This window comes from Lynx rufus, unplaced genomic scaffold, assembly GCF_022079265.1.
Source record: "Lynx rufus isolate CCGP_SWC_20201006 ecotype Redwood Valley unplaced genomic scaffold, mLynRuf1.p SCAF_24, whole genome shotgun sequence".
In the NCBI taxonomy this organism is placed as follows: domain Eukaryota; kingdom Metazoa; phylum Chordata; class Mammalia; order Carnivora; family Felidae; genus Lynx; species Lynx rufus.
The window spans coordinates 4343382-4447097 of NW_025814839.1; the positions used below are offsets into that span (position 1 = coordinate 4343382).

The window sequence follows — 103716 nt, forward strand, 5'->3', positions numbered from 1 at the left end:
TCTCCTCACGCCAAGGACGACGGGAAAAAGGCTGGCTGGCTGCGAGCCTCGCCGAGTACGCGTGCGCGGAGACTCTTTTTCCACCACCCACGCTCTCCACGGCCCCCTCGGCCAGTCACACGCGGCCCCGCCCCCTCGCCCTCGGCCTGCTCGAGCTTCGCCGAGTGCGCGCGCGCGCGCGCGGCAGCCCCATCTCCCCGCCCCTCACGTGGCCCCTCCCTCTCACCCTAGGCCGCCTGGAGCCTCTCGGGCTGTCCACGTGCGCGCTTCCGAGCCGGCCCTGCAAGTCACGTGACTCCCGATTCTGCGTTTTCTCCACTACAGCCTTCCCAGCTCCTACTACCCGAATTCGGCGTTATGGCTGCAGGCCTGCCCCGCGCCGCTTCTCTCTCCCCACTGTTTCCTCTTCTCCTGTTCCTCCTGCTCCTCTCCGCCCCGCATGGCGGTAGCGGCCTGCACACCAAGGGCGCCCTTCCCCTGGATACAATCACTTTCTACAAGGTAACGGGGGCGGAGGAATCGCGCGCAGGTGCAGCCTCAGCTAGTAATGGAGCGCACCTCCGTGGGGAAGGAGACAGGGCTGGCGGAGGGTGGTCTGTAGGGACGATCCACCAACGTAAAGGGATGGTGGACTTTGGGCCGGGGCCGTATCACGACCATGGGGTCCAGGGTCCCCGCACACCCTTGCCTTTGCAGTATTTGTACTTCCTCTTTTGCAAAAGAGCTAAGGAGATGCAGTCACGGGAACAAGCTGCCCCTTCCCCTCACCTAGGGGGAGAGGGCGGTGCCGGGCGAGATCCAATCCTCGAGACCCAAGTGGGAGGCCGGGAGGGCGGTGCGAGGCGGACGCCACCCGGCTCTGGGCTGTCGGGGGGGCGGGGGGGGCGGTGATTGAAAACTCCGCGTGTTACCTGGCATTTCTGTGCCCCTCCTCTCTTGGTGTGGCGTGCAGCCTGTTTTGCAGTATGCAAACAGTGTCCGGATGTCCTGTGTCTTGAAGAGCGCAAGCGTTAAGAATAAGGGAACTCTGGGGCCGCCTGGGTGGCTCAGTCAGTTAAACTCAGGTCATGATCCCACGGTTCACCAGTTCCAGCCCCACTCGTGCTTCCAGCTCAGAGCCTGGAACCTGCCTCAGGGTCTGTGTCTCCTCTCTCCCTCTCTGCCCCTCCCCACCCGTACTCTATCTCTCTCTCAAAGATAAATAAAACATTTTTAAAAATTAAAGAAAAAAGAAGAATAAGGGAACTCTAGGGAATATCTTGGGCCTGGGGACATAGTGAGTAAAATAGGGTCAAGATGTGGAAGGATTAGCCTGGGTAAATGGATGTTGGAGGCTGAATGTATTCCCAACTCCCTCTTGCACCCATTTTCACACACTGGCACCTTTCAACTTCACCTATGAGACGGGCATACTAAGCATTGAGAGAGAAGCCATTCATTTTATTTTCTTAATTTGTACCCGTTGCTGGGAAGGGAAACCATTTTTGGTTTCTACTTTTGTAGAGTTCTAAATCTGTCGCAAGTGGTTGAACTCTTTTCTATTCTCAAAAGAGTTCCTTGTCCTGGATTTGGCACCTGTGGCTTATTCAAGAACTTAAAAGTGTAGGTATGGCTGGTTGATTGTAAGGCACACCCCACAGCACCTCATGCTTTGGGGTTCTTTATTGGCAAAGTTATACCCCACTCCCCAAATGCGGGAATGGGATAATATCACAGACCAAGTGTGACTCAGAGGGAAATTTTGCGCTGTGAAGTTAACAGTATTTCCTAATCAGTCGGTGCCTCTCTGTCTTTATTGCTACCACCCTGGTCTCAGCTGTCATTACAGAAGTCTTCTGGCTGGTCTCCGTCTTTAGCCTCTACTCTCATCTCCTAACCATTCTCCTTTTTGTCCCCTCTGCTTCCAGCCATACATGCCTTCTGTCCTTTGAATATTCCTAGCCCATTACTGATGTAGGCCCTTTGCCCTGGCAGTTTCTTCTGACTAGAACATTCTTTGCCCAATCTTTGAAAGGTTGGTTGCTTCTTGTCATTCAGGCTTAGGTTAAATATAACCTTCTCAGAGTCCTGCCTTGAGTTCCCCTTCCCCCATCCAAAGTGCCAGTCACGTTAGTTTGATTTCTCTGTAGAGCTCTCATCGTTGATTTCCCGCCCCCCCCCCTTAGCTATTTTGTCATCTCCTGCACCAGAATGTTATATGTTTATGAAGAACTGCATTGTCTGTTTTTTCACGGATCATCTGTACAACCTAGCAGGTTACCTGTCACATGGAAGATAATTGTTGAATGAATGAACAAATGTGTTCTCCAGTCCCTTTCTAGATCTCTCTTCCATCACTGAACAGAAGAGGTGCTTCCTGGTAATACATCCAAGGGCCTTGTTCTGTGCTTTGTCTTTCAGCAGTTTCCAGTGTCTTCTTTTGTTTCTTGCCCTTCACCATCATTAGAGATAAGAAACCCTCCATGCTTTTTTTACTGCTGTGTTCACTATCACATGATAGGCCCTTGGTACGTTTTTATTCAATGAATGAATGAATGATGAATTCTTCTGTACCTTAAAGAACCAAGTTGCCTAAATATAGGGTATGGTGGAGTCAGTTCTTCAAGGATGAAGAAAGGACACAGATTTCTAAAGCAATTAAGAGATACAGCATGACCAATGAAAAGGAAAAAAATACACTGTGCAAATGTATGCCATTCAAAACCATTGTGCCTATGGCTAAAAATGGTAAAAGATGAAGACCTTTCAATTATGTTTCAGTGTTAGACCACTGTACACTTATTAATATTATTCCATAATACAAATGTAGGCCCCTTGAAGGTAGGGATCCTGTGCCATGCTTTTTAAATATCTTTCCCCCGGACATATGTAGCATCTGCTACCGTAGCCTTCTCTAGTTGTGTTCATTTATCAGATATTTTCAGAGCATCTGCCACATTCCAGGCACTCTTGGGCACTAGGGATATAACAGAGAACAAGTCAGATAAGGTCCTTATTCTCATAAATGTACATTCTAGTGGAGAGAACAGATAACAAACATGCAGGTAAGAATTTTAGAGGGTGATTAATGCAGTGAAGAAAGAGCAGGGTAACATGGTAGTATGGGGAAAATGAAGCAGCGCTGGATGGTATGAGCAGAGGAGGCCTCTCCATTAGGGGGGACGTCTGAACTGAGCTTTGAATGATAGACATCCTGGAAGGAATTGGGGAAGGTATTCCAGCTAGCGGAGACAGCACCTAAAAAGGCCCTAAGTGGGAATTAGTTTGTTGTGTTGAACTGAAATAAGGCCAGTTGGGCCAGAGGGATGTGATCTGATTTATATTTTAAGGCTTTGCTGCTTTTAGGCCCTCAGAACTCACATTTTGGGGGTCAGTGACCACTTAAAGGGTGAGCTGTTCTAATAGCTTCTCCCTCCTTTCCTTGGGTCCCTGGGCAGTGTTAAATATTTTTTAAAAGCTAAAACCAAATGGATATCAACACACAAAGAGGAATAAGGACTAATAAAATTTGGAATGATGCCAGCTTGACTTAACTATGACAGCAATAGCCTGTGATGAAAAAGACCTGAACTGATCACTTTGATTAGAAAAAAGTTGGGAGAAGGCAGTTTGTTAGATAAAATCTGTGCATTGGGAGAAACCATCAAAAGAAAGATTTTGAGGAGTCCTCTAAAACTTAAATGTAGAATTACTATATATGACCATCATTTCCACTCCTAGGTATATACCCAAAAGAAATGAAAACAGGCATTCAATACACATTTGTACATGAATGTTTATAACACCACTATTCACAAATAGCCAAAAGGTGGAAACAACCCAATGTCCATCACCTGATGAATAAATAAAATGTGGCACATCCATACAATGGAATATTATTTGCCCACCAAAAGGAATGAAATACCAATCGATGCTACAACATGGATGAACCTTGAAAACATTATGCTGAGTGAAAGAAGCCAGGCACACAAGACTACATGTTGTATGATTCCATCAGAGTAGACATCGTAGAGGAAAAAAGGCAGATAAGTGGTTGCTGTGTCTTAGAGGGAAGGAGGGATGGGAAATGACTGCTTCAAATGTGTGGGTATGTGATTCTTTTCAGGTGATGAAAATGTTCTGGAATAGATACTAGCACGCTGTTGTTAGTGGACTGAATCCCACTAAATTGTACACTTTAAAATGATGAGTTTTGTGTGATGGGAATTTTACCACAATTAAAGATCTTGACCCTGACAGTTTAGGACCTGGTGATCTAGCCAAAGGGAACTGTGATCTATGGAGGGGACATTGTCCTAAGCCTGGCCTCTCAGCAACTTCCTGTGAGCCCTGACATTGCAGAGTTCAGACTCAGAGCTCCCTAGCTGAAGCACCTCTGTGGTGCCAAGCCCTTTACAGATGGTTATTGGTTTTTATCAGATTTCTGGTTCATTGTTTACTGAAAAAGGCTGTTTGGGATGATGGGCATGACAGGGAACCACATAGTGTTTTCTAAGGGTTTCCTTAACCTTACCAAAAAGGCCACTGGAAGAGAAGGCCTTAATACATCTACAGCTTTGTTTATTCCTTTTTTTTAATGTTTATTTATTTTGAGGGGGGAGGGGCAGAGAGAGGTGGAAGGGAGAGAATCCCACAGTGCAGAGCCCAAAGTGGGGCTCAGTCTCACAGACTGTGAGATCATGACCTGAACGGAAATCAAGAGTCAGACACTTAACTGACTGAGCCACCCAGGCACCTGTACAACTTTGTTTATTCTAAGCTGGGTTGTATATGTCTTTGATTACTGTGAACCAGTACCTAGTGGGGTACCCAAAACCAGTAAATTTTTAAATGAATCAATGGGTGGGTGAATAAATCAATCAATTGGGTGGGTGAATGAATGAATGAATATAAGTGTGCAAGTCCTGGTCTCCCTTGCAGGCTTGGTTTCCACTTTGTTTCTTAAACAGAGGTCCCTTGAGAAAGGGTATTAGCCCCAAAGGTCCCTGGAATCCCGAACTTGCTCAGCTCTCTATGCCCTCAGGTCATTCCCAAAAGCAAGTTCGTCTTGGTGAAGTTCGACACCCAGTACCCCTATGGTGAGAAGCAGGATGAGTTCAAGCGTCTGGCTGAAAACTCGGCCTCCAGCGATGATCTCTTGGTGGCGGAAGTGGGGATCTCAGGTATGGACAAGTTCAGCATGACTGTGGAGGGCAGAAGGGGAGGAAGCTGGGAATTACTTCCCTCCACGTAGGTGGAATATCTAACACTTTTCTGTCTGAGCCACACATGAGTGTAAGTGGGGTCATGGCCCTCAAGAATCTGGTACCCATGGCAGGCTTAGCTTGAACAGATTCTGATACCACAGAACCTCAGTTCATCCTTGCAGGTGCCCAAGGTTAGAGAATCCCTCATCCTTCACCCTCCACCCCACACTGACATTAAATTGCATCTGAGAACTTGGAGTTCTCCTTGCAGGGGACTGTGGTCAGGGGGGTGCCAGTCTTCCTAGGGTCTGCATAGTAACTTCTTCCATCTTCTTTTCAGTTCTTTTTTTATCGGAACTATTGAGTTTTGGCCTTAGCTGAAATCCATCAGAGCTACCGCTAAATCAAGGACAGCTCCCAACCACAGTGACTACTCTAATAGTTGCCAGCATGTAGTGGTTTACAGTTTGTAAAGGTGTGCACAGACAATGCATTAAAAAATATATTTTTTTAATGTTTATTTTTGAGAGAGTGAGCGTGTGCAAGTGGGGTAGAGGCAGAAAGAGAAGGAGACACAGAATCCGAAGCGGGCTCCAGGCTCTAAGCTGTCGGCACAGAGGCTGACACGGGGCTTGAACCCACAAACCTTGAGATCATGACCTGAGCTGAAGTCGGATGCCCAACCGACTAAGCCACCCAAGCGCCCCCAGACAGTGCATTTTTAATCTTCACTTGAACCCCGCCTAAAAAATGAGACACATTTCCTGTTTTTATACTTGAGGAAAACTGAAGCTCAAGGAACTCCACCTAAGTATCTATTCCCAAGTGTGGAGGGTTCTTCCCTCTCTCCACTTCCTTCCAGGTTGGATGCCTCTGTTCCCTAATAAGCTTGAGAGTCTGGTCCTAGGTAGAGATTGTTAGCACACTTTTCCAGGGCAGTCAGTCAATTCTTTTTTTTCTTTTTTTTTCTGTCAGATTGGTTTCCATACAACACCCAGTGCTCATCCCAACAAGTGTCAATTCTGACTCAGCTGCAATTCCACTCCTTTGGGGCTTTTACCAAGAGAAGAATAGCAGCTGACATTTATCAAACATTTACTGTGTGCCAGGCCACTAAGTGTTTTATGTGTATCTTATCCTTGTGACAACTCTATGACAAAAGTACCGTGACTCCTATTCTTCATGCTTTGAGTACCTTGCTCAAGACTGTAGAGTTTGAAGTGATGGAACAAGGACTGGAACCCTGCACTTCCTATACTACTGTCCAGTAATAAGCAGCCTTGACCATTTCTTTTTGGCATCAGCCTTTGGGACTGCCACTGCCTGTTACCACGTATTGCACACTCTGTCAGGTTAAGTGCACGTTTCCCTTCGTTGGGTCTTCCCAGAACCTCTCATGTGTTGGGGACTCTGTCTGTTATCTACTACACGTTCCCCTTTTGGACTAAGCTCCAGCCAGAATGGCCTTTGCAATCCTTCAGTATACCCAGCTCATTCCTGCCTCAGAGCTTTGCAGCTGCAGCACTTCCTACCTGAGACGTTTTTCCTGGATCATCATGTGTCTGCCTCCTTGAAACTTTGGTCCTTCAGCTCATAGCATGTCCACAGAAAGGCCTTCCAAGACCACCCAAAGTAGGTCTTCTTACCTACTTTCACATCATCCCATTTTATCATGGCCCTGATCACGTTTATCATCTCTCTTCTCACTCTTAAGAGAACATAAGCTCTTTGCGATCACAGAGCTTGTTACTCTTAGCCACAACCAGATCTGTAGCACTTAGAACAGGACGTGGCATGTAGTGGGCATAGAATAAGTATTCAGAAGGATTCCCATATTTCAGGTGAGGAAAGTGAAATTCAGAGAGGCTAAATGACTTGATTAATGCCATATGGCTAGAAGTAGCCAAGGAGGAATTTAAACACAACCAGGATCCTTCTTGCTGTCAACTCAGATGGGCCTCATAGCAGTTTCCTGCCCTGTATTCCTCATGGTCTTGCTCCTCATATCTGGTTTCTGTTCACAGATTATGGTGATAAGCTAAATATGGAGCTGAGTGAGAAATACAAGCTGGACAAAGAGAACTACCCAGTCTTCTACCTCTTCCGTGATGGGGACTTTGAGAACCCAGTCCTGTATAGTGGGGCAGTTAAGGTTGGAGCTATCCAGCGCTGGCTAAAGGGTCAAGGAGTCTACCTAGGTATGCCTGGTTGCCTGCCTGTATATGATGCCCTTGCCGGGGAGTTCATCAGGGCCTCAGGTGTGGAGGCCCGCCAGGCCCTCTTGAAGCAGGGACAGGACAATCTCGCAAATGTGAAAGAGACTGAGAAGAAGTGGGCCGAGCAGTATCTGAAGATCATGGGGAAAGTCTTAGACCAAGGTGAGGACTTTCCAGTGTCAGAAATGAGCCGGATCACCAAGCTGATTGAGAAGAACAAGATGAGTGATGGGAAGAAGGAAGAGCTCCAGAAGAGCTTAAACATCTTGACTGCTTTCCAGAAGAAGGGGGCCGAAAAGGAGGAGCTGTAAAAAGGCACTCCAGGTTTTCCAGGGTTTGGTGGGGGTGGGGAGGGGAGTTATTTGCTGGCCATGAGACTGTCCTGGGATATAAGAGAGTGGTGGGGAAAGTGGCACCAAGCCAGAAATCTGAGCATACTCAGACATTGATGCTGATGTGACCATGCTTGGGATATCCCTACAGCCAGTCTGTGTACACCTGGAACACTTAGCAGATAGGCTTATTAAATTACCCCTCAGAAGGAATGGGTGCTGTAAAGAAGAGTGTATGGTCCAGGTCCTTGACAGGTGTAATTCTGACCCAATTAAAGTTTCTGTGTTTTGGTTAAGTGGACCTAAAGCCATTCAGTTTTCTTTCACAAATTATACTTTGGCCTGTGACCTGCTTTCTCCTTTGAATTTATTTTTTAATCTAAGCTGGTATGGACTCCACTCTACCAGGATAACAGACTATCCTGGTAACACTGGAAACCGGTGGAAACTGGCTCAAGGCCTACCTTTATTACTTTCCACTGGCGTTCAAACTCAGGTGCACCAATTGTGGGTGGCAAAATGCGTTGTCCTTTTTCTGGTCCTTAAAGTGGAAATAGCAACATTAATGAAGTTCAGTGTAGTAATTTTCTATACTCCATGAAAAACATAGAGTAAATTCTTAGGTTTACTGATATAATTGGATGTTGTAGGGTTTTTTTTGTTTTTTTGGTGTGTTTTTTGGGGGAGAGCGAGAGCAAGAGAACATGTGTAAGCAGGGGAGGGACAGAGGGAGAGAATCTTAAGTAGGCCTCATACTCAGTGCCGACTCTGATTCGGGGCTCAATCTGCACCATGAGATGACTTGAGCTGGAATCAAGAGTGGTACACTTGGGGTACCTGGATGCCTCAGCTGGTTAAGTGTTCAACTCTTGATTTTGGCTCAGGTCGCAATCTCAAGGTTCGTGAGATTAAGCCCCATGTTGGGCTCTGCACTGACAGTGTGGAGCCTGCTTGGGATTCTCCCTCTTTCTTGCTCTCAAAATGATAAACATTAAAAAAAGAATTGGACACATAACCAGCTGAGCCACCCAGGCACCCCAGTATGGGTTTTTTAAGAATTGGTTTAGATAGCTAAATGATATAATTTCTAATTTGAAAGTTTAAAAAAAATTTTTTTACATTTATTTATTTATTTTTTATTTATTTTTTAATTTTTTTTTTAACGTTTATTCATTTTTTTGAGACAGAGAGAGACACAGCATGAACGGGGGAGGGGCAGAGAGAGAGGGAGACACAGAATCGGAAGTAGGTTCCAGGCTCTGAGCCATCAGCCCAGAGCCCGACGCGGGGCTCGAACTCGCGGACTGCGAGATCGTGACCTGAGCTGAAGTTGGATGCTTAACCGACTGAGCCACCCAGGCACCCCAGTATGGGTTTTTTAAGAATTGGTTTAGATAGCTAAATGATATAATTTCTAATTTGAAAGTTTTTAAAATTTTTTTTTTTACATTTATTTATTTTTGAGAGACAGAGCGTGAGCAGGGGAGGGGCAGAGAGAGAGGGAGACATAGAATCTGAAGCAGGCTCCAGGCTCCAAGCTGTCAGCACAGAGCCCGATGGGAGCTCGAACTCACAAACCGCGAGATCATGACCTGAGCCGATGTCGGACGCTTAACCAACTGAGCCACCCAGGTGCCCCCCCCTTTTTTTTTTAAAAAGGGGAGTGTTCTCCAGTTTTCCATCTAAACTACTTTGTCACTGTCAGTTACTTGGTAAGTACCAGCTTTAAAAAAGCAGAGTGGGAGCACATGGAACTGACTCAGATCTGTTCTCAGGAGTGATAAGCAATCATCTGCAATGGTAAGCTTCATGATAACATCCCCACTTTCATATTTAACTATTTGTAAATGTTAAAGTGCAGCCCCTAAAATATTATTGAAGCCACACAAAGAAATTTAAGTTGAACAGAGTTAGCAAATAAAACCTTAACTTGTGTTCTTCCCTTTTAGCCAGGTTGGTATTGAAAGTCATCAGAAACAAAGAATACAGGAAAATCCATGTGTTGAATCAGATTAACAAAAACAATTGTGGTAGCTTATGCTCACAACTAAAACCAACTAAGGAAAAGATGTTCAGACCTAAACTGCCTATAGCACAGGTGCTCTCAACATTCAACAAATGAATGTAACTGTATATATTTGGCCCAACAATTTCAATATTTCTCCTGCTTATTATTTCATTCTACTTGAAAGTTTCGGAAGATCTTTTTGGATGCTTCTCACTGATAAACTTGCTTTAGCTGTTATAGTTGTTTCTCATCTAAAACAGGTTCACTTCCAAAGAACTAAGTATTCACGGTCTTACGGGAAATACAGTAAAACAAATGGCAGGTAGAGAGAGAACTCTAAAACTAAATGCATCCACGGTCCCTGAATATGATCTCATCTTGTCAGTTGTGAAAGGAAAGGCGGCAGCACATCAATGGGTACTTCATTGGATGGGTCCAGACTGAGTATTATAAGCTTAGGGTCTCGAGTTGAAGAAACATGAGCTATTGGGCAGGGCTAGGTAATCCTATCAGAGGTTTTTTGTATCAAATATTTTTTTTAATGTTTTTTATTTGAGAGAGAGGGAGAAAGAATCCCAAGCAGACTCCACACTGTCAGCACAGAGCCCGATGCAGGGCTCAATCCCACAAACCCTGAGATCATGACCTGAGCCGAAATCAAGAGTCAGATACTCAATTGAATGAGCCACCCAGGCGCCTGTATCGAACATTTTTCATTAAAGATGGGTGGCTCCGGTTTAGTGTCCAACTCTTGATTTTGGCTTGGGTCATTATCTTGCAGTTGTGGGTTCATGCCCCATATCGGGCTCCATGCTGTCAGCTGCTTGGGATTCTCTCTGACCCTCCCTCTTTTGCGCTCTCAAAATAAACTTTAAAACATAAAGATGGGCCCTTTTCTAGTTTTGAGTCTGAAGTGATTTGCATATGCCACATAAGTTAAATTTTCCCTGACACTTGGGTCAAATGGATTCCTTCTCTTTTCTTCCTCTAATTAAATAATATTGTGGCTCAAATGCTGCTAATCAGGTTGTAATGGAGGCTATGGACTGGCTTCCCAGAATCAAACAAATAACAATATCAAGGGAATTTGCAGGTAAGTTGGTTAAGCAAATGAGACCTTGAATCCAACATAAGAACCTGCTTCCGAGGAACTTGTAAGTCCTTGGTAATTTGTGCCACCAAAAAAGTTGGCATCAGACTTGGTCTGGAAAGATTGATTGTTCCAAGATAGAATCTGAGAATTTGAACCTAGCCATCAAGACTAAGAAGACTTGGGGATGGGGGTGGTCTAGATTTCACCTCATTTCATCAATGCTTAAGAATTTGAATCTTGTGCTCACTTCAGCACATATACGAAAGGGTTTGAATTTTACCCACCCCCTAACCTGCTAGGTAGTCTTAGGTAGTAGTAGCCTTCTCTGTGGTAACTTTTTTTCTCATATGTGAAATAGTACATTGTGGAGAAATCCACTTTTACTGGGATATATGGAAGCTGGAAGTTGCAGGAAAGCTCTGTGCTCTAACAGCATAAACTGCTATAAGTATCCCACAAATAATTTTTTTCAATCTATTTTTTAATTTACATCCAAATCAGTTAGCATAGAGTACAATTATTTCAGTAGATTCCTTAGTGCCCCTTACCCATTTAGTCCATCCCCCTCCCACAACCACTCCAGTAACCCTGTTTGTTCTCCATATTTGAGTCTCTTCTGTTTTGTCCCCCTCCCTGTTTTTACTTAAAGTCCTCATATGAATGAAGTCATATGATATTTGTATTTCTCTAATTTCACTTAGCATAACACCCTCTAGTTCTATCCCCATAGTTGCAAATGGCAAGATTCCATTCTTTTTGATTGCTGAGTAATACCCCATTGTATATATATACCACATCTTATTTATCCATTCATCCATTGATGGACATTTGGGCTCTTTCCATACTTTGGCTATTGTTGGTAGTGCTGCTATAAACATGGGGGTGCATATGTTCCTCTGAAACAGCATACCTGTATCCCTTGGATAAATACCTAGTAGTGCAATTGCTGGGTGGTAGGGTAGTTCTATTTTTAGTTTTTTGAGGAACCTCCATACTGTTTTCCAGAGTGGCTGCACCAGCTTACATTCCCACCACGAATAATTTTTATAAATATTTGGCTCATGGTTGCTTACCTTCCAGTTATTATTATGAAATACATCTCTGCATCGAGGCAGTGACAGCATCTAAAAAAAAAAAAGAACGAGAAAAAAGTGTAAACCTGAGCCCACCTTTTAAGTAAGGTTGAAAGTGGCAGTGAGGTATATCCAATTACACACCTTTCGTTAAAAGGCAAACAGCATCGGGATGGAGTAGCAGGCGAAAACATTTTTCTCAGGGCCCAGACAAGGGCATTTAATATTACTGGACACAAAGGAAACTAGGAGCTCCTCTTTCCACTGTATTGTGTGTGTCAACTTTGAATCCCAGCCTGTGGGCCCAAGTGCTTGGATAAATCATGTCCTCAGTTTGCCTGAAACCTAGTAACTTCCCGCTAACTTTAGAAATCTCATTCCTTCCTCTGACTAAAAAGTTCTGATTGCTCTGGATCCCCCTGCCCCCAACTGTATTTTCTATCTCAGTTCCTTCCCCCTTTCCATTCCTTTAAACCCAGCACTTGAGCCCATTTTTTCCCCCCAGTCATTGAAACATGCTCAGTAGTTCCTGCCATGGGGCCTCTCCACTTGGGTTCCCTTTTTGGTGGCTGACTCTTCATCAGTTGGGTCAGAGAGCTCTACTCATGATTCAGGTTATCACATACCCTGACTTACTTAAAACAGGGCTTACAAACTAAGGTTTATATTTCTTATCTTCTCCCCCACCTTGGCCACTAACTGGGACATATGCTATCATTTACCATTCTATCAACACAGCCTAAAGTGGAATCTGGCACATTGTAAAGAAGCATTCAATTCATATATGCTGAATTCATGAATGCTAGCATGAGGTACTATTTTTAAACAAAAAGACTAGTAGCCTTGAAATAAAAATTTTAAATTCACAAATACTACAATTTTGCTGAGGAATGTAACTCTCAGTACAAAACTGAGATGAATTACACCATTTAAAAGGTTGTGGCTTCAGGGCACCTGTAAGTCAGTGGAACATGTGACTCTTGATTTCAGGATTGTGAGTTCAAGCCCCACGTTGGGTATAGAGATTACTTAAAATCTTAAAAAAAAAAAAAAAAAGTTGTAGCTTCTAGGAATCTGAACAGAAATGACCCAGGCAGATAGGCAACTTAAGATGGAAGTGTTTATATAAATTAACCCATCTAGTTTAATTTGCTATGTATGCTTCACGTAGTACTGAAGAAGGAAGAATATATACTTCCCATATTAATAAATGACATCAAATAAGTAGGAAGAGTTTCAATAACAAGGCCATAGATACATTGAAACCCCTTTTTATATTAAAAGTTTAAATGAAAGACAAATCCAGGTTGAACATAGTGATTGCAAAATATAATGCAATTTTGAACAATTAAAATTATGAAAATATACAAAATTGATGGGCAACACAGCTAGGCATTTGTACATTTTCCATTATGTGGAGGACACTAAAAATTTCTCTATGTTTTATCCACATCAGATAAATGATTTAAACCAAATGTTTGCTTTGGAGAGTCTTAACTTAGGATCTCAGTAGTATAAAAAGCAGTAATTTTTCAGTCTGTAAACAGTAGTCGTGTTTTTTCTTTTTTTTAAATATCAATTTACCACACAAAAACAAACACAACAACAACAAAAAAAAACCCACACAAACCAAAAACAGCAGCAGCAGCAATGGGTTATTTGGGAATTCTCTTCAAATACCAATGACATACAATTGCTGGAGAGGGTGCTTTTTACTCATGTAAGAATATATATATATATATATATTTTTTTTAACTGTACACAATTTATAGTGCATAACAGTTTCCAAAAGAACAGATCAATAAAAGATATTGGCCATTTCTGCATAATTTCATTCTTTTTACAATTATCTCAAAATGTAAGAGGTTGGATCTAATTGAAATGCTACATTTAGTAGGAAAATCAGCAAGTAACAAAAGAAGCATAACCTCGACGTAACATTATTTGTCACTAAAACCAGTAGAGGTCCCAGGTGCCCCTAGGCAAAAGACTAGTTAGGTAGACCACTGGAGTCAAGCACTGTCCCTGAGGACCAAAGCCAGCTCACTGAGCACACATATGCTAGATTGACCATGGTCAGTTAATAGACTTGTTTCATAGAGCATTTCTATTTCTATGTACAGTATTTTTGGATATCCAAAGAAGCATCATTTCAAGAACACATGTCATACACACATCCCCCACCCCCATACACACACCAAGTTCCATCTAAATAGGCAATAGTTTTACAAAATTATGATATGTTGTCCTTAAATTAGATTTGGAATCAATTAGAACTTTCAGTTCATCTTGTTCAAGGCAGTTCTTCCTTTTGGGATGGGTATGACGGCTGTGGATACCAACTTAGATCAAAAAATAACTTCTTGAAACTACTTGATGGACTAGGATTTCCAGCAAGTCTTATTTTGAACAGATAATTTTGTAATTTTCTAAAAAATTTCCTTGGAAGTTTAAACAGTTATTTATCATCCTATCAAATTGTGAATCTAAGAAAGTCAAGATGAGGGGACAAAATACAATTGTTTTGCATACAGAGATTTTCCGAGCTCTCTTTTGTTGCTTTTAAAAGAAAAAAAGTATCACGTTTCACTGGAGAAGCATTGGAAATGACCTGTAAGGCCGTCAAGACCAATCAGTCCTCCATCAGAAGCTTGAATTTCCTCATCAAACTCATGTCTTTGCTCTTACAGAATTATTAACTTAATGGTATTTGAGTAACAAAGACCAAAAACAGAAGCACAGATTCAAACACAAAAACTTATCAAAGTAATTGTATAAACTGTATAACATTTTCAAGAGCAATGTTTATCTTTTCTGTCAGACCGACCTCTGAAGCTACAGTCTTGGGGAGCTCCAGGTGTACAATGTAAACACCACCCTGGTGCAATTCTCAAGTTTGAAGAAAGCAGACTGAAAGTCAAACCCAATGGATAACATTTCTTTTGCCAGCCTAAAACTTAAAACCTAGATTAAGTCCATAATATACATTCCTTCCTTCCTTCCTCCCCAAACTCCCCACTTAAAAAACACTAAAGTATTAAATCTTTATTTTCAAGCATATATATATATATACATATATATATGTATATATATATATATATATATATATATATGCTTGAAAATATATATGTAAAAGCATATACATATATATATATCTCACAAAACCAATGACACTGGTATTAGACTCGCCTGCATAAATTATGTACACCTCTCTTCTCTAAAACAGTGATTCCCATCTTTCCCAAAGATGGATGAAAGACAGCAAGCTAGTACTCAGCAGGCCCGTAAGTGGCCTGCACTGCTTTCCCCTCCATACAGCCGTAAGTTAACACAAGCCTATTTGTGATTTAACTCTCACAGGAGCTAGGATGGGGATGTCTTGGCTATTAGACTATTAAGCCAAACACTTGAGTGAGTGCCTGTGGTCTTCTGAGGGGCACCCTTCACTGACAGGTGCCTATGCCAGATTTCATCTGAGGCCCTTCAGGTACCTGCTTTGGATTCTGTGGGAGCAAAGCAGCTGAGGAAACCTCAAAACTAAACTAATGTGGAAAGGAAAGAGGGCCTGCTCCCAGCCATGGTCCCCCTCCACTGCTTTCTGCTTCCTAAGGCTCAAGAACCAGACCAAACACCCACTGCTATAATGGTAGGGCCATTCAGCTGCTCTGAGGTCAATGCTTTATGCTTAATTTCTATTGCTGCTTTTATAGGACAACCCCCCCCCCACCAGATGTTTCTGGCGATGGAAGGAAAGAAGAAAAGTGGGGTTCTCTTGTGGCTGCCATATGCATATGAACATGTATAAAAAGTGGTCAAACCCAGATAAGGGTCCTGCTTCCGGTTTATATACAATAATTTAATCAGTTGTATACATTTAATACCTAAAAAATTAATTCACAATCAAAGTCCTTCATGCATTTTATGAGGAAGTTCTGGATTAAAATGATGGTCAACCAGATGTCGCTTTTGCCTGGGAAGATGATGTCATTTTCTGCTGCAGAGTCATTGATGCCTGTGGTTCACACTTGCTTAAATTTTTAGTTTCTTTGTGGTCTCCAGTCTTTTCTTCAGCAGCTCACCAATTTCCAGAAGTGAGTGTAGATAACTGCTCTGCACCTTCCCTTGCACAGTCTTTGAAAATTTTCTCTCTTCCTACAAACGAGACAAGAATTAGTGGTCTTGCTCTGAAAGCATTCTCCCAGATTACAGTTCCTCTCACAGATGTTAAAACTACCCATGGCGCTCCTGGATGGCTCTGCTGGTAGAGCATCAGACTTCTGCTCAGGTCATGGTCTTGCGGTTTGTGAGTCTGAGCCCTGCATCGGGCTCGCTGCTATCAGCACAGAGCCTACTTCGGATCCTCTGGCCCCTCTCTCTGCCTCTCCGCCACTTATGCACTCTCTCTCAAAAATAAATAAACATTAAAAAAAAAATTACCATTACCTTTGGTCTCATGGCAAGCTTCATCAGAATACAGTGGATCATTTTCAGTTTCAAAAAATGCAAAGAAGGCTAAAGCTCATCAGAGATGTACATTTTTCCATGTGATTGTTCACTAATGCTATTTAGCTTTACTTTTTTTTTTTAATTTTTAATGTTTATTTATTTTTGAAGGAGAGAAACAGAGTGTGAGTGAGGGAGGAGCAGAAAGAGAGGGAGACGCAGAATCTGAAGCAGGCTGTAGGATCTGAGGTGTCAGCACAGAGCCTGACATAGGGCTCTAACTCATGAACTGTGAGATCATGACCTAAGTCAAAGTCAGATGCTTAACTGACTGAGCCACCCAGGAGCCTCTAGCGTTATTATTCTTTTAATTCTTCCATCAGTATTCTCTGTTTTAATTATACAAAGTGAAAAAACTGAGATTTCTGATTATTATCTTTCATATAGAAAAAAGGTAGAAAATTTATTACTAAGTAGTTTGAACATAAAATCACTAATATTTTGTTATGGGCTATACAAAATGGAAAAATTAGTATTTCTGATTATTTCATCAGAAAACAAAAATGGAAATTTATTATTAATTTGGACATTATCATACCCACTTCTTTTTTTTTTTAATTTTTTTTTTTTTCCAACGTTTATTTATTTTTTGGGACAGAGAGAAACAGAGCATGAACGGGGGAGGGGCAGAGAGAGAGAGAGAGACACAGAATCGGAAACAGGCTCCAGGCTCTGAGCCATCAGCCCAGAGCCTGACGCGGGGCTCGAAGTCACAGACCGCAAGATCGTGACCTGGCTGAAGTCGGACGCTTAACCGACTGCACCACCCAGGCGCCCCTATCATACCTACTTCTTAAAAGCATCAAATTTACCTCTGCCACCTTTTCTAGCGATAATATTGATAGGTCTCCCTCTATATTGACAAAGTCCATTGGTTCCACAGACCAAACAGCTTAAAAAAAAAAAAAAAAGAACAAAGCTTTCTGAGACCTACTCAAATATGTGAGTTAAATACTTGCTGCACATTTTACAAAAAATAAAGGGATGGAATGTTCAAACAGAGAAAAAAGGAGGCTGGCTAAGAACTAATCAGGCTTACATGAAATTGGCAGTATTGCAAAACCCTGAAGAAATCAGGTAAGCATACCTTATAGCGAAATAATACTACTACTCGAGACCTAATCTATCTTGGAAGTACACATGTGCCTAAGAGAAGGTATATAAAATACATTTCATTCAGTACTGTAGTAAAAGTAAATATATATAAACAACCTAAGGGGCACCTGGGTGGTTTAGTCAGTTAAGTGTCTACCTCTTGATCTGGGTTCAGGTCATGATCTCACAGTTGTGAGATCAAGACCCATGCTGGGTGTGGAGATTGCTTGAGATTCTCCCTCTTCCTCTGCCCCTCCCCTACTTGCTCTCATGTGCTCCCTCTCTCTCTCAAAAAAACAAAAAAACTAAAATATCCAATGGCTATGATCCACTCATATTTGAATGTCATACAGTTGTTTAAAAGAACAAAACTGATGTATATGCATTAGCCTTAACAAATCTCTTGAATATAAGGTTAAGTGGGAAAAAAAAAGCCAAGTTTCAGAATAAAACAATGTATCATTTACTTTCAAAAACCTAACAGCTATTAGCATACATTTTAAGGTTACATTAAAAGGTCTAGGCACAGACCAGTTTCAGTGGATACCCCTACGGAAGAGGAAAAGAACCAGGACTGGAGATGGTAGTCCAGAGGCCTTATGGATAGTTGTTTCAAGTTTAGAAAGAAAAGAAGGAAAGAGGGACGCCTGAGTGGCTCAGTCTGTTAAGTGGCCAACTTTGACTCGGGTCATGATCTTACGGTTCATGAGTTCAAGCCCCACGTGGGCTCTGTGTTGACAGCTCAGAGCCTGCTTCCGATTCTGTGTCTCCCTCTCTCTGGCCCTCCCCTTATCACACTCTATGTCTCTGTCTGTCTGTCTCTCTCTCTTTCAAAAATAAATACATTAAAAAATAAAGAATAAAGAAGTAAACCTAGTGGAAACTGAATTAAAAAAAAATTTGTTTTTACCCAAAATATAAATAGCACTATATGGATCCTATATTTGGTGGCTGATGCTGCTCAGTATATGTATCATGACTTCAACAAAAATAGGCAATATAAGGCCATTATTATTTTGCTCACTATAATCCTATAAAATAGCTATTATGATTTTCATTATACAGATAAAGAAACTGAGGCCCAGAGAGGGTAAGCGACTTTCCCAAGGTCAAAAGATGAGGACAGAGTCAAGGCTCGACAAATCTAAAGTAGCCCAAAGTTAAAGATAACCTTTAGAATACTCAAAATGAGGGGCGCCTGGGTGGCTCAGTTGGTTAAGCGTCCGACTTCAGCTCAGGTCATGATCTCGCGGTCCGTGAGTTCGAGCCCCACGTCGGGCTCTGTGCTGACAGCTCAGAGTCCAGAGCCTGTTTCAGATTCTGTGTCTCCCTCTCTCTCTGACCCTCCCCCATTCATGCTCTTTCTCTGTCTCAAAAATAAATAAACAGTAAAAAAAAAAAAAAAAAAAAATTAAAAAAAAATAGAATACTCAAAATGATCAATCTTATTCCTCATGTCAGAGGGCAGACAGATCCTTTAACAACAACCACACAACCATCAACAGTGGCCTACTGTGCCTGTCATCTTTGTAGCGGACAGTCCTTCCCACATACCATGTGCTCTAGCTCTGCCAACGGACTCATGGTGCCCCACACAATTTACCTTTCTGCCTCTGCTCTGTGCCTTCTGTTTCAGGTTCCTTTCATCCATTCCAGTCTGCCTACTGAAAACTTACTAATCCTTAAATGTCCCCTCTCCAGTGAGACTCTTGCTGGCCCGTTCCATTTCTGTGCGTATATCAGATCTCCAATTTAAAGTAGTTTTTGAATATATCTCTCTAAAGCCAGGTTTTTCGATCACTGTATTTCTATGAGCATTTACCCAACAACAGCGAGCTCAATAAAACTGTATTTATCTACTTATTAACATTCTCAAAGATACCCAGCAAAGCCCAACCACATGAAGCAATGTGACATTCTTTCAAGTTTGTGACCTTTAAGATTATTATTGCTGATCGCCTACAGTCTCTTACCAGCGAGAGAGAAGTATCTTCTAAAATAAGTTCTTCAAGTTTAAGTGCAATTAGATGTGTTTCAAGCCCTTTAATGTGATCCACAACATTGGAAATTAAAGTCTGAAGCCCAGTAACGTAGTCTTGGAAACTGGTAAAGATTGGTGGCTGGAAAAAAGATTTTTTAAAAGATGAAAGATTATCAAACGTATTTCCTTCACTCATATCACATAAGCTATATTAACTTCATGCTATAGTTTTACTTAATGCTATAAATAGTAACAGGGATGGATACGGTTTTGGATATTAAGACAGTCTCTCTAAAGCAAGGTAAATTTAATTGGCACCAAATAATGCTAATTCAGAAACAATGACAAGCATTTTTTTAAATGGGGAACTAGAGATGGAAAAACCAACAGAAAATATCTTAGTTGGTTATTACTCAACTTCAGGCTGGTACTCTTCTGGAACACTAAAGAAGATGAAAGAAACCAAAACTTCATTTCTCTATATGTCACTGAGATTTCCTCTAATGTTAACAACAGAAATATAACAGAAATAAGAGTTTTCTAAGTTCTAATAGAAAACATAATGGGAGACAACAGCCAAGAAAATTCTGAAAAAGAATGGTTATGTAGAATTTGCCCTCATATATATTAGAGTAGATCATAAAGTTACATGAAATCCAGATAGTATGGATATATAAGTAAGGTGATAAAAAAGTGAAAAGAAACAGGTCCTAAGATAAAACTGAAGAATGTAAGGGAATTTAAATGAATTTAAGGGATGCCTGGGTGGCTCAGTCAGTTAAGCAGCCAGCTCTTGGTTTTGGCCCAGGTCATTATCCCAGAGTCATGGGTTTGAGCACCACGTGACGGCTCCAAGCTGAGAATGGAGCCTGCTTGGGATTCTCAATCTCTCTCTCTCTCTCTCTCTCTCTCTCTCTCTCTGCCGCTTCCCTACTTGCACACACGTGTGAGCTCTCACTCTCAAAACAACAAAAAAAACCCCACATAAAATAATAATAAATAATAAATAAAAATAAATCAATAATAAAACAAAACAGGGGTACCTGGCTGGCTCAGTTAGTAGAGCATGTGACTCTTGATCTCAGGGTTGTAAGTTTGAGCTCCACACTGGGTATAAAGATTACTTAAAAATAACATCTTTTAAAAAATAAATTAAGTGAATTAAATAAATAGTTAAGTACCAAAATAAATTCCAGGTAGATTTAAACTTAACTTTAAAAAATCCACCAAAGTACCAGAAGAAAATTTAGGTAATGGTTTGTGTAATCATAAACTGAAAAGGCCTTTCTAAACATTACACCAAGAACTATTAAAAAAAATATTTTTAGGGGTGCTGAGTGGCTCAGTGGGTTAAGCATCTGACTTTGGCTCAGGTTATGATCTCACAGCTTGGAAGTTCCAGCCTGTGTGGAGCTTTGTGCTAACACCTCAGAGCCTGGAGCCTGCTTCAGATCCTGTCTCTGTCTCTCTCTCTGTGCCCCTCCCCTGCTCACACACTGTCTCTCTCTCCTTCTCTCTCTCTCTCAAATATAAACATTTAAAAAAAAAAAAAATATATATATATATAATTACTATGTTGACCAAAAAAACTACTCAAAAGACAAATGAAAAGAAAAATTTGCATCATATAGGATATAGAGTAACATTATTAAGACCTGAATAGCTCAAAACACATCAAGAGAAAAAATATTACTACCACAACAGGAAATCTGGGCAAAAAGATGAACAGAAAAGACATCAAAGAAATCCCAGAAACATATGACAAAATTCAAAAATCAGACAAACACAAGAAACCTGGCCAATCAATTAGTAAGGCTAGCTTTTGACTCAAGAAGTTTTCCTTGCAGGTTCAACATTTTTTCTTTTTTTAAAGTAAACTCTACACCCAATGTGGGGCTTGAACTCACAATCCTGAGATCAAGAGTCATGCATTCCTCCAACTGAGCCAGTCAGGCACTGCCCCACCCCCCCAACCCTCCACTCAAATTTTTTTAAATGCAAATGAGAAAACAGGGAATACCAATGTTTCATCATATAACATTTTAAGTAATGAGATACATCTACATATCTCCTAAAGAGATGCTCAGATAAACCTGTTAAATGAAAACAAACACAAACAGACTAGTTGCAGAACCTCCCATAGAGCATAATTCTGGTTTGTTTGCAGTGGCAATTACTGGTTGGTGGGAATATGGGTGGCCTTCATTTTATTCACACCTTTAGGTTACTTTGATGATCAGAAATATACGAAAGCTATTCTCATTTTTAGAAACTAGAAAAGCAATAACTATAACCCACCCTCCAACCCAATCCAAATACGAAAAAGCTATTTGACACAGTTGAAGAGCACAGGCTTTCATCAGAAGAGAAAGTAACAGAGCAACTCTGTTCTATGCCATCAAACTTAACACTCATGATATGTTAAATTACATTGGAAAAAAAAAGGACAGGTTTCTTCATTACATCCTGCTCCAAATAGAACTACCCTTTGTTTCTGAATGAATTGAAACATCCAGCAAAGCAGTGTCAAATCTAAAGAATTCCTGAATTGTTACTGAATTATGCAGGAAGTCAAAATTACTACTAAAACCATTAACATTAAAAAAAAAAATCAACATTTTCAAATGACAATGGTTGCTATGTTGCTACAGTGAACAAAAATCTCCCACCTAGGATAAATGCAAACATTAATAAAATAGCATATCCTGCACAGAATGAATCCTAAATAATTTTCCTTATGAAAAGGATACAATTTATATTAATGTTTTACACACTCAAAACCTAAATCAAGATGGGAAGACACTACAAAACTGAATAGAAAGAGAAATAAATGAACTTGATTTATATCACACTAATAATCTCAGTTTTTAATTCCAGTGTTTCTGCAGAGTACTGCAACTGTCTATATTAACTGGAACATATTCTTATTTAAAAAATATTTATTTATAGGTACCTGGGTGGCTCAGTCGGTGGAGTGTTCGACTTTGGCTCAGGTCATGATCTCGTGGTCTGTGTGTTCAAGTCCCAGGCTCTGTGCTGACAGCTCAGAGCCTGGAGCCTGCTTCTGATTTTGTGTCCCCCTTTCTCTCTGCCCCTCCCCCACTCATTCTCATACTCATTCTCATTCTCTGTCTCTCTCTCTCTCTCAAATAAAAACATTTAAAAAAAATTTTTTTAAAGGATGATACTCAAGGGGTGCCTGGGTGGCTCAGTCCGTTGAACATCTGACTCTTGACTTCAGCTCATGTCATGATCTCATGGTTCATAGGATCGAGCCCAGCATTGGACTAGGATTCTCTCTCCCCCTCCCCCGCTTCTGTATGCTCCCACGCCTGCTCACGCTCTCTCGCTCTCTTTCTCTCTCTCCCCCTCTCTCCCTCAAAATAAATATTTAAAAACCAAACAAAAAAGAATGATATTCAAATAGATGGTGATACTTAAAAATATACATACAAATATATATATGAATGGCTGTGGGACAGCTCTACCAAAAATGCCAACCAATACATGATAAAAGGATTGACAGAATTTTTAAAAATCACCAGTGTGGAACCATAACTTTAATAAATGATTATGCAAGTTAGACTTAACAGATGTTAAAACCAGCAGATGAAAGGCTGGCAGGTAATAGCATATTCACGATCTCAAAGTATTGTCCCACGGATGACTTATTAATCACAGGGTGGGAAAGGCACCTTTACAATAAAGAAATCCATAGACACTTCCTTTATCAAATAATTTCATCTGAGATCACCAATAATGGGACTTAACAACATGAGTGCCCCCTGACTTAATTTGCTAAAAAGGAAACAGCATCTATATTTAACCTAAACCCAAGGAAACAATAAGCCAAATTCAGATTGTAAGACATTCTACCAAAAACTGAGCTAGACTGTTGAACAATAAAGATAAACAAAAGACTAAGGAAGTTGAAAGGAGGGTAAAAAGACATGGTAACTAAAAGCCATGTCAGATACTTAATAGGATCCCAGTATTTTGAAAAGGACTATAATAAAGAACACAATTCCGTAAGTGGGGAAATCTGAATACAGACATTATAACAGGATTGCATCAGTATTAAATGTCTTAGGTATGAAAATTTCTTCAGTACTGTGATTCTGTAGGAGACTGTATCACAGTCTGTACTTTTCTTTTAAACGGTTCAACAAACAAGAGGTTGGGACAGATGATAGAATGAGAGAAAGATAAAGGAGATGTGGCAAATGTGGAAATTAAGACATTTCTAAGTTATAAATAAGCCAAGAAAGAAATCATAATTAAAATCAGAAAATATTTTGGGCGTGGTGTTAACAAGTGTCAAGTAAGGATATCTGAGTGTTATCATGTTGGTCTTTAAGCTTTTCTGTAGGTGTGTAATTTAAAAAAAGAAAAAAAAGCTTGACAGAGAAAATGAATGTACACAGGATCCTAAGGTCTCCTACAATATGCAGGAAAACAGTGAAAATTAAAAGCTGCACGCAGCCAAGTTGTTGTGTTTTCTGTTATTACCATGATGATGCTGGTTTCTTTTTTCTTCTTTTTCTTTTTCTGTAGATTTAATTTGTATGGTCGCAAGACACTCTCACAGTAACTGGACACCCAAAGGATAATAGAAATAGTCTGAAAGAGGAAAAACCGCAAATTCATCAATAACAGTTCAAAGTTATGGATTAAATAATCCTTGCCAACGGTGCTGTGCAAATCCCTTCAAGGTTTCTTCTAGCTCATTACAGATTAGAGTGATCAGATTCTTTTCTACAATCACCACACAGACCCAGAAGACCTTCATCTGCATACTGCTCAGAATACTATGATTGCTTCAATCTTTAGCCTTCCTTCTAGCTCTCCCAGCTCTAAACCCATCCTCTACTCTATCCAGCTTCCTTTTAAATTTGTAGCAATTTATTAACATCTTTTTCACTCAAGTGAAAGGTCCAAATTCCTAGGCATGGAAGCCAAAGGTTCTTTACAATATGCCTCTCCTCACCCACTTCCCCGATTAAGATATTACCTCACTTGCAAATCTTAAACTTAAATATAAACAGAAATCTCCCTAGTTGGTCAGTACATTTCTTCTTTGTCGTAACTTAGGTGTTTACACCTATGTTCTTCTCTGCTACAGAGTGTGCATGTACATATACATGCAGTTATTACTGATTTGTTCAGAGGCTTATACGCTTACACTGTGCCAGTTACCAGAACAGACTAGGAGGAGAAAAATAAACGTGACAAAAATAAGATAATGGATTATACGTGTTTGTAATCCTTCTCTTCTCTCTGGTTAAAAAAGAGGCGAGAGTTTTGCTAAATCAGCACCCAGATTCCCCTTCACAATGCAGAATCTTAGTAATTGGTAATAGCAACAAATTTAAAAAGCTAGTGGAATTAACTTAAAGTACATAATAGTTAAGTCAAAAAAGAAAACGAACAGAGAACAGACAGATTTGGAGTGAATCTGAGGACTTTTTAAACATTGGTAAAGCAAATTACAAGTTTTATTCATTATCAACAAAACCTTCCTGGTATGCTTGGAAGGAGCGCGTTCAAAAAAATGATTTAAACTGCTTTTCAGTTAACAAAAGGTGGGGGCGAGATATTAAATTACAGGTATAAGGTGCCTATTTACCTGTTCATTTTTTAAAAATTAATCCTTCACTCTAAGGAAAATCAAGTTTTTCTGGAAAGGAACAAAACATACCTCAACAAAGAAGACTAGATTCTCTAAAAGAGCAGGATGCGTTTTCAAGTTACCATCTTTAACTTCTAAGAGGTCACCTTTACATTTACTGAAGACATCTGAAAACAAAAATATTTTATTGTTTTATATAGCTTTTGTTTCAATGCGATTTTTTAGAAACACAATATACACTCTAAGAAAGAATAAGCAAATACAGTAAATATAAAAGCTTAATCCAGAAGCTTTTCTCCCCCACGTGAACCAAACAACAAAGAATATCTATTTTAAGCTTTTTTTTTTTTTATGATTTTATTTTTAAGTAATCTCTATATCCAAGGTGGGGCTCAAACTCACAACCGCAAGATCAAGAGTTGCATGTTCTACCAACTGAGCCAGCAAAGCGCCCCTATTTTAAGCTCTTTAAAAAGCCATGTAACTACTGCTCTGTTGTCTTCAAAATATAAAAAGTGGCCTTATAAACTATATGTTCTAGAGTCTAAACACCAGCTAGCCTTTCCACAAACAGACCGTTGTCACAATAAAATTAAGACTCCAAGTGAATGATATAGAAGAATGTGTGCCATTATGGACCAAAAGACCAAAGTGCATGGTAGAAATTCACCTTCATAATAAATACTACATTTTATTCTCAGGATCTTGATCTTTTAATTATCATTCTGCATTTGGGCAATAAAATAAAAGACCACTTAGGTTCTTGAAAAGAAAGACCCTCAGATTTAAAATACATATATATGCATGGGGCTCCTTGCTGGCTCAGTCCCATTGAGCTTCCAACTTCTGGTTTCGGCTCAGGTCATCATCTCACAGTTCATGGGTTCCAGCCCCATGGCGGGCTTCACACTCACAGCATGGGAACCTGCTTGGGATTCTTTCTCCCTCTCTCTCGGCCCCTCCCCTCGCTTGTGCACATGCACTCCTCTCTCTCAAAATAAACTAACAACAAAAAGAGATTCCTCTTTTTGTTTTTAAAAAAAAGTAAAGGGGGAGAAGATGGTGGCGTAGGAGGACGCTGGGCTCACCGCATCCTGCTGATCACTTAGATTCCACCCACACCTGCCTAAATAACCCAGAAAACCGCCAGAAGACTAGCAGAACGGATTCTCTGGAGCCAAGCGCAGACGAAAGGACCACGGAAGAGGGTAGGAAGGGCGGCGAGGCAGTGCGCGCTACATGGACTGGCGGGAGGGAGCCGGGGCAGAGGGGCAGCCCGCCAACCAAGCAGAGGCCCCGAGTCTGGCTGGCAAAAGCGGAGGGGCTGGACGGAGTGTGTTCTCACAGCGAGCGAGCGGGAGGGCTGGAGGACAACGGGAGGGAGAGTTGTTGAGCCCCGGACGACAGAGCTCAACTTGGCGGGGAACAAAGGCGCTTGCCAGCGCCATCTCCCTCGCCCATCCCCCAGCCAAAATCCCAAAGGGAACCGGTTCCTGTCAGGGAACTTGCTTGCACCCCGCAAACACCCAATGCTGTGCTCCTGTGGATCCACCCCGCCGGCGGCAGCGGGTATGACTCCCTTCCGGTGCCGCAGGGCACCTCCTGAAGCGGATCACCAAAGGATAAGCAAGCTGAGCCTGCCCCTCCCGCCCCGTGCACCTTGCCGATCCACCCCAGCTAATACGCCAGATCCCCAGCACCACAAGCCTGGCAGTGTGCAAGTAGCCCAGACGGGCCACATCACCCATGGTGAATCCTGCCCCTAGGAGAGGGGAAGAGAAGGTACACACCAGTCTGACTGTGGCCCCAGGGGTGGGCTGGGAGCAGACATCAGGTCGGACTGCGGCCCCGCCCACCAACCCAAGTTATTCAAGACAGCACAGGGGAAGTGCCCTGCAGTCCCGCACCACTCCAGGGACTATCCAAAATGACGAAAGGGAAGAATTCCCCTCAAAAGAATCTCCAGGAAATAACAACAGCTAACGAACTGATCAAAAAGGATTTAAACAATGTAACAGAAAGTGAATTTAGAATAATAGTCATAAAATTAATCGCTGGGCTTGAAAACAGTATAGAGGACAGCAGAGAATCTATTGCTACAGAGAACAAGGGACTAAGGAACAGCCAGGAGGAGCTAAAAAATGCTATAAATGGGCTGCAAAATAAAATGGAGACAACCACGGCTCGGATTGAAGAGGCAGAGGAGAGAATAGGGGAACTAGAAGGTAAAATTATGGAAAAAGAGGAAGCTGAGAAAAAGAGACATAAAAAAATCCAGGAGTATGAGGGGAAAATTAGAGAACTAAGTGATGCACTAAAGAAAAATAATCGGGTGCCTGGGTGGCTCAGTCGGTTAAGCGTCCGACTTCAGCTCAGGTCATGATCTCACGGTCCGTGAGTTCGAGCCCCACGTCGGGCTCTGTGCTGACAGCTCAGAGCCTGAAGCCCATTTCAGATTCTGTGTCTCCCTCTCTCTCTGCCCCTCCCCTGTTCATACTCTCTCTCTGTCTCAAAAATAAATAAATGTTTAAAAAAATTAAAAAAAAAAAAAAGAAAAAGAAAAATAATCTATGCATAATTGGTATTCCAGAGGAGGAAGAGAGAGGGAAAGGTGCTGAAGGTGTACTTGAAGAAATAATAGCTGACAACTTCCCTGATCTGGGGAAGGAAAAAGGCTTTGAAATCCAAGAGGCAGAGAGAACTCCCTTCAGAGGTAACTTGAATCGATCTTCTGCACAACATATCATAGTGAAACTGGCAAAATACAAGGATAAAGAGAAAATTCTGAAAGCAGCTATCTGAAAGGGATAAACGTGCTCTAACATATAAAGGGAGACCTATAAGACTCGTGACGGATCTCTCTACTGAAACTTGGCAGGCCAGAAAGGAATGGCAGGAAATCTTCAATGTGATGAACAGAAAAAATATGCAGCTGAGAATCCTTTAGCCAGCAAGTCTGTCATTTAGAATAGAAGGAGAGATAAAGGTGTTCCCAAACAAACAAAAACTGAAGGAATTCGTCACCACTAAACCAGCCCTACAAGAGATCCCAAGGGGGATCCTGTGAGACAAAGTACCAGAGACATCGCTACAAGCATGAAACCTACTGACATTACAATGACTCTAAACCCATGTCTTTCTATAATAACACTGAATGTAAAGAGACTAAATGTGCCAACCAAAAGAAACAGGGTATCAGAATGGACAAAAAAACAAGACCCATCTATTTGCTGTCTGCAAGAGACTCATTTTAGACCTGAGGACACCTTCAGATGAAAGTGAGGGGATGGAGAACTATTTATCATGCTACTGGAAGCCAAAAGAAAGCTGGAGTAGCCATACTTATATCAGACAAACTAGACTTTAAATTAAAGGCTGTAATAAGAGATGGAGAAGGGTATTATATAATAATTACAGGGTCTATCCATCAGGAAGAGCTAACAATTATAAATGTCTATGCGCCGAATACAGGAGCCCCCAAATATATAAGACAATTGCTCACAAACATAAGCAACCTTATTGATAAGAATGTGGTAATCGCAGGGGACTTTAACACTCTATTTACAGAAATGGATAGACCATCTAGACACACGGTCAATAAAGAAACAAGGGCCCTGAATGATACAATGGATCAGATGGACTTGACAGATATATTTAGAACTCTGCATCCCAAAGCAACAGAATATACTTTCTTCTCGAGTGCACATGTAACATTCTCCAAGATAGATTACATACAGGGTCACAAAACAGCCCTTCATAAGTATACAAGAATTGAGATCATACCATGCATACTTTCAGACCACAATGCTATGAAGCTTGAAATCAACCACAGGAAAAAGTCTGGAAAACCTCCAAAAGCATGGAGGTTAAAAAACACCCTACTAAAGAATGAATGGGTCAACCAGGTAATTAGAGAAGAAATTTAAAAATATATGGAAACAAACGAAAATGAAAATACAACAATCCAAATGCTCTGGGATGCAGCGAAGGCAGTCCTGAGAGGGAAATACATTGCAATCCAGGCCTATCTCAAGAAACAAGAAAAATCCCAAATATAAAATCTAACAGCACACCTAAAGGAAATAGAACCAGAACAGCAAAGACAGCCTAAACCCAGCAGAAGAAGAGAAATAATAAAGATCAGAGCAGAAATAAACAATATAGAATCTAAAAAAACTGTAGAGCAGATCAATGAAACCAAGAGTTGGTTTTTTGAAAAAATAAACAAAAATGATAAACCTCTAGCCAGGCTTCTCAAAAAGAAAAGGGAGATGACCCAAATAGATAAAATCATAAATGAAAATGGAATTATTACAACCAATCCCTCAGAAATACAAGCAATTATCAGGGAATACTATGAAAAATTATATGCCAACAAACTGGACAACCTGGAAGAAATGGACAAATTCCTCAACACCCACACACTTCCAAAACTCAATCAGGAGGAAATAGAAAGCTTGAACAGACCCATAACCAGCAAGGAAATTGAATCGGTTATCAAAAATCTCCCAACAAATAAGAGTCCAGGACCAGATGGCTTCCCAGGGGAGTTCTACCAGACGTTTAAAACAGAGATAATACCTATCCTTCTCAAGCTATTCCAAAAAAAATAGAAAGGGAAGGAAAACTTCCAGACTCATTCTATGAAGCCAGTATTACTTTGATTCCTAAACCAGACAGAGACCCAGTAAAAAAGAGAACTACAGGCCAATATCCCTGATGAATATGGATGCAAAAATTCTCAATAAGATACTAGCAAATCGAATTCAACAGCATATAAAAAGAATTATTCACCATGATCAAGTGGGATTCATTCCTGGGCTGCAGGGCTGGTTCAACATTCGCAATCAATCAACGTGATACATCACATTAATAAAAGAAAAGATAAGAACCATATGATCCTGTCAATTGATGCAGAAAAAGCATTTGACAAAATTCAGCATCCTTTCTTAATAAAAACCCTCGAGAAAGTCAGGATAGAAGGAACATACTTAAACATCATAAAAGCCATTTATGAAAAGCCCACAGCTAACATCATCCTCAATGGGGAAAAACTGAAAGCTTTTTCCCTGAGATCAGGAACACGACAGGGATGTCCACTCTCACTGCTGTTGTTTAACATAGTGTTGGAAGTGCTAGCATCAGCAATCAGACAACAAAAGGAAATCAAAGGCATCAAAATTGGCAAAGATGAAGTTAAGCTTTCACTTTTTGCAGATGACATGGTATTATACATGGAAAATCAGATAGACTCCACCAAAAGTCTGCTAGAACTGATACGTGAATTTAGCAAAGTTGCAGGATACAAAATCAATGTACAGAAATCAGTTGCATTCTTATACACTAATAATGAAGCAACAGAAAGACAAATAAAGAAACTGATCCCATTCACAATTGCACCAAGAAGCATAAACTACCTAGGGATAAATCTAACCAAAGATGTAAAAGATCTGTATGCCGAAAACTATAGAAAGCTTATGAAGGAAATTGAAGAAGACAAAGAAATGGAAAAACATTCCGTGCTCATGGGTTGGAAGAATAAATATTGTTAAAATGTCAATACTACCCGAAGCTATCTACACATTCAATGCAATCCCAATCAAAATTGCACCAGCAGTCTTCTCGAAGCTAGAACAAGCAATCCTAAAATTCATATGGAACCACAAAAGGCCCCGAATAGCCAAAGTAATTTTGAAAAAGACCAAAGCAGGAGGCATCACAATCCCAGACTTTAGCCTCTACTACAAAACTGTAATCATCAAGACAGTATGGTATTGGCACAAAAACAGACACATAGACCAATGGAATAGAATAGAAACCCCAGAACTAGACCCACAAACGTATGGCCAACTAATCTTTGACAAAGCCGGAAAGAATATCCAATGCTAAAAAGACAGTCTCTTTAACAAATGGTGCTGGGAGAACTGGACAGCAACATGCAGAAGGCTGAAACTAGACCACTTTCTCACACCATTCACAAAAATAAACTCAAAATGGATAAAGGACCTGAATGTGAGACAGGAAACCATCAAAACCCTAGAGGAGAAAGCAGGAAAAGACCTCTCTGACCTCAGCCGTAGCAATCTCTTACTCAACACATCCCCAAAGGCAAGGGAATTAAAAGCAAAAATGAACTACTGGGACCTCATGAAGATAAAAAGCTTCTGCACAGCAAAGGAAACAATCAACAAAACTAAAAGGCAACCAATGGAATGGGAAAAGATATTTGCAAATGACATATCGGACAAAGGGCTAGTATCCAAAAATCTATAAAGAGCTCACCAAACTCCACACCCGAAAAACAAATAACCCAGTGAAGAAATGGGCAGAAAACATGAATAGACACTTCTCTAAAGAAGACATCCAGATGGCCAACAGGCACATGAAAAGATGCTCAACGTCGCTCCTCATCAGGGAAATGCAAATCAAAACCACATGCAGATATCACCTCATGCCAGTCAGAGTGGCCAAAATGAACAAATCAGGAGACTATAGATGCTGGAGAGGATGTAGAGAAACGGGAACCCTCTTGCACTGTTGGTGGGAATGCAAATTGGTGCAGCTGCTCTGGAAAACAGTGTGGAGGTTCCTCAAAAAATTAAAAATAGACCTACCCTATGAACCCAGCAGTAGCACTGCTAGGAATTTACCCAAGGAATACAGGAGTACTGATGCATAGGGGCACTTGTACCCCAATGTTTATAGCAGCACTCTCAACAATAGCCAAATTATGGAAAGAGCCTAAATGTCCATCAACTGATGAATGGATAAAGAAACTGTGGTTTAAATGCACAATGGAGTACTACGTGGCAATGAGAAAGAATGAAATATGGCCCTTTGTAGCAACCTGGATGGAACTGGAGAGTGTGATGCTAAGTGAAATAAGCCATACAGAGAAAGACAGATACCATATGTTTTCACTCTTATGTGGATCCTGAGAAACTTAACAGAAACCCATGGGGGAGGGGAAGGAAAAAAAAAAAAAAAGAGGTTAGAGTGGGAGAGAGCCAAAGCATAAGAGACTGTTAAAAACTGAGAACAAACTGAGGGTTGATGGGGGGTGGGAGGGAGGGGAGGGTGGGTGATGGGTATTGAGGAGGGCACCTTTTGGGATGAGCGCTCAGTGTTGTATGGAAACCATTTTGACAATAAATTTCATATATTGAAAAAATAAAAATAAAAAAAAATTTTTTTAGTTGCATATATGTATCCTTTTCACCAACAATTCCATTTCTAGGAATTTAATCCCAAAGAAATACTCAAATAAGTACCCAAACATTTATGTCCCAAGATGTTCATTTCAGCACTGTTATAAATACAGTTATATGGGGTGCCTGGGTGGCTCCGTCAGTTAAGCGTCCAACTCGATTTGGACTCAGGTCATGATCTCATGGTTGTGAGATCAAGCCCCGCATTGGGCTCCACACTGAGTGTGGAGCCTGCTTGGGATTCTTTCCCTCTCTTCCTGCCCCTCCCTGGGTCATGCTCTCTCTCTCAAAATAAATAAACATTAAAAAAAATAGTTATAAATAACTCAAACTTAGTACACTGATATAATACTGTGGAATATTATATGCAACTGACATGGTTAAGTGTCCAAGACAACAGAAAATTAAAATCAGAAAAGCATGTATTATACCTTTTCATATGTTAAATAAAAATCACTAGTATGTATTTCCACATACACATGGATGACTGTTTAGGGGGCATCTAGCTAGGAGTATCAACTCCAAAGTGTTACTTACCTTGTAACAGTACTTACTTCTCTGGGGAAATGAGGCTGGGAAAGGGAGAAAGACCACTTGTGTACTGTTTCACAACAGGTTATCTATTACTTTTATAGTCGAAACTTTTTAAAATTAAAAACAAGTCTTTCAAAATACTGTAAGTATGCATTATTATTTTCAAGTTATTATCTGCAACTCTTGCAAGTTTCTACTAAAAAATGAGTGTCAGACAACATGATAAAACATAGAAATCCACAATCAGAATGCTTACCTTTTAATTGTTCTAATAAAGTCTTAAGACTATTCTCTACTCGCTCCTGGATCTCCACTGTATCCTCTAAACAGAAAAGAAAAAAAAAAGAAAAAGAAAAAGAAAAACTTTCAATTCATTTTGCTAGGAAGAAAAAAGCAAGATCAACACCTATAAGCAACTCATGGGCAAGGACATTTTCTTTTCTCTTAAGACTCATAGGCCTCAAATTCTATTACTGAGAGACAAAGAAAAAGATGAAGAAAAGGAAAAATAGAAGAAAGGCATTAATTATCTATCAAGAGCAATACCTCAAATTGTCTAGGAAGAATTAAAATCTATGTGTTTCAAATACTCTCAAATAATTAGAGACAGAATCTACAAAATTTATAATTGGCCGGGGAGGTGGGGGGTGGGGAGAGGGGAATCTATGGAATATGTGTGATTCTCACTGGGTTAAGGAAAAAACTTTTCTCCACAAAGCTTAGTAAAGAATTCGATCTGAAATCCAATAATATTTCAACAAATTAAGGATTTCTTCAACTTTTGGACCTAACAAGTGATTTGAAAGAGGAAAAGGACTTAAATTTCTAAAACATTACTCTGTTACCTATGAATGTACCTTGTTGGATATTAAACCAGATATTTCCAGAATAGATTCTACCTCCTCCCAATCTGTCTAAATATGTGAGGTTATAAATATTTTGTTACATTTACTAGGTTTTCAATGGCAAAGACCTAGTAAATACTCACAAAAATGTATACTTACCTAAACCACTGGTGTCCAGCTCATAAATATCACTAACAAGATAAAAAGAACTGGTCTGACACTGAGAACAGCCAGAACTGAAGAATCCACCCATTCTGGTGGGTACAGGACCAAGGAAAGGATACTGGAAAAAAGGGAGGGAAGGTAATGTCCTTTAAATCCACCCAAATTTATATAAAACAAGAAAACGGGACTACAACTACTAAAGTCTATCTCAGTGATTAAGTTGCAAACCACTTATCATCAAACTAATCACTAAGTCATTACAGTGAAAACAGAAGCTCTGCATTAATTTGTTGATAGCTATTACAAATTTACCACCACAAATGAAGCTATTTTGTTTTTCCTCATTATCCAGTTTGGACAGTGAGGAAGCCTCTGCAATTCAAGTGTCATAAATACTGGAACAAAATACTGTTCTCTACTATCCCCCCAACCCAAATTCCTATTTATTAAAAAGACAGTCATAGATTATTGTAGATTTGATGGTAAATACTGTTGATACCTGAATTTCTTTCTCAATAAATCGCTTTCCTGTCTCCATAGCCAACTCCAGCTGTTGAAGGAGTAAACGAAAAATATCAATCCGGGAGGACACGCCATTTTCAGTGGTCTTTTCTGAGTTCCTTGGCTCCACAGGATGATTAAGACTTGGAAGTCCACTGATCAGCCTCAATGTTAAGGAACGGATTCTTAACCACATGGTCTCCTCCTCCAAGGAAAGTTTCTTATGTTCTTCAGAAACATCCCTTAAAAAGAAATATCCCCAACCCATCTATTTTAATGTGTTGCCATCTTTCAAAGTTCACATTCATCAATCACAATGCCTTTGAACGCTGCCAGCATTTGTCTACTAACTGAATGATCTCAGACAAACCCAAATCACCCAAGTCTCCATTTCAGTATTGATAAAATGGGAGCGGTAACCTACCTAACAGGTCATTTTTTCCCCTTAAGGGAGACTTCTAATAACAACAAAATATGTATCACATATTTGAAATTCAAATGACAGAAAACTGAAAAATAAAAGGGAAATGTGCCCTGATAACCAAACACCTGCAATATTAACAAACTTGGTATGGGTCACCTGGGTGGCTCAGTCAGTTAAGCATCTGACTTTGGTTCAGGTCATGATCTCATGGTTTGTGAGTTCCAGCCCTGCATCAGGCTCTGTGCTGTCAGCACAGAACAGGCTTCAGATCCTCTGTTCACCCCCCTTTCCACCCTCCCCTCTCTGCCCCTCCCTGCTTGCACTCCCTCAAAAATAAATAAAAATATTAAAAAAAAAAAAAAGCTTGGTATGCATCCTTTCAGACTCTTACAACACAGATGTTACGTATACAACTGCAACTAAAAATATTTATATAATTTAACACATTTTAAATAAGATGGGTTCACAATATTTATACTATTTTGCAAACTGTGTCTTTTTCTTTCTTTTCTGCAGAAAAGAATTAACACAACAAGCCTGAGGTTATTGTCTTTAGAAGGGCCAACTTACAAGGCTGACCTGTAGCTGGTATCTAGGAACTTGGCACTCCAACCATTCCCTAAATGGTAAGAGCGGCTCACTGTGCCTAAACTGTTTGTACAAACCATATGGTCTATGGTGAACACCTACTTTCCTTCTGGGAGTCTGGAATATTGGCACGTACTACACAGAGGGTGCCTACATAACCAGCTAGTAAAAATCTTGGGCACCAAATCTCAAATGGGCTTCTCTGAGCAGAAACACTGCACATGCATCATTGCATTTTTCACTGCTAAAGAAAGGAGCACACTTGATGTCTCCTCACAGGAGAGAGACAGCATTGGAAGTCTGTGCATGGAGTTTTCCAGATTCTGTGTCTTTTTCCCTTGCTAATCCTGTCATGTATCCTTCTGTTATAATAAACCTTAGCTGTGATGACAACCAAAAGTGGAATCTTATGAAGCCTAGCAAAAATACGTTTTACTGTAAATGTATTTTCTCCTCCTTATGATTTTCTTTATATTTTCTTTCTCTAGCTTACTTTATTGTAAAAACACAGTATATGATACACATGACATACAAAATATGTGTTGCTCAATTGTTTGTGTTATTGGTAAGGCTTTCAGTCAATAGTAGGCTATTAGTAGTTAAGTTTCTGGGGAGTTAAAAGTTAATATGGATTTTTGACTGTGTAAGGGGGTCAGTGCCCCAACCCTTCACTGTTAAAGGGTCAACTGTATAGAGAACTACCTCATATATATAACTCTGCATGCTTTTGCACTTACTTCCTTAGGTTGTACTTTCCTAGAAGTAGATCTGAATTAAATGGGATATGGAATTTTCAATCTTTTTTTTTTTTTCCTGAACAAGTATAAAAAAGGTCATATGGAAACAACAAAAGAAAAGGCTAATTTGGGGTAGAGTGGAGCCAGAGAATCAGAAATGGGAGAACAAAGTGGCCACCAGGGAGGGTGAAAAATAGTTCCTGCAAGGATTCTGGTTCACAATTCTTGCCTTCAGCACAGGAGCAGGCAGCATCCCCCAATGCTAAGACCCATATCTTTCCCCTAGCTCACAGCCGGAGTCCCTAGATGCATCAGAGCCAGAGGAGAAGGCTGAGGACTGCTGGGAGCTACAGATCAGCCCAGGGCCACTGGCCCATGGGCATCAAAAAATATTAGATCTGCTTAATAAAGTCTCAGCCCAGGATCTGTGCAGCCTGCAGAACATTTGGAATTTTCAATCTTAATACAGATCACTAAAATTCCCTATAGGAAGATTATATATAAAGTTTTACCATCATGACAATGTACAACAACCATTTTCCCTACAACCTTGCTGACCACAAGTATTAATCTTTTTTATCTTTGTCCAATAGTTGTTTTTTTTTTTTTATTTTAATTTTAGAAAGAGAGAGCATGCAAGGGGAGAGGAGAGAGAATCCCAAGCAGGCTCCATATTCAGTGTGGAGCCCAACATGGGGCTCAACCCCATGACCCAGGGATCATGACCTGAGCCAAAATCAAGAGTAGGACCCTCAACCGACGGAGTCACCCAGGTGCCCCGGGAGAACTCTTAATAAATCAATAAGAAGATAACTAAAAAACAAATTGGACTTGTGCTCGCTTCGGCAGCACATATACTGAAATTGGTACGATGCAGAGAAGATTAGCACGGCCCCTGCACAAGGATGCCACGCAAATTCATGAAGCTTCAGTATCTTTAGGAGCACTAAGGAATCTACTCCTGAAATCACTGTTACACTACATGCTAACTAATCTGGATGTAAATTTAAAAAAAATAATAAAATTTAATTTAATTTTTAAAAAAACCCAAATTGGACTTAACAAGTTCAATGAAATGCACTGTACGGTGATTTAAAAAAAAAAAAAATCTTTAACTATTGGACAGGGGCACCTGAGCACCTGACTCTTGATTTCAGCTCAGGTCATGATCCCAGAGTCATGGGGTCAAGCCCCAAGTCAGGCTCCACACTCAATATGGAGCCTGCTTAAGATTCACTCCCTCTCTCCCTCTCCCTGGCTTGCACTCTCAAAAAAAATTAAAAAAAAAAACCAAACTTTAAAAAGATTTCTCCTTGTATGTGAAAGATATTAATATATATGAAGAAATTTACCGATTTACCACATACCTTTAGAACTTGTTAACAAATTTACTTCTATATAGAAGGCTAATATTTACAGAGATCAAATCCTTTATGTTTCCAGGTTTGATGTAATGCTAAGAAAGGCTTTCCCTAACCACTTAAAAATATTTTTATATTTTCTTATAGATTCTCTAAGGAGTTTTAGCACATGACCTTTGATCCATCTGGAATCTGTTTTTATGTATGCTATGAAGGAAAATCTAATTTTTATATTAGTCAATAATCCAACATAGGAATGAGATTCATTTTCCTCCTTTGGCTTACTTATATCTTCGTATCCATATAATAACCATGTTATTATATTTGTGTAAAAAAGATTTTTTTTTTTTTTTAACTGTTAGATTCATCCTAATTCTGCAAAAATAAATGCTTGGGCTTAAATTCCAGTTACCTATCTTTTGGATCCCAGCTGAAGAAAACATTTAAGTCTCTGTTGTCTCGCAAGGCTTCCCATGGAATGTCATCTTCTTCTGGCCGAAGATTCATTGATTTTATACTTTCTGCTAAACTGGTTGATCTGTGATATAGAAATTTATTTATGTATTATTTCAATAGTAAACCAGCCATGAAAACATATTAGCCACAACTTTGTTTTACTAGAAAGAAAGGAAAAGAAACAGGAAGGAAGGGAGGTAGAAGGATTTACTATTAAGAGGTAAAAGCTCACAGAAGGTGACATAGAACCAAGCCCACCTATATCATGTTGGCCTGCTACACAGCAAGAGAAAGGGTCTGGAAGCTCAAATAAAATAAAGTGGATCAGCATTAATTCCTGAAATCTCATGTTCACAGGGGAAGGGGAACTTTTTCAAAATTATATGGACTAGGGTGAGGACCACCACCTGGCTGGCTTCTGTACGGAACATGAAATGGTGCCGGCAGCACCCGATCATTACCCATGCCACGCAGTGAGTTATTTCCCCTTTCTTCTCTGTCCCTACCAAATTTCTCTCTCACTCTCTCTTTTTTTCTTTCCATTTTTCCTTATCTTAGGTCTACCAATATCACCCATTAGCCAATGGTTCTTAGGATCTGATCTAATCCCTTAGTTCCTTTTTAGCTCTTATGCAATACTTACATATTTGCTTCAAGTAGAAGGTCTAACAACATCCGTTCAGTACGGACTTGTGCAAAATGAAGAGAATTATTCAGCCTGTTCCTAAAAGCGATAAACTCTGGGATCTTCTCAAATGCACCATATTTGTAAGCTTGAATAATATATTCTGAGGTCTGGGAAGGAAAGATACCACCTCGGTATAAATATCTCACATATCAGGCAAAGGAAGGCAAACCTTGTCATGCAAAACAAAACACTCAGACTAAAATTAAGATATGAAATCTAATCTCTAAAGGTCACCAAGTAGAATATCAGCTATTAAAAACATTATTTTTCTTCTTTCCTATACCAGAATCATATGTGTTCTTTACTACTACTACTTGTAATAATACCCAGCTGCTGCTCCCACCAGAGACTTTCTCTTAGCAGTTATGTCTTTCAATTCAATAGGACTGGAGGTTGCCACGTCAGTCAAAAATTTGGTTAGTGCCATTGTGGAAGGGATATTACTCCATGTTTTTCTGCATCTAAGATAAACTGTGTTTTATACAAAAGTTCCAAAAACACCGGGAATAATATAACCACCCACAATCAACCCAAATAAAAATCACCCTCCTTCAGAAAAGACAGGCTGCTCCCTGGTTTTGTTTATTTCTAAATACTATATGTCACAAACATAGGGCATATATGCATTACAACAGGATAGAAGACAACAAAAAAAGGACCCATAAAAATTCATCAGAATCCATTATGAGGACAGAAAGACTGCAAGAACCAGGTTTCTTATCCATCCAAACTACGTAAGACCAATGCTGAAAAATTCCATGAACAAGTAAGTGAAGGGAACACTCACCACGTGCACTTTAATTTTCAATTAATACATATGTACAGATGAAATGTTGTGAACAGAGGCAAGAAAAAGAACTCTCAACAGAAATTCTGGCACAACAGAAGAAAATCTCAGGAAAGAACATTTCATGGGTGTGGGCCTATGCCATCAGGATGACAAGTCAGGAGGGCACCCTTTTGGGCCATGGAAAATGTTACACTCAAAGCAGATATCTGCCCCAAAGATCCTTTCTAGAAAAGCCAGTCTTTTTAAACACAGCCTCAGTCAGCTCTGCCCCCATCTCCATTATGACTGAATAATTTGCCCAGTAGGAAAATAGGCCAATAGTTCAACAACATACCCTCTGATACACAGCCTCGCAGGGTTCATTTCAGGCCGCGGGATTGCGCCACGGGCGCTAATTCAACTGCATTCGATGCGGCTTTTAAACCCCATGGGACACCTCGGCGAGCTGTTTGCCTGCAGTATCTGGAGAAATTAAAGACGGACGGACACAAGAAAATTAAAAAGATTACTTGTGATCCTGCAGGTTTAAAGAAGGACTATCCAAAAAAGCTCAAGTGTACCTTCTAGCTTGATTAAAGGACAGTGATATGCCCCATCAAGAAGAGGCCAGGATGCTCTAAACACAAATGCCTATCCAAAGGCCTCATGGCTAGGAGAAAGCAAGGTTTACCAGAAGCCCTTGCAATAGGAATTTACAGCTTGAAAAAACCAGCTGCTTGGGAACATATGATCCGGCAGTTAATGGGGATAAAAACGTGACTCTGGGGACTCCAATCAAATTTATCAATTACAGTTCCAAAATATGCTGATTAAAGAAAAGAACCCAAGTTTACGAAGTACGGAGGTGTTTTAATTTGAGTGGTCCATGGACTACCACTACTGAAAAAAAGATAATAGCTTTTAAAAAAGAAAAATAAGGGGCAACAAAAAGGAAACGTAGTCCTTTTAACAAACTGAGAAAGTAACTGTAGTTCTCTGGCTTCTGTTTTTAAGACAGTCCTCCTTTAATGCTGCAGCAAAGTATCGCTGCAGAGCTAGCAAAGGACCTGGGCATCTTCCAATAAGACCGAGCCTGGGGAAGTTCTATGATTGGAAAAAACAACCCCTACTGGAACTGCAGGCAAAACCGGAAGCCACAGGCACTTGAAAAACTGACTATCAGAGAATGTTGTCCGTACCTATTTCTACTCATTTATGCACCAATGAGGCTAGTTATATCCCATATGGATTCCTGAAATGAACCCTGGTCACTGTAAAAATTAGCAAAATAGATGGACATCAAACCCTAAATAATCATCTTCTTGAATACTTATGTTAGACTTTTCAAGGGAAATTATTTTTAAATACACACAAGTAAGTAACTTTTGGAGATAAGAAAATCTGACTCTAATTCTCATATTGTAAAAATCTACTCCAAAGTAAGATGACAGCAACAATGATGACCTTTCCAGAAAGAAAATCCCTGTGTAGACCTTCCCAATTTAACTTTCAACCTCATAGCACAAAGCCTTACAAAGCAGAACGCTGGATTTTCCATTGAAGGATTAAATGTATTCTTTCAAGAGCAAGCTGGGAATTGAAACACATCAGTCACCCAAGAAAAAACCATCTGGGGATCTCAAAAACTCCCAAGAATAAAAATCAGAACACAGAGCTTTAGCTTTCCAGAGATATTTCTAATACTATTAGGTTTAACACAACACTACAATCATGCTCTTTCTTACCCTCCAAGTCCTATAGGAAACAGTCCACACCACAGTCTCCATTTCCCTATTTTGGGACTCAGGCTAGGCATTAAGGTTGAGGGTGCATTTTACTTGCTGTATTGGTTTTTGCTTTCGCCTCTAGGACCCCCCAAAGATTATCTACTTTAGTATGATTAAGTAAGTTCTTTCTTCTTAGTAGTAATAAAAATAAATTCCAAGTAGAGAGTCTTAGTCCCAGATCAATAAAATGATCAGGTTCAGCATCACATATATTCAGATGAGTTAGTCACTCCTGCCACACACAACCATCAGCAAAACATCAAAGATAAAAAAAAGTCACTAAGAACAACATACCCTTCTCCAATCACTCCTAAGGATATCTCCCTTCCTATAACAATAACTTGAGTTGTTGTTTTGGAGTGGGTGTTTTCTTTTCAAAACAACTCTTTAGATACAGTATTTGTGGGGGGGAAACTAAAGCTTAATTTTCATTAGTATAAAATAACATACATTATTGACCAAATCATGAATCATATAGTGCTTCTTGAATGCTGGATGATTAAACTGGAGTAAAACCAGCCTCCAGGCTTGGAATAATCCCTTTTTTACCCCCAATTGCTACCTCAGAGCTATTTGAGAACAAAACTTTGAAAAGGCATCATCAGTCAATCTTCCTTAGAAATAAGGAATGACAGCCAGATTAATGAGATTTAAGAAACCCTTTTGATTTTTTTTTTTTTTTTTTGAGTTAATGCAACTTCTTAAAAACTGGGAAAGGGCAATCACAGATACTTCAATACACAGTGCAAACAGAGATTTATAACTCAACTGCCTACTTGTGCTAGGATACCTTAGAAATCCAAGGTCCTAGAGATGCCCTCGGATCTCTAAGCCAGGCCAGCACCTTCTAAGCAGCATGTTCAGATGCTGATGCCTACACTTCCCTCTCTTCCTGATTAGGAGCTATGACACAAAATGAAGTCTGAACAAAGATACCACCAATCACTGTGGTGGAAAAATGCCATTTGGGGGAGGGGAACAGAGCTTAAAAGCCAAATGATGCACAGCTCACCATCCCTTGCTACACCAGCCTTCTAGGCCTTGCCCTGAGGCTTGTCAGGACATAATTATTGCAAGCTGACAACAATAAACCTATATTCCATTGTTCAGAAATGCTTCTGCCCTGCCTTCTATTTAATACAAAGCTAAAGAATTCAATGGAAGATAGATTAGCCAAAGCTGTTACAGTTATGAAAGGGTTTTTTACTTAAAAAAATCCTCATGACTGTTTGCCAAGAACCACCCCCAAAAACGGCTTCCTGGTCAAGTTCCTTAGTTGCTCTTAGACCGTGAACACAGAAAGCTATGGGTAGATATCTGGCATGGCCAAATTCCAGATGATGAGTCTTAGAAGCACATGAGAACAAAGCAGGCAATGACCATCCTCAAGACGTGCCTTCTTTCTCCTATGTTCTGGGTGGTTTTGCGCAGCTGGTTGAATGACTAGAAACCATATAAAACTTCTGCTTAACTGACAAGTGGAGATCAAGTCTGCTTGCAGTGAAAAATATGGCGCAAATCCCATCCTTTCATTATGGCACATAGCTCTACCTTATTTATTGCTACTTTTAAAAACATACTATTGACAAAAGTTTCTTGAAATGTCCTTCAATTGGTCAATTTCATAATTCTAAGAAAATACAAGTGCACTGGCTACTGGCAAAGGGCACAGTGGTTATAAACTTTAGAAACAAATAAAGGTAACAGAGAGCAGCTGCTACTGCAGAATCTTCTATGGCATCCCAGGCTATGAACTCTTTATGGGCTAGGTCTTACACCCTTAGAAAAAATTTCATAAACAGGGTGCTTGGGTGACTCAGTCAGTTCAGCATACAACTCTTGATTTCAGTTCAAGTCATGATCTCCCGGTTGAAAGATCAAGCCCCGCATCAGGCTCCACGCTGAGCACAGAGCCTGCTTGGGATTCTCTCTCTCAGTCCCTCCCCTGCTCGCTCTGTCTCTCAAAATAAATAAATAAACTTCAAAAAATAAAATAATAAGGGGCGTCTGGGTGGCTCAGTAGGTTAAGCATCCAACATTGGCTCAGGTCATGATCTCATGGTTCACGAGTTAGAGCCCTGCATCAGGCTCTCTGCTGTCAGCACAGAGTCTGCTTCAGATCCTCTGTCCCCCTCTCTCTCTGCCCCTCCCCCACTTGTGCTCTTTTTCTTTCTCTCTCAAGTAAATATTTTAAAAAATCTTTTTAAAAAAAGGATGCAGTCTTTTAAAAAAATAAAAAGTAAAATAAAATAAATACATGAAATAATTTTTTTTTTAAAAAGGAATTAAAAGACAGGCGCCCTGGGTGGTGCAGTCGGCTGAGTGTCTGACTCTTGATTTCAGCTCAGGTCACGATCTCACAGGTCCGTGGGTTCGGGCCCCACGTTGGGCGCTGCACTGATAGCACGGAGTCTGCTTGGGATTCTCTCTCTCTCCCTCTCAAAATAAATAAATAAATGTTAAAAAAAGAGAGAAATTAAAAGACAAATCTAGGAAGAATACCACTTTGTAGTCTGTTAACACTTAGTTTTAACTGCACCTTTGCATGGATTCTATTAAACACACCCATTCTAGCAACCACAAAGAACTCTTTACCTCTACCTAACAGCCATGGCGAGTATGCTATGGCCTAAGGGCACTGGCAAGTATGCATGGCACACTTCAACATGTGTACCCACCACACGAGGGAAGATGTTCTCTGAATCGTGTGCATTCAGCGGGCAAGGTCATATTTTTAAAAAGTATTTTTCACTTACATCTTTCTGGTTGGAGTGGAAAAACCTGAGCGCGAAGTTACAGGATTGGGATGCAGCAGCATACTGACCTAGGGACTCGGCATATCGGGTCAAAAGATAGCTAGGTCAGAAGGAAAGAAAAAAAAAAAACCATGTTATACTTACCCACTTCTAGTATCAAACACTGTATTTCAAATTACTATAGCAGAGACATAGCTAGGCACCCAGAAAAGTTAAAACATCCTGCCACATAGATTATCTAATTCATGGAATCAAAAAACATTTTTTTTAAAGAGCAAAGTCAATTCAGTTTTGTGGGAGACCTAAAGTTCTATGCCATGCTTTCTTATACTCAGATGATTAATGGGACACAAGGGATAAAGAAAATATACCCTTGATTCATCACAAAGAATAATCAAAATACACATTCAAAGAAGCTCTAAGGTAGGGGCACCTGGGTGGCTCTATTGGTTAAGTGTCTGACTTCGGCTCAGGTCACATCTCACAGTCCATGAGTTTGAGCCCCATGTTGTGTTCTATGCAGACAGCTCAGAGCCTAGAGACTGCTTTGGATTCTGGGTCTCCCTTGCTCTCTGCCGCTCCCCAACTCATGCTCTGTTTCTCTCAAAAATAAACATTAAAAAAAAATACCGAGGGACACCTGGGTGGCTCGGTTGGTTAAGGGTCCGACTATGGCTCAGGTCATGATATCATGGTTCGTGGGTTCAAGCCCCGCATCAGGCTCTGTGCTGATAGCTCAGAACCTGGAGCCTGCTTCAGATTCTGTGTTTCCCTCTCTCTGCCTCTCCCCCATTTACACTCTGTCTACCCTTTCTCTCAAAAATAAACAAACATTAAAACAAACAAACAAACAAAAAAACAAGGCGCCTAGGTGGCTCAGTAGGTTGGGCGTCCGACTTCGGCTCAGGTTGTGCTCTCACAGTTTGTGAGTTCAAGCCCCGCGTCAGGCTCCATACTGACAGCTCAGAGCCTGGAGCCTGCTTCAGATTCTGTGTCTCTCTTTCTCTGCCCCACCCTCGCTTGCACTCTGCCTGTCTCTCAAAAATGAATAAATGTAAAAAAAAAAATTTTTTTTTTTACAAAAAAACCCCTTCATTAAAGAAAAAGAATCTCTGAGGTCAACAAATGAAGTACATGTGTAAATCTCAAATGCAAAGCAGAAGTCAAGACTTCAAGACAATGTGTGCTAAGAAAAAGTGTTCAAAGTATATAGTTGTTTGCTATCTCTGGGGAAAACTTTCTTGCCTTTTCTAAATTGTGCAAATTTTAAAATTACCACAAAATGCTGGAAGATATAAAAATCTTTCTGCTTTGCAATAGGCCATATAATGGGGGATTACTTAATCTAAAAAGCTTAATAACAGAAACAACTCTGCTGCTAAACTCTAAAAGTCCAAGTTCCATGTAGAAGGACCCCACTGTAGTGTAGCTGGCTGCTCGGTATTCAGAGTATATACTACCAACCCAATGGTGTCATGCTGGATATGCTTAGCATCAAGGCTGGAGTACAGATCCACCACTGGTTCAAATGCACCCAGTACACAGTAGATTCGAACAAGCAGCAATTTGAATTGAGCGTTGGAAGGGCTGTGGATTAATCCCTCTTCCAGCAAAGTCAGGGCCTGCCACACAGCAGTCTCATCACCTAGAATCAAAATGTAACAGCATTATCCACAGTGCTTGACAACAAAGGGAGGTTTCTCACAAACAAAAGACAAAACTTACTGATGTATCACCTCCCCTAGCTATTTAAAGAATGAGTTTAGGTGTCTGAGAACAAATTTTAGATACATACCTATAAGCAAAATCAGGAATTTCCCTGAATAGAGTCTCTCAACAGTTATCTCACAGTTCTTAATCATGCATCTACAAAAGTGATGCCAACATTAAGCTGCAAGGTCTTATGAAGAAAGTTACGGAATCTCAGAGAATCCTAGATGCTGAGAAGAGATAGACTCTGAAGGAGAACTAGAGTCCACCAACCTTCTCGGTACAAGATTTTCTCTATAAGATTCCAGACAGATACTCTCAATACACATCATTTTTCTTCCATATGTAACTCTACTATTTGAATGTCAAGTGATACTTGAATAAAACTGTTCACTAATAATCAGACTAATACGACACATTTTTTTTTTGTTTGGCCTTCAAAAGGCTCCAAGCATCAAGAGTCTTAAAGACCAAGTAACTTCTGTTTTGTGTACCAAAGAAAATATGAAATAAAGATTTATATACAAAAATATTCACTGTACTAATAATGGGGGGACGAGGAAATAAGTTATAGTAAAACCCATACATGGAAAACACCATGCAGCCATGTGACATTAATGAAGAGTTTTTAGTATTAAGGATAAATACTTATTAACGTTCAGTAAAACACATACAGTTAAAATTAGTGTGAAGAAATGATCTTCAGTCTGTAAAACATGCACACAGAGAGAAGGAAATATGCCAAAATATCAGAGTGCCTTTTGGAAGCTGGAAATGGAAGATTAAAATAAACTGTTCTCCAAAATTTGTATAAGCTATTTTTATAGTCAGCAAAAACCTAAACTGAAACTAAAACTTGGGGTGCCTGGGTGGCTCAGTCGGTTGAGCGTCAGACTCTTGACGCTCCGTTGTGGGATTGAGCCCTGCATCCAGCTCTACGCTGAGCGTGAAGCCTACTTAAGATTTTTGTTCTCTTTCTTTCTTTCTCTCTCTTTCTCTCTCTCTCTCTCTCTCTCTCTCTCTCTCTCTCTCTCCCCCCGTTGCCCCTCTCTCCCACTCGTGCTCTTTCTAAAATAAAAATAAAAAAATAAAACTTAAAAAAAATTTAAAGTAAAAGCTCCATGAATTGAGCTTTTAAAATTATATCCTATAGGCTTTTTTTTTTAGGAGAGAAGAAACAAGATATAATCGACAATTGGAGCTTTAGACAAATATCATGCATAATCCTAACCAAACTATACACACCTATAATCTATGCAAACTACCATTATGATCTTAGTGTACTGCCTCTGGGCTGGAATTACTTTACATGGTAGTAATCACAATCTGCACCCAATTTTCTGTTCTGCTCTTTGCTTTTTTTTTTTTTTTTTAATTTTTTTTTTTTCAACGTTTATTTATTTTTGGGACAGAGAGAGACAGAGCATGAACGGGGGAGGGGCAGAGAGAGAGGGAGACACAGAATCGGAAACAGGCTCCAGGCTCCGGGCCATCAGCCCAGAGCCTGACGCGGGGCTCGAACTCATGGACCGCGAGATCGTGACCTGGCTGAAGTCGGACGCTTAACCGACTGCGCCACCCAGGCGCCCCTGCTCTTTGCTTTTAAAGTGTTTTCTGATGTTCCTACGTGATCTTCACAATCATAATTTTATTGAATTTAACACTCACTGACCTAAACTCTGGAGCAACACTAAATTTAAGGGTCACAGATAGTTCCTGCCCTCAAGAAGCTCAAAAGTGAGTAGAAGAGACGGCTGGACAATTATAATGGAATAAATAATTTTAAGAAGTTCCACTTATTCAAAGATAACTAGTATTTAAAAAAAGACCTCCTTGGGGTACCTGGGTAGCTCAGTAGGTTGAGCATCCAACTTAGGCTCAGGTCATGATCATTTTTTTTTTCAAAAATTTTTAAATATTTATTTTTGAGAGAGAGAGAGAGAGAGAGAGAGAGAGCGCGTGCGCAAGTAGAGAAGGGGCAGAGTGTGAGGGAGACACAGAATCTTAAGTAGGCTCCAGGTTCTGAGATGTCATCACAGAGCCCGATGCAGGGCTTGAACTGAAGAACCGCAAGATCATGACCGGAGCCGGAACCAGATGGTTAACCTACTGAGCCACCCAGGTCATGATCTTGCCGTTCCTATGTTCAGGCTCACTGCTGTCAGCCAGTCAATGTGGAGCCCGCTTCGGATCCCCTGTCCCCCTCTCTTGCTACCCCTTCCCCACTTGCACTCTCTCAAAAACCAAAACCAAAAACAAAACATTTAAAAAAAGATCTCCTTAAGATGGAAACAAAATTTTAAATAGGGGAAAAAAGGCTTAATTCTCATCTATTAAATCAAATGTCATAAAGACGTTTTTTACTTTATTTGCCAAATTTAGGCTGTAATTATAGCTTTATGCAAATTCTTCACCAAATCAAAAGAGCATCAAGGATTGATGAGTTTTAAGGCAAAATTTTTCCTTCTTTTTTTTTTTTTTTTAAAGTAATCTTTTCACCCATTGTGGGGCTTGAAGTCATGACCCCGAGATCAAGAGTCACATGCTCTTCCGACTGAGCCAGCCAGGTACTCCAGAACAAAATTTTTCTAACTAAATGTTGTAACATAACAAAATGATATTACGTTCTGGGATATAATAACGTACAGCATGGTGACTATAGTTAACAATTCTGTACTGTATACTCGAAAGCTGCTAAGTGAGAAGATATTAGTTCTCATTCCAAAGAAAAACAATCTGTGACTGTGAGGTGATCCATGTTCACTAAATTTACGGTGATAATCATTTCATGGTAGACATATCAAATCATTACATTACATATCTTAAGCTAGTACAAAGTAGTATGCCAATCACATATCAATAAAACTGGAGGGGAAAAAAATGACATGCTTAACTCCACATTTTACTTTTGCTGAATCATAAAGAAATGCTTTTCTGCAAAATATTTGACAGTGTCAATGTATTCAAGTGTTCTTCTTAATCTTTCACATTCAAATCAGTCTCTTTCAACATCCTCACCAAATTTCCATAGATTTCTAATCTCTGCCAGATCCACGTTAGACAATGACTATGCCTCTGATTGGAACACTTCAGTATCATTTTCACCTTCAACAATCCTTGCATCTTTATTATACTGGCAATTTTCCAATGTATTTACACTGTATGATTATGGAAAATTTGCCTAACTTCTTTCTCTCTGCCCTGTCTTTCCCTCATCTATAAAACTGCAACAATCTTAACAGTATTATTATGAGGTTTAAATGAGCTAATTCATGTAAGACACTTTCAAGTACCTGATGATCAACAAACGTTAGTTATTATTATATGGGCAGACACGCTGCTCAAAGAAACAAGAGATTAGCAAAGCCACAGTCTCTTACGAGCAAGAATGGATGCTAGGGGTAAGTGGGGAAAGGTATCTTATCTGAGTAGGGACCAAATTACTGAGTGGTCAGTTCATTAATGATGTTTTATTACATCCCTATGCACACTCACAATTCTGAGCCTCGGATGACAAGTCTGATAAAAAGGATTCCACCCCCATCTCTGCTGCAATACAGTGCAAGAAGTGCTAGCACAGAGGCACACACAACGTCCTACAAAGTTCAGAAGGGGCATAAAATCCGCAATGGGTATGGGGGTAAAATCAAGACAGGCTTGTCAGAGGCACTGTTTGAGTAAAAGTGAGATGAAGAGAGTAAGAAAGTTATTTCAAAGAGAGGCACCACAGTGTTCACTAATAGTAGCAAACCAACCAACCAACAAACAAAACACAGTAGATACAGGCTGTAAGTAACCTAAGAATTTGGAGATAAAGGCAGAGGCCAGATCGTGAAGAGCACTGTAAACTACCCTAAAAAGGTTGATCTTTATCCCCAGGAAAACAGGTACCTCTGAAGGATTTTAAGCAGGAGGATGATGGAATCAAAATCAAGTGCTCCACAAAACGACCCCCGAGGGCAGGGTAAGTTTTATCTATATTGCACAGTCCTGTCTCCTGGGCCTTTTGTTTCTTGTGCAGTTTATTCTCGTGAATATGCAACAAGTACCTAAGTTTTTCCCCAAAAAAACTGCTCATAAAATAAAATGTCAGGAGTGAGCCCTAAAAAAAAATGAATCATCTTTTTCATGCTCAATGATACATGACGCCTCCTTCAGCATGGACTGTATTTTTGTCTTAAATAGGCTAATTAGAACTATTCCAAAAAGGTGCATTCTCCTACATATGTATTTTTTAAGTGAATAAGAAGGGCTATTCCATTCCATGGGCCTATACATCTATTTCTGAAACAGTTTCTCTGTATTTTAATTACTGTAACTTTGTAATACGCACTTCAGTCATTATTCACTATATTTAGAAATGTTTAAAAACAGAAAAGACAGACAAGAAATAACAAGTGTTGGCAAGGATGTGGAGAAAAAGGACCCCTCGTGCCCTGTTGGTGGGAATATAAGTTGGTGCAGCCACTGTGGAAAGCAGTGTGGAGGTTCCTTAAATAATCAGAAATATCACACAATTCAGTAATTCCACTACTGGGTATTACCAAAAGAAAATGAAAACACCAATTCAAAAGGATATATGCACCCCCATGTTTACTGCAGCATTATTTACAACAGCCAAGGTATGGAAGCAAACCAAGTGTCCGTCAATAGATGAATGGATAAAGAAGATGTGGTGTGTACACACACACACACACACACACACACACACACACGAATATTATTCAGCCATAGAAAGGAATGAGATCTTGCCATTTCACAACAACATGGATGGACCTAGAGTGTATCATGCTAAATAAGTCAGAGAAGACAAATCCCATATGATTTCACTTATATGTGGAATCTAAAACATAAAACAAACCAAGCAGAAACAGACCTATAAATACACAGAACTGGTGGTTGTCGGAGGGAATGGCAAAAAGGGGGAGTGGGAGGTACAGGCTTCCTGTCCTGGAATGAATAGGGACGGGGTGAAAGGCACAGCATAGAAAATACAGGCAATGGTACTGTAATAGTGCTGTATGGGGACACACAGTAACTACACTTATAGCATGATATACAAAATTATTGAATCACTATGTTATACACTTGAAATTAATGTGTCAATTATATTTCAATTTAAAACATTTTTAAAATAAAAACGGGCAACTGGGAGGTTCAGTCGGTTAAGCATCTGACTCTTGATTTTGGCTCAGGACGTGATCTCACCGTTTCCTAAGTTCGAGCCCCACATCAGGAGCCTGCCTGGACCAGCATGGAGCCTGCTTGGGATTCTCTGCTGGTTTCCCTCTCTCTGCCCCTCCCCCACTCGTGCTGTGTCTCTCTCAAAATAAACATTTTAATAAATAAAATAATAAAAATAAGAACATATATGCATTGATTTAAAAGATTATCCTGATTAGAGAGAGAGGGATATCTGGGGATGGGTTCTTTTAGAAGCACCCTGGACAACGTCAAAGAAGAAAAACCTAAAAGCATAAATCAAATTCTTGGATTACATAATTAGTCTCAGGATTTATAATCAATAAAAACAAAGCATAAAGTTAAATTGAAATCACTGTTCCTTACCTGTTTCTCTCCATATATCAATAAGCACATGGACAGCAAGGAGACAGTAATAGTCTGAAAACTGCAATTCGGTTTTCAAACAGGATTTCCCTGTAGGGAAAAAATCCCATATTTGTATTTTAACATTTGTGCAACTATCACTGCCCCAAAGGAGTTTTTTAAAGCAGGAAAGTGACAGGAGAGGTAAGATAAAGAGAGGAAATGAAAGTAATAAGATTAGCATAAATAACAGAAGAAAATATAAGCCATGAATCAAAAGATTCAAAATAAGGTAAGGCCACACTCAGCTGGACCAGAAGAAAGCGTTCCAGAACAAAGGTGGTATCTGAAACGACCCCAAAGGGAGAGAAGCAAGATTTGGAAGGAGGGTTCAGGTTAAGAAAAGACCAGAAGCCAGGGGCCAGTAAAACTAAAGTAATAGTATGCTCATTACTTCACTTAATGATTTAGAATACAGTTAGAGAAATACTGATGTCATCTGGTCAGATAACTTATATTTTATCACATGTATCTAGCAATCTAAAGATCATCTATTTCTAAACTACATTTTTACTTCACAATTAACAACATTCCTTTAGTGCAATTTCAGTCTATGTATTAAAAATACTAAGGCCTATAAAAGCAGAAAAAGTGACAGTTATCATAAACTCCATGTAATTCATAGGAGCCCCAATGTGATAGCTCAATCAGGAAGAATATGGACAACTATAATCACTTAAAACTCCAAACTTAAGAAAGGCTTTACATTAGGACAGTCTTCCCACCTGACAAAATATCCTCCTTGCCAAACTCATTACAACAAGGTGCTCCAGGTGATTAAAAAAAAGGTCTTCTAAAACTTAGCAAATCAGGGAATAACTGCACACTTTGAAAGGCTGCTCACCAAATTCCAGTCCATGCTGGTACCTTAACATCAATTCTCTGACCACACTCTGTTTCTGATTTTTATCCAGAGTGTGGTACAAGCCAAGTAACCTCGTCAGCTGCACCACACATAAATGTTGCTGCAGAGCTCTGATGTCGGCAGGCAGTGCCAACTTATCCTCTGTTGGTGTCGACAAAGGAACAACTCCAAGTAATTGATTAATAAACTGCAAAGTAGAAAAAAAGGAGCACAGATCTCAAAACAGAACTAGTCTCTGGTAGGCATTAACAAATTAAACATTAACAAATGTTGAAATGGTCTAGAAAAAGACATCAAGGAAAAAGTACAAATTAACACCCCTTTAGTAGATCATTTTCTATCTACCAAAATTAAACAAAAAAAATTTCTTTTTTTCTTTTAATGTTTATTTTTGAGAGAGAGAGAGAGAGAGAGAGAGAGTTCTAGTGGGGAGGGGCAGAGAGAGAGAGAGAGAGATGGAGAGAGAGGGAGAGAGGGAGAGGGAGAGGGAGAGAGAGAGAGAGTGAGAGAGAGAGAGGAGACACAGAATCTGAAGCAGGCTCCAGGCTCCAAGCTATCAGCACAGAGCCCAATGCGGGGCTTAAACCCACAAACCATGAGATCATGACCCGAGCCAAAGTCGGACACTTAACCAACTGAGCCACCCAGGTGCCCCTAAAACAAAAAAAAATTTCTAACAGCACATAATGCTGGTAAAATGCCAATAAAAATGGCACACTCGTTCACTGCTGGCCACAAGTATTGGTCAATACCAGGTACTATACTAACTAAAAGATTAAAAGAATTGCAAAAATGAGGCACCCAGCTGGCTCAGTCGGTTGAGCGTCCAACCTCAGCTCAGGTCGTGATCTCATGGTTCATCAGTTCGAGTCCCACGTCGGGCTCTCTGTTGTCAGCACAGAGTCCACTTCAGATCCTCTGTCCCCCTCTCTCTCTGCCCCTCCCCTGCTCACTCTCTCTTGCTCTCTCAAAAATAAAAAATAAACATTAAAAAAAAGAATTGCGAAAAGGTTTCATAAATTACAGCATATCAACATACTATATAGTGTGGCAATGAAAAGTTTAATTAGGAAACTGTAAAGAGCACAGTACCAAAAACAAAATTGATATACGAGTAAATTCTTAAAGAAAACGTTACACACTGAGAGGAATAGTTATGTCATATCAGTGGCCTTAACTTGCTTTTTAATTGTTGTATTTTGACATAATTATGGATTCGCATGCAGTTGTAAGAAATAATACAGAGAGATCCCATGTACCTTTCTCATCCAGTTTCTCCCAATGGTAACACCTTGTATTAAAATGTTTTTAATTCTAGGGACACCTGGGTGGCTCAGTTGGTTAAGCATCGGACTTCAGCTCAAGTCATGATCTCACGGTTTGTGAGTTCGAGCCCCATGTTGGACTCTGTGCTACCAGTTCAGAGCCTGGAGCCTGCTTCACATTCTGTGACTCCCTCTCTCTCTGCCTCTCCCCTGCTCACACTCTGTCTCTCTGCCTCTCAAAAAATAAACGTTAAAAAAAATTTTTAATGTGTTTGAATCTTTAAATTTGGAATTAAAAAAACATGTATCGTTCCCATTACACGTTATTAAACATGGGCTTACTACTCACTGCCAAAATCCTATTAAGGTGACAACAAAACATCAAACCACAAGGATCACGAACATGTGAAAAGCAGACAGCAAACAAACACTAACAGGATTTCAAAGATAAAAAGCAGCAGAAGGGCAGGTGTCAAGTGCTAACCGACGCACAGGGCAGAAATCTAACACACACAAGGGGCAGCAAGTCTATTCCTGACACAGAACCTTAGAAGGCAGAAATTCAGGGCCCCAGAAAGCCCAAGTGTTGGTGGGACTGAAATGGAAGAAAAATTAAATTCCATCTAAGAAGTCTGACTGCTCCCTAGCTCACAGACTGACTTCCTAAACCCAGCAGATGCCTGTAGGTACACTCCCAAGGAGAAGCTGAACCAGAGGCACTATAGATTCACAGACAACAGGTATAGCTAGAAATGGGGATAAAGTGCTATTTTTAATTGTCTGAGGAAACTCCACACAGTTTTCCACAGTGGCTACACCAGCTTGCATTCCCACCAACAGTGCACAAGGGTTCTTTATTCTCCACCTCCTCACCTATCATGTGATCCAGGAGTCGCACTACTGGGTATCTACCCAAATACAAAAACACCAATTCAAAAGGATATATGCACTACTATGTTTATTACAGCATTACTTACAATAGCTAAATTATGGAAGCACCCCAAGTGTCCATTGACACACAATGGATTACTGAGCCACAAAAAAGAATGAAATCTTGCCATTTCCAACTACATGGATAGAGCCAGAGAGTACAATGCTAAGAGAAATAAGTCAGTCAGAGAAAGACTAATACTGCCTGATTTCACTCATGTGGAATTTAAGAAACAAAACAAACGAACAAAGGGGAAGAAAAAAGAGACAAACCAAAAAACAGTCTTAACTATAGAGAACTGATGGTTCCCAGAGGGAAGGCGGGTAGGGGGAATGAGTGAAACAGGTGAAGGGGATGACAAGTACACTTATGATAAACACTGATTAATGTAAAGAATTTATGAATCATTATATTGTACACCTGAAACTAATTTAACACTGTATATAAACTATACTGGAATTAAAATTAAATAAATAAAAAGATAAAATCTCTATATTAGGAAAGGAAAGGAAAGGGAAAAGAAAAAAAACGAAACAAGGACAAAGTGAAACTCCATTATTCGGTGATGCGCACCCCGGCCCCCACCCCCCAGCTCCCAACCAGATCCCAGAATGCCACCTGCCAAATGTTTGAGACACCAAACACAGATGATGGCAAACAGGCTCCGTGAAAAGTATTTCTAGGGGCACCTGGGTGTCTCAGTTGGCTGATTTCAGCTCAGGTCACAATCTCATGGTTCATGAGATCGAGCTCCGAGTCAGGCTCTGCACTGACAGCACAGAGTATGCCTAGGATTCTCTCCCTCCCTCCCTCTATGTCCCTCCCCTGCTGGTGCTCTGTCTGTCTGTCTCTCTCTCTCTCTCTCTCAAAATAAACAAACATGAAAAAATAAACAAAGATAAATAAACATGAAAAAAAAATTTTTTTTAAGAATTTCAAGGGGCGCCTGGGTGGCTTAGTCAATTAAGCGTCTGACTTTGGCTCAGGTCATGATCTCATGGTTCATGGGTTTGAGCCCCGTGTCGGGCTCTGTGCTGACAGCTTGCTCAGAGCCTGGAGCCTGCTTCGGATTCTGTGTCTCCTTCTTTTTATGCCCCTCCCTTGCTCATACTCCATCTCTCTCTGTCTCTCAAAAATGAATAAATGTTAAAAAAAATAGTAAAATAAAAAAATAAAGTATTTCTGAGGTGAGGGGCAGGGGATGGAGGAGGTATGGGGGAGAACAGAACATATTACCACCTCATGTATTAAACTAACAGAGTTTTATACTTGTATGGTTCTGTCCAATTGACTGGGGTGAATCAAACAAAACAATCTTAACTCCGAGAAAGAAAGTTGTTTGAGAAAGGTAATCTCCGTATACAAAGTGGCTCAGCCTTCAGTCATAAAAATATAAATTCTGAATAATGACTGAACTAAACTGGGGAGAAAGTATGTAAGAAGAGAAGGGAGATGTTGTAAATGAGATGATCATCTTCAGTGGTGGGGCTCCAACAGATGAAGACTATAACTATAAAAATAAACGAATACCTGGACAAGTCTGTAACTTAGAAATACGGAGGTAAATAACAGAAGAAACAGGAGTTGAGTGATTTGCCTGTAGAGCGCCAGAACCAGGGTGAAGGTGGCAAAGAGCTACTGCTGTTTTTCAACAAAAGCCTTCTAGTACTACCTGGCTTTTTAACTTTATACATGTAATATTTTTTACACAAATAAAAATTAAAGTAAAATAAACCACCCCCCTCCCCACGCTGTGCAGTTTCACATCTGTAACAATTTTGCTTCAATTTATCTCCAATTGTATGAAATTTAATTATTATGATCAGGTAATCATTTGCAACAAAGAAACTAAAGCACTGGTCTCCATGCTTTTGATTAAATGCCTGTATAGCTTCTACTGCCAGCTGTTCCACTGTTGTAAACCATTTTATATATTAGTGATGTTTACTATTAATGCCTTCTTTAGGGAATGCTTAAAGAATCTTCCAAATAGGTTTTGTCATAAAAGAATACATTCATTCTTTATTTCAGTCTGTATAGTTTTACTACTGTACAAAAAGCTTCTTTAAAAACTGGAATCGGGGCGCCTGGGTGGCGCAGTCGGTTAAGCGTCCGACTTCAGCCAGGTCACGATCTCGCGGTCCGTGAGTTCGAGCCCCGCGTCAGGCTCTGGGCTGATAGCTCGGAGCCTGGAGCCTGTTTCCGATTCTGTGTCTCCCTCTCTCTCTGCCCCTCCCCCATTCATGCTCTGTCTCTCTCTGTCCCAAAAATAAATAAACGTTGAAAAAAAAAAATAAAAAAATAAAAATAAAAACTGGAATCATATGTTTAGCTTAAAATTCCAAGGCAAAGAAAACAAAAGATAAAAACATCACCCTGGTTGAGCCACTTCAAGATAACTGGATTCAATGGCCTACTTTAAAAGCATTTGGCTCCTAATTAATTGGGACTACAGTTCTCAGCCTGAACTTTACTCAAACAGTTTAATCCTCTGACAAATACACTGCTGAGTAGCAGGATTTTTAGCTATTGAAGTCATCCTACATTTAAAAAGTTTTGGCAGCAAAATTACCCCTCAATGAAAAATTTAAGTGGGATTACAAATTCATTGCAACAGCTTCACATCCTTTGTCTCACAGAACAAAGACTACCTATCACTGACAGTATCCCAGCATTTCTAGAGGGTTCCTCTCCACAGATTATTAATATATGAGGTCACGTGAGGTGACCTAAGATTTTCAAACATAACCAACAGAGTAGATCTCCTTGTACTAGATTTATGTTAGCAAAACTTTATGAATCTCAGCTGAAAGCCATTTAAGGTTACCTCTAATGCAGTCCCATCATTTGGTGCTTCAACTTACAAGATGGGAAGGACGCTAAGATCAATTGTTCCAAATCTTAGCACTTATATATAATACATGCAACAAACATTAACTGAAGGCCTGTCCCATGTGGTTCTCCCATGTGGTTCTAGATTCTGCTTAAATCCCACCAGTACCATGAAACTCACACACTACATTTTTAGAGAATTCTATTAAAAAAAAATCTATTTTTCACTGGCCAAATTCCAAGTTCCCTGTAACAATTTCCTGCTGGTTTCAATTCTCATCCGCTTTTTATAAGGGAGCTTTTCAAATATGAGAAAAGGACTCTGTCCTCATCAGACCAAACCTCTCTCTTCCACTCAACTATTTCTCTCTCATACGTTTTCACGTCCTCCTACAACCCAGGATCCAGTTTCTGGATTAATTACAATTGTAAATGTAATTAATTGTAATTAATCCAGAAACTTCTAAAGCTTGGCCTGAGCCGTGTAACATGGTGCTCCAAGAATAGCTTTACTAAATCAAAGAGAATGGTGAGCCTCATTTCATCACTAAATACAGACCACTGGCTACTTATCAGTTTGGGAAAACACTGCTCCATCTGCCCTAGATGTGTCACCTCAAGACTGCCAAGTATCAAACCTGATGGACTGAAGACATGACTCACCAAACATAGTCTAGTCACCTCCACTATGGGAGGTGACAGAAGGCTTTCTGAGAGAACAGGTGGTGGCACCCCTGCAATAGGAAGGCTTCCAACCTTCACTAATTACAGAGGCACTAATGAGTAAAGCCGACCAGAGTCACAGACTTTCTTTATACATGCCAGTATTTCTTTACGTGGTGCTCTCTCCTACTCTACATACATTGTTCTTCCAATTGACAGAATGCTCCAGCTGCCCATTACCAGGGATACTCTGGATAAATGTTGCCATGGATGAGGAGTCTAAAGACAAGGTTCTCCCTCTCATTATGTAACAATCTTACATTGGTTCATTCACATCAAAAACTCCCAATATATGACAACTAACCACAGTGTGGTACTCTAGATTAGATCGCAGAACAGAAAAAGGATATTAATGGGAAAACTGCAGAAATCTAGATAAAATCTAGAGGTTATAGTAATGTACCAATGTCAGTTTCTTAGTTGTTGACAAGTGTACCATGGTAATTTAAGATGTTAACAAGGTAGGTGAAGGGTGTAGTGTAATTTTCTGCACTATCCAAATGAGTTTTCTGTAAATCGAAAAGTATTCCAAAATAAATGCATCGAAATGTAAAATTTTGCTCTTCAAAGGATCCTGTTAAAGGACGAAAAGACAAGCTACAGACTGGGAGAAAACGTGAAACCACATATCTGACAAAGGACTTGTATCTAGAATAGCTAAACTCTCAAAACTCAACAGTAAAAACACAAAAACCAACTAGAAAACAAGCAAAAGATAGAAAAACACATCTCAATGAGAATATAAAGATGGCAAATAAGCACATGAAAAGATGTTAAACATCACTAACCATTAGGAAAATACACATCAAAACCATTATAAAATATCACTACACACCTATGAGAATGGCTAAAATAAAAAAATAGTGACAACACTAAGTGCTGATGAGGACGCAGAGAAACTGAATCACTCATACACTGCTAACAGGAATTTAAAATGGTACAGTCACCATGAAAAAGTTTGGTCATATCTTAAAAAAAAAAAAAAGACTAAACATGCAGCTATCTTGCTCTACTGGTCATTTTCCTCAGAAAAATGAAGGCTTAAGTTCACACAAAAAACCTGCACACAAATGTTCACAGAAGTTCTATTTGTAACAGCCAAAAACAGGAAACTGTATGTCCTTCAACAGGTTAAAGAAATGGTGGCACATCCATAACACAGAACACTATTCAGCAATACAAAAGACTGAACTAGTAATACATGTAACATAGATGAATCTCCAGAGAATTATGCTGAGAGGAAAAAGGGCCAATCTGAAAATGTTACATATAATATGATTCAGATTCAGCTATATAACATTCTCAAAATAACAAAATTACAGAAATAGAAAACATTATTGTGGTTGCCAGGGGAGGGGGTGAAAGCAGGAGAGAGAGCTGCAGGGAAAAGTTTGCAGGGAAAAGTTTGCAGGTAAAAAAGGCAGCCACTGAATCTGGTGGTGAAGCTGTTCTGTATCCTGACTCTAGTGGAGGTCACCGAATCCACTGCACTACATACCACACTAAACACACATGTAAGGTACCACACGTACACACACAAATGTCAAACAGTGAAATCTGAAAAAGGTCAGTGGATTGTATCGATGTCAATTTCCTAATTAAGTTATTATACTATAGTTATGCAAGATGTTACCACTGGGGCAAAATGGGAAGGAGTATAAAGAGATCTCTGTATTATTTCTTACAACTATGTATAAATCTACAATTATCTCAAAACACACATACACACACACACACACACACACACACACACACTACAAAACAAAAAAGACAATCCAATTATCTTCCTTGTGGCTTAACAAGAAATCATGTCTTCATCTGATAGCACCTAGAGTCCCTGCTTGCTAGAGCAGTTATCTTGATATCTAGCATCCACCAACTTACATACAGTTACCCTTGTTACCCTCAATACAAGCACCCAACAGGATTCTGAAGTATACTTACTTTTGTACACTGCGTAGCAGGCAAGAGGTCAACAAACACCTTGAGGTCTGTAAAACAGCAAGGCTTATCCCCAAACTTTTTAAAATACTGGAACATTAATTCTTCTGGATCACCTAAGAGAGAAAACAAAAATCAATAAATTAACTCAAGGACTGAAATAATTTTTATATTAAGAGGTATGATTTGAAAAATATTTATTTCAATTAAATAAAAATTCTGCTTGAGTGCTTGAATGAGAATGGCAGTGAGGGCCGGAGGATGGCTTGCCCATTTAAAACTCAACAAACACTTTAAAAAGAAGTTGAATCTTACAAACTCAGCTTACATGTTATTACATGTAGGAAACATGACACTTTCCATTGAATTAAAGTTTAAATAGCTAAAAAGTTTTCATTAAAGTTTAAATAAAGACAAGTTTATAAACAAATATTAAACAAGCACGTTTCTTTCCACAGTTCCTGAAATACTTACCAAGTATTAAATAAATGTTAACTAAGTGGAAGGGAATGTTTAACAGGCACACCAACGGAGAGAAAATAAATGGGGAGAGTCACAAGCCAGTAACTCCAACAAGATCATTCACTATGGAAAATTTAAACCTGGATCTGCAGAAAGCTACCAGTTCCTTTTATTTTTCCTCACATTAAAAACAAAATAATAGGGGCACCTGGGTGGCTCCGTCAGTTGAGCATCCGACTTCAGCTCAAGTCATGATCTCACAGTTTCTGAGTTCAAGCCCCACATCAGGCTCACTGCTGTCAGTACAGAGCCCGCTTCAGATCTTCCTTCCCCCCCTCTCTTTCCCTACCTGCTGGCACTCTGTTTCAAAACTACATAAACATTAAAATAATAATAATAATAATAATAATAATAGTAAGATACTCTCAAACTGAACTAGATTTAAGAAGCAGAGATTTTGCGGGCACCTGGGTGGCTCTGTTGGTTAAGTCAGCATCCAACTTTTTTTCTTTTTTTAATATTTACTTATTTTTGGGAGAGCACCAGCAGGGGAGGGGCAGAGAGAGGGTGACAGAGGATCCAAAGCAGGCTCTGTGCTGACAGGCTGACAGCAGCAAGCCTGATGTGGGGCTTGAACTCACAAACTGCAATCTCATGACCTGAGCCGAAGTCACTCAATGGACTGAGCCGCCAAGGTGCCCCAACCATCTGACTCTTGATTTCAGACTCTTGATATCAGTTCAGGTCATGATCCCAGGGTTGTAAGATCAAGCCCCAATTCAGGCTCTGAGCTGACAGTGCAGAGCCTGCTTGGGATTCTCTCTCTCCCCTTCTCTGCCCCTTCCCTGCTAGCGTTCTCTCTCTCTCTCTCAAAATAAACATTTTTTTAAAAAATTAAAATAAGAAACATAAAATTTTAACCTGAAATTTTGGTAAGATTTTAGGTCTTGGTTCCTATTCACAATTCTGGGAACAGAAGTCCATGGCTTTCATCAGATTCTCATAGGACTATAATCCAAGTCACTAAGAATCACTCACTTGTCTGGGTAAAAAACATTTTGTGCAGAAGCCCCTGGCTGGCTCAGTCGGTACAGCATGCAACTCCTGATCTCAGGGTCATGAGTTCAAGTCCCCTGTTGCAGGTAGAGTTTACTTCAAAAAGAATTTTGGGTACACTAGACAAAGTCACAAATTTCTGGGGCACCTGGGTGGCTCAGTTGGTTGAGTGTCCAAATGATTTCAGCTCAGGTCATGATGATTTCACGGTTTGTGGAATCAAGCCCCACATTAGACTCTGTAATGACAACACGGAGCCTGCTTGGGATTCTCTCTCCCTCTCTCTCTGCTCCTCCCTGGCTCGCATGCACGTGCATACTCTCACTCTCACTCTCTCTCTGTCACAAAAAATAAATAAGTAAATTTTAAAAAGTCACAAATTTCTAACATGAAGGCTGGTGAGAGGGAAGAGAAAGACAAGAGATAGATACAGCCAAGTGTCAATGCAGATCCAAACTTTTCTATCCAGCTTTGGAAAAAAAGCAATTCTTTGGAATCTATCTCAACATTTTGCAGAGGGTCACATGAAAATTTTCGTTTGCATTTCTGGAAATAACAGAGACTAAGGTTCCTTAAGTAGACCTAAAGAAGTCAACATGGAATTCAAAACTGGTTGTGAGAGGTGCACCTGGGTAGCTCAGTCGGTTGAGCGTCTGATTCTAGACTACAGCTCAGGTCATGATCCCAAGGTCATAGAATCAAGCCCTATGTCAGGCTCCACTCTGAATGTGGAGCCTGCTTAAGATTCTCTTTCTCGGGGATCCTGGGTGGCTCAGTTAAGCGTCCAACTTTGGTTCAGGTCATGATCTCGCAGTTCGTGGGTTCAAGCCCCACATCGGGTTCTGTGCTGACAGCTAACAGTCTGGAGCCTTCTTTGGATTCTGTGTCCCCCTCTCTCTGCCCCACCCCCTCTCACGTGCACACGCGTTCCCTCTCTCTCTCTCTCAAAAATAAATAAGCACTTAAAAAAAAAAAAACATTTTCAGGGTGCCTGGGTGGCTCAGTTGGTTAAGCATCCAACTTCGGTGCAGGTCACGACCTCACGGTTTATCAGTTGGAGCCCTGCATCAAGCTCTCTGCTGTCAGCTTCAGATCCTCTGTCCCCCTCTCTCCGTCCCTTCCCCACTTGTGCATTCTCTCAATAAAAAAAAAAAAAGAAAATTTTCAGGTGCCTAGGTGACTCAGTTGGTTAAGTGTCTAACTCAGGTTCGGCTTGGGTCACAATCTCACGTTTCATGAGATGGAGCCCCACAATGTGCTCTGCGGTGACAGCACGGAGCCTGCTTGGGATTCTCTCTCCCTGTCTCTCTTTGCCCCTCCTCATGCTCACACAAATGCGCTCTCTCTCAAAATAAATAATCATTTTAAAAAAAGGCATTTTCAAATAAACATCTAAGCACTTCATCAAATTTCCTGAAGGCATTTCTTCATGCTTTACTATCCAAATCATGTTTTTTCTCCTATCTTGTCATTGTCCTTGTAAATTTTCTCTTTAACTGTTAATTGCTCTAACTCCACCAGATGTTGTTTTGTCAATGGTTTTCTGAGCGCTTGGAGCAGATTTTCAAGAAAATTTCCATCCTCTTCATGAAATCTTGAAACTTTTACAAAACTGGTTATTTTACTTTGAAACTGATTTTGACATTAATGTCAGGTCAAAAAGAATGCCTGAAAAAGACTCTGGTGGAATAGGGAGAGATGCTAATATTAAGTCAAGTTGAAGATGTGATCGAGGGCTAATTTTATCAGTAATCCATTTGTTAGTAAATATTTTCATGTTATGAAGATGTCTGCTTCCAAAACATGACGGCATCATCGTAGACCTCACATAATGAATACTGCACTTGGGTATGGAAGGCATCCCTGCATCGTCTCCAGGGTTCCCAAATAATATTAGGGTTTCTTACCTAGTTTGTACTCATCATTAAAACCTTGACGTCTTAAACGTCTAATCAGTTCCAGTTTAGCAAGATGTGGTCCTCGGAGATGGCGGGAACTTTTAGATTCTTCTGTTATCCGATCTTCTATAAATTTCACAGCTTCTTCTGCAGAATAATGGACTTCTCCTTCTAAAGAGCTAGGTATAAACACATGAAAAAGGTATTTTGTGCCTCTACTGTCTGTCCCAAAACTTAAAGTGAAGCCAAATTGATTTCAAAAAACAAATTAAAAAATAAAAAGCATTCTGATAATTATAAAATAACATGGGGGCAAAAGAGAACTAGGCGCACATTCTGACAGGTAACATAGGATATGATTACTCCCAATTTTGTCATCTGATTACTACACAGTGACTAACTACCTATACCTCTTTCTTAAAAAGAGAAGGGATCACTTTATACATATCAAATATCACCTAATAAAAAGTCTAAGTAAATTTTACTTTACTGCTTGAATGAAGGCTAAGAAAATTTAGATGATTTAGTTAATATTACAAAGTAAGCACAAGCTCATCAGCATCTTAAATCCTGCTTATGTATTCACTTTTCAAAAAGATTCCATTCATGTTTATTATGGTATTATCTGTAATATCAAAAAAAAAAAAAAGGAAATCAGCAACAATCCAAGTGTCCATCAGTCCATCCACAGGAGACACGTTAAATGAACTACAGTACATCTCTAAAACGGGAGTTCTCTTAAGTCACTAAAAAAGAATGAAACAGATCTCTATGTACCAAAAATGGAAAAATGCCCAAGATATATTTTAAGGGAGAAAATACCAAGTTGCAAACCACTAATATGATTGCATTTTTATGTTAAATAAGGGGAATAATTATGTTAGTATATGGACAGAAATAAATCTAGAAGAAAAAACCCTAAACTGCCATCAAGAGTTATCTCTGGGGGCACCTGGCTGGCTCAATTAGCAGAGCATGCGACTCTTGATCTTGGGGTCGGGGTCATGAGTTCAAGCCCCACACTGAACAGAGAGCTCACTTCAAAAAAAAAAAAAAAGGAAGAGAAAGAGAGAGAGATCGCTCTCTGGATCAATTATAACTCAATAAAAGTGGAAAAAGTTAAAAAAAAATGTTATTTCTGGGACGGTAGGATAATCAGGAACTAACACTTTCTACACCATATATTTCTGCACTAGTTTAACATTTTTACAATGAACATATTTATTTTACAATAAAAAAAATGAAAACTCTTATTTCGAAAGGGATACACTATTGAGACTGAAAAAGAGAATTCGATTAGGCTTCCAATGAAATCCTTTTGCTACAATGTGCTAAAAAGTGCCACTGGAATTCAGGAATCAACTTACTGTTCACCTTCAGCAGGAGGAGTCCAGGCCTCTTCAATCAGTCGAAACACAGAATCGAAATAAGTCAGATAGAACTGCCAGTCATCTGAGCTAAAATCAGATTGAATGGTGCACACAGGATTAAACCCAAGTTGTGACAAGTCTGCCCTAAGAACCATAATACTCAACTTACTTTCTGTATTTTAGTCTTTACAAGGAGAAGCCCACCCTTCCAAGTTTCCCTAAAAGGGCAACCCCAGAGGCATTTTTCCAAGTAAAAAACTTTTAAGGAACTGTTATTTCCTTCAATGAAATGACCAGATCCAGAAAACAAATGCTCCTAAAACACCCACATTAGCACTTCCCCAAAACAGGGCCGTGGGATGGGGTGGTGGGGAGGAGAAGGTGTGTCTTTTAGACCAATACTGAATTTAACAAATTAATGATTTTCAGCATTCATTCTCAAGACCTAATACTCAGCACCCTGGTGGTGTAAGTACGATTATACCTCTTTACTGAAAGATGAAGGCTCATCAAAAACTTTTAAAAATACCTAAAACACACTACTACAAGATTTCACTTTATGCCCGGACAACATAAAAGACAACCAAAAAAAAAAAGAAAGAAAGAAAGAAAAGCAGTAGCGCAAACTGAGAGCCCCGCTACAGTCTCATAGTCCAAAGAGAAGCCTCTACTCACTTTTTCAGTAAGAGGCGCCTGGAAAGGGCATTACACTCTGGCCACCTGCTCAGCTTCTTGTACATAGCCATGCATTTATTTTCCCGACTCTGAATCTCACTTGTCAACTTCTCTACAATTAAAAGTTATAAAAATTGGTAAGCTGGGTTCATTTCTGCTCAGAAATCAGAATAAAGTCCAAACACAAGAAGAAAAATGTTGCATTTTCTTATTCATTCTATGAGATAATGGGACCACTGTTAGATATAAACTATTATCTTATTAAAGATTATTTTGCTGAAAAAAGTACATTTCTGATACTAAACATTTTATTATCACTTTTTCTATAAAATACAAGGATCACGAATGTATTGAAGTGAGGACCTCATATATGGGATAAACTTGTAAAACAGAAAAAGCATCTAGGGACTAGTATATCTGATCCACAGACAGGCTTCCCATCTATACATATAGTTCCCAAACATCGAATGAGCTTGAACTGGGATGGAATGTGCAAGGTAAGATATTAGAAATACAAAAATAAATAGAGCTAGGAACAGAAAAACTACAACTATTATTTCTGACCAAATTAAATTTGCCTTGACCTTTTAGAGCAGCTCAGCAGATTACATATACCAATAATTACATTATGAGTTTCCTACAGGGAATCTTCATTTTAACAACCATATGATTATAATCCAGCTGGGTAAAACCAGAAAGGCTGACTTACACCCATCTGCAAGGAGGCTGAAGTTACAGAATAAGTAACATTAAGACAACAACAGGGGCACCTGAATGGCTCAGTCGGTTATAAGCACCCGACTTCAGCTTAGGCCATTATCTCATGGTTCGTGAGTTCAAGCCCTGCTGACAGCCCAGACCCCACTTCAGATGATTGTCCCCCCCCCCACCCTCTCTCTCTCTGCCCCTCTCCCACTCTCTCATTGAAAAAAAATTTTTTTGGTAGGGCATCTGGGTGGTTCAGTTGGTTAAGCGTCCAACTTTGGCTCAGGTCATGATCTCACGGTCCGTGAGTTCGAGCCCTGTGTCGGGCTCTGTGCTGACGACTCAGAGCCTTGAGCCTGTTTCGGATTCTGTATCTCCCTCTCTCACTGCCCCTCCCCCATTCTCTCTCTCTCTCTCTCTCTCTCTCTCTCAAAAATACACATTAAAAAAAATTAAAAAAATTAAAAAAAATTTTTTTTTTTAATTTTTTTTTCAACGTTTATTTATTTTTGGGACAGAGAGAGACAGAGCATGAACGGGGGAGGGGCAGAGAGAGAGGGAGACACAGAATCGGAAACAGGCTCCAGGCTCTGAGCCATCAGCCCAGAGCCCGACGCGGGGCTCGAACTCACGGACCGCGAGATCGTGACCTGGCTGAAGTCGGACGCTTAACCGACTGTGCCACCCAGGCGCCCCAAAAATTAAAAAATTTTTAAACCAACAAAACTTCCATTTTATATAATTCAGGTAGTTAACTATCAGTTAGTGTTACAGTTTTATGGCCACACAGGCTAGTAAAGGATATACACACTTGTATAAAATAAGGTTTTTTAATGACTATTCCTAATAAGAGACCTGAGGCTACTCATCTACAATTAGCTGCTCCCAATCACTGTAAAGGCACAACTAAAAACCGGGTTTGTCAAAACACTGCACTTCCAGGAATTTAAATGTTTGGGAACCTAAATCTCTTTCACAAACATCCCAAAAAGAGGAATGGTTAGATCAATCTATGGGGTTCATACAAATCAGTTTCCCAACAAAAAGGGAAGATGTATTTTCACAATAATGGAAGAAAGCTAACTTCTTTAACGCACAAAGGGCTCTTGCAAATCATTAAGATTAACAACATTTTTAGAAATAGGAAAACGATAAGGAAAAGCAGTTCAAAGAAAATATCAATGGCTTTTAAACAAATTAAAAAGTAATTATCCTTCCTCAGAATTAAATAAAAATGATATGTTTTATCTATCACAATGAAAAACATTAACAAGTCTGAAATAGGGGTGCATGGCTGGCTCAGTCTGTAGAGCATGCAACTCTTGATATCAGTGTCGTGAGTTCGAGCCGCATGTTGGGCGTAGAGCTTTCTTTAAAAAAAAAAAAAAAAAGTTTGAAGTAACAGCTTAAAAATACAGGTTATTAAGTATACAAAGAAACATACCCTCCCACATGATGAAAGTAAATACAGCAGGTGGGAATGCACACCATAGCCTCTTGTAGGGTAATCTGGTTTGTAACAAGGTGTTCTTTGCAAACAGTCATCAAAGGCTGGTTATGTAAATTGTCTACATTTATAGTATGGAACACTGGACAGTCACTAAAGGGAGTGAGGTAGTGAGGTATAGCTCTAAGACACACTTAAGTTAAAAAAAAAAAAATGGTACAGTGGGGCATTGGGTGGCTCAGTTCCTTAAGCCTCCGACCTCGGCTCAGGTCATGATCTCACCCTTAGTGAGTTCGAGCCCTGCACTGGGCTCTGTGCTGACAGCTCAGAGCCTGGAGCCTGCTTCGGATTCTGTGTCTCCCTCTCTCTCTGCCCCACCCCTGCTCACACTCTGTCTCTATCTCTCTCTCTCTTTCCCTCTCTCTCTTGAAAATAAATAAACATTTAAAAAAAGGTTTTTTTAAAATAGGTATAACAGTACACAGAGAAGTCACAAAATCAAATCCTTGATAGGTCAGGCAGGTAAACAAAGAAAAAAAATTTGCACCCAGGTTACAAATCCTGACTACAGGTATTAACATTTAAAAATATTAAAGAGGGGTGCCTGGGTGGCCTGGTTAGTTAAGCATCTCTCAATTTCAGCTCAGTTCATGATGGCGCAGTTCATGAAATTGAGCCCTACGTCAGACTCTGGACTCCGGGCTCTGTGCTGACAGTGTGCAGCCTGCTTGGGATTCTCTCTCTCCCTCTCTCTCTGCCCCTTCCCCACTCATGCTCTCACTCCCAAAATAAATAAATATTAAAAAAGAAAAGGAAAGAAAAGAAAAGAAAAAAGTTTTTGAATAAAAACATTGTGCCAGCTCAGTAAGAGTACTCTATTAGCTTAGGTACAGTATGTTCTCGTTTGTGACTTGAACAAACTGGGGCGAGTCGCGGGGAGGGGAAAGTACATCTTTAGAAAGATATACAGGGGGCACCTGGGTGGCTCAGTCACTTAAGCCTCCGACCTCAGCTCAGGTCATGACCTCACAGTTCGTGGGTTCGAGCCCCGCGTCGGGCTCTGTGCTGACAGCTCAGAGCCTGGAGCCTGCTTCAGATTCTGTGTCTCCCTCTCTCTCTCTGCCCCTCCCCCACTCATGCTCTGTCTCTGTCTCAAAAATAAATAAAAACATTAAAAAAATTAAAATTTAATATTTTAATTAAAATTTAAAATTTAATTAAAATTTTTAATGTTTTTATTTATTTTTGAGACAGAGAGAGTGAGCGAGCATGAGTGGGGGAGGGGCAGAGAGAGAGAGAGGGAGACACAGAATCCAAAGCAGGCTCCAGGCTCCGAGCTATCAGCACAGAGACTGACGCGGGGCTCGAACCCACGAACTGTGAGGTCATGACCTGAGCCGAAGTCGGAGGCTTAAGTGACCGAGCCACCCAGGCACCCCAAACATTTAAAAAATTTTTTTAATTAAAAAAAAAAGAAGGACATACAGAACAAATGACTGGCAAAGAACTTTGAGGGCAAAGGGTTAGAGGTCATACTCTTTTTGACATCTTCAATTTTCTTAATTCCTAAATTATTTCGAATTCAAAAATATTTTTTTTTTTTTTTTTTTTTTTTTTTAATTTTTTTTTTTTTTTTTTTTTCAACGTTTATTTATTTTTGGGACAGAGAGAGACAGAGCATGAACGGGGGAGGGGCAGAGAGAGAGGGAGACACAGAATCGGAAACAGGCTCCAGGCTCTGAGCCATCAGCCCAGAGCCCGACGCGGGGCTCGAACTCACGGACCGCGAGATCGTGACCTGGCTGAAGTCGGACGCTTAACCGACTGCGCCACCCAGGCGCCCCTCAAAAATATTTTTAAAAAGCAAATGTACAACATACAGAAAAATCTATATGAACATAAAATGACCACACGTGATTTTTTTTTAATGTCTTGATATCTTTACTTTTCTGTATAAGGAGAAATTTTTCCACAATTAAGTATTTTGCATGTTTAAATAAGAAAAAAAAGAAAACTTTAAAAATTACCTCCTAATTTTCCTCTGATAACATCTAAGGCTTCCTGGTACTTTCCCAAACGTTCCAGGATCATATAATAAAGTTCAACCTTACAGAAAAAACAAACAAGAAATGCAGCCATTGAAACTTCTCAATATAATCATTTGCATGCTTTCAAAAGTTACCTAACAGAAAAGAACACTATCTTCAAATGAGATGACATTAGCAGTAACAATGTTCGGATACCTAAGCTAGGTGCTTCCAAAGCTTCCTTTTACACAAGAGGCAAGAGTGAGGCCCAGCTCTCTAACTGGAATAAGACAGCAGTTTACAATACTGTAGCATCACATAGTAGCAATATCAAATCCTGGGAATACAAAAGGAGGGCTTCCACTACTCACTTCAGCTTCAGCTTCTATCTTGTCCTCTTTCACCATTTTTTCTACCATTCTCTCAGCGAGGGGCAGAAACATCGTTTTTGAGAGGTTTTCATCCTGTGCCGATATAGACTGTAGGAGAAAAAAATAAATGTTCTAATTTCTCTCCTGCTTGCACTATTTATATTATTACGAGGCAGACCATTACTGGGACCCCAGCACATATTTATCACTCCACTATGTCCAATATCAGACCTAATTTGAACTTGCCACGAAGATACATTACAGAGTGGTTTGCCTTAGAAGAGATTTCTTTTAATAAAGATTTATTATCCTATATATTTTTGACATACTGAGTTTCCACAATATGGCCTAACTTTTAAATAGGTTATTCATACATTTTTCTAGAACTATATTAAGAAGCAGTAGGTATGCCTACACTGTTTATTACATGTAAGGGGTATATCATCAGTTGTTTGAAGGGAAAAGCCTTTCAAGTGTCTTTTTCTTTTTTTTTTTTTTTTTTTAAGATTTTATTTATGTAATCTCTACACCCAACAAGAATTGCATGCTCCACCAACTGAGCCGGCCAGGTGCCCCTATCAGATGTCTTTTTGAAATGTTCACATATTAAAGGGAAAACTCCAATTACACAGTTTAGTAGCTTGGATAATTAAGATGATCTTAGATTGACAATTAAAATCAATGCATATTAACAATTTTAACATTGCCTGAGATTCTGCTCAAACCTCAGTACTCAAAGTAGCTATTATGCTTATCTCACAGATAAACTAAGAGATTCCCCAACGGCTCTCTAAGACATATGCTGAAGCCAGTATATGAATGCAGACCTGTCTGAACCCAGAGCCTTTCTGTTCTGAACTACTACATTTTAACTCCTTCCTCCCCATCTTCTCTTATACCCTATCTCCTTTTAGTCCTTACAGTAGCTCTGGGAGATGAGCATCTCCCTTCTGCAAAAGAGGAAACTGAGGCTCAAAAACCAAAATTGATAGAACGAGGCCATCCAGTTCAATAACTTGTACACTAACAAACAATACTGTTTTAAAGACAAACCTCAAGTCAAAATATCAAACATTTCGAGTCTCATATTTGATCAAATAACCCAGTAATAGATCTAAGATTCAGGGGAAATACAGTCTGTGCTCCACACAAATAAACCAATATACCAACTCATGAGGAATAAATGCCGAAACTCCCCAACTCAAAAAGTCAACTGAGAATATGGAAAGTCCCTATTTGACACATGCTATAACACATTACCCAAGATGTTCAGAAGACAAATTAGGACAACAACTATATACAAAAATAAAAACAAATCTCAATTCCATTCTGGATACCATACTCACTTGCATAATTAAGCTCATCACAGACCAAAAGTAGTAAGGGTTTTTGGGGACAATCTTATATAGAGCCATGCCAGCCTGAAAGACAGAGAGCCATAAATACTTAATTTAGAAAACGTCACACAGAGGGCAATTAATGATCTAGATATGTGGCAAGAAGTTCCTAGGAGAATAGCAACACATCTACATATCCCAGTTACTATAAATGCCTAGTGACTTGATGAATATTCTCTAGTAGATAGCAATATAAGTAATCACAAAGGTGAAATTTTACAACATCAGAAATATTTCACCTTTTGAACCAGATTTCTTCAAATTAAAGCCCAGTATTTTTGGAAAATATAGCAATCCAATATGGTTCCGGTAGACTACTGACAAACACAAAATTTGGCTTATGAATGTACACCAATAAACTTTACTAAAGGCACTGCACTAACCAGTTATAGTAAAACAAATTTAAAAATCCAGACAGTATATTTAAATTTTAAAATTAGAAAAGTTTTCTCTGACATTATTCAAAAAACAGTAATTCTTAGGTTAGGAAAATAATCAGGTTCTCCCAAGATACCATTAACTAGAACTGAACTCTTTCATTGTGAAATGTATAATATGAAATACTTAAAGCAGGGACATGGCAAGAAGGAATAAAGTAGATCTACTCATGCATAACTGAGAATCCTCCCATAATTAGCCAATTAGTAATCAATGCCAATAAATCAGTCAGCTAGTTATTACAGTTACTATTTTATGTTTTTTTAATGTTTTGCCTATCTTCAACCCACTTGAAAAAGTACACGGAGACTCTATTAAGTGGAAGGAAATGTCTATTCCTGCCAATGATAGAAAGATTGAGACTTGGTCCCAAATGCATTTAGAAGCTAGAGACAGAGATAAGACAAATATTTAAATGACTAAAATATACACTTGGCAAAAAAAAAAATGTCCTATACAACAAAAACATCATATCTTTTATTTCCAAAAAAAAAGGCAAGTTGTTTATTCCTTTCTTTAAGGGAAAGTAGGGAAGGGAACTTTATCGATAAAGCCTTCTTCAAAGTAGCAGTCTTCCAAATGAACCTTGAAGGTCAAACAGTATGTCTACAGGCAAAGATGGAGGTGAGGATACAAATATACAAATACAAACATTTGGGGTGAGTGGGTAAGTAAGTGAATCAATTCTAAGTAGGAGTAAAATGAATCTGAACAAAAATATTAAAGAAAAAAAAGACATATTGACAAGAAGAAATAGGACATTTGGCTAAAAATAAGGATTAAGAGGACTAGTAGGGAAATGGGGCTGAAAAGTAACTGAGATACCCTTATTGTGAAGCACTCAAAAATCAGGCTGTTACAGAGTAAAAGAGTAATAGGTACACATCTACACTCTTCTAAGAACATATTTTAACTGGACCATGAAGAAAGAAAATAGAAAGAGATGAGGTAATGAGGAACTACACCAGGATGAGGTACATCAAATAGAAAAGAGACCTCAAAGATAATGTGGAGGAAGAGTCAAGATGATGTAGAAACAATATGACATACAGGTTTAGAAGAATCTAAGATAGCTTAAGGTTTCAGCTACTAACACCAAACTCTGGAGGAACTGAATGAAAAGTGCTAGAAAATCTATTTTACCTGATCATTTGGGGAAGGAAAACATTTTTATAATGACGTGCATAAATAAAAAGTAGAATATAAAATATGAATTTTTAACACAAAACAGAAGAAAAAAATTTCATGCCCATAACCTACTATCTTGCCGACACTTATATTCTGCTGATACAGGAAACTTTTGACGATAGACAAGTTTAAAAAACATGGCTATGAATTGGTGACTCAGAATATGGAAATGTGAAAGAAAAGAGAAAAAAGAGTAAAGACAAAAGGATAGGAATGTCATTTACAGAAAAAGAAAGTCCAATCACCATATGAACATCTAGCAACTCTTCATTCAAGATGATTTTTTTTTTAAGTTTATTTATTTTGAGAGAGTGAGCAAGAAGGGCAGAGAGAGAATCCCAAGAAGGCTCCATACAGCCAGCACAGAGCCCGATACGGGGCTCGAACTCACGAACCAAGAGATCGTGACCTGAGCTGAAATCCAGAGTTAGATGCTTAATCAACTGAACCACCCAGGCTCCCCCAAGATGATTTTAAATACTGCCTGTCAGGGATGTCATTTGGGTCAGTACAAGTCCTTAAGTTTTCTGATTCCTTAGCTTCCCTCCCTTCTACCTCCACCAGGTTAATCATTTGGTTTTTTTTGACAAAAATTTATTGTGCAGATGCTATTCTAGGCACTGAGGATTCAGCAGTGAACAAAATAAAAACTCTCACCCTCATGAAACTTGACATTTAATTTGTAAACTACTTATTATCCCAGACTGACATACCATTTTCAATATAATCCTACATGTATACTAAGAAATTATAACTACCTTAAGCAGCAAAAAAGGTAAAATTAGACATTTCATTTTAAAACATTTAACACTAGAATGCTCCATTCTTCCAATATATTAGAATAATGTAAAAACAAGCTATAGCTACAATATATTAAAGATCTAAAACTGTTAAGCCACATCAAAGCAGTGGCTCCAAAGAGCAAGATGCAGAAGTATGTCTATCTTTGGCCACATGTAAAGTCAAACTATAAAAAACAAAATCCATTCAAGTGGCAGATTATTTACCTTAATATTGTTGTTGCATGAACTTAGCCTTTTATTATTTTTTTGTATGTGTATATGTATTTCAAAAACATATTGTGGTATCATAAAATTAACATGTACTTTAAAGGGGGGGGGGGGGCGGTGCGCCTGAGTGGCTCAGTCGAGAGTCTGGCTCTTGGTTTCAGCTCAAGCCATGATCCCACGGTTCTTGAGTTCGAGCCCCACATCAGGCTCTGTGTGGATGGCGCAGAGCCTGCTTGGGAGTCCCTCTCTCCCTCTCTCTCTGCCCCTCCCCTGCTCACACGCTCTCTCAGAATAATAAAAACTTAAAAAAAAAAAAAGAAAGAAATTAACAGAGAGAAAAGTATCCATAGGCCTGTATCCTGCCTGGTAACATTTTGGTTACATAACCTTACAGATATATCCTTTAAGGAACCATAGATGTGAAGGGAGTAGAGGGGAAGGCCATTTTACAACTTTTTTACCCATTAACATATATTAGGAACATCTTTCTATGTCAACAAATAAAGACATACAGTACTATTTGACAGGAGTGGGATGTTGCATTTTACCATTAATATTTAATATACTTTAAACATAATCCTAGGGGCGCCTGGGTGGCGCAGTCGGTTAAGCGTCCGACTTCAGCCAGGTCACGATCTCGCGGTCCGTGAGTTCGAGCCCCACGTCAGGCTCTGGGCTGATGGCTCAGAGCCTGGAGCCTGTTTCCGATTCTGTGTCTCCCTCTCTCTCTGCCCCTCCCCCCGTTCATGCTCTGTCTCTCTCTGTCCCAAAAATAAATAAACGTTGAAAAAAAAAATTAAAAAAAAAAAAAAAAACATAATCCTAGAAATAAAAATACTAAACATATATATTATGTACATATACATATATACACATATGTGTATACATATATATACGTATGTGTACATGTGTGTGTATATATATATGTATGTCAGTTGCCAATTTTAAAATATATGCCCACTTTACATTAAAAGAAAAATTACAATCTCTGAATATTTTTCCTGAGAATAAACTCCATCAGTAAATAAAACTTCTTCAAAGAATTGTATCTGGGGAATAAAATTTTTCCAATTTAAAAACTTGCATATAAGCAAATACGAAGATTAATTTTATGGAGAAAGGATTTATTTTAATATAGGATCTTCCACCCTCCCTAACTCATCCATTGTTATAGTCTGATACTTCAAGTAAAGAGTAAGACAAAGACCCAGGTAAGAAAGCTTTGTTTTCAGAAGAAATTGTACCCACAAACAAAACATTTCTAAAATAAATACTAGCTTGACATCATAACCGTCTATGGGCTTAACAGTTTCATTCCTCTGGGAAGCTGACTTTACCCACCCACTAGTCCAAATGTATCCACATGAGGCTTCTTCATATGTCTACAAGGAACATCTAAAATGTATCAAGTGGCAAATAAGCTGCTTGTAGAAAAGACAAGTATTCCAAACAGTGGGGATTTTTCCCAGGTGAATTTAAAAATTTCAGCAGGCTACAAAGAAAATTAAATTTATAAATTAGATGTAAACTTTCTTTTTCTTTAAGATTTTATTTTTAAGTAATCTCTATAAGGAACATGGGGCTCAAAATCACAACCCAAAGATCAAGAGTCACAGGCTCTACCGACTGAGCCAGCCAGATGCCCCTAAATGTAAACATTAAAGTTTGCCTTTCTATAGTCTGTTCATTTTTTATTCCGGGATTTCTGCCCATTTTCTGAAAATATAACAGCAATTTCATGCAGTGGGACAATCTGAAGCCAACGTACCAGAATAAAAAATGCTATCAGGCCACAAAAGAACAATCAGATTTCCCCTAAGAAAATGCTTAAAGAACTTGAATAACAGTTCATCCTTAAAACATACAAAGAAAACACATGCCTGATCTCCACACACAAATACATAGATTCAGTATTACACACATATGCAAACACACACATGCACCCACACACTCCTACAACTAAATCACATTTAAAGAAATTTTAGTCTCTAATAGCAAATCCCACAACCCAGGATAAAGTTACCTGTTGCATTTTCTTGTATTCGCCCACTCTGGCATAAGCCATGAAGAGGTGAGAGTGATACTCCTCACTATTGGGAACTTTCTTCACAGCTGCCTCATAAAGTTTTGTAACTAACTCCGCTAGAATAAAGAGAAATAAGATAGTCTTTAATTATTGAAGAATATCTTAAATCTTAACAGCATTTAACTTCTCCCCCCTTTGGAGGATACGATGTCTCCTACCATTAAGGAAGAAGAAAGTACTTGTTTTGCCTCATCCGATCATTACTCTTCTCTTGGTTAGGCATTATTCAATGAAGCACGGAATAGCTCAGGCCTCCCCTAACACGCTTACAATATACAAGACCCTCCACAATCTAGCCTCTCTCTCCTTCCTAATTCTTTCCCCCAGCACTTTATGTTCTAGCCACACCAAACTATTTGTAGTTCCACTAGACTCCCTGTGCTCTATCATACCTCCATGCCTTTACTCTGCTCCCCGTGCCTGAATTCACCTTTCCTCTCTTTTCTATTCAATGAACATCATCCAAAACCCAACTCAAATGTAATCCTCTCTACAAGGAATTGTGCAAGTTCAAATGTAATCCTTCCCTGAGCACCATCCGTGCTCCTCTACTCAGTTTGATTACTGCTCCCCTCTGCCATCTTTAAATCTTTGTAGTAAGTCTCTTATAACATTTATTAACATACAATGTAGTATACAGTTTATTGACCAATTTCCCTTTATTTTAACTGAGCTCTATGCCCAACATGGGGCTTGAACTCATGACCCTGAGATCAAGAGCCATATGCTGTACCAACTGAGCCAGCCAGGCACCCATGAATTTCCCCTTATAGACTGTGAGTAACACAAGGGCAGAGAGAGCATCTTTAATCTTTGCTTCTGATATAATACTTCTCATAGAAAAACATTCAACCAGGGATGCCTGGGTGGCTCAGTCGGTTGAGCGTCCGACTTCGGCTCAGGTCATGATCTCGCAGTCTGTGAGTTCAAGCCCTGCGTCAGGCTCTGTGCTAACAGCTCAGAGCCTGGAGCCTACTTCAGATTTTGTCTCCCTCTCTCTCTGCCCCTCCCCCGCTCATTCTCTCTCTCTCTCTCTCTCTCTCTCTCTCTCTCTCTCAAATAAACATTAAAAAAAATTCAACAATATTTGTGAGATAAATGATTTTTAAAAAACACTGGGAGAGAATCCATATCTCTAAATCAACATAATCCCTATAATCAAATACAATACCTCAACTCTTAAGTTTTATCTTTTATAAAAATGAAAAACAAAACTAAAACGTCACATTTTCTGCCCACTAGGTTGGCAAAAATTTCATTTTTTCCAGCTTTACTGAGGAGTAACTGATGAATAAAAACTATATTTTAAGGTCTACAACATGATGATTTGATGGCAAAACTTTTAATTTTTTTTTTAACGTTTACTTTTGAGAGAGAGAGAGACAGAGACAGCATTAACAAGGCAATGGGGGCAGAGAGGGAGAGAGGCAGACACAGAATCCAAAGCAGGCTCCAGGCTCTAAGCTGTCAGCACACAGTGAGATGCGGGGCTTGAATTCGTGAACTTTGAGATCATGATCTGAGCCAAAGTCGGACGGTCAACCAACTGAGCCGCCCAGGCGCCCCTGATGGCAAAACTTTTAAAGTCTAACAATAGCAAGTGTTAACAAGGATGTGGAACAACTTGGAACTCTTATACACTGGTATTAGGAGAGTAAATTTGGAAAACAAGGTGACGTTATTTTTCTTCATCTTTAAGCTGAACATACACACACCCTAGGACTTAGTATCTCTACTTCTAGACTGCAGTCCCCGAGAAAAATGTTTTGTGATAGTAAAAATGAATGAAGTAAAAATATGTATATATTAGATGAAACATGCAACTCACAGAACATACATAGTATGAATACATTTATATTAAGTTCTAATTAATATGGTATTACTACATTAACAATTATATCAATATAATAACTTCTATTAATAAGTAACTTATTAACTAAGTTATAATAAATAATAATAAAGTAAGAAATTGACAAAATATTACTTAGACAAATGTGATAAAGATGTTTTTAAAAGCAAGACAATAAAATATATTCAGGAAAGCCAATACATCTTGGAAGGTAAAAAAGAAGTAAGACTGATGAAGAACACACAGGAAGCATCTTACTATTAAGCTGGTTGGTAGGTCCATGAATGTTCATTATTCCACATCAAAAATACGTACTTCTATAATATGTATTATGGAAGATATGTATTATTACATAGTAAAAGATCTGAGAAATCAACAATGAGAAACTTTACAGGTGAAATGGTAGACTATCTAGAATAGGCTTACAAATAATCTGGGAGGGGGATGGGATATAGATAAAATTGGCCATGTGACAATGACTGCTAAATGTGGGTAAGGAGTACAATGGGACTTATTATGCTATTCTGGTTTTATTTATGTTTGAAATTTTCCATATCAAATAGTAAAAAAGGGTAACTCTTCCATTTAGTAAGTCAAAATGCCACAAACTGACCTCAAGTCCTCATTCCAATTCAAGGATCCTAATACATGCAAAATATCTTTTCTGCCAGGGCATCTGGGTGGGCCAGTTGGTTGAGCATCAGACTTCAGCTCAGGTCATGATCTCACGGTTCAGGAGTTCAAGCCCACATCAGGCTTGCTGCTGTCAGCTTGGAGCCCACTTTGGATCCTCTGCCCCACTCCCCCCTTGCTCTCTCTCAAAAATAAATAAATGTTTAAAAAAATAAAATTAAATATCCTTTTTGCCTACAGTCTTTGTAAATCATGGTTAATGCATTATTTTACCTATTGCCATCCACTCAACTCATGAGTGATCAGTAAAACAGAAAAATAAAGAACTCAATCAGAAATAACCAAAAACTCAGGGTGCCTCATGGCTCAGTCGGTTAACCATCTAACTTCAGCTCAAGTCATGATCTCACAGCTCTTGGATTTGAACCCCGAGTCAGGATCTGTGCTGATAGCTCAGAGCCTAGAGACTGCTTTAGATTCTGTGTCTCCCTCTCTCTGCCTCTCCCCAGCTCTCGCATGTGCATTTTCTCTCTCTCTCTCTCTCTCGGTCTCAAAAATAAATAAACATTAAAAAAAATTTAAGAAGTAACCAAAACCTTAAGCTCAGGTTTAAAAACAATGAAAAAGAAGGGGAACTCGGGTGGCTCAGTCAGCTGAGCATCCAACTTCGGCTCAGGTTGTGATCTCACAGTTCGTGAGTTTAAGCCCCACATTGGGCTCGCTGCTGTCAACACAGAGCCTACTTTGGATCCTCTGTCCCCTTCTTTCTCTGCCCCTCCCCAGCTTGCTCTCTCTCTCAAAATAAATAAGACATTAAAAAAATAATGAAAGTAATAAAACAATGAAAACGAGAAACATACGTCGATGCATCTCCCGATAGAGAATAGTCAGTGCCTGCAGCGAGTTGTCATCTGTGGGTTCAAGGGCCGCCACCTCCTGTGCCAAGGTGAAGGCTTCCTCCTGCTTTCCAGTTCTCTGTAAACCAATTGCCTTTAAAACCTGATACAAAAGAAAGACAAATTAATTTTAAAAGGACAGAAAAGAAAATATGAACAAAACAAGGTGAATTCAAAAACACAACATAAGTTGTAAGGCATGCCTAGGTCTAATCAAGTAAACCATATTTTACCAAAAATATCAACAAATCAAGATTCTTTCCTAGTTTCATATTAAGATGTAACGACACTGTTTAAAAAAAAGTCTGTCAAAATAGTATAATTAAGTTAGCTATATCCAAAGAAATAAACAGCTAGCTTGTAATTAAATACTATTTATGGCATGTAAGTAATCAGAAAAACAAATGTCTTCAAGGGGAGCCCAGCTGGCTTAGTCAGTAGAGCATATGACTCTTGACCTCAGGGCTGTGAGTTCAAGCCCCATGTTAGGTATAGACATTACTTAAAAATTAAATCTTTAGGGGCAGCGGATGGCTCAGTCGGCTGAGCATCCAACTTCCACTCAGGTCATGATCTCACGGTTCATGAGTTCAAGTCCCACATCAGGTTCACTGCTGTCAGCTCAGAGCCTACTTGCTGGCTTGCTTCTGATCCTCTGTCCCCCTTTCTCTCTGCCCTTCCCCCACTCATCCTCTCTCCCTCCCTCCCTCTGTCTCCCTCAAAACTGAAGAAACATTTTTTTAAAAATTAATTAATTAACATCAGCTCAGGTCACGATCTCCCCATTCATGGGGTCAAGCCCCACATCGGGCTTTGCACTGACAGCACAGAGTCTGCTTTAGATTCTGTCTCCCTCTCTCTCTGCCCCTCCCCTGCTCACAGTCTCTCAAAAACAAACAAAAAATAATAATAAAATAAAATCTTTAAAAAAAAAAATACCCTGGGGGGTGGCGGGTGGGGACAAACCCTGAACAGAGTCACTAAAGGGATTAAACACCTTTTTCTTTTTAAGATTGCAATATATAATCTACCAAATATGTAAGTCAAGGGCAAATGAATTTACCTTAGCACAATGAAGATCCTTATGTTTCTTCAACAATTTATCTGCTTGCTGAATTGCCATTTTATTATTACCATTATCAAGATAATCTACGAAAACAAATTACGATAGTTATTATATTCCTTCAAAAGATAGGAAAAATGCATAGGCTGTCATCAGATGTTTCATAAGGTATTTTAATTCAGTATCAAAAACATCATGGTGCTAATTTTAACTCTAAATGGTTAGGATGATCCAGAATACAATCTTATATTCCTATAGTCATCTCTCAGACCTGTTATAAAAATTGAGTTAAGTAGAAATAGGAATCAATTATTATGCAAAAGTCTAACAAAAGCAAAGATTAATTTCAAGATTAAGATCTAAAAGAAAATGAGAGGTGCCTGAATGGCTCAATTGGTTTAGCATGTGACTTCGGCTCAGGTCATTATCTCACGTCTCAGGAGTTCAAGCCCCATGTCTGGCTCTGTGCTGACAGCTCAGAGCCTGGAGCCTGCTTCAGATCTGTGTGGGTATGTGAGTGTCTGTCTGTCTGTCTCTCTCTGTCTCTCTCAAAAATAAATAAACATTTAAAAACATATAAAAAATAAAACAAAATGAAAAGAAAAGAAGTGTCATAAATGGGAAATGGAGGTAGCTGTCAATTCTAAACACAGAAAGATGACTTAAACACAAGCCAGTTCACAACCTACTACTACTACTACACCAAGTCCCTCTTTGCTCATCAAGGTCCCAAATCAGGGTAGGAGCAGATGAGGCACAGATAACTCAAAATAAATTATGGATCAAATGCTGGTGAGTACATGGAGCATCAGTGCCCCTCACCCAGTACTACTGGGAATGTAAATGGTACGCACACCTTGAAAACAGTTTGCCAGGTTCTTCACACACTAAACATACCACTCTGCCTTAAGATCCAGCAATCGTGCTCCTTGGTCTCTACCCAAATAAGCTGAAAACTTACCTCCACACAAAAGCCTGCACACAAATGTTTATGGCAGCTTTATTCATAACTACCAAGCCTTGGAAGCAGCCAAGATGTCCTTCAATGGGCCAACGGATAATCAAAATGTGGTACATCCATACAATGGAATATTATCCAGCAATAAAAAGAAATGAGCTATCAAGGCACAAAAAAAACAAGAAGGATCTTCAAAATGCATATTGCTAAGTGAAAGAAGCCAATCTGAGGGGCGCCTGGGTGGCTTCGTTGGTTAAGCGTCTGACTTCAGCTCAGGTCATGGTCTCACAGTCTGTGAGTTCAAGCCCTGCATCGGGCTCTGTGCTGACAGCTCACAGCCTGGAGCCTGCTTCAGATTCTGTGTCTCCCTCTCTCTCTCAAAAATAAATAAAACTTGAAAAAAAATTAAAAAAAAAAAAAAGAAGCCAATCTGACAAGGCTACATACTATATGATTCCAACTATAAGGCATTCTAAAGAAGGCAAAAATTATAGAGACAGTGAAACAATCAATGGTTGCCAGAGGCTGGGGGAGAGATGAATGGGTGGAGCACAGGGGATTTTTAAGGCAGGGAAACCATTCTATATGATACCATAATGATGGATATAGGTCATCATACTTTTGTCAAAACCCACAGAAGGTACGACACAAAGAATGAACCCTAATGTAAATTAGAAAACCATAAACATTAGTTAAAAATAAACTATCCAATATATTGGGGCACCTGGATAGTTCAGTCAGTTAAGCGTCTGACACTTCATCTCAGCTCAGGTCATGATCTCACAGTTCCTAAGTTTGAGCCCTGCATTGGGCTCTGCACTGACAGGGCAGAGCCTGCTTGCAATTCTGTCTCTCCGTCTCTCTGCTCCTCCCTGCTTGCACTCTTTCTCTCTCAGAATAAATAAACTTTAAAAAAGAATAATAAACTATCATATTGGCTCAGCAACTGAAACAAAGTACCACACTGAATCAAGACATTAACAACAGGGGAAACTGGGGGTAGAGGTGGGAGTGTGGGGATATATAGGAACTCTACTTTTTCACTCATTTTTCTACAACCCTAAAACTGCTCTAACAAATATAGCATATTAATAAAATGTGTGCGCGTGTGTGTGTATATATGTATATAAAAGGAAAGTGAGAAGTGTTACAAGTGGGAAACAGGGTGGTAGCTGTCAATTCTAAATATAGAAAGATGACTGAACAGAGGCCAGTTCGCAATCTACTACCTCTAATAGTACCTCTCTGTCCATCAAGGTCCCAAATCAGCATAGGGACAAAGAAAGCATAAACAACTCAAAATAATCTATGGCCCTGGTGGCCCAGAGTTTCCCAAGTAACAGAAATAGACTATCATTTTACCTAATAAATTCAATTTTTCTCCAATGAATACTTTACTAAAACTGAAAACAGTCACATGAACACGAGTTTCTTCTCTTCAGACCTTCTTCAATCCATGTAACACTGATGAGCACCAAGAATGCTTAGGTGAAAAAATTAAGAAGCTTTATACTCTGGGGGCACATGGGTGGCTCAGTTGGTTGGGCGTCCAACTCTTGGTTTCGGCTCAGGTTATGATCTCACAGTTCGTGAGTTCGAACCCCGCAATGGGCTCCATGCTGATAGCTGCTTGGGATTCTCTCTCTCCTCCTCTCTGCCCCTCCCCTGATCGTGTGCTCTCTCCCTCTCAAAATAAATACACTTAAAAAAAGAAGAAGCAGCTTTACTCTGCAGGGAATCTAGAAAGGAAGATCAAAAACTTTCAGGCCTCTGATCAAACACTCAGATGGAGAGACTAAAGAACTAACTAACTAAATAAATAAATGCATACAATCTTGGCCTGAATACCCAAATATCTAACACCAGTTTTCTTAAATAGCTCAGCCAATATGCCACCATTTGTCCTCACAGAATACCTGACAAGAGACATTTCAGCTCAGTAAAGGACACTTTCTCTTCCTAAAAACTTGATGCTGATCTCTTTCTGAGTCAGTTCCAAATCACTTCTGACTCGTTCCTGCAAGACTCTAGGTTCATAGGGCATGCCCTGAAGCCTTCTCCAACAGTAATTAAATGTCCTTGATGAGGGGCACCTGGGTGCTCAGTAGGTTGAGCATCCAACGTCAGCTCAGGTCAGGATCTAGAGGTTTTCGAGCCCCGTATCAGGCTCGCTGCTGTCAGCCTGTCAGGGCAGAGCCCACTTCGGATCCTCTGTCCCCCTCTCTCTGCCCCTCCCCTGCTTGCACTGTCCAAAAAATAAATAAATATTAAAAAATAAAAAATCCTTGACGAAACCCCAGGTCTGAGGATCGGCCCATAAATGGATGAGACCAGAAGTCGGGACTAGAAGGGTATTCAACTTTTCCCTCAGTCCCTACCTGCCCATGCCCGCTTCTCTGGAAATGATTTCCACTACCTCTGCTGCAGGGGGATGATTAGATGACCATATCTAGAGCTCATAACTACACCAAATGAGGTGGATATTTAACCAAAGGGTAACTCAGGTTTCTCCCTGGTAATCTATAACTGCACCACTGAGTCACAAAGCCAGAGTCAGAAAGCTATAGAGAAACCTCATTTGGAAGGCAATAAATATTCTGAGTCTGACATTACCAGTCACAATTTCCATTTTGAAGGAGCCTTAGGGGATGCAAAGTGGTTGATGGAGAGTGAAGAAAAGGAGTTATCTCTTGCCTCTTCATTTACATAACTTTTATAAAAGAATTTAAAATGTCACTTTATCAAAAGATTGGGAGCAGGGCAGTGCTGATTAACTTAAGCTTGCAGGAAGAGGTCACATCTTGGTGTGGGCCAAGCCAACATGTTGGGCCCTGGGTAAACTGATGAGTAAGGAGGAAAAAACTAGTCTGAAGAACCAAGCTGAAAATAAACATCCACAGATAAAAATAAAGATGAAAATCTGGAAAAAAAGCCTTAGATCCTGACAGCTCTCCAGTTTCCATCAGCCCCTGAACACTACATTCCTACTCTAAGATCCCACCAGGACTTCTAGCAACCTCTTCCTTGAGCTTGTGTCAATGAGTTTCTTCTGCTCTTTGCACCCAAAAGTTTTAACTAAGACACTCCTCTACATTCAGCCAGTCTGCTGTCAGACTCCCCCTTCCTGGATGGTGAGGTGGGAAAAGTCTATTTTCATTCTACATTACTAACTCTGGAATATAAATTATTTAGCCCTTGGAGCTAACACGCCAATAAATATCATATCCTAAGTCTGTCTTTTTAGTAAGTTGTTTTAAAATTTACTCGAGGGTAACTGTGGTTTTTGACCTTGAGGACTGGTGTTGTTCCTATAATAATAGGAGTTAAGCCGGGGCGCCTGGGTGGCTCAGTCGGTTGAGCAGCCGACTTCAGCTCAGGTTATCTCACATTTCATGGGTTTGAGCCCCACATCGGGCTCTGGGCTGACAGCTCGGAGCCTGGATCCTGCTTCAGATCTGTATCTCCCTCTCTCTCTGCCCCTAACTCACTCGCATTCTGTCTCTGTCTCTCTCAAAAGTAAATAAGCACTAAAAAATAATAAAAATTTTAAAAAATAATAATAATAAGAGTTAAGCCAAAATCAGCCATTTACAAATCAGGCCTAGGAAACAATAAGATAATGATGCATAAATGAAAGCAAAGTTTTCAAAGAATGGGTGCCATCCTCAGTGACACGTTTTTTAAGCTGCCCTTGCAGTCAGCACTAGATGACGCAGTGAGAAACCAGACCTGTTCCAATGTTTCCCTTATATTAAGGAGACCGTCTCAGTTCAGTGTTAGCCTGTCACTTCTTTAGTATTTTTTTTTTAAGATTTTCAAGTAACCTCTACACCTAATATGGGGCTTGAACTCACAACCCTAAGATCAAGAGTCACATCTCCACCAACTGAGGCCGCCAAGAACCCCACTTCTTTAATACTTTCTAATGTTTTTTAATGACGAAGGAAAGACCTCAAACTCAGAGTTTCACAAAAGTATCAGAATCTAGTAAAGACTCCAACACCATTGTACTGTTTTCATTTTACTTATTTTGTGGCTTTTTTTTCTCAGCACAAGCAACAGGTCCTCCATTAAGGATAATGATATACATTATTTTTAAATAACTTTAAGTTAGGGGCGCCTGGGTGGCTCAGTCAGTTAAGCCTCTGACTTCAGCTCAGGTCATGATCTAGATAGAGGTCTGTGAGTTTGAGCTCCGCCTCGGGCTCTGTGCTGACAGCTCAGAGCCTGGAGCCTGCTTCACATTCTGTCTCCCACTCTCTCTGTCCTTCTGCTTGTGCTCTGTCTTGCTCTGTCTCTCAAAAATAAATAAATGTTAAAAAAATTTTTTTAATAACTTTAAGTTAAAAATCAACTTAGAAAAAACTATTAAATACGTAATAGTATAGATAATACTATAATAGAGCTGGAATCATCAAATGGGGTAGAAAAATGGAACAAATTTGGGAAACAATGAGTCAAATCATTGGCAAGAGACTATCAAAAAGACTATCAAAGATATTGCTCCAATTTAGAAAAAAAGACTGAATACGACATAACTCCATCGTTTTTTCTTCAGTTTATTTATTTTGAGAGAGAAAGTGCAAGCATGAGTGGGGAGAGGTAAGAGAGGTAAGACAGAATCCCAAGTAAGCTCCACACTGTCAGCGTGAGCCCAATGTGGGCCTCGATCCCATGAACCAGATCATGACCTGAACCAGAACCAAGAGTCGGATAACCAACTGAGTCACTCAAGGCACCTAAACATAGCCCCACCTTTAAATTACAATGTCCTTGGGGGCACCTGGGTGGCTCAGTTGGTTAAGCGCCTAACTTCAGCTCAGATCATGATCTCGCAGTCCATGGGTTTGAGCCCCGAATCAGGCTCTGTGCTGACGGTTCACAGCCTGGAGCCTGCTTCAGATTCTCTCCCTCTCTCTCTGCCCCTCCCCCACTCATGCTCTGTCTCTCTCTCTCTCTCTCTCTCTCAGAAATAAACATTAATAAAATAATTAATTAATTACAATGTCCTTTGCTTAAAATCCTAAATGTTTTAGGATAGAAGACTTGCTTTTACCAAGAGTACAAATTGTAGGTGAAACATTCTTTGAGTCAACAAACTTTTGTTAAATATGTACTAAGTGCAAGACTGCAGGAAAGGTTAAATTTAAAAATGAACGATGCAGGTGCCTGGGTGGCTCAGTCAGTTAAGCGTCTGACTTCAGCTCAGGTCATGATGTCACAGTTCAGAAGTTAGAGCCCCACATCGGGCTCTGCACTAACAACATGGGGCCTGCTTGGGATTCTCTCTCCCTCTCTCTCTGCCCCTCCCTGACTCGTGCTTTCTCTCTCTCTCAAAATAAACTTAAATTTTAAAAAATAAATAAAAATGAATAATAGCTCCTGATTACCTCACAGTCTACATTTGCCCCCCCCCCCCACTTTTAGCCTATTTCTCCCAATCTTTTTAGGGGCATCTGCCTGGCTCAGTTGGTAGAGCATGTGATTCTTGATCCCAGGGTCATGAGTTCAAGTCTCAGGCTGGGTGTGGACCCTATCTAATTAAAAAAAGGTGGGGGGGGCGCCTGGGTGGCGCAGTCGGTTAAGCGTCCGACTTCAGCCAGGTCACGATCTCGCGGTCCGTGAGTTCGAGCCCCGCGTCAGGCTCTGGGCTGATGGCTCAGAGCCTGGAGCCTGTTTCCGATTCTGTGTCTCCCTCTCTCTCTGCCCCTCCCCCGTTCATGCTCTGTCTCTCTCTGTCAAAAATAAATAAACGTTGAAAAAAAAAATTTAAAAAAAAATAAAAAATAAAAATAAAAAAAGGTGGGGGGACTATCCTTTTAAAATGCAAGCCTGATCACCCCACTCTCCTGGTTAATCTCTTTGGTGCTTCTGTCTTTAAAACAAATTTCAAAATTCTTTTTTTTTATTTTTTAACACTTATTTATTTTTTGAGAGACAGAGAGACAGAGCATGAGCAGGAGAGGGGCAGAGAGAGGGGCAGTCATAGATTCCGAAGCAGACTTCAGGCTCTGAGCTGTCAGCACAGAGCTCAACACGGGGCTCAAACTCCCAAACCGCAAGATCACGACCTGAAGTCAGATGCTTAACCGACTGAGCCACCCAGGAGAACCACAAACTTCAAAATTCTTAAAATAGCTTACAATGCTGAGTTTGTCTACCCATGTAGCCTCATCTCACCAATCTCTACACTGCGACCATGCAAGCCTTTTCTTAGGTCCTCAAGTGGAACAAGCTCCTTTTTACACACTCACTGCCTGACTAACCTCTACTCTTCTTAAAATGTCACTTCCACAGAGAACCTGTTCTTGTCTTGTCCCCAATGGCTGAGATGCACATTTGTATGCACTCATGGGAACCTATATTGTTCCTTCAAAGCCCTTAACACAAATGTATTGATTATGTGTAACATTATCTTTTAAAACTCTGTTGAAAAAAAAAACAAAACTGTTGAAACCACAAGCTTCTTTGAAAGCTGAAACCATGTCTATGCTGTGCTATTTGGTACTCACTCACTCCCCGAATCTACATTGTGCCTAGCACATACTGGGCTCTCAATAAATAAGCTGAATGAAGAAAGGAATACATAAATTAACAAACTGCATGGGGCGGGGGGGGGGGGGGGGGGGGGACGGAGAAAAAGACAATCTTCTAGAAATTGAGGTAATGTATCAGGGAAATGAGAGATATATGCATGCAAAGTGACCACAACAGGAAGTTCAAAGAACCAAGTATTAGCGATGGCTTCATTCTATTAAAAGTTTTTGCAAAATCTTGCTGCACACCACTAACATGGAGCCTGATGTGGCGCTCAAACCTATGAACCATGAGACCTGAACCAAAATCCAGAGTCAGATGCTTAACCGACTGAGTCACCCAGGCGCCCCTCAACTAATTTTTTAAATAACAAAAATTGTGCAAGTGATGGTAAAAAAAAAAAAAAAAAAAAAAAAAAAATCCAAATAGTTCATAAGAGCATAACATGAAAAGCATTAGTCTATAAATCTTGCCCTATGCTCTATGTTCTACTCTATGTATTCTTTTAAGAATTTTCTGTGCAGGGGAGCCTGGGCGGCTCATCAGTTAAGTGTCTGACTTCAGCTCAGGTCATGATCTCATGGTTCGCAGGTTCGAGCCCCCATGTCAGGCTCTGTGCGGACAGCTCAGAGCCTGGAGCCTGCTTCCAATTCTGTGTCTCTCTGTCTCTCTCTCTGCCCCTCTCCCACCTCTTCTCAAAAATACATAAATGCTAAAAAAAAAAAAAAAAAAAAAAAATTTTCTGCGCATTAAAATTTTTTCATGTTTGTTTATTTTGAGAGAGAGAGAGCACATGAAAAGGAGAGGGGTGCAGAGAGAATCCCAAGTGGGCTCTGTGCAGATAGCCAAAATCAAGAATCAGTTGTTTAACCAACCGAGCCACCTGAGAGCCCCTGTGCATTAAAATCTTTAGGTCTAAAATGCTTTTAGAGGGGCATCTGGCTGGCTCAGTCAGTTGAGCATCCGACTTCAGCTCAGGTCATAATCTCGAGATTCCCAAGTTGGAGCCCCATGTCAGCACAGAGCCCACTTCAGATCCTCTGTTCCCCCCTCTCTCTGCCCCTCCCCCACTTGCCTGCACGCATACTCTCACTCTCTCTCTCTCTCAAAAATAAATATTTAAGAAAATGAATTAAAATTTTTTTAATATTTAATTTTTTTTAACATTTATTCATTTTTGAGAGTGAGAGAGACAGAGCATGAGTGGGGGAGGGGCAGAGAGAATGGGAGACAGAATCCAAAGCAGGCTCCAGGCTCTGACCTGTCAGCACAGAGCCCGACGCAGGGCTTGAACTCACACACCGCAAGATCATGACCTGAGCCGAAATCAGACGCCCAACCGACTGAGCCACCCAGGCGCCCCATGAATTAATTAAATTAAATGAAATTAAATCCTTTTAGAATGTAGAGATCTAAGTCAGAGCTTTTTAAATGGTCATAATAATTTCCAAACAGAAGAAAAGAGGTTGTGCCAAGTGACTCTTCTACAAAAAGGCAAGATGGTCTTCAGTCCCCAAGATGCCTTGCCATTCCTGGGGGAAAACAGGACACAACTCGTGAGCTAACAATGCCCAACAGAAGATTCAGAATAAATACCACATTCGACTGAGGACTCAGGAGCATTTACTAATGAACTACAGCAGAATAATTACCTGGAGTTGGCCAGGCACCAAAGGGAAACATGGTAACTCACCAAAGAAGTGATTATCATTCAGGAAACACAGCTAGGAAGTATATTATACCTGATCCAGACTACAGCAAGACTGGAAGCCAGTAGGACAGATTAGAACAAAAGATACTGCACCCGGAAAGTAAATATAAATGTGTATGTGCATTCAAAGGATATGGGAAACTTTTTCTTTGAAACTTCCCTGTTTTGCAATTGCTGACCTAGTTTAATTCCTGATTTCTACACAAATTTATGACGTGCCATACATGACCATCACTTCCACCCCACTTGTTCCCCTAACCACTAAAAACAGTTTAAAATTAATAATAACGGTACAAGAAAGCACTGGGGTTCACTAAGTCACATGAGAATACAAAATCTGTGAAAAACCACACAGCACAGGAGAATAATTTTAGCAAAAGGAAAACGAATGAAATAGGTGCTCTAGTAAGGTCAGGGGTGGTTTTCAAACACCAAAAATACAATACCTAAACTTACCAATTTATGAGTTATGAGATGCACTCTGAAGATGTTTCAACTAATGAAATTTCTGAAAACTTATTCCAAACCTAGACACTGAAAATATAATTTTAACCCACATCTCAACTGACCACAATTTCACAGTTAATCACCCATACAGCCCTGTCCACTTTTACCCTAAACCGTATTCAGCAAGAGCTGAGGTCACAGGCAAGTTTCCAACAGTTGTAAAATGCTAAAACATTGGCAGTATAAATAGTGCTATACAAAGATAGTGATGCTGCTAATTCTGAACTCAGTGAAGAACTGGGCTCTCAGTGACAATGCCTATGTTCAAATCCCAGATCTGCAACTTAATAACTGCGACTCTGAGCAAGTTAATCTCTGACCTTTAGTTTACCACTATAATTACAATAATCTTACTACCTAATAGGACAGTTAGCATACAAATAAGCACTCAATTAATCCTGACAGTTGTTGAATTTCTGACTGATGGACAAGCACTACCTATCAAGCATAAGCTTTTCATTTACCATCTAATAAACCTCTGAATTCAAGGAACAAGAGTGGTTAGGGACTAATATATTTAAACACAAAAGCAGGGGCTGTCCAAAGTCTGGAAGTCAGGGCGCCTGGGTGGCGCAGTCGGTTAAGTGTCCGACTTCAGCCAGGTCACGATCTCGCGGTTCGTGAGTTCGAGCCCCGCGTCAGGCTCTGGGCTGATGGCTCAGAGCCTGGAGCCTGTTTCAGATTCTGTGTCTCCCTCTCTCTCTGCCCCTCCCCCGTTCATGCTCTGTCTCTCTCTGTCCCAAAAATAAATAAACGTTGAAAAAAAAAAAATTAAAAAAAAAAAAAAGTCTGGAAGTCAAAAGTCAAAAGTGCTGAAGACAAGGGACAGTTGGTAACCTCTCTTTTCCTATTCCTGCCAGTTTATATTAATTGCTTTGGAATTTTTTTTTAAATTTTTTTTAATGTTTATTTTTGAGAGAGAGAGAGAGCATGCGAGCAGGGGAAGGGCAGAGAAAGGGGAAGACACAGAATCAGGTTCCAGGCTGAGCTATCAGCACAGAGCCCGATGGTGGGGCTCGAACTCACAAACAGTGAGATCGTGACCTGAGCCAAAGTCAGACGCTCAACCGATTGAGCCACCCAGGCGCCCCAATTGCTCTGGAATTCTTAAAGAAAGCTTCTTCTAATCCTCTCCCATGTAACTATAACAAAAGCTACATAATTCCAGCTTCAGTTTGGAAAATATGACCTGTCACTTCTGGTTAACATATCCTAATGGTTAGCAACGCGAAATGGACATGGTTTATCTTACTGGGTAGTTCAAAACACTGTTATTTCTAAATAACTTATGGGACACCAAAAGCATTTTCTTTGGGCCTCAACAACAATTTTTGAAATCCAATTATTTTTAAAAGTACTGAATCTTTTTTAGTTTAAAGGTGGGAGGTGGGGAGGGGGGAGGGTGCTGACAGTTAAGTAGGAAGAGCATGTGATTCTTGATCTTGGGGTTGTGAATTTGAGCCCCATGATGGGTGTAGAGATTATTTAAATAAATAAACAAAACTTTAAAAAAAAAAAAAAAGTCTGGGGTGCCTGGGTGGCTCAGTCAGGTTGAGCATCCAACTCTTGACTTCGGCTCAGGTCATGATCTCATGATTTGAGTCTGAGCCCTAGGTTTCGGGCTCTGTGCTAACGGTCCAGAGCCTGCTTAGGATTCTCTCTCTCCTCTCTCAAAAATAAATAAATAAACTTAAAAAAAAAAAAAAAGTCCACAGGCAGCTGCTGCTGCATAGAGTTTTAATAAGCCAGAAATTGTGAGCCCTGCCTGGACTCAGTTCCTATCTTCAATCACCTCATTTCAACCCTGCCCTCTAAATGAATATACATATACCAGAGGGTATGATAACATGCACCAACGGGAAATTGTTGCAAACAGAGTCCTATCTCTGCCACTCGCCACCTGTGTGACTTTTGGCAAGTCAGTGTCTTCAGCTCAAAGTGAGGTACCTTCTAGCAGTGGTTAAGAGAGTGAGCCTAGGACAGCCCACAGGAGTTCAGATCCTAGCTCCATCAAATGTGACCTGAATAACCTTAGGCAAATAATTACACATCAACAATGCCCCATCTTCCTCATCTGTGGGGAAAAGGGGGGAGGGGCGTTGTGGGACTGGAAAAAACTACCCACCTCATAAGAATGTGTACAAATTAAATGAGATAACCCATATGAAGGAAGGGCCAATGACAGAGAATGACATAATTACCCGTCTATACACATCAGCTATCATTTCCCATCTCACAGGATTGTTGCTAGAATCAAATGAGATGTGAGAGTAAAGCAGCATACAAATTATAAAAGCAGGACCAACTGTGCCAGAAATAAAGTTGCCCCCTCCCCGAAAAACCTTGAATGATCTCAGCCATGGGGAGAAACCTCCATTTAGTTAACATCTACACTATAGACGCGAGGTCTAGTTTGGCAATACCACTGACCTTGAGGCCTTCCTCACCATTAACTGAGACCAGCCATCTATGAGAAGAGCTGCAAAAAGGGCCACTGTCCAATTACAGAACAACTCGGTTATTGAAAAGGCATTTCCCCTGACTCAAATCTGTCGATTTTTCCCAACCGGGGTATCAGAATGACTTCAAGGTCTGCAAGCCTGCGGGGCTGAGGTAAGCGTTATGGAGGGGGAACCACTTAGCAAGCAGAAGGCAAGCTGCAGAGAAAACCAGAGAAGCTGCAGAAAGGAAAAGCCCTGCAGCAGCCCTGCATGCCCCTCTGACATGAGTTATCACAGTCTTCTCACCGTTATTTTGGGCCCAAGACCCCTCCCTAAGCCCCGCCGCTGCCTCCCACGTGCGCCCAGAGCAGCTGTTTCTCCACCAAGGAGCTCTGGATAGGGAGCCTCGAAGCCGGGCCTGCTCCAGGCTCGATCGGGGTGACCTTGCGCCAGCCCCTTCCCCTCGTTGGACCTGTTTCTCCATGTGCATCGAGCACCGCTAGTCACAACCCCCTAAGCCCGCTTCCCGTAAGTAAAAAGTCTTTAGTGAGGAATTTTCCCTCAAGCAGAACGGCGCACCCTCACGCCGGAGCCAGCTTCCACCTGGCTCGGGATCCACCTGAGATCTTGGGTCTTCCTTGGCACAACGCAGCCTACGGGCAGCGCAGGTCTCTGTGAGAGTAAGTCCCTCACAGAGCCTGCATGCCGGGCCATCTCCGCTGACCTGCCGCCGTCTGGACCACGCCGCTGCCACCGTACGGCTTAGGAAGGCCCGGCCGGCGCCTACGCGAGGCCCGTGGCTGCGGCCTAGAGGCCCGCGCGGTCCGTCCCCAGCGCCCTACAGCTCCGCGCCCGCCCCCTCCGCGCCCCTCCTGGACCTTTGCCCCGGCCTCAACAGCCCTCGATGCGTCCGGCCAACTACCGGGCTGGCCCCAGGCACTCACCGTAAATGGGCCGGAGGCGCCTGTCGTTAGGGTCCTGCACATGGCCCCGCGTCGCCATGATGACAAGCGCAGAACCGCAGTGCGCACGCGTGGGGCAGGCCCCCGGGAAGGGGCTGTTAAAGGGCCAGCGCCGATCTCGCTCTTCTATCGCGATAGTCGCGGAGCTGCGACAAAAGGCGCCTGCGCCGAAAGGGAAGCCCCACCCCCACCCCCTATCCCCCACCCGCGGATCCCTGTGGGTACCGCAGTGCTGTCTTCTATAGGAAACTTCTCTCAATTGTGCTGATGGAATCAACCTGGCTGGAAGAAGCAGCTATTGGTATTGAAATCCCTTCCGAGTCAAGTACTGAGTAGCGAGGAAAGGAGAGGAAAACTGTTGATCAAAGTTGGGGCTCGGCCGCTCCTGCTTGTCGTATTTATCCTCTGTACCCGAAGGAGGAACAGTTAGACTTGTCTGAGTAATTGTTGGGGAACCGGGAACTCCTCTGGGTGAGTGACCCAGGGGACAGTAGGGGAAGGGGGTGATCAGGGGCGCCTGGCTGGCTCAGTCCGGTAGAGCATGCGACTCTTGATCTGGGGCGAGGGGGTGGGATTGGGAGTTCAAGACCCACGTTGGGCACCGAGCTGACTTAAAAAAAAAAAAAAGGGAGGGGGCTTATCAACAGTAAAAATCTGCCTGAGAAGTTCAAGATTTCTTCATCCCTCGCCTGGGGCTCAGCCAGCTAAGAAGCGTCCTAGATTAATACTAAACCAATCGGTTTGTCAATTGCACCTTAATAAAACTGGAGGGAAACAGTAATTCAAATCATACAATACATAGTTACTGACTGCCTATTATGTGCCACCTTCTGTTTTAGGCACGGAAGCTACATCAGTAAATAGACAAAGATTTCATGGAGCTTTACTTGTAGTGGAAGAGTCACAAATAAAATAGTATATTAGGTGGTGATGAATGAGTCTGAGAAAAAAACAGGGACTGGGGAGTGGAAGTGGGAGACAATTTTTTTATGTGTATAATGTGGTCAGGGAAAGCCTAGCTGAAAAAGTGACAATTGTCAAAGACTGGGAGCGGGAGGGTCTCCTCGGTGGCTCAGTTGGTTGAGCGACCAATTTTTTTTTTTTTAAGTTTATTTATTTATTTTGAGATAGAGAGGAGAGGGGCAGAGAGACATAGAGACTCAAGCAGGTTCCACACTGTCAGCACAGAACCTGATGCTGCCTGGAACCCACAGTCTGTGAGATCATGACCCAAGCTGAAATCAAGAGTCAGACGCTTAACTGACTGAGTGACCCAGGCACCCCTTGAGCAACCAACTCTTGATTTCAGCTGGGGTCATAATCCCATGGTCCATGGGTTCGAGCCCCACATCCAACTCTGCATTGACAGAGCAGAGCCTGCTTGGGATTTTCTCCCTTTCTTTCTGGCCCTTCCCCATTCTCTCTCTCTCTCTCTCTCTCTCTCAAAAATAAATAAATATTTAAAAGCCTTGGAGTGGGGGGCACCTGGGTGGCTCAGTCTGTTAAGTGTCCAACTTCAGCTCAGGTCATGATCTCACCGTAAAGAGTTCCAGCCCCGCATTGGGCTCTGTGCTGACAGTTCAGAGCCTGGAGCCTGCTTCGGATTCTGTCTCTCTCTCTCTGCCCTACCCCCACTTGTGCTCTCTCTCTCTCTCTCTCTCAAAAGTGAATAAACGTTAAAAAAAAATTTTTTTTTTAAAGACTTGGAGTGGGAGAGGGAGGGAGCCACTTAGGTGTGCCAAGCTCATTAGGGTCATAACCTAATGCCACACTAGTCACTATGATTCAAACTCAGGTCTTTCTGAGTAGAGTCAGCCCCTGCACTACAGCTGGGGTTGACCCCTTCTACTGGTGTTCCTTCCCTCTCCCTTTCTGGGCTTTTTAGTGTCCAAGAAAATGATTCTTCAACTTCAGTGCATATCAGAATCCCTTGGGGAACTTGATAAACATTTCCTGGATTCTACTCCCAGAGGTTCTAATTCAATCTGAGGACCACTCTTTGAAAAATACCAATTAAAGGATATAGAACAAAAGTCATTATTTACTTTTTTTTTTGAAAGATTTTATTTTTAAGTAAACTGTATACCCAGTGTGGGGCTCGAACTTAAAACCCTGAGATCCAGGGATGCCTGGGTGGCTCAGTCGGTTAAGCACCAGACTTTGGCTCCGGTCATGATCTCATGGTTCATGGATTCGAGCCCTGTGTTGGGCTCTGGGCTGACAGCTCAGAGCCTGGAGCCTAATTCGGATTCTTTGTCTCCCTCTCTCTCTTTGCCCCTTCTTGGCTCACTCTGTCTCTCTCTCTCTCTCTCTCAAAAATAAATAAACACTAAAAATTTTTAAAAAATAAAATAAAATTCAATTAAAAAAACCCTGAGATCAATAGCCACACACTTTACTGACAACCCACAGGTGCCCCTCAAAAGTCTCTAGAATCCACCATAACAGCAAGTTAACAATTGCTATTAAATTTATTTTTTTTTAATGTTTATTTCTTTTTGAGAGAGTGTAAGCTGGGGTGGGGGGGAGGGGGTGGTTAACAGAGCATCTGAAGCGAGCTCTGCACTGACAGCAACAAGCACCTTGTGGGGCTTGAACTCATGAACCTCGAGTCATGACCTGAGCCGAAGTTGGATGCTGAACCGAATAAACCACCCAGGCACCCCATGACGATTGCTATTAAAATTTAAATATACATGCCTAGAAAAAAAACCTAATGATAATAGTAACAATAATAATAGTGTGAATTTATTGAGCACTTATGTTGCAGAGACTGTGCTAAGCTCTTTCACATGTATCTTCTCATTTCAGTCTTAGAAACTGGTGGAATAGGTATCATTTTGATCTTCATTTTAAAATGAGAATTTGGTGGGCACCTGGGTGGTTCAGTCGGTTGAGTGTCTGACTCTTGGTTTCAGCTCACGGTTTGTGAGATCAAGCCCCGAGTTGGGTTCACGCTGACAGTGTGGAGCCTGCTTGGGATTCTCTCTCTCTACCTCTCCCCTGCTCTCTCTCTTTCTCAAAATAAAAATAAACATTAAAAAAGGTGCTAATTTTTTTTTAATTAAAAAAAAATAATAGGGGCGCCTGGGTGGCTCAGTTGGTTGAGCGTCCGACTTCAACTCAGGTCATGATCTCACAGTCTGTGGGTTCGAGCCCTGCATCGGGCTCTGTGCTGACAGCTCAGAGCCTGGAGCCTGCTTCTGATCCTGTGTCTCCCTCTCTCTCTGCCTCTCCCACACTGTCACTTTGTCTCACTCTGTCTCTCAAAAATAAACAAATGTAAAAAAAATTTTTTTTAATAATAATAAAATGAGAATTGGGGAGGAAGAAATGAAAAATTTGGAACATAGAGATATTAGATAGTTTGCCCAAGGTCACACAGTAAGTCTGTGGTGAAATCCACACTCTGGAATTACTAATTTCCAAAGAGTTAAGTATAGAAAAGGAAAAATAATAACTTCACAGTTAAGAAACCTGGTAAAAACTACCTTAACTAAGTGATCAAAGTTAACATTACCAGTAATAATTCATGTTCATATCATATACCTTCAATATGAGATGATGAGAAAGGAACTTCACTTCTGTAGAATTTTTGCAGGAAACCCATAAACCCAGAGTAATCATGAGGAAAACATTAAACAAATCTAATTTGAGTGACATTCTACAAGATATCTGACCAGTACTCTTCAAAACTGTCAAGGTCATGAAAACTAAGGAAACAGAAAAACTCACAGGTCAGAGGAAACTAAGGAGACATGCCAACTAAAGTAATGTGAGATCCTGGGACAGAAAAAGGGCATTAGTGGAAAAACAGTTGAAATTCAAATAAAGTCTAGAGTTGAGTTAATAGTTTGTGCTAATGTCGGCCTCTTGTACACTGGTAATGTAAGATGTTAACATTAATGAAAACTGAAAAAAATAAACTGAGCAAGGAGTATATAAACTTTACCATCTTTTCAACTTTTCTGTAAATCTAAAATTACTACAAAATAAAAGATTTTTTTTAAGCAATCTCTATGCCCAATGTGAGGCTTGCACTCACAACCCTGAGATCAAGTGTCACATGCTCTACTGACTGAGCCAGTCAGGCACCCCACAAAATATTTTAAATGCACCATTTTTTAATGTTTTATTTATTTGTGTGTGTGTAAGAGAGAGAGAGAGAGAGCAAGCAGGGAAGGGACAGAGAGCAAGGGGGACAGACGATCCAAAGCAGGCTCTGTGCTGACAGCAGTGAGCCTGATGCGGGGCTCGAACTCATTAACCGTGAGATTATGACTTGAGCCAAAGTCGATCGCTCAACGAGCTGAACCACCCAGGTGCCCCGTAAATGCATCATCTTTAATAATTGAGGAGAGCTATTTATTCAAAACCAAATGTATGAGAAACTCTCGGCCTAACTGTATCCCAAGGCTAGCTAAAAGAGAAGATTCCAGTAGCAAGTGCGTAGAGAAATTCTTACTGAGAATGGGAGGCTCTCAAACAAAGATATAGTCTGTGATCTGTGTGGAAAATCATTCCTAATGCTGAGGAGGCTTTAAAATACTCCAGGTAGGGGTGCCTGGCCAGCTCAGTCAGTAGAGTGTGTGAGTCTTGATCTCTGGGTTGTAAATTTGAACCCCATGTTGGGTGTAGAGATTATTTAAAAATAAAAATCTTTTTTTAATGTTTATTTGTTTTTGAGAGAGAGAGAGAGAGAGAGAGAGCAAGGGAGGGGCAGAAAGAGGGAGAGAGAATCCCAAGCAGGCTCCTCACTGTCAGTGCAGAGCCTGACGTGGGGCTCAAACTCACAAACTGCCAGATCATGACCTGAGCTGAATTGAGAGTTCAACGCTTAACCAACTGAGCCACTCAGGTGCCCCCAAAATAAAAATCTTTTAAAAAAATAAATAAATAAAATACTGCAGATAGGTTGGCATTATGGGTATGTGGTTTTTTCCTAGGTCATTGTGGTCCCCCATTAGCAGTATCAGCAGCACCTGGGAACTTGTTAGAAATGCAAATTCTGGGGCATCTGGGTGGCTCAGTCTGTTGAGCGTCCGACTTCAGCTCAGGTCATGATCTTGTGGTGTATGAATTCGAGCCCCATGTCAGGCTCTGAGCTGTCATCACAGTTCAGAGCCTGGAGCCTGCTTCAGATTCTGTGTCTCCCTCTCTGTCTGCCCCTCTCCTGCTCACGCTCTGTTTCTGTCTCTCTAAAAAAATAAATAAATAAACATTAAAAAAAAAAAGGGGGCACGTGGGTGGCTCAGTCAGTTGAGCATCTGACTTCGGCTCAGGTCATGATCTCATGGTTTGTGGGTTCGAGCCCCGCATCGGGCTCTGTGCTGACAGCTTGGAGCCTGGAGCCTGCTTCAGATCTGTGTCTCCCTCTTTGTCTGCCCTCCCTTACTCACCTTGTCTCTCTCTCTCTCAAAAATAAATAAACATTTTTAAAAAAGAGAAAGAAATATAAATTCTTAGGCACTGCCCCGGACCTACTGAATCAGAAACTCTATGAGTGGGGCCCAGCCATCTGTGTTGTTATAAATCCTCTAGTGATTCAGATCCAGACAAAAGTTGAATTCTTTGGCTTTAGATCAGAGGTAGGCAGACTATGACCAATAGGCCAAATCTAGCTTTCTACCAGTTTTTGTACAACCTGTAAGCTAAGAATGGTTTTAACTATTATTTTTTTTTAATTTGAGAGAGAGCATGAGCAAGGGGGAGAGGAGGAGGAGGAGGAGAGAGAGAGAGAGAGAGAGAGAGAGAGAGAGAGAGAGAGTCTCAAGCATGTTCCATGCTCTGCGTGGAGCCTGACACTGGGCTCGATCCCATGACTCTGGGATCATGACCTAAGCAGACATCGAGTCAGACACTCAACCAACTGGCCCACCCAGGTGCGTTGGTTTTTACATTTCTTAATGGCTGGGAATAATATCAACAGAAAAATAATACTTCATAATGTGAAAATTATATAAAATCCAAAGGTCAATGTCCATAAAGAAAATTCTGTAGAACACAGACACATCTATTTATGTATTGTCTATAGCTGCTTTGGTGCTACAAAAGCAGAGTTGAGTAGTTGCAACAGAGACCCAACAGTGACCCAACAAGGCTAAAACATTTTCTGTCTGGTCCTTTACAGAATAAGTTTGTTGAACCCTGATCTAGAGTAATGAAAGAAATTTAAATACTCCCAGGATAGAATGTCAGGTAAAATAAAATGGAGTATTTGGGAGTATTAATACTAAAATTATATTCATTGTTTGTCTGAAATTTATGTTTAACCAGATATCCTGTATTTTTATTTGCTAAATCTGGCAACCCTATCCCAAGGAGGAATCCATGCTCCCCAAATCATGCTAACCAGCAAGAGTGGAGGGTGAGAGCCTAGGTAAACTGACTGCAGGATTATTCTGAGATGATTTGGCCAGGTAGGACCAGGCTGAGGTTGGGCTTGGAAAGGAGAGAGGAGGGAGGAGGGCTGGGGCTCATCTTTGGTGTAAATGAAAGAGCTGGTGAGTCACCTGCATTTTAAGAATTTCCCAGAATGGAAAAATACAGCACCTTCAAGTAGGGGCACATAGGAGGCTTCTGGCCAGGACTGTGGTTACTCAGATACATTCTCAGATTACCTTTGTTGGCCTTGCCCCAGAAGAACACTGTCAGGCTCAGTACCCTGTTCCTTGCACTTGGCAAAGCCAGGGCGTTATGGACCTCTCAAACCGAGGCCTCTAGATCCTTGAGTCACTGTTCTGGGTGGAATATGTTTCCCTCCACCCCAAAAGCCTCTTTGGCATCCAAGTAGGATGAATTGGCCTTTCTTATTTCCCATTCCTACCCCATGTCCTCAGCACCTAAGGCTGAAGCAGTGACCTGGCTCTGGGCTTGTCCTTACCTGCTCCTGCCTGAGAGGCAGCCTCCACACCCTTTGACAGACCTAAATCATTTCAGGTAACAAAGGAGATGACCCCCACGGGAGCCAAAAGCCCATCTTTTGTGCTGTACAAGTTGGAACTCAAAATTTTTAGAGCCAACGTTACATTATGAGGAAATGCTTGGCATACAGCAGGTGCTCATTCAATGGTAGTTTCCATTTTCTTGACTTAGAAAAAGGGGGTACGCCCTTCATTCTTGTCATATTTGGTGGCAGATTTGCTCTGGTGAGAAACTCTTGTTTAAGGGCATGAGACACATAAGTGCGTTGTGCCTGAAAGCTGGGTGACATGGCATTGGGGGACTGGTTGTACTGGTTGTGGGTGTCTCCACCCAATGACTTTTCTAATTTTTCTTTGTTTTTATTTTCCCATCTGGATGGATATGTTACTTTCCTTTTTTAGGTTTATTTATTTATTTTTTAGTAATCTCTGCACCCACCGTGGGGCTTGAACTCACAACCCAGAAATTAAGAGTCACATGCTGTTCCGACTAAGCCAGCCAGGTGCCCCTTGATGGATATGTTTCAATACCTAATCCTAATCCTTCATGGAATAAAAGTGCTATATTTCAGTTTTCACAGTTGATTCCCTGCACTTTGACAGTAGAATAAAACAGCAATTCTGGCTCTGAAATCAAACAGGCTTGGGTCCAAACACTTACTTAGCATAAAAAAGGCCAAAAGTACAAAGCAGGCACAGAATTAAAGGTAGAGTTCAAGACAAAGAAACACAGAACCTGGAGATAAGAGTTGGGAGAACCAGGGTCATGGTCTTGGTTAGGCCAGTAATTCGCAGTATAACCCTGGGCCTCACTCATTTTCCTCATCAGGAAAAGAAAGGATAGGTCTGAGGCCTCCTAGCTCTTTAATCCATCCCAGCACTTCCAATTCTGTCCACCAGGGGGCACACGAATGCCAAATTGCCCAGCCCAGTTTCCAAATTCGGAAAGAATGGATCTCATTTTGTTTTTTTACATTTATATATTTTTAAGATGGATTTCATTTTAATATTTTTTTAAGGTAAGCTCTATAACCAATTTGAGGCACGAATTCACAACTCTGAGATCAAGAGTCATATGCTCTACCAACTGAGCCAGCCAGGTGCTCATTTTAATTACTTTTTTAATAAAGCAAATATGAATATATGAATGTGAACTTTTTGTGAGCTATCTCTATCATTTTTATACCAATTTTATTGAAATATGACTTCCATACCATAAAATTCACCTGTTTTAAGTGCACAATTCAATGATTTTTAGTACATTTACAGAGTTGTGGAACCATTCCAATAATCAGATTTTAGAACATTTCCATCACCCTAATAATATCCTTCTATAAACTATATTTTTTAATTTAAAAAAATGTTCAAATGTTTCAAGATCTGTGAGAGTACCTGTGTATACATATTACACAGTTCTAACAAACATTAACATTTTGCAAGCATAGAGATTTGATATTGTACATACGATTCTTTATCTCTCCCCCTCCCTACTTCTCCAGAGATAACCACTATTATGCTATTGGCAGGTATTTTTCCTTCCATGTTTTAATATTTTTATTGCATATGTATATATGCATGAACAATATATGATAGTTTTGCTTTCTTTAAAAATTCCATGTTATCATACTATTCATCTGCTTCTGTAAGTTGTTCTTTTCACCTAACATTGGAATCAGTATTCCCTAATAGCACCTCGCAAAGGTTGTACCAGTTTATATTCCCACAACCAGTATGTGGAAATGCCAATTTCCCTTGCCACACAGTGTGCTCTCAAACTTTTGTATCTTTGACAATCTCACAGTGAAAAATGATATCTCAGTGTAATTCTAACTCATGTTTCTCAGGTTATGAATGATATTTAGCATATTTTCATCTGTTTAAGACCAATTGGTAATGCATTTTCTTTTATCAACCTGGTCATGTCCTGTTTCCATTTTTTTTCAGATTGTTAGTCTTTTGTTATTAATTTATAGTCACCCTTTATATATTAAGGAAATTAGCCTTATGCCATAAACAGGTGTTTCACATATTTTTTCCAGTATATTGTTTGCTTTTTCATTTGGGGGACATGGGTTGTTTTATAGTGAAGAAATGTTTTATTTTTTGTAGCATTTCCCCACTCCACTATTATTTTAAAATTCCTTTGTTAGTTCTCCTGGTATTTTTATGGTTTTGTTTTTAAAATTTAAGTCCTTGGTCAATTTGTACTTTATTTCAGTATGAATAATGATGCAGGGTTTCAGTCTTATTTTATCTTTTCCAGTTGCTCCAAACCTCATTTATTGAATAATCCATCTTTTTCACAAAGCACACAATGCCATCTTTATCATGTATTGAATTTCCATATGCACTTCTGTCTAGTCATGGAACAGTTTACAGGCTCCCTTCAAGGGCAGGTCAAAGCTGGGGGCCACAAAGAAGGAATTTGCCAAGCTCACTGGATTCTGTGTTCTAAATCTGGACTTGCTCTATTCAGCCTCTGAGTTGCTGAACTCTGGGGAGAGCCTTGTTAGCTGCATTTGGCTGCTTGGATGCCAAAAAGTTGGCCCTTGATTTAAAATGAAGGAGCCTCTGGAAAAAAAAAAAAATTAAGGAGCCTCTAGGAAATAATGCAATTTCCTGCTGTGTGGTCAATTTTCTGGTAAGATAAAGCATAAGAGATAATAGAGTAAAACCAGTCAGGAAATTCACTGACTGATTCTAAATTTTTTTTAACGTTTATTTATTTTTGAGAGAGAAAGAGAGAGACAGTGCAAGCGGGGGAGGGGCAGAGAGAGAGGGAGACACACAATCCAAAGCAGGCTCCAGGCTCTGAGCTGTCAGCACAGACCCTGATGTGGGGCTCGAACTCATAAACCATGAGATCATGACCTGAGCTGAAGTCGGGCACTTAACCCAATGAGCCACCCAGGCACCCCTAATTCTAAAATTTGTATGCAGATGCAAATGACCTAAAATAGCCAAGATAATCTTGAAAAAGAGGAACACAGGAGGAGGATTTAAAAAAAATTTTTTTAATGTTTATTTTTGAGAGAGAGACAGAGACAGAGCAGGAGCAGAGGAAGGGCAGAGAGAGAGGGAGGGACACACAGACTTTGAAGCAGGCTGTAGGCTCTGAGCTGTCAGCACAGAGCCCGACACAGGACTCGAACTCATGAACCATGAGATCATGACCTGAGCTGAAGTTGGACGCTTGACCGACTGAGCCACCCAGGTGCCCCAGGAGGAGGATTTTATATTACCAGATTTCAAGACTTATGTTAAAGCTATAATCATTAAGATAGTGTGATATTGGCT

At 40.2% G+C, this 103716-nt stretch overlaps 2 protein-coding genes, 1 long non-coding RNA gene and 1 other non-coding gene across 4 annotated transcripts; 3 read left to right on the forward strand and 1 right to left on the reverse strand.

The window, feature by feature from the left end:
- Positions 1–239: 239 nt before the first annotated feature.
- On the forward strand, positions 240–8035 carry ERP29 (endoplasmic reticulum protein 29). The gene is made up of 3 exons (XM_047088304.1): positions 240–501; positions 5024–5162; positions 7211–8035. Exons 1-3 carry the CDS (start codon positions 358–360, stop codon positions 7711–7713), a joined length of 786 nt encoding a protein of 261 aa, XP_046944260.1. The 5' UTR covers positions 240–357; the 3' UTR covers positions 7714–8035.
- Positions 8036–15011: 6976 nt separating this feature from the next.
- On the reverse strand, positions 15012–80620 carry NAA25 (N-alpha-acetyltransferase 25, NatB auxiliary subunit). Its single transcript, XM_047088249.1, has 23 exons — positions 80381–80620; positions 79282–79420; positions 75877–75995; positions 71167–71241; positions 69821–69928; positions 69450–69528; positions 65271–65382; positions 64593–64682; positions 63235–63404; positions 59813–59925; positions 52097–52304; positions 51214–51303; positions 45400–45580; positions 43936–44035; positions 38579–38730; positions 37892–38017; positions 34368–34611; positions 33863–33986; positions 33115–33180; positions 25186–25283; positions 23997–24107; positions 19480–19626; positions 15012–16060 (listed from the first exon to the last, which is right to left on the reverse strand). The coding sequence occupies exons 1-23, from the start codon at positions 80438–80440 to the stop codon at positions 15938–15940; spliced, it is 2835 nt and encodes a 944-aa protein (XP_046944205.1). The 5' UTR covers positions 80441–80620; the 3' UTR covers positions 15012–15937.
- LOC124518302 (uncharacterized) lies at positions 35096–53471 on the forward strand. Its single transcript, XR_006963650.1, has 4 exons — positions 35096–35419; positions 38293–38408; positions 49525–49609; positions 53436–53471. It is a non-coding gene; the product is annotated as an uncharacterized LOC124518302 (long non-coding RNA).
- Positions 36952–37058, forward strand: LOC124518553 (U6 spliceosomal RNA). Its single transcript, XR_006963683.1, has one exon. It is a non-coding gene; the product is annotated as a U6 spliceosomal RNA (small nuclear RNA).
- Positions 80621–103716: the final 23096 nt, after the last annotated feature.

Excerpts from the sequence above, each read along its gene's own strand:
- NAA25 (XM_047088249.1), bottom strand. The coding sequence starts at position 80,440 with ATGGCAATTCAGCAAGCAGATAAATTGTTGAAGAAACATAAGGATCTT. Across the intron at positions 64,683-65,270 it reads AGGCGCCTCTTACTGAAAAA|CTCAGATGACTGGCAGTTCT; the intron begins GTGAGTAGAGGC and ends ATCTGATTTTAG. Across the intron at positions 24,108-25,185 it reads ATCTAGTCTTCTTTGTTGAG|ACTATTTCTATTATCCTTTG; the intron begins GTATGTTTTGTT and ends TTCCTCTTTCAG.
- ERP29 (XM_047088304.1), top strand. The coding sequence starts at position 358 with ATGGCTGCAGGCCTGCCCCGCGCCGCTTCTCTCTCCCCACTGTTTCCT. Across the intron at positions 502-5,023 it reads ATACAATCACTTTCTACAAG|GTCATTCCCAAAAGCAAGTT; the intron begins GTAACGGGGGCG and ends CTATGCCCTCAG. Across the intron at positions 5,163-7,210 it reads GGCGGAAGTGGGGATCTCAG|ATTATGGTGATAAGCTAAAT; the intron begins GTATGGACAAGT and ends TTCTGTTCACAG.